Source organism: Mastacembelus armatus, chromosome 1 (assembly GCF_900324485.2).
Source record: "Mastacembelus armatus chromosome 1, fMasArm1.2, whole genome shotgun sequence".
Taxonomy (NCBI): domain Eukaryota; kingdom Metazoa; phylum Chordata; class Actinopteri; order Synbranchiformes; family Mastacembelidae; genus Mastacembelus; species Mastacembelus armatus.
The window spans coordinates 11,535,807-11,671,195 of NC_046633.1; the positions used below are offsets into that span (position 1 = coordinate 11,535,807).

General features: G+C 39.8%; 7 protein-coding genes across 11 annotated transcripts; 5 read left to right on the forward strand and 2 right to left on the reverse strand.

Annotated features, from left to right (window-relative positions):
* Positions 1-3,255: 3,255 nt before the first annotated feature.
* gstt1b (glutathione S-transferase theta 1b) lies at positions 3,256-8,234 on the forward strand. Its single transcript, XM_026303904.2, has 5 exons — positions 3,256-3,513; positions 3,883-3,970; positions 4,072-4,222; positions 7,285-7,461; positions 7,768-8,234. The coding sequence occupies exons 1-5, from the start codon at positions 3,402-3,404 to the stop codon at positions 7,963-7,965; spliced, it is 726 nt and encodes a 241-aa protein (XP_026159689.1). The 5' UTR covers positions 3,256-3,401; the 3' UTR covers positions 7,966-8,234.
* A 1,824-nt stretch (positions 8,235-10,058) lies between these two features.
* LOC113128508 (gastrula zinc finger protein 5-1-like) lies at positions 10,059-20,557 on the forward strand. Of its 3 annotated transcripts, XM_026303890.1 has the most exons (6): positions 10,059-10,684; positions 12,327-12,440; positions 14,346-14,476; positions 15,534-15,731; positions 18,808-18,874; positions 20,431-20,557. In XM_026303890.1, exons 1-6 carry the CDS (start codon positions 10,417-10,419, stop codon positions 20,538-20,540), a joined length of 888 nt encoding a protein of 295 aa, XP_026159675.1. In that variant the 5' UTR covers positions 10,059-10,416; the 3' UTR covers positions 20,541-20,557. The 3 variants fall into 3 exon arrangements, with proteins under 3 accessions (XP_026159675.1, XP_026159673.1, XP_026159674.1); XM_026303888.1 differs by lacking the exons at positions 18,808-18,874; positions 20,431-20,557 and having other exon boundaries at positions 15,534-18,512; XM_026303889.1 differs by lacking the exons at positions 12,327-12,440; positions 18,808-18,874; positions 20,431-20,557 and having other exon boundaries at positions 15,534-18,512.
* A 2,097-nt stretch (positions 20,558-22,654) lies between these two features.
* On the forward strand, positions 22,655-36,630 carry LOC113128510 (zinc finger protein 358-like). The gene is made up of 4 exons (XM_026303891.1): positions 22,655-23,069; positions 26,856-26,932; positions 28,129-28,243; positions 32,721-36,630. Exons 1-4 carry the CDS (start codon positions 22,793-22,795, stop codon positions 33,758-33,760), a joined length of 1,509 nt encoding a protein of 502 aa, XP_026159676.1. The 5' UTR covers positions 22,655-22,792; the 3' UTR covers positions 33,761-36,630.
* Positions 36,631-38,651: 2,021 nt separating this feature from the next.
* Positions 38,652-61,431, forward strand: LOC113128507 (sal-like protein 3). The gene is made up of 8 exons (XM_026303887.1): positions 38,652-39,164; positions 40,231-40,334; positions 40,551-40,668; positions 43,392-43,519; positions 51,060-51,153; positions 52,962-53,077; positions 58,575-58,950; positions 59,622-61,431. Exons 1-8 carry the CDS (start codon positions 38,870-38,872, stop codon positions 60,329-60,331), a joined length of 1,941 nt encoding a protein of 646 aa, XP_026159672.1. The 5' UTR covers positions 38,652-38,869; the 3' UTR covers positions 60,332-61,431.
* A 3,574-nt stretch (positions 61,432-65,005) lies between these two features.
* Positions 65,006-80,715, reverse strand: cd5 (CD5 molecule). The gene is made up of 6 exons (XM_026303903.2): positions 80,447-80,715; positions 75,207-75,578; positions 74,188-74,319; positions 68,305-68,355; positions 68,077-68,142; positions 65,006-67,785 (listed from the first exon to the last, which is right to left on the reverse strand). Exons 1-6 carry the CDS (start codon positions 80,496-80,498, stop codon positions 67,715-67,717), a joined length of 744 nt encoding a protein of 247 aa, XP_026159688.1. The 5' UTR covers positions 80,499-80,715; the 3' UTR covers positions 65,006-67,714.
* A 3,735-nt stretch (positions 80,716-84,450) lies between these two features.
* vps37c (VPS37C subunit of ESCRT-I) lies at positions 84,451-103,706 on the reverse strand. Of its 2 annotated transcripts, none has more exons than XM_026303898.1 (5): positions 103,252-103,706; positions 102,684-102,793; positions 96,797-96,968; positions 93,614-93,696; positions 84,451-91,259 (listed from the first exon to the last, which is right to left on the reverse strand). In XM_026303898.1, the coding sequence occupies exons 2-5, from the start codon at positions 102,774-102,776 to the stop codon at positions 90,531-90,533; spliced, it is 1,077 nt and encodes a 358-aa protein (XP_026159683.1). In that variant the 5' UTR covers positions 102,777-102,793; positions 103,252-103,706; the 3' UTR covers positions 84,451-90,530. The 2 variants fall into 2 exon arrangements, with proteins under 2 accessions (XP_026159683.1, XP_026159682.1); XM_026303897.1 differs by having other exon boundaries at positions 103,681-103,701.
* A 15,574-nt stretch (positions 103,707-119,280) lies between these two features.
* Positions 119,281-126,069, forward strand: tmem176 (transmembrane protein 176). 2 transcript variants are annotated; one of them, XM_026303907.2, is made up of 7 exons: positions 119,281-119,428; positions 120,725-120,853; positions 121,170-121,280; positions 121,436-121,492; positions 123,121-123,267; positions 124,575-124,691; positions 125,505-126,069. In XM_026303907.2, exons 2-7 carry the CDS (start codon positions 120,728-120,730, stop codon positions 125,610-125,612), a joined length of 666 nt encoding a protein of 221 aa, XP_026159692.1. In that variant the 5' UTR covers positions 119,281-119,428; positions 120,725-120,727; the 3' UTR covers positions 125,613-126,069. The 2 variants fall into 2 exon arrangements, with proteins under 2 accessions (XP_026159692.1, XP_026159691.1); XM_026303906.2 differs by lacking the exon at positions 125,505-126,069 and adding an exon at positions 124,964-125,443 and having other exon boundaries at positions 124,575-124,765.
* The last annotated feature ends 9,320 nt before the right edge of the window (positions 126,070-135,389 follow it).

Here is a 135,389-nt window from a genome sequence, read left to right on the forward strand (position 1 = left end):
CATTGTGTTACAGATGACACTCAGCTGTATTTATCTATGAAACCTGATGACACAAACCAGTTAGCCAGTCTTCAAGCATGTCTAAATGACATAAAGGCCTAAATGACCAGTAACTTTCTACTTTTAAATTCAGAGAAAACTGAAGTTGTTGTATTTGGGCCTAAAACCCTCAGAAATAACTTATCTGTCAATATAGCTATTTTAGATTGCATTGTTTTGGCCTCCAGCACTACTGTGGAGACAGTAGTTAGAATGAAATGTTAGAGACAGTACATAGAGAGAGTACACTCAGTCTGTGACTGTAGAACATGTAGAAGACCTGCATTCAAATCCTGCTTAACAAAATGTTACCTAAAGTAAAAAGGAAACGTACTAATAATGGAGGGAAAAGACCCCTCAGTGTTTATAGGGACCTACTATTATATATGATATTAATGTTACTGCTTGGGTCAATTTAAAGTACTTTATAGGCTGTGCATAACTTAATCTGCAGACATGCATCATGTTCTACAAGATTTCACGTGTGAAGTTTTCACTGGACAAGACAGGGATGAAAAACTAATTTGAAAAGTAACTACAGCTGTCAGACAGATGTGGTGCAGTAAAAAGTACAATATTTGACTCTGGAGTGTAGTGGAGTCTAAGTATAAAGTTGCTAAAATACTCCAGTAACATATAGGTAGCCTACTTCATAACTGTACTTAAGTACAGGACTTGAGTCTTAATTACGTTCCACCACTGGTGGCAGCACCGAGAACTTCCTTCCATCTATCCATCCATCCATCCATCCATCCATCCATCCATCCATCCATCCATTATCTATACCTGCTTATTCCTATCTAGGATCACAGGGATCTGCTGGAGCCTATCCCAGCTCTCTCTGGGTGAAAGGCAGGGGTACACCCTGGACAGGTCACCAGTCCATCACAGGGCCACATAGAGACAAACAAGCAGGCACATTCAAACTTACTCCAATGGGCAATCTAGAATCAATACCAATCAAACCAATCAACCTGACATGGACTGTGGGAGGAAACCGGAGTACCTGGAGAAAAACCACGCAAGCACGGGGGGAGAACATGTATATATACATATACACATACAGGAAGGAAACTGTTACAGAGAACATGCTATGAGATATGAAACTACCTCATTAAAAAAATAATTTATTTGACCTTAGAGCCACTGACACTGAATTTGTCAGAAAAATTTAACTAGGTTTTTGCAAAAGAAAATGACCTTGTGGAAGTGAAACTGCTTGTGCTAACCTTTTTGCTGAAGTGATGAATACTGAAACTTCTGCTTACTGATTTTCAGAAACCCAAGACCCAACTATAAACAGTGAAAAAAAAAATTCCTGAACTTCCTTCTTGGTGGAGATTAACGGTAAACAGGAACCTACGAATGTGGGACAGAAATGTGAGCCAAATTCTAAACTAAAGTTACATGTTTATTACAAAGACTGCACAATTACACACTAGACAGTTACAGACTTACCTCAAATATTAACTCAATTCATAGGAATTCAGCAGACAACATAATGGCACCATTTCAAATATTTAAAACAATGCTTCAACCTGTACATTTGACTCTAATCAGTTCCTCAAAGCCATTTTATCATCACCAGTGGATGGAAAATTAAACTTACACACCCAAACAGAGTGCACAACAGCTCTATCCAGTTGTCTGGATTGTCTGTCTCTGCCAGGCTTGCTGCCCCACAACAACAGAAACCCAGTCCTGGCTGGTACCACATCGACCGAGTGACACGTACCTATTAAACTGTCTGATACATCCCAGTGTCAGTGACAGAGAGGTTGGATAGATCCAATGCTGGGAGGCATCCCCACAGGACCGGAAGCGAAACATAAAGTTTGAGTCATCAGGCCTTGGCAGGGAGAAAACCAACATTGGATTTCTACCAGAATTTGCGTGGTGATTAACAACAAAACTACTCTTAACATTACAACATAGTAACTACTGCTGCTTTGGATGATCCCAATCTGACCATGTCAAGACTTCCCTGGTAATCACTCTCCTACTCATACAACAAGGAAATCATTATCAAAGCCTGATCAATTAATGGTTAATCAATTAAAATTTAACACAACAGGCAAAAAGCCGGTGTCAAACCCTATCTTGGACAGACGGAATCATGAAACCCAAGACTATCACAATCCTCACTTAGGCTGCATATGCTGACGTGGACTAGTTCAGATATAAATAACTAGGCTAGAATGATCTCAGTTCAGAAGAGCTCAGTGCTAGGAACAGCTAAGATACTGCAAAGATATATAATATATATATATATATATATACATATATATACAGTATATATATATATGTGTGTGTTTGTGTGTGTCTGTGTGTGTGTTTATTTATTTATATATGTGAAAAACATTTGTCAGTGTCATTGCCAGTGACAGTATATTTGGCTATACACCTGTATATTTGGACCGCTGTATTTGATTACTGTCTTTTGTCTTGTGGGACAGTGTTTCACAGAGGAAAAATGCTCTTGCTTCTCTCTGGTGTTGTCGACGATTTAAATAGCTAGATCGAGATATCTGTCCGAGAAAACACCTCCTTATAAATCCTAATTAAACCCTTGACAAAATATATTAGCTTCCAAGACCCTAACTCTGTTGGTCAGTTATCCCACAAGTAGTGTTGAATAACTTCTAATTATGAATCATTTTTTGTTATTATTATTATTATTATTTTGGTCTATATTCACAGTAGGTTGCTGAAAGGTAGGAAACAAGGGCACTCCTGCTTTTATTTATTAAAAGACAGGAGGCAGAGCTGGAGGTAGCAGAGCTGAAGATGTTGAGGTTCTCTCTGGGAGTGATGAGGATGGATAGGATCAGGAATGAGTACATCAGAGGGACAGTGAATACATTGGTAAAAGGATGCTGAGGTTAGAGCTGCCAGGAAGGAGGCCTAGAGAAAGACCAAAGAGGAGGTTCTTGGATGTAGTGAAGGAGGACATGAGGATAGTTGGTGTGGGTGAGGAGGATACAGAGGATAGGGTTAAATGGAGGCAGATGATTTTTTCTGTGGAGACCCCTGAAGGGAGCAGCCGAAAGGAAAAGAAGATAACCAGACTTAAACTATGGCCACAGAACGTGCTGGTTTGTGATTGAGACACCTCAGTTTGACCACTGTTCTGAAAACTGCTTTTAAGATTATGCTTCAATTGGCAACCCCACAGAAGAGGGTGCTCCCGCGCTAACGTCACGCGTGAAACCCGCGGTGGAGCACATGACTTTCGGCGGAGTAGGAGGGACCTGAACTATCTTCGTCAAATTAAAGACTCTTTGGGCAGAGGGCAAAGAATCCAAAATAAACAAACAAAGAAAAAAGGGATAGGGGCACCGTCATTGCTGTGAGAAGCAGCCATGGCGTTAGAGTTGTACTTGGACCTGTTTTCTCAGCCCTGCCGCTCCGTTTATATCTTCGCCAAGACGAACAACATCCCCTTTGACTTCAAGAAACTTTCTCTGCTGGATGGTGAGTTTACGTTCACATCCAAACGAAGGAAAACACACTATCCTTTTCCTTTTCCACGTCACAGACGATAGACAAAACCGTTGCAGTATTTGCTAGTTAACTTTCCTCCTACTCGAAATAGCAATTAGGACCTTTGCTGGACAGAGAAGTGTAATGCCCAGTGAACGCCATTACAGTCAAGGCACAGTCAGTCACTTCTTACTGCCTGCTGCTGTTTTTCTCAACTGGCCTTACAGCCACAGCACGTTCACTGTAATAGAGTTTTTGAGATAAAATCTTTCACTATGAAACAAGATTCTCGATTAAAACAGGCGGTGTGCGTGTGTGTGTGTGGGTGTGCGTGTGTGTGTGTGTGTGTGTTGATTTCAGGTGAGCAGTATGGAGAAGAGTTTGGGAAGATTACACTGATAAGAAAAGTCCCAGCCCTGCGTGATGGAGACTTTTGCCTGGCTGAGAGGTGAAAGATTTAAAATGTTAAGTGGTACTTGTGTCCTGTGTTAAAGTGGTGTGTCCCATGTGGTGATCATTGGTGATCATTGGTGGTGTTTGCCTTATCAGTTCTGCCATCATGCTGTATTTGGCAGAGAAGTTTAAGACCCCAGACTTCTGGTATCCAGCTGACCTCCAGCGGCGTGCCCTCATTAATGAGTACCTGTCATGGCAGCACACAGCCATTCGTCTGCATGGTTCCAAGATATTCTGGCTGCGGGTACGTTCACTAACATTGTTGTAGTCTCTTGATGGTGAAAGTATGAACTCTTCCCTTCCTCTGTGAGCAAGTGGGATCAGCTGGAGGGAAACCAACAGGCCAGTGCTGTTCTAAGGAAGAGTTATTTTACATTTGCAGGAAAAAGTATGTGAGCCCTTTGGAAATAAGTGGAGGAATGGTTAAAAGATTCCCCCTTAACGCTGTGCAGGACAGATCCACTCAAAAGGAGGTTTGACCAGCTTTTAACTCCAAGTGTTCACTTACTTTTTCTTGCCACTGTAGATAAACTGCATTAATCCTTTTTATATTTCATGAGTATCATCAAGTGTATGTGATTTTCAGGTTTTCAGATGCCAAAAATCAGTACAGTGGTTTGTAATACAGACAGGATTTTACAGCTATAAAACGTCATCAGGGCATTAGTTGTGATGCACCAATACCACTGTCAGGTATCAGGTCAGTTACCACTCTACTCATGAATGTTGTCCAGTACCATGCACTGACTTTCAGAACAACATTGCTTTCACTTCACACTTATAGAGCAAGTCACATTTCAGCAGTTTGGAGATAGTTTAAGACAGCAACTGGAAGCTCTGCTCTCTTGTCAAAGGACAGGAAAAAGGCCGGGGCTGTGATATGGAGCCAAAGCTTAAACTATGGCACTGAAAAATCTAATTTGTCACTGAAAATAACACTTTGCACTAAAAACAGTATCAGAGACGAAAAGAACACTGAAGCATTTGTGCTGGAAAAAAACTTTAGTAGGCTATTGAAACTTACATCAACAAGACCTTAGAAGATACGTATTTTTTTTCAGTGTTAATACTTTTTTCAATGCCAAAGTTATTTTTTTCATTGACAGTCCCTTCTCCATTTCAGTCAATGTCAGTGTTTTTCCAATGCAATTTTTGTTCTTCTCTGTCACTGTTTTGGTGTGGAGGGCAGGGCTATGAGGGGTGGGCCTAAGGGACATGGTACATACATGTTCTGCATATAATTTGTTTATTAAGAAATGAACTGCACAGTTCATGCCTCGCTGTCTATTCCAATTACTATTTTAGACATCCTCAGATACAGTTTCTGCTAGTAAGAATGTTATTGTGGATATCTTTGATTACTATTCTGACTAGTGAAAATTAGATTAGATTAGATTCAACTTGTCATTACAGATGTACAAGTACAAGGCAACGAAATACAGTTAGCGTCTAATCAGAAATGCAATTAGCAGAAAGTGCAGTATCTACAGTGTGTACAGTAAGGCAGTGCTATGAACATATATGAACATATATACAGATGTGAGTACTATAAACATATTATAATGTACAGAGGAATATGTGCTATTGTATGTACAGTCTCAGTGGAAACTATGAACTCTACTTACAAATGGATATGTACAAATGATACCTTAAGCTAAGTAAGTTTTGCTGGTCCGAGTATATTGAGGGGTGAGGAAAGTTTGGTGGTGTGTGGGACAGTGGGGTCAGCAGGGGGCAGAGTTCAGTAAGGTTGGGAAAAAGCTGTTCCTCAGTCTATTGGTCTTTGTGAGAAGGCTCCTGAAGCAATGTCCCTGTGATGTGCTGGGCAGTTTTCACCATCCACCGCAGTGCCTTACACTTGGTAAATGGTCTTATACTTGTATAGCACTTTTCTACACTCAAGGACACTTGTACTCAAAGCACTTTTACACTATTTCTCCATTCACTCACTCGCTCACACATTCATGCACCGGTAGAACAACCAACTTGGTCCTTTCCCTTGCCCTATGTCACAGCTGCCCCGTAACGCCTCGTAGCAGTGCAATTCCCATACCAGACTGTGATACAGCTGGTAAGGATGCTCTCGATCGCGCAGCAGTAGAAGTTTACCAGGATGGCTGAAGACAGGTGGTTCTTCTTCAGTGTCCTCAAGAAGAAGTGGTGCTGGTGAGCCTTCTTGAACAGGCTGGAGAGGTTGGAGGTCCAGGACAGGTCCTCCAAGATGTGGATCCCCAGGAAGTTGAAGCTAGAGACCCGTTCAACAGCCATCCCATTGATATGGATGAGGTCATGCATGCCTCCTCTGTCCCTCCTGAAGTCCATAATGAGTGTGTGTGTGTTGAGGAGCAGGTTATTGTCAGCGCACCATGTGAGCCCCCCTTTAAAGGTGGGGCTCACATGATGTCAGCAATGACATGGAGACTACTTCTATTTTCCTTGTAGATTTTTTCAATATCTTATATATTATATATAGGTATATTAATATTGTATTATATTTGTCTTATTTTATTTGTATCTAAGTTACTTTTTATCTTAGTTTGCTATCGGGTTTTGTGTGTAACTGAGCTACTGTGACCAAGCAATTTTCCTTATGGATCAATTAAGTTTAGTCTAAGTTTCTCCATACATGCAGTCACACAGGAGTCTGAATTCAGCTTAGGGTGTGGTGAGTGAGGGATGTGAGACTACTTCTCATATCCACATTGGTCATCCAACAGTCATTGGTTCTCCCCAGCATGGAGGGATGGTTTCCAGTAGCTGGTGATGTTCTGTAGGCCTCTTAACATCACACAGGGTCCCTGGCTGAAAATTAGTCTTCAGCTCTTCAGTGTAGCACCTCTTAACTTAATGTGGCCTAGTTGTACAGAGTCCTGTCCCCACTTCTGTTTGTTTTGTTTTGTTGGTTTATTTCATGTGTTATGTTTGGAAACCACAGAATTAATGTGCAGGTCTCAAGCAAAAACTAATAAAACATAAATAAAAACTGATGAAACTAGTTAAATTGGTCTTTCTGGATTTTCTTTTACTGTGCTACCTGTTAACTGGTTTTCACATGCTGAATCACACTTGTTATGACAAGTAAACTGAAGATCTTGTGTTGAATTAATGGAGTGGTCTTTTAAAATAGGTCTGATGATCTTGGTTCTCCTCAAGTTGTTTCAGAAAGTAATATGTCTCATATTTTCTGCTTTTCATGGTTGTGTTTTGACATATTACATCATATTATATATATATATAATATTTGGTGTATTATTTAAGTTTCATGTGCACTTCCTGGTAATTCAAATTGAGGTCTTTGTGCTGTAGCTCATGATTCCCAAGCTTCTGGGAGTGGACGTCCCGCAGGATAAGATGGATGCAGCCTTGGAGGACCTGAATGGCTCCCTGAAACTCATTGAAGAAAAGTTCATCCAGGACAAGCTGTTCATTGCAGGAGATCACATCTCTTTGGCTGACTTGGTTGCCATTGTGGAGGTTATGCAGGTGAGCTCAGATGTCTCTCCATGTCCAGAATGGACCAAATTCAGAGGGTACTGATTAATATATTTTTGTTCATAAATGTGAATGTAAGGAAGTCATTAGTAAGTTCTATAATTCCTGCATATGATAACAAGGACTGTAGTAAAACAGATTGAAGTCCAGTGCATCTACACCACAACAGTAGTTTTGATAAATGATTGGCAGTGACGTAAATAGTATTTGCTTCATACTAAACCTTTGTAGCATTTGACAAGCAGAAAAGATGGCTTGTGCCAATTTAACAGGACTTCTCTTTTGCCCTATGGACAGCCTGTGGGCTCCGGCCTCGATGTATTTGAGGGGAGACCCAAGTTGAGCGCGTGGCGAGACAGAGTCCAAGCCGCAATCGGAAAGGAGATCTTTGACGAAGCCCACAAGACAATCATGGAAGCCCAGGAGAGTGTGCCACTGATGGACGGCAGCAAGATGCAGTTCTTTAAGCCAAAGATCCTCAGAATATTTTTGTAATTTTTACACAAGTTCTGTTTAAAACAGCCTAGCAAAGTTTCCACTAACATTGTTTAATCAAACCTGTGATATACTCATATAAACAGTCTTTTATTATAGGCTCCTCTAAGATTCAGTTTGTCTTCTTGGCATTACTGTGTTTGTTTTGATGAAGGGCAGTCTGTCACCTTGGAAGTCCATTGTTGACAGATTTGTGGTGGTTGGAGCAGCAAAGTGGGTTGACATAAAGTGCTTGTGAAGAAAATAAAGTATTATTGGCCACAGTGTAACAGAGTCCCATTCAAAAAACCAAAAAATGGTCATAGAACTAAACTTTGGCATAGTAACTTTCAAAGACTAGTTACAGCTAGTACTTGAAAAAATTACCTGAGGTGTAAACATGCCCATGACATGCCATTTCTTATAGGTTGTGAAGGTGAATTCTGGGATCCATAGTAAAAATAGTATTATAGTTATATAGGAAGCATGAAATTAGGCTCCAGGTTAGAAAACACAGTGGTTGAAAATATGTAACTAACTCAAGTTTGAAATTCAAGGGATCAATGTGTTTTCATTTTCCACCTTTTTACAAGTATGTGGCCTGATTGCAACAACAACAAGAAAAAGTCAAATAACAAAGGGCTGTGAGTCTCTTATATCCCACCTTTTATTCCATCATTGATCAATTTGTCAGTTGTGCTACTACTTAAATTACATGTTAAAGTGTAAACACAGTAAGTTGTGTTCCTCAGGAACTGTTTATTTTTGTTTTGAAAATTTGTAAAGTTTATAGTGTTTTGTTATTTTAACTGGATTACTTATACATTAAGACAATTCTGCAATATTTGATCATATTGGAGAGATATGTCAAAGTAACTAGGTTTCTTTTTATAATAAAAAAAGGTAGGATAGCGTTTAAAAGAAGTTATATTTTTTCAGATAGAAGATGAAGATTAAAGCCTGAAAACAATATTAATATTACTGACAGTAACATATATTATGTATTCACAAAATTAATGCATATATATTGTACTGTGAGTAAAATATATATATGCATTTATATACAGTATATATGCATTGTCAGTACGAAAGAATTTGCCCCTGAGCAGATGGCAGCTAAGTCGGAGGTTTTCACTCTCTCTTTGACATATTTTTGACATCTACTGTTCTATTCCATATACAAGAGATGACCTCCTTTTGCTACAACAGAGCAAATCTGGAGTATGTCACCCTATTCCAGCTGAGCTGAAGAGTTCTGTCTGTGGTTGCTGAGCTGGTGCTAAACTAAAGGCTAGGAGATGGAGATACACCTTTCCTACCATCCATCATCATGAGAAATTTCAACTCTCTACTGAACAAAAGTGATGAGCTGAAGGCTAAAGGTTAAGGCCCAGAGAGGCCAATACATATATTGCCTTACCACCACTCAGCAGGTGAGATCTCAACCTGGTCTTACTGCAGACCTTTAATAAACCCTGTGTACTGAAGCAACCTGCATCCACCGTCAGTCAGGAAATGGACCCCTGAGGCTGTTGGGTCTCTAAGGGACTGCTTTGAATGCACAGATTGGAACGCATTGCTGGGAGCAGAAGGGAACAATATGGACACTGACAAGTCGACTGTTTCACAGATTACATTAACTTCTGTAGAGACACTGTTATACCTGCAAAGTCTGTGCGTTTCCCTAATAATAAACCCTGCATGGATCACTAGTGACATCGAGGCAATCCTTAACCAGAAAAAGGAGGCACTTGCAAATGCCCCAGCCTGCCCAGCCGTGCTCCCTCCTTCTTCCTCAATGCAGTGCCATTTGATAAAAACGGAAAGGTGCCAAAAATGACAGAATGTGCAGAGATAGAAAGACTTTCTGCCATTTTTGTATATGGGGAAATAAATAACAATAAAATGTATAAACCAAACATAAAAACACTGGGGAAAAAAACCCCCAAAACCAAGAACTACAAAATGAGCAATGCTTATTTAGAATATCATTGACTTTAGACTTGTCCAGGATTGTTTTCCCTTCTGGCACCTTTCCTAGAAGGTGACCGGCAGCTCCTGTGGCAGGTTAAACTTCCTGAGCTGCCGCCTTCTTCCGGATGTGGGAGGTCCAACAGAAGTCCGTTCAGTCATCTTACCTTCAAAAGATATTTTTCTCACATCACACTGAAATATATTTTTGTAAAAAACACATTGACACATCTCATTATGTTCTGGCGGTGGTTAGCTGGTGGCGATAACGATCCTCGCACTTGCAAATCGACGCTAAACCAAAGAAGAAGAAGAAGAAGAAGTCATCACATCAACAAAGATCCTGCAGCCTGGTTCTCCAAGTTTTTTAATGTTGAAATTGTTAAACCCTGTTGGGGTGGATTTTAGATAGCGTTGGACTATTTTTCTCGCTGTCAGTGTCTTCTTAAGTATTAGAGCCAGTTTCCTCTATATTGTAAGAGGAGTGTGGACCCTGTGGCCATGTCTGCCATGGACCTCCATTCTCAGGTCGCCTCCATCATGGAGGTGCTGGCTAACGCCGCCGTCGCTGAAATTTGCAAAGTTGTGGACGACGGATACGCGGTGGTTCATTTGGAAATGTCCCGGAGCCAAAAGGAAAACGAGTTCCTGCGGCGAAAAATCAAACTGCTGGAGCTGCAAATGGCTCGATACCGAGCGGGGAGCTGCAACAGCAGCCGCTTCCCCGGGGTCAGCCTCCTCAGCCGGCAGAGCCAGGACTCTGTGGCCGGTAAGGAGCCTAGTCCAGAAAATAGGTCCGCTAGACTCGGGTGTCAATGTCAGACAGTTATCATTTAAAAACTAGACCCCAACTTTAAAGAGCCAGTATTTCTAGTGTCCGCATGGCAAATGAATCGAGACAGGATTAACGTGGGCTCCAAAGTCATAAATAAACTTTGAAATTCTTTGAAGTCATTAATGCGATCTATTCAAGTCGAAGTCGGAAGTTTTACCCAAACAGCACATAATGCATGGAAATGCACACCACAGAGACTAAATGTATTCTTTTGTTGAAGATGAGCAGGCTGGACCCTGAAAGTCCTCCCCAATGTTTAATTCCTCCTTACCCTCAAATGCGCTATTTTGCTGGCAAATCAGTTTATTTGTTTATGTCAGTCGTTTTGAAATGAGATAGTTATTACATTTGGTCACATGTGAGTGTAATGTTTGGATGCGTTGTACGTTTAGTTTTGCTGTGTGATCAGCGTGGTCACAAATTGGTCTGGTTGATCTGCCAGGGTAATTAATTGGCCAAGAAAATTGTAATTGGTGCTTCTCTAGTTGTGCACACAGTTATATTTACTTAAGCAGCTACACAAGGACAAATCAGATGCAGTTGACCATTTAATCAAAATGATAGCACGTTCACAAAGAAAGCTGTGTTTTCTCCTTTCGGTCCTGAACAGCTTAACTGCGCGACATTTAATGTTATCAATAGAAGTCTGTTGTATGTTTGGAGAGGTTTGACAGTAACACTGGTCAGTGATTTAGAGCTGCTCTGTTTGAACAGTTAATCCGTGTTTGTCAATAAACACACCCTGAAACAGTACAATGTCTAAATTCATAAATTGTAGGTTATTGTGAACAGACGATACTCATCTGTAATCTCTTTATCTTCATCATCTATTTTTTTTACATATTTATTTATTTATGGTAATGGGTAGATGACAGTGGTTGAGTGGTTAGCACTGTTGCCTCACAGCAAGAAGGTCCTGGGTTCGCAACGCAGCCTTTCTGTGTAGAGTTTGCATGTTCTCTCTGTGCTTGTGTGGGTTTACTCCAGGTACTCTGGTTTCCCCCCACAGTCCAAAAACATGCATGTCAGGTTGACTGGTGACTCTAAATTGCCCATAGGAGTGAGTGTGAGTGTGTGTGGTTGTTTGTCTCTATGTGGCCCTGTGATGGACTGGTGACCTGTCCAGGGTGTACCCCTGCCTTTCACCCAAAGAGAGCTGGGATAGGCTCCAGCAGATCCCTGTGACCCTGGTTAGGACTAAGCAGGTATAGATGATGGATTGATGGATGGATGGGTAGATGACATCTAATGGAGTGTGTGGCACATTCTGACACCTAATGGAGTATGTGTCACATTCCCCTATGTTGACACTATGTTGGTGTATCGCTTAATAGCAACACCTGTAGGATTGCAAAAATCATTGTAGGCAACCGGAATAAAGAGTGTGGAGAGAGACGGAACTAGGCTCAGTCATTCTAACATTTGGACACCAAATGAATGACGAATGGTCCTGTTTATATAACCAGCTGATAATAAAGTGCTAACTGAATGAAAGAGAAGTGTACATAAAGATATTTTAAAGCAAGTTTGTAGAGGTGCGGATAAGTGTGTTTGTGATTCTGCCCGTATTGTAAAGGATCCTGTATTCCGGATATGTTGCTCTCTGAAGAATATCGCTGGACTTCAGTGATGGCATCTGCAGTTGCCTTGCAAGTCATTCTGCTACTTCCATATCCAGCTGCTGCCGCAGGTTGTTATACTAAGAAAACACAATATGTCTTTGTTAGTCATTAATTACAAATCACGTGACATGACTTGCAAGAAAATGCCAAAATAAACATAAACAACAATTACATTACATGTCTGAGTTGTGTGCTGATGGTAAATGTTGTGATGAAGGTCCAGTCTGTGCTTCTTCCGATGTTGTTCCGATAGCAGCTGATGGGGTAGGCAAAGGGCTCCTCATTTCGGCAGCACATTTTGCCTTTAGACTTTTTACTGCGTCACTGGCTTTAGATGAAATTAGAAAGCCCAGACTTTTGTATCTGGGGTCCAGCAGTGTTGCAAGTGTCATCACACTTAATGATTCCAGACTGCAGAGTATCTGTGATTCTTCTTTGGAGGTTTTCAATGAGGTGTTGCAGTTTGTGTGGTTAGATTTGAGGCATTATGCTGAAGTGCATGGTGCAGCATTGACTCTTTTCTTCCTCAGGCAGCTCCATTGTAGCTTGATTGAAAGGACCCAGTGTGCTGAGTATTTCTTCTATGATTTTATAACCTTCAGCAGTAAGTGGTTGTTTGGTTTCTCTAATGTATAGTTCTGAGCATTCTTTCCTACACTGGACGGGATACATTACATTACTCATTTTTGTGTTTGTATTTGGGGTGAACCAGCCACTTAACAGGAGGATGGCCCAGCACAGGAGGAGCAGCTCCTCAGGACCACAGTCAGCTGTGCACCTCCATTTAAAAGAAACAGGACACTCATTTGAAGACAGTGATGTACATAATTTGGACAGAGAAGATAAGTGGTTTGAGAGAGGAGTCAGAGAAACTATACATGTTCAACCCTTTAACAGGGTTTGGGGGCTCAGACATAACTTATCCTCAATCTACCAGGCTGACTTTTCATCTATCCCCAGGAAATTAAGAAACACATCAAATGTCTTCCAGGGAGGATACACTCTGCAGCCAGTTGGTGAATCAGAGGGGTCACATGATTGGTATCAGTTGGTTTGCTCTCGAAGGAGGGGCTACCAGTATATAAAGCCTTCTGTAGGGCACTTAAGAGAGGCTTAGGAAGGAGAGTAACCAGACACTGGCAACTGGTGACACTGGCAGCTGAGCTGGTAGCTGCAGTATTGGCTAGTGCCTGTAGTCAAGGCCTAGCCTAACTCTTTTTGCTTCTTTTGCTTCTCATGGTAACCTCCTTGACTCCCTGTGTAGATCCCGAGGGAGGTTGGGGACATTGAGTCTGAGTGAACCATGTTCTCCACCTCCATTGTTGACACGGCCGCTCGGAGCTGTGGTCGTAAGGACTCTGGTGCCAGTTGTGTTGGCAACCCTTGAACCCGGTGGTGGAGAATGGAAGTAAGGGATACCGTTAAACAGAAGGAATCCTATCAAGCTTGGTTGGCTTGTGGGACTTCTGAGGCAGCTGAGAGGTCGCGCAAGCCAAGTGTGCTGCGACCCGGGCAGTGGTGGAGGCAGAAGCTCGGGTTCTGGGGAAGGAAGAGGCAAAGAGAGGAGAGGAGACAGTTGCCCAATGTTTAAAAGCTCTTCTCTATTGACTGTGATCTAAGATTGGTTGCAGAAAACCCCAAAAAACAGATAAAAACAACAGCACACAACTAAGGCAGCCTTCTGTGATGTCATCTTGGTTTTCTTCTTTTTTTTCTTTGATAACATCTGAAGTGAAATAATAAATAATTTCTTATCAGTTTTGGAACAACTCATACGTCACAGCAGTTGTACCTTGTTCTACCCGTTTAGGGAGACAGAATGTGAAATGTATTGTTGTAAACTCAATGTGTCGACACAAGAATTAGAGTAACGGTTATACTGTGCAAAATTTTGCAGTGTGCCTTACTAGTAACATGTATGATTTTGTTGTTTCTAACAATATGCAGATAAATGTTTCATAATATTTTATCAGGCCCCTCTCTACATGGTAGGACCAGGTTTCTGAGCCCAGATGTGGGGGCTCCTCATTCTGTGCAGAAGAGTCAGCCTATCATCCTGGACCAGGATCCTGATCAGGAGGTCGTCACCACGACCAAAACCGAGGTAGCTACTCTAAAGTGTACTAATTCCAGGCCCGCCTGTACGTATACTAAAAATATTCGACTTGAGAGAGTACCAGATTGCATCCATCTTACATGTCCTTTGTAATAGTTGTTGAGGCCATACAGTGCCCAGACAGGGATAGTAGAGTGATGACAGGAAATGAGGGAGACAGACAGATAGATAACAGTGGTGTCCAGTTTAAATTGTACCAGGGTCTTAATCAGAAAGCCGTAGGGATGTTCTGACACTAGTTTTTAATAGTTGAACAAGACTTTGTGTCTATGACAATTAACATTTTTCTGCTCTGTGAGGCTATCTAAGTGAAGATAGATTTAGTGGAAAACACGGTTCAAGAGTACACTTCATAACAGATTTATATCATCTTAATATTAATGATAAAAACTGACATTACACAATATTAGAATTGGGCTCATGCCAGCAGCAATTAAAACACCACAAACTAGGAAGCGACTATGCCATAATTACTACAACGGCTGCTAAACATTTCTTACATCACTAACTGTAACTTAACCATATTTATATGAAACTGTTCATAAAGATGCCTTGAAGCTTTTTCAGTGACTTTAAGGGGGTCTGAATACTTTCTTTCTACTTTTTTTTATAGGTGCTCCGGTTTCCAAACATATGCAGTTTGGGGTCAGGTTATTTAGTGATTCTCGAATTTCTGTCTCTATGTGTCACCTCTGTGACATATGGGGTTGGCTTCAGCCCCCTCAATCCTTGAAACGTTAAATAGTATAGATATGTGGTTGGATTAAATGTGTCAGAAATCCCCATTACAACTTTTGTTTGATCAAAAGTTCAAAACTCAAAGGATAATCACTTACAAAGACATATGACAAAGAGCTAAATTGAAATGATGGAACCAGCGAATATTTGATTCACTCTTTTTGCCTTTGCTTTGCAGTTGATCTGTTCAAAACAATTGCTAATTATTTTTCTGTTTGACAAACTTGATTAATCATTTGTTTGAGCTCTAATGGAACTGTTGTGGCACTTACAAAAGCAGTCATTTTGATTCACTTTGTACTCTCAGTCAGCAGATCCTGAGGAGGATGGGGAGCTACTAATCGTGAAGGTGGAGGGAGCGATGAAGACCAGCGGCAGCAACCACAAAGCATCGGTAGATGCCTGCATCCACACTGGAGGGGACACTGACACTACAACGTTGCTCCCTGCTACTCTGAAGACTAACAGCGACAGCCAGCAGGGCAGACACTGCAACGAAATGGAGGTCAGTGGATCTGACATCGCCACCTTTGCTGTCTGCAGGCCAACTGAAACTGATAGCAGCAGCAACACCTGCTATAGCTCTCAGCTGACAGGCATTGATGTCAGAGTTGGGAACAGTCAGCATCTGAACTCAGATGCTGATTTCACACCATGCAGGAATATCATGCCAACTTCTTTACATAATCTCATGGATGGTGACAAAGATAATGGGGCTTCATTAGACACGTCCAAGTCCTCCCTGTCAGGGGTGATAGTTATTGATGGAGGTGAGGCATCAAATGAAGAGGGAGAGGAGTGGTCACATGTAGTCCAGACAAACAGAGAAGCACACAGAGGGAGGGACAAAAATGAACAAGGGTGGGAATCGGCAGGACTCAGGTCAGCTCAGGCAGGGTCTGTTCTCCCTTGTGATGACCTTCCAGGAACATCTGGTGGTGGAACCACCGCCAGCATCAATTCCTCCAGTGATGCACCTAGCCTGGCTCTGCAGTGCCCTGTGCCTGTCCCTGGCTACAGCCAACAAAAATCCTGTAGCTTCCACCTGGATTTCTACCATGCTGTCACCATGGAGCGTCCATACGGCTGCACCAGCTGCACCAAGCGCTTTTTTCTGGAGTCTGACCTGCAGAAACATATGGCCAGACACACCAGGGAGAAGCCCTACGCTTGCTCGTTGTGTGGTAAGAGCTTTGTGTGCCAGAGCCAGCTGGATATTCACCACAACGTTCACACCGGAGAGAGGCCATTCAGCTGCTCCATCTGCAACCGATGCTTCTCCCACCCAAGCAACCTCAAGAGGCACCAAAAGATCCAACACTAAACATCAGGACCAGATCGCCGTACAATATTTTTGGAATTAAGATTCCATGAAGAGGACTAGTCAAGGCTTTTTTATGTCACTTTTCAATTCTGAGGCTTATTTTTGAAAACTTCTCATTATTTATTAGAAACACAGAATAGTAGCAGTACAGTATAAATGCACAACACCTCTGTAGTTCAGCGTAGCTGCTTCTTAAATTTGTTTCATCATCCAGATGTTCACAGTTTTATTTGAAATGTATGCAGTCTGAATTCAGTGTGGGTAGTAACAACTACTATATAGAGAATAATGCGATGTAATTGCCCTGAATGGTTAATTTGATATGTTCATCAAGCAGTACCAGATTACCAGACTAGTCTTTACGTGTGAGATGGCATGAATTATAGAAACTCTGAAAAGAGAGAGGGCAGGCATTTAAAGATGCATATGTCTGCTGGTTTGGTTTAGTTGAACGAGAGGCAGATCCATGCAAGTCTATATTAACAGTGAACGAGGCATACACAGTATTTCCAAAGCATATAGGCCAAACTAAACAGAGTGGAAACACAAGCAACACCTTACCCAGCATTCAACATTTAGCATTTACATTAATTTAATTTAGCATCAAAATAACACACAATCAGGTAACTTAACTCTAGCCTTACCTTCTCTGTGTTTCAAATGCAGTGTGACTTGTGTCCTTTTCTCATAGAAGAAAAGCTCCATAATGGACAAAGCAGGTCAGTTCTGGTTAGTTAAAAGCACCTTGCTTTTTGGATGATTTCGTCAATGTTTTGAGAAAAAGGGGAATCCAGTTGCCCTTAGGGCATGGAGTTAAAAACAGGTGTTTTATTGTCCTTTGTTCATGAAAAATCATTCATAGATTGGCAAAGTTATATTATGTCTTATATTTCCTGTATTCCAAGCAATGTTAGTCTGTGGGTGGAGTCCAGGTAAGAAGTAGGTTACATTTTGTTGAGTTCATGTGGCTGTGACAATCCACTACACCTCTATCTGCAGGGAAACACCTAAACAACCTAAAAAAAACTCTCATTCTCATTGTCCTTGACAAAAAAACAAAACAGCCGATCACAGCTAAAAGTTAATCTAAATTCTCTGCTCTCACAAGCACAAGGGTCCTCTCAGACATGCTGTGGCAATTTTACACATTGGCCTTAGCTTGTTGGCTAACAGGAATTAAAAAGTGCCCAGATTTCTCTGCAGGTGCATTTATGGACTTTATAAGCTACGTTTCTGAAATGTAAATGAAATGAGAAGATATCAGAAGATTGACAGAGAAGAGAGTGAGTGTCTCTTGAATACTTTGTCTTCATTTCCTCCCTCTATATCATTAAATTGGGAAAGTTTTAATAAAATCACTCTTATGTGAAGAGAATAATTCAGATAGGACCTAAAAGGCAACAAAAGAACATCACTAATATATATTAATATGTCAATATATCAGTATCATTACCATTAATCCCAGCAGACTGGCCTGAGCAATGTTAGGAAAAAAAAACATGGGGCTTACAATGACTGATAATGTAATCAAATTGACAGACTTATAATAGCAGCATATTTTAATTGTATATCTTAAAGAGAGTGTTTTCAGTGCAGTGAGGATATTGGAATCAGGTGTTTTTCAGAGTTTTATTTTGCATCTAATTAATAGAGATTATAAGTTTTGTCATATCATTACATCTTTGGTTTTCTAATGGGACTGTCTTTAGCTCACTAACCCAGTTATGAACACTGCTGTGATGATAAATGTATGCTGCACTTCTAAAGAAAGACAGTATGTAGACCATGTATGTGAGCTGTTGGAGCGCACTCCCAGTGCAGTGAACAACTTCAAAAGTGAAGCATCACTGAGCTTTTACACTTTAAAGCTCCTGTCACTCTTTCTCTCAAATTCATTGTTGTTTTACACATGCCACTGCACATCTATTTAAATCTATTTTTTAAATCAAAGATATGCAAAAAAGCAATAAACATCATTGTGCTCATGTAGACATAAAGTATAAATATGCTAATAAATCATATTTTCAAGTAGTGTGAGTGTATGGTTTCATTGTAGTTATGGATTACTGTTTTAGTCATAGTAAGCAGTAGTGAGTTCTCTGCTGCAGTTGAGAAAAACACTGACAGTGAATAAGTGATAAATTATATTGAGTGTTTATCTAACACATAAATGCAATACCTCCTGCTACAGATAATAATTCTTACTGTCAAGCTTTGTGGGTTTTTGTGTCAACTAAACACCTCCCTTTTTTCCTAGGGCCAGAGATGTCTAGAAAACACAAGCAGTCCTGAGAGCAAAGAGGAAAATATGGATGAAGTGCAAGGTATCCATCTGTTTTTTTCTTCCGAGGTTTTCCAAATATTAAATCATGTCATCCTGCACTAAGCAACACCATACCCTGGCTCTCCAAATAGTACTGAAGGCGTTTCACATTGTCAGCCTGTATAGTGCACATTGATGTGTACATTCTCCTGCTCTCTCTCTCTCTCTCTCCTCAATCAACAGCAAAAATGTATGTGTGGATGTTGAGAATTATTAAATGTTATCACTGAAACATTCTTCTTTAAGTTGATGTACATACAGGTGCAACTCAATAAATTAGAATATCGTCAAAAAGTTGCGAGACACCAGACCCAACAATGCAGAAGAGCTGAAGGCCACTGACAGAGCAACCTGGGCTTCCATAACATCTCAGATGTGCCACAGACTGATCGCCTCCGTGCCACATCTCATTGTTGCAGTAATTCATGCAAAAGGAGCCCGGACCAAGTATTGAATGTTGTACATGGTCATACTTTTCAGTAGTCCAACATTTCTATGTTAAAAATCCTTTTTTTTTTTTTGTTGCTCTTAAGTCATCTAATTTTCTGAGATATTGAATTTGGGGTTTTCATGAGCTGTAAGTTAAAACAATCAAAATTAAAAGAAACACTTGAAATATATCAGTCTGTGTGTAATGAATCTATATATGAGTTTCACCTTTTGAATTCAATTACAGAAATAAATCAACTTTTTGATGATATTCTAATTTATTAAGATACACCTGTAAACCTTACATTGAGCAATCATTTTTTTCAAATTGGGTTTTTTGTTGTGGGCTTACCAGGTTACACCCCAGAACAACTCTATCCTTCTCAAGCACTAATGGACTGGCAGGAGAGCAGTGAGACTGAAACTATGGAGAAAAAACATTTTGTGCACACTAGAACCTTTATCAGGAAAACTCATCATTCATCCACTGCCTCTAGTTTATGCAGAATATCAGTGCAGTGCAATGTGGACCGGGTGATCCCTGTATCTACATGCAATGTCATAATGATCAACTCATACAGACATGCTTGATGGACATCTCGGGGGTGTTCTCAGAAAAATTTGAATATTACTTAGAATAATACTGGACAGGACAGAAAGGACAGAGCACAGAAAGTGACACCTCTCAGCAGTTTAAGGTCACAGTATGCTGCTACAGGTGCTGCTAGGTATTTAGATTAGTGAGTACCCCAGTGAAGTAGTTGAAAGTAATCACATCTCTACCTTTAAACACCACCCTGTTGCCATGGAAACAGCGAAGTGGAGTCGGAGTTGGGCAGATGGACGGTACTGACATTTCCAGTCAGAACCACATTTATCAGGCCTCCAGGAGTCAGAAGCAGGATCTTGGCTCACTAGAGCCCCAGCAGCAGTAGCAGCAGCAGCAGCAGCAGCAGCAGCAGCAGCAGCAGCAGCCCTGTCTCCCCTATGCCTGTACCTTCTGTTCGTAGCTCTATGCCCACCAATGTCAGCTGTGAACAGGGGCGCAGCACGAAATTCTGGGCTTTATATATAAACCCTCTTGGTGGGCCCCCTTGCTTACTTAATCAGTATCTCTTTTCATTTCAGGCTTTTTGAGGGCCCCTCCCTGCAGTAGGCCCTGGGTAAACGGTACCCAAGCTCTGCACTCCATCAGTTACAGCAACTTAGACTGGGATCAGACCATTGACGGTGACTAGGGGGTGGACCTATACAGTGTGACGTCACCCATAGTGTTACGTACTATGAGAATGAAGCCAATTCAGTCACCATTTTCAGCCGTTATGGACATTGCCATGTTGCTTTTTTGGAACCAGCAAGGTAATGCTATGCAAGCAGGACCATCCTGGTAGAAGCACCATATTTGGACAGTAAGGCAGTGTCTGGAGAATGTTCCCATGGCGAACAGTGAGCCAATCAGCAGCGAGCTTGTTGAACCTAGACACACCCTGGAGAAAGCGGCACATCCAAATCCATTCCTACCACAGAGGGGTGGGTAGCCTAAAGCCATAATGTGTATGGATAAAGCAACCTGTCAATCAAACCTGTCAGCCATCCTCATGTAGGGGAGGAACGAGGCAACGTGGATTAAAAGAGGCACCTGATTGTTCAGTTATTTACCTTAATATCTTGTGTTATGGAACAAATATCGGCATAAAATATTATGAATAGCATGTTCAAACAAAGACAATGATTACTGTGGCAACAAAAGTGACTTAGTAATTGTCGATGATGTTTCAATGGAAGTCAATGGGAGCCAGGGTTTGTCGGAGCCAGTGGCTAGTTCCTATATAGATTCAAACCCAGAAGCGGGCTTGCTATGTCCATCCCTTTGGCTCAGACTAATTATTGACCCCTCTGTATGTACCTGAGGTGACAAAGTAACACCTTAAAATGGAACACATCTCACATTGTGTTGTAATATTATTTTCTTACTATATTGGTTTCGGAAACCGATGCAGCTCCTCTCTCCAGCTGTAATGACCCATATAGAAAACATGTCTGCCACTATGAGTCTGCATTTTCTTTCACTCTGTGTTCAATGAAATTAAACATCACATAATGAAATTATCAACTTGTGGATGCGTAGTATGTTGGACTGATTCACCTCTTCCTACATTATGTGTAGCATAAACAAGGCTGATTGACAAAACTTGATTACATAGGTTGTGAACTCTTTTGTGAACCATGATTGTCTTGTAGGATCAAACATCATACATCTCCTCACTTTGGCACATGGATGAAGTTTGTCAATGTGTCACAGGGGATAACCAAAAAAAGTATATAGGCAAACAGGATTTTCAATCAAGTCCTTTCTGGTGGGGTTGGCAGAGTTGTGTGTGTGATACTCCCTGTTCTGTTGCTGCTGCCTCATCAGCAGCTGCATTTCCTATAGAGACTGGGTCAGAGCTGTTAGCATAAGCTTGACATTTACAGACAGTAATAGCCTTTGGTAACAGAATAGCATTAAGCAACTGAACCACGATAAACCATGTGAAACTGGTTTATCATGTGATTTTTAAATTTTCTGTTTCCACAATGCACCAAAATCACGTGTCGCTTGTGTGACTCCAAAAGCATATTGAGCGTTTGCTTCTGTGCGTGCCACTAACTCTGCTGCTTGTGCACCACAGTGTAATGGTAGGGACCAGAAATCAGTTCATGCTATGTAACGCCAGAATAGCTAGTGTGATTTCTATCAGTGGCTGGACTGCGACATGCTGATCTGTCTACAAAAAGATTGAGTGACTATTAAATTAAGTGTACCATCATTTTTGTCTAGGCCAGTTTCATTATTTTTTTTTTTTTAAATGTTTCTGTTGAACTACAATGCAAAAGCAATGTCTGATTTTAATTAGTTAACTTTAACTTATTATTACTTTTGTCAGTTTCAATTTATTTCAGTGAGCACTGACAAAGCATTGCACGTCCTTCCAAATAATCCTACCCCTGGTTCTAAATTGTCTCCATATGTACCACATACAAACTATATTAAATCATGTTAAACCTTTAGCTTAGATAATATATTTTATTTCTCTGCATGGCAGAGGAAAGCCCTGATCACCAATAGTTGTTCAAGCACTATCCAGAGCATGGTTAATATCCAGTTAAACAATGGTTTGTTGTTGAAGGTAAGCATCAGCGTTGGTGTCACAGAGACATCTGCTCAAACGGGTTTGTTGGTGAATTGCAGATCATTTAATCTGAAATAAATGCATTTTAAAAGAAAAGAAAATATTCAACACAGTTAAGTTACGCCAAACAACCTGACGTCATCAGTAGGCGACTCTCGCACACAGAATCACTGTTGAGCAGCACATTAAAAAAAAAAAAAAAAAAACGAGGGTCAGTCAGGGTTAAGGTTAGGGTCAGGCGCCGAGCTTGTTGCTCGGTTTGTCACGGTGTGTGTGTGTATTTTGTGACGCCGGGGCACCGCACCATCTATGCGCGGATGAAGACAGACAGGGACCTGGCGATGATGGCGGACTGTGTCGGCTTCCAGGCGCAGATCGCCTCGATTATAGAGATACTGGCCAACTCTGCGGTGGCAGAGATCTGCAAACTGGTGGACGATGGCTACGCCGCGCTGCGCTCCCAGATGGAGCAGGAGCGGGAGAAGAGCGAGAAAGAGAAGGACGTCCTGAGACAGAAACTGCGAGACATGGACGTGAAGATGAGGACCTACGAGAAGAAGATACGGAGACGGAGTCAGCTGAGGCCACCCGAAGGTAAAGGGGGTGTCAGGAGGCCTGCTGACAACAAAGGCACCCACGTCCTTATGCACACTGTAATTTAATGTACCACTTTCAGAGAAGTTAGGTGGCTGTCAGTAATGAGATCCTGAATGAGTTCTGATCCTCATGTCCTTCTTCAGAAGGTGACAAGCCAACAGACCACTGGACAGGTCCCCTTTAGGAATTAAAAGGGTGCTGGAGGAGGATTTTTCACAACCTGACAACCAAAAACTTGTTTTTAACAGCTCTATAAACATTACCAAATGATGTACTAACCATTAGTAAAGGTAGTTTTCATGTTATTAATTCAAATTCTGAAACTTCTTTTTTTTTTTTCATGGTGCCTTTTAGAGAGCAGTACCATATTGTGTTTATGGATGAGCTGATAAATGTAGTGTCTGATCAACATGACACAAAGCAGAAGTGTGTTTCTACACCACATCTCCAACTCTGCTGTCCTAACTACACAAATCCCATATATGCCATCTGAGCTGAGTTAGACTAAAAGGTTTGAATGGACTGGATTTATTTTGAGCCTTCTTCTCACTGATGTGGGCCTCCTGTTGCTGGGTTCCTATTTTCCTATTTGCCAGAGTATTTATTAAGGAAAATGTCATATATAAGTAACCTTTATAATGTCATAAACTATAATGTTCATAGAGTTCTTAAGAGCCTCAAAATGATCAATTTTGCAACCTATGGATATTTTTCAACTCTATTTAAAGGCTATGTCAACAGTCACATTCCCATACATTGAAAAAGTTATTGGTTGCTGTAATCAGTCTTCCAGTGTTATTAGATATTCTGGTTTGTTGCAGCAGCAGGCAGCTGTAATCAGGCACAAAGCTGCAAACATTACCTCCTCAGCTGCACACAGCAGATAGATTTATGCATAGTGGAGAATTTAGCAGCTAAAGAGCCCAGATAACTCCCAAGAACCAGAGCTCAAAGAGGGAATACTGTATTGATTTAGCAGGTGATGAAGAATTGCGGCTGTAAGAATTGGAGTGCTGCGCAAATATAAAGGGAAATAAAAAAGTGTGAAATGATTTGCAGTGAATTTTAAAACACAGTTTGAAGACAGTAAACACAAAACAGTTTACCACTGTGCTGGCTCACCTTTTTCAATAACACGCTGTAAGCCCATGGGGATCGAGAAGGCCTGTTGCTTAAACTCTGAAAGCAAATTTGTTCCCATTCTTGCATGATAATAAATTTCACCACCTGCACTCACAATCAGCTGCAAAAATGAGAGAGATTCTTGGATTTTGGACCAGAAGTTGCGTTACTCTTTCTCTTTATCATTTTTACTTATAGGGTCATTCAAAATTCTATCATAATCTATTATTACCCAGCACTTTCATTTTTATCTGTAATCAGTATTAATGTGACTTGCTTCTCCTTCATCCTCAGTCACTTTTTCTTCATCTCGTTTATCAATGGCATTACAGTTGTTGGGCATTTTAAAGAAACTTCTCAGTTAGTCACTTAGTTGCCGTGACTTTTTGCAATGGTATGTAGCAGTATAGCCCACCTGCCTACATAGATAAAGCCAGCTAGACAACAGGGTCATCATTATATCAAAAACAACACAGAAAGGATAGTTAATAGTTAATTAATATGCACACTTGCCACCAACTGCACAAGATGACAAATTGAGCAATGGCCTTTAGATTATTTAATCCTTTGTTGTGATAAACATATCTGTCGGTTATCTAACGAACAGGCTCCTGAAGATATTCTTGGTTGGAGTATGTGGGGTGACATAATTTCTGTTTATTTAAGATTAAAAACATTAAACATTAAAAACAAAACTATGACAAACATTGTTGAAACATGGAACTTGAGAGCCAGACAGAGTTTGGGTAGAGGCACATTGCTCTCTCTCTCTAAAGCAGAGAATGCTTGCACTGCCAAATTGGCCCCAAAATGGCTTTCATTACTTGGACTCTTACGAGTGCAAGAAAAAGTAATTGTGCTGTTGGCAGTTTCCTGGTTTCCTGCGTAACTTGGTCATGAAATGTGATGAAGTCTTCACTAAAGTCACAAATATCAACTAACACAATATTTCTAAGTTGATAAAACCCAAACAGTCATGATCTTTCATGTCTTTATAAAATACACTCATCAAACATACAAAGTGATGGTGGAAAAAGTAATAAGAACTGTTTTTTATGTTTGGCAGCAATAACCTTAAGCAAGCGGTTCTCATAGCTGTGGATAAGGCCTGTACAATGTTCAGGGGGAAAATTATTTCATACAGAGCTGCTTCAGCTCAGCCATATTTTTCCGACGTCTGCTGTGAAGGGTTCTCCTGAGGTTATTCCACAGCATCTCAATTAGGGTGAGGTCTGGGCTCAGAGTGGCAGATTTTGTGCTATTGAAGCCATTTTGTAGTAGTTACTTTGATGTTTAGAGTCATTGTTCTGCTTCATCACCCAGCTTCTTCTGAGCCTTGTGGACTGCCAACCCGACATTATCCTGATAGAAACCTTGATAAACTTGGGAATTTTTTGTCCCCTCCCCAATGAAGTGGAGCACAGTGGTTGATGTTTTTTTATGTTAATATGCCGTTCTCTTCTTACGTCATACGTAGTGTTGTGTACGCTTACAAAACAATCCTACCTTCGTTTCATCTGTCCACAAGACGCTTTTGCAGTAGTATTTTGGAGTGTCAAGGTGCTTTCTGGCAAACTTCAGTCATGGTGCAATTTTCTGGAAGAGCAATGTCTTCCTCCATGATCTCCTGCTGTGGATACCATGCCAGTTCAGTGTTTTGTATGGCTGAATTATAAACAGAGATGTTCACCAGCTTCAGTGAAGCTTCAAGTCTTTAGCTGTTCCTTTTGACCTCATTGAGCATTCTGCGTTGTGCCTTTCATTATGAGGAGCTTCCTTGACATCGGTGGCTTCTATCTCCTTTTTTGGCCAGCTTATTATGTCAGCGGGATATCTGATGACCAGCAGGGCATAGGTGTGCTTGGTAGCTTGGACCTTGTGTTTCCCCATTTAGCTGGCTTCTTAGGACTTGCCTTACTCTCTGCAGGTATTTGGCTGTGGATGCTTTACTTGCAGCTTCTTCTTGGTTCCCATTCGCCTGAAGGTTCTGAATGCAGCATTACGAACAATCCCTATTAATTTCTGTTTTTAATTAATGCACAGTCATTATTTTCTCTGATTTTTGTGTTGTTATATGCAGATGATATTATTATACATATAGCTCAGAATTTTTGCAATCTTAAGTTTTACAAACTGGACTTTTTGACCAAACATAAGATATTTTACTAATACTGGACTTTGCTGACATAGCTTGATACTGTGTCATTTTTAAAGCAAATTCATTCAAACAGATTGTTAAAGGTAGATTTTTTTTTCTGCTCTCAGAGTTATTATTTATTGGGTTACTTTTTTCTGTTGCTTTGTTGTATTGTGCTTACATTTTAAAAATAATTTTATGTTTTTACTTGAGTTTTTGAAATTAGAGACTCAGAATATAAATATTTATATTACATATAATGCTACATTTTCTCCCCCGTGCACAGAATTCGGAACAGATGACATTTTTTCCGTAACAATGTGGCATTCAAAAGTGGCATTCAAATGGCATCAGTGCTTCAACTTTTTGAAGCACTGATGCTTTAGGAGCTCACTTAGTGTTAGAAAAGATTTTGAAAAGGTGATTTGTACATATTATATGATGACACTGCAAGCTAAAACATCATGAGTAGAAAAAAAGCAGGAACATCTGTGAATAATATTTAGTGTTGTGCAACTTTTCAGAACCTGATGACCATCAGCCTCTGGTGCTGTCTCTTCCTGCCACTTCTGAAGACAAACCCGTCCATCACATTTCAAAGGTAAAGATCAATCAGCAGAATCTTATACAGAGTACAAACAGTTGAGTCTTGGGTGCATTTGAGAGCCACATTAGGATTCTGCTTTTGGTTTTCCCTTCTACCCTCTGATGATATCGAAATGAAGGCAGTATAGATGAAACCCCATCCACACACAGTATGAAATCTATGTGAGAATCTATATTGACAGGGAACATGGCAGGAACGTTACTTAGAGATGTCCCAGCAGGAACTAAAATTCTGACTTTCCCAGCAGGAATTCAACTTCAGGTTATAGTGGTTGCTATTTTTCTACTTCCTGAATTGTTTACTGATGCTTCTGTCACAATCTGTCACAACACAATGTGTAGTGGTTCTTTGTCTGCTATGACATCAAGCATTTCAGCTAGTCCACATGTATGAAAATGGTTCTGGGTGATGTGTGTAAATGATCAGGTACAAATACTTAAATTTGACATTAGGCCAAATTATTGGCCTAATGATCAATTGATCTAATTGACTTGTGACTTGGTCAGACTTCTACATTAATTCTAAACAACAAATCACAGCCAAAATACAGAAGTGTGAAAAACTAAGCACACCCTGTTTCTAAAGGAAATAAGAATGTAATTAACAGCCAGGTGTACTTGATCAATTTTTCATCACCAAGTGTGACCACCTCTATAAAAGCAGAAGTTTTATATAGCTCATATCAGTGTTGTGAATGGAGCATTGGATGTGTTTGAGCTATTTAAGTAAGTTTGAAGTTTTTCCTTCTTTTGTTCCAAAAGCTTGTAGGCCCCTGTTTGAACCCCTGTATATAGTGTTAACATTAACACAACAGAAACACTATTCTCTGTCAGCTCAATGTCAGACTGGATCTTGCAGCACACTGAACTGTCTGTTTGCTGACAGTGTTGTGTGAAAGCTCCAACAATGAAAATATATTCCATGCTAGTTTCTTTCATTGTCATTATCATCATGTGGATAAATGCATAACATAATATAAACAGCACAATTGGTGCGCCCAAATGCAACAGAAAGTTGAAGTTGAAAGTATGTGGCTTTGCAGTGACTCCAAGTACATTTTTCTCAAAATAGTTGATGCAGGTGAAGATAACTCATTACAACCTACAATAAAATAAAATAAATAACACACAATCTGGATAATTTCTTATATATGTCATACCACATTCTAGCTGCTCTTCACTTTATCACAGCAGGGGGAAACCAAGATGTTGCCACTGGTGAAACAGGAGAAGGTAGAGCGAGATGGCTGTAACCTGGATCTCAAGGTGGACGTCAACATAAGGGCAGGATGTGGCCTATCCACCGGTGAGTCTTTTGTTGGTTGGTAATATGTTTTCAGTGTTTACTTAACACATGGAAGGATATGATCTTAAAAAGGAATAGAGCTGATGAAAGGTTTACACCACCTCTGAAATTCAGTGTTTGTCAGCTTTTCTCCTTCAGCACTTAGCTGGTTTAGGCTAAAAGCTCTGCTGACTTCACGATGTGTTAGTGTTAATTAGTTGTGTTAAAATCTTTAAAAATGCCGAATGAATAATGAATAAATAATAATGAATAAAGTCATGCTGATTTGCCACCACGTATAAAATAATACACGTTTAATCTATGGGTGAGAGGCACAAATAATTTCTGTTGCTGTGTTATGAATGCAAGTATTTAATCAACTGCACAGAAAAGATCCAACATCCATCTGCACTATATAACAAGCGTGGCGAACAGAGAGGCCACACTTAAAGGAGTCCTATTATGCAAAATTGACTTTTTGCCCTGCATGTTCTCCCTGTGCTTGCGTGGGTTTACTCCAGGTACTCCAGTTTCCTCCCACAGTCCAAAAACATGCATGTTAGGATGGTGACTCCAAAGTGGCCATAGGAGTGAGTGTGTGTGGTTGTTTCCTCTGTGTCTATATGTGGCCCTATATGGTCTATATATGTGGACTGGTTAAGGAATAAGTGGGTATAGATGATGGATGGATGGATGGATGGACTTTTTGCCCATTTTAGTGCATTTATAGGGCTGTCCGGTGTCTGTAGAGAGGGACCACGTAAGGTAAGAGGTGTGCCCCCTCCTTTTTTTCCCCTTTTCCAGTTTTTTGAAGAGCAGTGGCGAAATGGTAGATTTTATACTTCCTTCTCTCATATATGTAAACAAAAGACCTGTCCCTCCTCTGGCTGTGGCTCAGGAAGTAGGGCAGATTGAGCATGAACCAGAAGGTTGATGGTTTGATATTTGTTTTCACTAGTTCTCATGTTGAAGTGTTCTTGGGCAAGACATTGAACCCCAAGTTGCCCCCTGGTGGCATGAGTGTGTGAGTGAATGGGTGAATGAGCAAACAGTGTAGAAAGCTCTTTGAGTGCGCGTTAGTATAGAAAAGCGCTATACAATTATAAGGTTATTTACCATTACCAAAGCTTTGTTTGTGTGTGGAAACCACTTTACCACCGACTGCTTTGAAAACCAGGGCCTGCTCAATGCTGGATTCACTTCCACAGCTGAGGCTGATACCAGGATCCACACCCACAGTCCATGTGCAATCCAAATATCCTTCAGTGGTGAGTTTCTATATATTTTTTATTTCTGTCTTCTTATAATATTGACGTATTGAAATTAGCCACGTTAGCTGCATAATTAGTGCTAATGCTGCCTAACTAACATACACTGTCTACTCATAGCCTCATTATAGCCTCATTACACTGAAACAGGTTTGCTGTTTGCTTTACAGGATAATTGAAAGGATTATAGATAGTTTGTGTGGTAATTCTGGCTAGTTTACTTGGCAAAGAAAGTTTGTTGGTTGGCTTATATAACTAACGCTACATTACAACATAGCAGGATGCAGAGTAAAGGGGCCTAAATTTGTGGGTCAGATATCAGAGGTATGTGTTTTTCAGTGTGATTATTGTGGGAGACTGTGAAGCTTTTCGCTTTAAATTGATATTTTCTGGGCACACACCAAGGGCAAAAAGACAGGATTTATATTCATTTGCAAGATGGCACAGTATGTTTTGGTTGGCTGCAGCTTACAATACCAAAATAACTTGATATGTTCTGACGTGAGATGCTTCTCTGTTGATAAACCAGTCTGTCGCTGTATACAGCAAACACAGGTAGAGCACAAACACATTGAATATTTGAACCTTTACCTGTTCTTTTAATGCAAATCATGACGATGCAGACCTCACCCCTTCCTTAAAAGGTTTAATGTTACAGATCAAACTACTCTTCTGCTATATGATGTTCTCATACCCTGCATCTAATATTTATATTTTTCAGTCTTTGCTTACGTAGCTTTGATGATAGGTAACCTATTATGCTGTGTGAATCCAACAATAAAATACTACACACACATTTTTCACATTATAATTGAATGTCCTCATATTTCTCACACAGTAATGAGGTTGGTGGCAGCTACCACATGCAGGAGGAGGAAAAGGACTCTGGCTAAACTCGAGGCAGCAGAGTGACGGGATTCCGTAGTGATTGAACTTCATCTCGAAATTCAGAAACTTCTGTAGGAGTGATAGATCACAGACTTCTGTGAGGTTTGGCACCTGGAGATAGGTATGTTTCACAACAGTTATGGAAGAATAATTATAAAGCTTAACACGGTATTAGAATGTAATGTAAAGGAAATACTTTATGTATAATTCTGTAGAAGTTGGAAGTAATTTCCGAAATAAACTGTGATGTATTGGACAGCAGGCCACACTTCCCAAGGCAAGGAAGGGGCAAAGCATTCCCAATCCACTGAAAACCGAGTGTTTGGATGGATTCAGCAACATATATGGAGAAGATCATGAGGATACCTATCCACTACGCCGCTGTGCAGACTGATCAGCCAGACAAACATATGCTTATAACCAATATCGAAATCCAGTGAGGCTGCCTCATGCATCAGCAAACCCCAGCCAGGACCAGTTTACAAGGCTTTTGTAGGCTTGATACCTGTAATGTCACACAGATCCACTACTAGATAGGATAAGTTAGGATTTGTTGTCATGAAAAGGGCTTTTTTCAAATGCATATGTTTTTGTGTATATATGTTTTTGGTTGTAAATAATGTTAAATTGTGAAAGCTTTTTTAAAATCGTTTATAAGTTAACCAATTGCAGATTCCTCTAATCATGTATATATGCAGTTAAGATACAGTATGTTATTTTATGTATTTGTACTTAGTTTGTGAGGCAGCCCATCTAATTCATTCAACTTAGTTAGATATAGCTAAACATTTTTTAATGTTATTCATAAATTTCTAAAACATTACTTTTAATCATATAGTTTCCAAAGTACTGATAACAGCTGGTTCTCTCCTCTCCTCTTCTCTCTTGGGTTTTGTTTTTATTTTTTCGTAAAGTGCTTTGTGATGATTGTGTTGTGATTTGACTCTATACAAATAAAATTGAATTGAACCGAATTGAATTGAATATTTGTCATACGTAAATTGTCATATTTCCTGTTTCCTTAATAAAATTTTATTAAAAAAAAGAAGCAAACCTCAATGTACTTAAATTTCAACTCAACAACATTCACAGATCTCCTGCCCCCTTCCAATACAAAACGATTATTTGCCAACTGTCAATTAAACAAGTGACATTGCTGATATGTCCACACGTCGCAATCGCAAGACCTAACATTGACCAATTAAAACAGCCAGGCCTCTTTTCATGATAAACTGATTTTTTTCTTTTTGCACAAATGTGAAACAGGACTTTCCTGCTGTTTCCTCTTGCAAACAGATAAGTTAAGACAGCTGCAAACAATGCTTACCAAACTAATGAAGAAGACAGAAGCAACTACTGAAGTTTTGTTTAAAGTGGGGCACATCCTAGGCAGCATGGTGAATTGGTGGTTACTGCTGTTGCCTCACAGCAAGAAGGTTCCTAGTTCAAAACCCAGCAGGGGCCTTTCTGTGTGGAGTTTGCATGTTCTCCCTGTGCTTGTGTGGGTTTACTCCAGTTAGTCCTGTTTCCTCCCACAGTCCAAAAACATGTATGTCAGGTTGACTGGTGACTCTAAATTGCCCATAGGAGTGAGTGTGAGTGTGTGTGGTTGTTTGTCTCTGTGTGGCCCTGTGATGGACTGGTGACCTGTCCAGGAGAAACCTCTGCCTTTCACCCAAAGAGAGCTGGGATAGACTCCAGCAGATCCCCGTGACCCTAAATAGGAATAAGCGTGTATAGATAATGGATGGATGGGGCACATCCTCAGCACTTGGATGTGCACCATCACTTGAGTGATACCATACAGCTGGCTGTTATCATTTGGATGAGGGTTTTGTTTTGTTGTTTTTATCTTGCTTCCACTGAAGAGGCCCCTCTGAGGAGTTGATATTTACAATGCTGTGAAGAACGAACTTGTGGAAAAAAAAGTTCCCCGTTGAAAATATAGTATCTATTAGAACAAACAGGCATCACTTGGGCTTTACCGCCCACTGTAAAGCAGACCCAGCCATTCCTAATTTCTGAGCTATGTAAGAACCATCACTAAATATCACACAAGTTACCAATATGAAATATTGATCATCATGGGGTAATTACTGTATCAGTCATATAAAATAGTTCTCATTAATTACCAGCCTCATATACCTTATGAGCAAGCACTTGGTGACTGTGGAGAGGAAATACTCCCTTAAAAGAATAAACCAGCAGACCTGGGCTCAGTTCAGATCTGCCTTGACCAGTTGAGAGCAAAAAAGTACAGAATTAATATTTTCTGTATATTTCTCTTTATATTTTCTCTCTCTAATTGTTTAACTCCACTCACTCTGTTCTTCCCTCCTCAGTTCTGGAGCCCAGTGAAGAGGTGCCTCCCAGTGATGTTGTTCTTGACAACAGTGTCACCAGCATTGCCTCCTCCAATGCCCAGTCTTCCTCCTCCCCAATTGATACCACAGTGGATCTGACTTGCAGGCCTAGAGCAAAACGTAAAGCAACGAAGCCTTTGGGCAACAGTTTGGCAGTCATCAGTGGGGGAGGCCCAGCTCCTGAGGGTGCTTGTAGGGATCTTATAGTGAACCTGACAGATGGTGCTCTGAAGCCAGAGATCCAGACAGATGATACTACAGAAGAACATCATCCCTCTCAGATGTTGGGCTCTGTAGCCTCAGATGAACCCAGCCCTGACCGCCTGAACAGCCTGGGTCTAGACCTGGCCTGGATGCAGGAGAGGGTCAGCTACCTTGGTGCAGCATATGCAGTAGCCCAACTGGGCTTGGGCAACACAGAACCTGGACCCCCTTCTGCCTCTTTTCCCTCACAGGGAGGAGACAGTTTAGATGGCTCTCCAGCTCCAATGCTGTTCACAGGTGGAGCTCACGAAATGGCTGCTTTTGCTGCCTCCTTTGACATGGCCGCTGCTGCCGCTGCTGCAGCTGCTGCTGTTGTTGCTGCACCACCTCCTCCACCTACACCCCCTGCAGGTCCTTCAGCCCCCACAGCCAGCCAGAGGCAGCCTTACAGAAGTGGTGCTACTGCTTCTAAAGATCCTTTGGTATGCACCGTGTGTGGGCGAGTCTTCCCCAGCCCAGCTGCCTTGGAGCTGCACCAGCGGGTGCACACAGGGGAGAGACCCTACACCTGCCCTCACTGTGGAAAGGGATTTGCCCAGCCCAACAACCTGCGGGTCCACCTCCTCATCCACACCGGGGAGAGGCGTTATCGATGCACGCTGTGTGGGAAGAGTTTCATCTCGTCCAGCCACCTGAAGAGGCACCGCACAGTCCACACACAGGAGAAGCCCTACAGCTGCTCATGCTGTGGACAGTCCTTCAGCCAGATGTGTAGTGTTCGCAGACACCGGCAGCAATCTCAGTGTGGCTTTTAAACTTACCACTGGTGGACTGAATCTGGAACTGATTCCCATATATTTAAACTAAATGGTGAATGATTGAAATTCATCTGTGGGAGTTCATGTCCTATGTAAGCACGAAATTACAAGAGAAGGCTGTATCCTGTGATGTCATTACACATAGACTTGATATTTTGTTCTAGGTCATAGCAGTAAGATGTGAATTTTAATGAATTTTAAGATGGATTTTCCCTTTTGGTTCTGTTCACTTTTTCTTATTCTGTTTCAATCTGCGAGGATCACAAAGTGGACTGTCAAGGAGTGCTCCAGACAATGCAGGTCACTTCATCCATCCAAAAGTAATGCCATTGACTATTTGACACCAGGGCTGATTCTGGAGCAGAGGTTTATTTTATCTGGTTTATCTTATTTTAGCTGACAAGGATGGTACTGTGTAATGTCCACTGACCAGCTTGTCAGTCGAGCTTCGACACTGTGTCGACCCAGCTGCACAGGGTGAACACAGTGTTTAAGTAATAAGAAGACATTAAATTGACTATAATACTTTTAGAATTAATCAGCTGTTAAGCACCTGGTTTTAAGAAAAATTTTCTTCTGCCCTATGCTACTATGATATCATATTTCCAGACATGAGATTTCTTTTTGTTTCAGGACTGTTGGCACTACAAAATTTCATTTCCCGTCTGATAAAACATCTTACATGTCCCCTGTGGAGTTTGGATTAAAAGATTCATGTTTTCTTGAATAGGAGCAGGGTGAACATGTTAGCTAGGTTTGTCTGGGTTGAGTTAAAATGACACAATTATTCATACCAGTAACTGCAAGGCCTATGTTTTATGTTGTTTAGTAATGAAAAATGTGATGTTGGGGCATTGAGTAGGTAGCTAAAAAGTGGCAGCAGAACTAATTGTAATATTTATTTATTTATTTATTTATTTATGCTGTTTAGTTTCTATGTACAATATTTTTTGTTCTTGTTCTTGTTCTTCTTGTTTTTGTTCTTTCGGCTGCTCCTATTAGGGGTGGCCACAGTGGATCAATTGATCGGCATGATTGAGTTTTATGCCGGATGCCCTTCCTGATGCAAGCCTCTCATTTATTTGGGCTTCGGGCCAACACTAAGGCTGCACTGGCTTGTGCAACCTCAGTGGCTGAGTCTAAGAGCCCCTGGTCTTCCAAGGCAGTTTCCCATCTAAATACTAACCAGGCCCAGCCCTGCTTAGCTTCCAAAATCTGACAGTGATCAGGCCCCCCCAGGACTGTGTGTCTGTTAGTTCCTATGTACAATATAAAACATAAATCTTTTTATGTGTTGACCAGAGTTAGCTTAAAGCAAATTTTCATATGCAAAGTTACATCTACAAGGTTACAATGTATGTTAGAAAAATAAAAGTACAAATATTTGTTGACAACCCACTAAACCAGAGTGATTGGTTAGAGAACAGCATGATCTGTTTAGTAGACATTGTTGAGGATATTATAGAGTTCTTTGAGCCAAAGTAAGCAAACAGAAATAAGCAAGAAATTGTGAAAAATTCAATTTAAATTCAATTCAGTTTTATTTTTATAACACCAAATCACAATAAAAATCATCTCAATGCACTTTACATAGACAAACACCCAACAAATCCCTTATGAGCAGCGACAGGTTGGGGTGAGTGGATAGAGGAAAGAGAAAAGAACAACAGGAAATAACAAATAAACAATGTGCAGGTTGATGGGGCCAGTAACTGTACATCAGCAATATACAGCTCCAGGACCAGGGACACCTGCAGAAGATACAGTATATAGAGAGAGGGAGAGAGCACAAACTACGAGAGAGAGAAGGCACAAAGTTTGTGACATTCACATTGTTGGTAGTTTGATGAAACCAACTGACATTAAATGCTCTACCATCCTCTGGTCTGTTTGCTATCCTAGGCTAACAAAGTCCTGGATCTGTATCTGTACTGTAAAATTATACATTACCACCATGTTTTCTGACCGTGGGTATGACAGCAACAAAATATGTTCTCAAAAATGTCAGACTTTCTTTAAAGCACTTTAACTGTTCCTTTAACTATTCCTGAAAGCCATTGGCAAAATTCAGAGGAAAGATCAAACACAGTTTGTATTTATCATGTACAGTCCACTATGTTACCCATATTGCTAAAATTTAATGAATTTGATCCCTTCCCAGAACGACCTGCTGTTGAATAGTACGTGTTGGCGGTTCATCTTTCATTTCTCAGTATTGTAATGCAGGCCTATAACTTCTCATGTGTGACTGTTTATGATTACTCGTGCCACACTAACCTCCAGAATAGAGTACATATATATTTACTCCGACTTACTTTAGGATAGAGGGAAAGTGGCAATGTGCTGAAGACTGACCCTAAAGTTTGGACAAAGAAATCATAATATTTAATCTTTTGCATACAAAGGTTGGATGAAACATATCTGGAATGTTTTAATCTCCCTTCCTCAACTTTCTCCAGGTTAAACACTTTTTTTTTTGAAATGTCACTCATTCTTTGCTCTCAATGAAATGTCAAGAAACAGATTGTAAAAAGATGTGAAGTAAAAACAAATATATCATAAAGTTGTTTTATGTGCGTTAGTGTTTGGATGTTTTTGGCACTAGCTCTACATTCCACAGCTAAGGCCAATATTTTGCCTTTTAGTATTTTGTCATGACTTGTTCCATTGTTTACATGTAAAAGGTTTGCATTGAATTTGATTGTGCTGTCAGCATCCTTGTGCTGTGATCTTATGCATAAAAACTTCTTCATACCCTAGATGCCGCTCTTGGAATCTGTTTTTGTTTGCAATTGGAGGTGGAGAATTTGTCTTACAATTCACAAAGTAAAGGACGTACAGCATGTATGAATCTAACAGTGATAAAACAACAAAATGAATGCTACAAAGTAAAATATCAAATGTAGAGCATCCTTACCTGCAGTGAGAAAAGATACTAAGCAGATACATATTCAGACCTGATTATCACATATGTACAGGACTGATATAAATGAAGAGTGTGACTGCTACTATTTCAAACTTAGTTCAGCAATTGAGCAGTAGATTTTAATATTTGATGACTGTAATAATGTAATTTAATCTACTAAAACTTGCATAAAGTGGCTTCAGGAAATATTGAGATCCCCTCACTTTTGCACACTGAAATTGATTAAATAGCAATCACTCAATCTATACTTAATAATCTGTAATATCAAATGACACTGGCTGAAACCTCCTATTTATGAAAGTATTCAGATCATTTGTAGAAACCCTATTAGCAGCAATTACAGCAAAGTTCTGGGTGAATCTCTACATCAGGGTTGGCCAACCCCAGTCTTCAAGAACCACTGTCCTGCTTGTTTTTTGCAGTTGTCAGGTGCATTCAATCAAAAGCTGGAAGGGCATGGATGGTTGGAAAACACTCTCGAGACAGTGGCCCTCAAAGACTGGAGTTGGCTCCCCCTGCTCCCTGCTCTACATGCTTTACTCTTAAGATCTCTCCACAAATGTTCTAGGGAGTTTAAGTGTGGACTTCATTTGACCCACTCCAGGACAGTCAGAGACTTGTTCTGAAGACACTCCAGTGAAGTGTGAGCTCTATGCTTGAGTCATTATTGGCCTGTAAGGTGTACCTTTACCCCAATCTTAGATTGCTGTACTCTGGGGCAGGTTTTGTTCAAGGTCCTCTCTGTATTTGGTTACATTCATTCTACCCTCAATTCCCATCAGTCTCCCCGCACCATAGGCAAAGTATTAACTAGGTGATTAGTAGTGGGTCATGTTCAGCAGACAGAGCTTGTACAGTTAGGTTCAGACGTATTTGAGCAATGAGAGTTTTTATGATTTTGCATTTATACACCATCACAATTTATTTGAAATAAAACTATCAAGATGTGATCGAAGTGGAGACTTTCAGGTTTATTTTAAGAGCTTGCCTCTATATATACAGTATATATATATATATATATATATATATATATATAAAACCAAATATATATATATATATATATATATATATATATATCGAGACCAAGACTTTAAATTCCCCACTCATGCCTGTGTGGAGTGTTTTGTGGTGTTGGAGAATTGAGAACAAACAAAACATCACTATTAAGAATATATTGGGCCCTTATGAGAGCTGTTCTGGATTATGTCTGTCTGCCTTACATGTTAGCAACAGAAATCAAACTCAAAAAGATTGATGTGGAGCAGGCTCAGGCACTTCAAATATGTAGTGGAGCGTTCAATTCATCACCAGTAAATCTAGAGGTTGAGTCATGGCAACTGGACTTTCAGTTTTAAGGCTGAAAAACTGAAAGTCCAGTTGCCTTGACTCAACTACTAGATAACCTTTCCCTGGACGACTGAGAATCTTCACAGACAGATCACCAGTAAATGCAATTCAAGTAAAAATGCCTCCACAAATGAGCAGAGTACAACTCTACTTGACATACTGGATAAATTTGCAAGAGAATCATATCAATGAAGGATCTGTTGCAGGAATGTTGAGAGCTGGGGAAATCAAATTTGCATAGTTTCAGGTGGAGAAGAATTAATGTAAAGACACAAAGTATACATAATTTAAGATTCAGTCCAATCATATTGTATATGTATATCACATCTTATCTATAGTTACTCCCCTAAAGCTGCTCACGTGCTTCTTATGTATAAATGTCATTGCAAGCAGAATGAATTTGTTCTTTCTTTTCTCTCAGGTGAACCCATAATCATTAAAAGAGACTTCTGACTGCATCCTCTCTCTGATTCATTTATTGATGACTTCATTATCTAAAAAGTAAATTTATCCAGTGTTTTTATAAGTCAGCATTCTAAACCACACCTCCATCCTCGTTTCAGATTTTAGATTTAAAGATTTGAACGTTCAAGTCCAGTAGGTGGTGGTAATGCACGAAAAGAAGAAGAAGACGAACAAGAAGAAGAAGACGCAGTAAGATCGGCGGATAGAGGAGAAATCACATGAGCTTGAGCGTAATTATACTTTACTCGCATTGAATTTCCACTCTTGCTGTAATGGCGTAACTAACCTCAAAGCAGTTTCTACCCCAGAAAGAGTTTTTAACGGTATCTCTACCAACCGAGTAGCCACCGCGGCCCTGACCGTACACCATGTCCAGTCGCCTGGCCTTCCAAACCCAGCTGGCCTCCATTATGGAGGTCCTGGCTAACGCTGCGGTCGCGGAAATCTGTAAGCTGGTGGACGACGACTTCGCCGTGGTGAGTTTGCAGATGTCGCAGTGTCAGAGAGAGAACAAAGCCCTGAAGAGGAAGCTGCACCTGCTGGAGCTGAAGATGGCCCGTGGAAACGCCGAGAGGAGGCTCCGTGACATCTCTGTGAATAGCAGCCGACCGAGGGTGCAGATTAACACCGGAGACAGGCTGCGGGAGTCTTCGCAGCCCGCCGGTAAGAAGAGTCTTAGTTTATCTGTTCCCTATGTCGCTCAGTCTGTTTCACTGTCGCAGCAGTCAGAAGGGCATTGAGAGATAGCCTGTATGCACGATAACGTTTTTAAGTAGAAACTGTATTTAAAGATATCTACTGTCGTTCTTTGAACCTGTAATAGCTATAGTGGACATGTACTGCAGATTTGCAGAATTCAGTTCTTCGTCCTTTCAGATATCCACATCATTTTACCTAAGACAAATGGCCATTCATGTTTATTGAGCTTCGAATTTCAGATATGTACAACTGAACTGATGATATCCACAATGAATAACTGACCTCTGCCCAGGTCAGATATCACCAGTCTAATTTACATTTGTGTCATCTGCAATTAAGTTGTTTCTAATCAATGGTTTGTTTTAGTGTTTTCACAAATAAAATTGTCTTCCTTGACAATTTCTGTACTAGCCAGGAGGTTAACATTCACACAAATGTAAATGCAATAGCTATGCACCTGTGCCCGAACGACATATGCAGTGACACAGTAATCTCAATTACGGAACTCTGCTGAACTCACTGTATTGGGACATAACTTAAATGTTTTTCAAGTGGTAGTAAAGAGGGCAAGGGCAGCACCGAAACCAGGACTCCGTGAGATTTCATACAAGATGTGCAAGTGGTGCTCAAGGATGTGAATAGGTACATAAAAGGAGAAGAGCCATCAATGAACTGTGTGTGCACGGTGTGTTTGTGTGTTCACTGCTGTGTGTGTGCACTTGGGTGGTAACGGAATTTCCCCATTGTGGGACTAGTAAAGGGAATTGAGTTAAGTTAATGAAATGTTCCAGCTCGACCGATGTTGGCGTTTTGGTGTTTGACATCCAGCAGACACAAAGCAACATGGTGATTCATTTGGAGTGGAAAACATTCCAGCAACAGTATCCTTAGGTTTTTTTAGTGATGTATTTAAAGACTATTTTTATGGTAGAGCAGCACATTCTGCTCAGTATTTTCTCTGCTTACATTGTAGTGACACTGACCATGTTTACTTTGTTTGTAAGTACATGTTTTGGTGTGTTTTGTCTAGGTGGTGTGTTTGAGCAACAGGTTGATGTTGCTGTGCATCCTGGAAGAACTGCTTCAGAGGACACATCCAGTCAGCTGATCCATTCTGTCAGCATCCAGAGTAAGGTAAGCACACTATGAAGGAGTCGAGGTGACTGGAGTAGAACATATATGGGAGTTTAGGTAGAACCAGAACAGAAACCTGGGGAATAAATATACAGGAGATGGCACAGGTTGGCTGCTGATCAGTGGTACAGGGAAACCTGTGATTGTACTGGGCACTTATTATGAATCCATGCACTGTAGCTGCTGACTGAATGACAAACCTGCCTTGCTGTGCAGTCTCCAGATGTTGTGCTGGTGGAACCAAAGGTGGTGCTTGTGAAGGAGGAGAGCTTTGAGGCAAACATGTCCCGAGCTGAAGAAACAGTGGAAGACATTCCACTTATAGGAGATGATGGTGAGTACAAGCAAAACATTATGTACATATTGAAGTCTACTCTGTGTGTAAGATAAAACAAGATGAACTGATCAGATGATCAGTCTCACAATAGGGAAATTTAGTGCTACAACTGCAAGGTTTCAACACAAGGATAAATTTTTCTTTTTGCATGCCACCCTGCCAAATAAATGGCGTAGTTCTTTCAAATGGTCAGTTTACTACTAATGGCATGACTGGGGCTGTGTCAAAATAGTTTAATAATGTGTTAATAATGTGTTATGTGACCCTTAAAGAGCTTTGAGAAGCTTGATAAAATTCCCTGATGATGTCATAGGGATGTCACCAGGGCTATATTAGGGTGGGCTGGGAAAATACATACATGCAAAAAATTCCGGCTATTTCTGTCACAACAAATTCGTTGGTAATTTCCATGTTAAGTTCAAGTAAAACAGGAGAGTAATAATAGGAGGTTCTTCTTGTAAACAAAGCTACCAATAACCTCACGATTGAAGTTAGAACAAACATCAATCAGAAAAAAATCATTCAATAAATAGATATTTATTTTTAAAAAAGTTGCACAAGAGTATAAGTTGCTTTTACCAAAAACAGCCTTGTTGAACAGAAAAAACATATAAGTCGCTTCAATGTGTAAGTTGCATTTTCAATTGTACTAATTTTATTCTAAATTAGCATATGGTGATAGAATATGCATAACAACAAGCAGAACTGCATTATGAAATTCAGTCATCCGTGTCAAATAACTTTAAACAACTGCGCCAATCCTCCTCTCACGGTTTGCCTGAATTCTGACACTCATTCCACACTCTTTCAGCTGCATCCATCAGCCGATGCCGATTATGTTACAAATGGCAACATTAATTGGCCAACCAATTAATCAGTTAACCTCTAGTTGTAGAGAATCCTCTAAGGCTCAGAGCTGTCAGTAATTCCTAATGAGCACTGTTTCTCTCTTCTTCTATTTCTACAATAAGACTGAATCAGAAGTTTTTTGTGCACTTTCAAAACAGACCATAACCTGAGTTATCCTGGCTGCGGCTGTCCTTGTCTCATCCCGTCACTGTCTCTTCTCCTTTTATGTCACTGGGCCTAATTCTGTGACCAGTCCTCTGTCTACCTTTGCCCAAACTGGATCAGCTTCAAAAATATTATACTGTCCAGCTGTTTCGCTTGGTGTCATGCCAGACCACTTGGCTGGCTCTGTAAATGATAGTGTCTTGTCTATTCTTCCACTTATGACCCAAGTTTGATTGGTGTCAGGTACCAGTCGCACTAAAACTAAAACCAAGACAAAAGACTAAAATCTGACTTAAAAAAAATATTTTCATCAAAAGTTGCAGACTAAATCAAAATCAAATTCAGGTGCCAAAATTAATACTGCAGCTGTGTACAGTATTTACACCAGGGGTGTGATAAAATCTCATGGCACAAGATCTCAGGATATCAATGAGGGAAAAGCAAAAAAAAAAAAAAAAAAAAAGCAAAATATTAAAAGTCCATTGCAAATTTGTTGTGGATGCATTTTATCATGTTTGGGGCTATGGGTTTTACCTGTCAATAATGTAAGTAATACAGTTATTACTCTCAAGCTAACTTAAACATTACTAGCCAATCAGAATCGGAGCAGGCTGGGTCTTTGCCAAGACTGCCATTGTCAAATTCAGTTATGCTGAGTGAGCATGTTATGTTTGGCTAAAGAATAACAAGCAAATTCCTTAGACCTGGTGAATATGTCTTAGTAGACCAAGGACTTAAAAAGCACTGTGGGTAGAAGAAACTAGTTGAGACAGGAAGCCGTTTGGCCATTGGTACCAGAATTCGAAAGAGTTGGGTGGCTATTTTTTCACAGCGTACTCATTGATGCTGAATGGCACCAGGTATTAAAAAAAGTTTTCTTGTCTCACAATATTCTAACAAACATTAAAGGTATTGAGTACCAATACTCAGCTCTATTCAGGAGGAAACATTTTTACTTACTGTTGTATTTTACATTGCCATACCATTTATTGAGAATAGAGAGAAATAGTTCAAATCATCATAATAATCCAGAAGATTTTCCAAAGTTGCTCACACTTTAAAACCCTCCTGTCCCAACACCAGCACCAATACTTCAGGCTCAGTTTTTAAAAAAAATTTTTTAGCCTGCATTTTGAACTGATGTTCATATATTTCTTTTCACTTTTTGTTGCCTGTATTTCCATTGCAATTTTGGCCTTAAGGTTGTATTACTATGGTCTTAGGTCTTAACTTGTTAATATTATAGGAACCCTGAATTTTCAGGGAAGGTGCTTATTGTTCTATGTTTTACAGCATCTGATAATTCATACTCGCAAACTAGAACTCACATAATGTTATTTCAAGATGATTAGTTGATCAAATAAGTACCCTTTTTCCAATCATATATTTTGTCATTGAAAATTTCTTAAAAACAGTGTTAACATATGGTCTTTCTCGTGAACCCAATATTGTGCATCATCTTGTATGTGAGCTAAATGTATTGCCCCAGACCTACTAAACACTAGTGGTATTTGAGAAACATGGATCACATCACAAGCTCTTTCTCTTTACATAGATTGCAAAAACACTGCCACTGTGTTGACCCTTCTTAAAGGTGGATTTTGGAGTTCAACATAAACCAAACTGCTTCCCATCTGTTTATTTTATACAACTGCTGGGTTCCCTATATAAACTGTATCTCCATTCCCCTTATTGTCTCTTTGAAGGAGTCGTGGAGTGTGTCCCTTGTGGAGCTACAGGAGAGAGATCCATTCTTGGACAGCAGGGCACCCAGTCCCAGACCCACACCCAAATCAACATGACAAAGGATTTTGGCAGCAGCAGAAGAGTGGAGGTCAGTGACTCCTCACCTCAGCTTAGATGTGAACTCAGTGCCTTTGTTCAGAGCAGAGACTCACTGCAGGAAACAATAAACCCACACCAGTATATCAATGATGCCAGGAGTGACTCACAATTTCACGTGTTGCGTGACAATGATAAAAGTGCAAAGTCAGTGGTTGGAGAGCTTTCTGATGAGCACTTGGGAGATGAAGCTGAAAGGAGGCCATCTTGTTCATACTTGATGGCAACAGCTGAGTTTTCATCCGTCTCTACCAATGCTAATGGCTGGACTCGTTACAGCTCCAATGTCCCGCCTTTCCAGTCCCTCAGTGGCAACAGTAAGGTTCAGCATCAAATCAGCACAAAGGAAAGATTGTTTGTCTGCAGCTACTGCGGCAAGACTTTTAACCGGCCAAAGAAGGTGGAGATCCACCAGCGTGTTCACACAGGGGAGAAGCCTTTCAGCTGCTCTACATGTGGGAAGATGTTTTCAGAGGCAGGAAACCTGAGGAAACACCAGAGGGTCCACACTGGAGAGAAACCTTACAGCTGTGGGATTTGTGGTAGAGGATTTGCCTGGATAAGAAACCTGAAAACACACCAGCAAAAGAGCCATCCTGAAATAAACACTGAAGGGGATACCTGGGACCAGACCTGAAGTTTACTGTAGGTCGAAGAAAGTCTGTGTTGTCAGACTTTCTGCTCAACACAATGATCATAACATATACACGCTTACCTTCTAGAAACTTTAAGCCTTAAATGTTTTAACAGCGTTTTAACTTCATTTTTATGAGCAAAATATTATTAGAATGAATTCAAATTGTTCCTCTGCTTTTAGTCTCAACCAAAACGCACAGGGAAAGCTGCTTTTGGAGCTAATTAAAATTAATAATGAGTAATTAGTAGGTCTCAGTCTTCTTAACAATCTCTGCACAATGTACCGACAAGTTTTGGTTTGAAAGATGGTGATGCAGTTTCAGAAAGTATATAGACCTGAAATTTGTTGTCATTTGTTATACACATGCTTGGGAAGACCAACCCAGGGTGTCTCTGTATATAGATTTACGAAAAAATGTTAAATGTTTTTCCAAGAGGTTAGCCAGGAGAAGTTTTTCTGCTGGTGTTGACACTCTGGCTTGTTCTTGGCCCATTTCCTAGAATAATCTTAAAAGAAAAGGTTGCTATTGTCAACAAATATGTTAGCCAATATTTTAATACTGTCTGGCCCTACTCTGTCTGTGGCTCTCAGCACCAAACCCACGAGTTCCTACTGAAAATGTGAAGCAGCATATAAATATGTAAAGTTTTATTTAAAAAAGAAATCTCCATAATTTTCCAAAATAACTAATAAACAGCATATCACACTGCATTTGATATGACTGTTTTGAGCAAATTTGTTCAACTTCCTGTACACAGGTTTACAGCTACATTTTCATACATGCTGAATTTGGCTTCAGGCACTTAAAATTCAAGAAAATCTCTAAATCTGCTGTGCAAGCTGAACCAAATCAGAACTGACATGACATGAGGTTTTGTCACATCATTGGACAGCACAATCACAAATTAAAGACTACAACTAAGCATATTACTCGGTAGCAGGTAACATGCATTGACTAAGTGGTTTGAACATGAAGGAACAACTAACTTCAATGTATTTTAAAACGTGGCTTTTCCGTTGTTTGATGGTTGGAATAAATAAAAAGTAGTTGTGCCCGAATTGAGTTCTGGCCAATAGTTAGGTGATTCAAGTAGTCTGTATAAAAGTTTGAGAATGTTTTTCAGGAGTCATCATTTTTAATGTGACACATTTCATGTATTGGTAGTTTAACATTTTCTTTATCCCATTTTATTCAAATAAAATGTGCTCCTCAAACTACAGTGTAACATGAATGTGACTACTTTTATGAATATTAATAAATGGTTGGCCGGGCGCTGGCCTTCCTATAATCATTTAGTCAACAATCAACTCTGCCCTGAATGCATACAAAGTATCTTGTAGAACGGACTTGGAAGTTCTCTTCATAAACTGTAAACCATTTTATCTATCACTGGAGTTTGCATCATTCATTCAGGTCAGTGTGTACATCCAGCATCAGGCAATGCTGCAACACCTGGTTAACCAGATATCATGTATGAAACAGGACCACCTAGACTCAATGTTCATTGTCTTAGGAGATTTTAACAGAGCAAATCTCACCCATGAACTCCTCAAATACAAACAGCTTGTACCACCAGGGACAACACCACCCTGGACCACTGATGCCCCCTTATAAATGATTGCTATCACTGAGTGGCCATAAAATCCACATATGACAACAAACCCTGGTTTGCAGTAAAACTGAAGCAGCTTTATCACGCTAAGGAGGAGGCCAACAGGATAGGGGGACAGGATTTGTACAACCAGAAACACACTGACCATGGAAATCAGAGCAACTGAAAAGAGATGCACTGAAAAGCTGAAAAAAAGAACCCTGCATCAGTGTGGCAGGGTCGCCAGACCATCACTGGTTACAGGAGACCATCTTCCCATGCTAAGAGAAACAAAAGACTAGATTTAAGAAGCAACATCTCAAATCCCTCACCCACTTCAACTTAGACACAGCACCAGCATCCCCCACCCAGCTTTCCACCACCATCACTGAAGATTTGTGAAAAAGATATGCGTGGTGTCAGAAACAGAAGATCAGGAAACCACCATATCTGAGAATTGTGTCCCCATCCTGCATGAAAGTTTGTGATGTTCATCTCATCATCTTCACACATATCCTTAACAAATCACTGTGTGTAGTCGCCTCCTGATTCAAATGCTCCACAATAATCTCAGTTCCTAAGAAGCCCTAAGCCACTGAACTGAATGACTACACCTGAAAGACATCACAAGCCTGTTGCTGCACCCCCTGCAGTTTGCCTACCAGGCAAACACGTCAGTGGTGAATGCAGTCAACATGGCACTGCCTTACAGTCTATAACACCTCAACTTCCCAGGGACCTATGCTTGGGTTTGTGGGCTTCAGCTCGGCATTCAGCACCATCATCCCAAACAGCCTCCGATCCAAATTGACCTTGCTCACTGTGCCAGGCTTCAAGCTGGGGAGGCTGGGGAGAACCACATCCAGCACCCCGTCAACAAGCACAGGAGCTCCCCAAGATGTGTGCTCTTGCTTCCGCTTATCTCCCTCCACACCAACAACTGCACCACTGGGGAACCCCTCTGTTAAACTGCTAGAGTTCTCAAAAGACACAATGCTTATCAGTCTCATTTGAGATGGTGACAAGTCTTTGTACAGACAGGTGATTGAACAGCTGGTCCTATGGTGCATTTGCAACAACTTGTAGGTGAACACACTCAAGACAGAGAGGATGACAGTGGACTTCAGGAGGGGACACCTGTTTTAGCCACATCCAACATCAGCACCATCATCAAGAAGGCACAACAGACGATATACTTTCTGCGTCAGCTCAAGGAAGTTCAACCTGGCTCAGGAACTGTTTTTACAATTCTACAGGGGAATCATCAAGCCTGCTCTGTGCTCAGTGTTGTTTGGTTTGGCTACCAAATACAACAGGATCAAACTCTTAATACTGATACTGAAACAACAAATCACAACAGAACTAAACCATCAGGAAAAGTAAAAAAGAAAGACAAAATATGGAACTTAATATACATAAAAACAAAAACTATTTTGACAATGCCATAGTCCGAAAGAATGTGAAAAGAGGCCATTAAACAACAGGAGTGAATTTAGTTTGTCATCTTGGTAAGTTAACAGCTAAAAAGACAGTTGCCTTTAATTTCCTGATCAAACTCCAATGGTGGAAAAAAAAAAAGTTTGCTTATCACAAAATAAATAACACTCCTCTGACTATTCATGCCATGCGGTGGTTATCTACCACATTTGCAAATTACTACTCTGTCACTTATTTAAACAAGTGGACACACCTGTTGACAAGGTGCTTTGCTAAGTTGGGTGCGTTGGCTCCGTTGGTTTGTGCAGGTTTGAAACATCTTTTAAAGACAGTCTTTGCAGTGTCTATGGGCTTGCCGTGGCTGTTGGTTTCATGAGCAAAATAATGCCATATTTCACTTTGTGCATCTACTTTGTAGATGTCAGAAAGAATACGTGTAGATGCAGCCATGCCTCTTTGTTTTTTACCACGATCACTGCCTACAGCCTACAGAGAGGAGCATGAGAATAAAAAACAGGACAGGAAGCCGAGTGCTGCACGCACACACGCACATGCACGCACGCACACACACACACACACACAGCACCTTTCACAGCACATAACTTCGGCTATATGGCTCTGTTGTAGTAGAGACACTTTTAAAACAAGGTATAGTACTATTTTTACCGTAATGTATTGCGATACCTTTTGTAGTATCGCTGGACTGTGCAACACTAATATACAACAGTGATCTGGGAGCTCTTCTCTATGTTTAATTTATTTCTTGCTTTTTATTTAAATTTGTTATTTTTACTTATGTGTATATATTGTACCTCCCTACCTATGTACCGTCTGCAGGTGTCCCTGGTCTTGGAGCTGTATATTGCTGATGTGCAGTTACTGGCCCCATCAACCTGCACAGTCTTTGTTGTTGTTTTTTTTTTTTTTTCTCCTTTTGCTGTTCTTTTCTCTCTCCTCTATCCTCTCACCCCAATCAGTCGAGGCAGATGGCCACCCAAACTGAGCCCAGTTCTGCTGGAGGTTTCTTCCATTAAAAGGAGTTTTTCTCACAAGGTTTCTATTTGTTGGCCTTCCATGTAAAGTGCCTTGAGATGATTGTATTGCGATTAGGTGCTATATAATTACACTTAATTGAATTGCATTGAAAACAGCTGCCTGCTGCTGCAAGAAATCGGATGATGAGAGGAGAATTTAACGCTAACCTTAAACATCATCACTCTGAAAGTCAAAAGATTTACATGAGGAAGGCTAAGTCCTCACAGTGTCAGTGTGTGATATCTCTGCTGCTTTCGCTGGCAGTTAGCTCATTGAAATTCATGTTACCCACTAAATCAGTTTACCTTATTGCCTGAAGAAGCATCATATAGCTACAACATCACACACCCTTGCAGCGGATCAAAAAAGAAGAGCAATATTAAAAGAAGCATTTTATTTTATTTTATTTATTTATTTTTACCAGAGTTTTGACCCTGAACCGTCCCTTAGTTATGCTGCTATAGGCCTAGACTGCTTGAGGACTCTCCATCATACACTGAGCTCCTCTCTCCTCCCACCTTACATGTATATACCACCATTGAATGTCACTAACTTTGTCCCCTCTCCCTCCCCTAGTTTGTGCTCTCTCCCTCTCTCTCTCTCTCTCTCTGTACCTTCTGCAGGTGTCCCTGGTCCTGGAGCTGTATATTGCTGATGTGCAGTTACTGGCCCCATCAACCATCAACCTGCACATTTTTTACTTGTTTATTGTTGCTGTTCTTTTCTCTCTCCTCTATCCAGGCAGATGGCCGCCCAAACTGAGCCCGGTTCTGCTGGAGGTTTCTTTCCATAAAGGGAGTTTTTCCTCTCCACTGTCACTAAGTGCTGCTTATAAATGATTTGTTTTGTAAAGTGTCTTGAGATGACTGTATTGTGAGTAGGTGCTATACAAATATGCTGAATTGAATTGAACTGAATTGAAAACAGCTGCCTGCTGCTGCAAGAAATCCGATGAGAGGAGAATTTAACACTAACCTTAAACCACATCATCACTCTTAAAGTCAAAAGATTTATATGAGGAAAGCTAAGTCGTCACACTGAGAGTGTGTAATCACATTGGTCCACAATTTGAGTAATACTGGGCACACTTACACACAGATGAGCGGAGAATGTTGAGCCACGTCTACAATGCTTGTTCATCATGCGTGCAATAAAACCTGAAAGTAATGAAGACAAGACGAGCAAGTTGTCAAACTGCTGAACAAACACTACAGATTTCCAGAAATGTGACGTCTCTGCTGTTTTCGCTGGCAGCTAGCTCACTGAAATCCATCTTTACCACTAAATCAGTATGAGTGTATGTCTACACACCATGCTTATTATGCTAATACTTGAGATATTAGGACAGTGGAAAATAAAAGAACTCAGATCAAGGGGTAAAGAGCAGATGAGTTCCTACAATGAGCAAGTCCAATTCAACTCTGCCATACTTGGGGCAAGCAAGCATAGAGTAAGATGATAATTTGTTGAGAGTGTAAATACATGTCACTAGCAATTTGTTGTTGTACAGTGGAGCAATGAGAACAAAATCTAAGTATCAGTGATATTTAAACAAACTGAAAGTTAATGGCAAATAAGGTTCAACTAAACACACTTCTACTTGCCTTTTTGGTCATAGTAAGAATGGAATCTGGTGGTGACAGTATGCTTTATACATGTACTGAGCAGACCACCAGACAGTACAGTTCATAATATGAAAGGGGTTCATAAGAGTTACGCTGGGACCAGCATACATTTATGGATTTAGGATGCGTTAAAGCTCACTCTGTTCTCCTGACCAACATAGCAGTATTTCTTCAAACTTCATTTTATTCATAGTCATGACAACAGTTCTTTTTTTTAAGTATAATTGTGTAATACTTGTATAAACAATTGTATAATTTAGAGAAGTTAACAGAAGTTAATAAACATAAACTACTACTATTCATAAATATATTGTCATTACTATGTAGTCTCCATAAAATTCCAACTGTTGCATTTTCTTAATTTAGAATGAGCCTTTAAAATCTCCTTTTCACAGAGGCAGTCATTTGGCACCATTGTATTTCTACAATAGCCCAGAACATATAAACCAAACACTGGCAGGAATTAGTGTTTTGACATGATAGTTCAATTCAATTTATTTGTATAGCACTAAATCACAATTCAAATCCCTTATGAGTGGTACTTAGTGACAGTGGAGAGGAAAACTCCCTTTAACAGAAGAAATCTCCAGCAGAACTGGGCTTAGTTTGGGTGTTTATCTGCCTCGACTGGTTGGGGACAGTGGATAGAGGAGAGAGAAACGAACAACAATAATAAACAAATAAACGCTGCGCAGGTTGAGGTGGCCAGTAACTGCACATCAGCAATATGCAGCTCCAGGACCAGGGACACCTGCAGAAGGTACAGAGAGAGAGAGAAGGCACAAAGTAGTGACATTCAATGGTGGTATATACATGTGAGAAGGGAAGAGAAGAGAGGAAAGAGGAGGGAGGAGGGGGGGGAGAAGGATACAAAGAGGAGCAGAGAGGGAGGCAGAGGAAAGGAAAGAGCTCAGTGCATGATGGAGAGCAGCATAACTAAGGGATGGTTCAGGGTCACCTGAGCCAGCCCTAACTGAAAGCTTTGTTAAAAAGGAAGGTTTTAAGTCTAACCTTAACAGTACAGAGAGTGTCTGCCTCCTGAACCCAGAGTGGGAGCTTGTTCCACAGCAGAGGAGCTTGATAGCTAAAGGTTCTGCCTCCCATTCTACTTTTGGAAACTCTGGGAACCACAAGTAGACCTGCACTCTGTACATTGTGTGTTGTGTGCTGCAGTTTCACACATTTCTTGTTTTGTTGTGTGTGCAGAAGGAAGAGGAGCCAGATGTTGTGCTTGTGAAGGTGGAAGAAGCGGAGTCAGTGAGAGGTACTCAGAACCAGACAGGCCTCAGCATCCAGGAGGGTGAGTGGGCACATCATGATGGTATATGTATATATCATAATATGTAACATCACCCTATGTGATATGCTGATCCTACATCAGACTTAAAGGTACTTATGCCTGTCTAGCTGTCTCTTACAGAACATAGTCATCTGTATTTGTCATAAACGTAAAATACATACTTCCTGTATAGTATAAAGAAACAGATAAAACATAAAAGGGAATTTAAAGTCAACATTTGGACAATGGAAGACAGAAAATAGCAGTTCATGTTCATGGGTTTTTCACATAAAATCAAACACTGCATTCAAAACAAAAAGAAAAAAAACAGCCACTACACAAGAACCAATGCATCTTTCTTTTATTTCAGGGCAGCAGATTAAAAAAACATCAAAATAATAATCAGTGTATATTTATCAGCTGTTGTTTTACACATACTATAGCAACTCTTGTCACTCTCAAGGTTGGAGAATAAAAACAAACCAGAAAATCTTGTGAGGAAGCTACTTCAGTTAATTCAGTAGCTATAGAACAGGGGGGACTGAAACAATAATGCTTGTTGCTGGGAATCTGACTCAATCTCAGGTCACTCTGTAAATGCAAGCCAACATGCTTCTAATTTTGAAGATTAACCGTATTCAGGGAGTAACATCATTGGAAGATTCATGAGGGCTGGGTCCAACACAAGAATCAAAAAACAGTGACCATTTGTTTTGGCAAATGGCTACTGCTATTCGCTGACATCGTGGTCCTACGAGGAGGTGCGGATGTCTTAGCTTCATGCCGCTGTCCTATGATAACCCCACCTACGTTGAGGTGGTACTGAGTTGTAATGGAAAATGACCAAAACCCAGTCGAGTAGTGCTAAAACTGTGTAATGGAAAAGTGGCATTAAACTGTGTAGCCTACGGGCTACTTTATCACAGTTAGAAAAACTGTCGCTAGTTCCTAGCAGAACTCTGGCTGCAGCATTCTCAATTAGCTGGAGGCCTTTTATGGAGTTACTGGGACATCCTGATAATGAGTTACAGTAATCTGGCCTTGAGGTAAGAAATGCCATGGACTAGTTACTAGAGATAACTTGACTAAAGCTAATAAAGATGAGTTAATTAATAGCAGGGTGTCTTTGAGCAATGTAGTCAGGATGGGGTCTAAGAGACACATTGATGATTTAGATTAAGCAACTATTGACGTGATATTTCAGTTTTTCTTTTTTAATAAATTTGCAAAAATTTCTACATTTCTGTTTTTTTCTGTCAAGATGGGGTGCTGAGTGTACATTAATGAGAAATAAAATGAACTTTTTTGATTTTGGCAAATGGCTGCAATGACACAAAGAGTGAAAAATTTAAAGGGGTCTGAATACTTTCCGTACCCACTGTAACTGAGGTCTTACAGATGATTCAAGAGCTATTGTAGTAGAAGATTAATTTATGGCAGCTATAGGAAGCATCTGATGAATTTTATCTCTAATAGTTGTGATTTTATTTGTAAAGAAACTCATAAAGTAATCACTGCTGAGAGCTAAGGGAACACTGGGCTCAACAGAGCTGTGACTTTTTGTCAGCCTGGCTACAGTGCTGAAAAGCAACCTGAGATTGTTCTTATTTTCCTCTATTAGTGATGAATAATATGCAGTTCTGGCTTTACGAAAGATTAAATCATTTTGTTAAATTTATTAACAGTATTCCTGGTCAAGTTGACTGTCCATGGCAGACCAAACAACCCACAGGCCACCAGTATGTCCTGGTGCTCCCAACGGACTGTGCACCACTGCTATATAGTCTTACAGAGAATGTCACTCCATATATTTCTCTCTCTCTCTCCAGGGTTGGTGGAGTCAAGCACTGATGACTACAGAGGAGTGCTGCCATTTGATGAAACACCACAACCTCCCACCAGCCAGCTGTCTGACCTGCAGGAGTCTGGGCCAGGTTTCCCAGAGGTCAGCTATGGCCGTTCTTTGCTATGGACTAATGGGGGGAGGGATTACTTTCATGAAAACAGCCTTCCAGGGCCATCTTCACACTGCACCCCCCTCTCATACCTGCCCAGCACACTCACTGGAGCAGAGCATGGCAGCTCTGTTAAGGAATTGACTGTTGAGAATTCAGCAGGAAGGGGCTTGGCTGCTGAAAGCTCTAGTCGGTTCCATACCACCTTTGAGCAACAGGCTCCTGTTACTGATCAGTCAGTGGGGTCCAGCCCCACTAACATTTCAGGTCAGATACACAGGGGTTCTGTTCAGAGGACCCAGCAGTTTCTGGACCCAGGCCTAAGTCATGGTCACATCAATTATAGCAGTGGTAATGTTCAGCAGAAAATCTCAAGGAAGAGGGTTTGCATTTGTAGGTTCTGTGGAAAAGGGTTTAGCTCACCTGCAAATTTAGAATCACACTTGAGGACTCATACTGGAGAGAGGCCATATGGCTGTGTGATCTGTGGCAAAAAGTTTTCCCAGTTCTGGAACCTGAAGATCCACAGGAACATCCACACTGGGGAGAGACCATACAAGTGTCTGCTCTGTCCTGAACGGTTCTCTGATCCAAGCAATCTAAAAAAACACCAGAAGCGACACCACCCACAGACATAGACATGCAGTCAAGAACAAAGCATGCTTAAAGAGTCATAAATCACAAGCCTTACTTTTCAAAAGAAAATTAATATTGAAATGCACAGGCCTTTTGTAGCTCAATCCCCTGGTGCTACAAGGAATTGATTTTCTTAGCCACATTTAGATTTAGATTAGATTTAGATTTGTCCAAATTTAAACCATGCAAAGGGCTGCATTGGTGGAGATGAAAATATAATATGAAAATACAGTATATAAAAATACTGTATGTGTTAAATTTTACTAGACTCTAAAACACACAACACTGGTTTGTAATACATACAGTATTTTCCAACTATGGAAACTTATCATGACAACAATTTTTGGTTGTCAATAGTGAAAATCTTTATGATAGAAAGTGATTCATCATTGATGTATGCTTACAATCTTTTATTGACCAGTAACATACATCGTTGTGGAAAACCTGGAATGTTTCCCAGACAGTAGAAGGGTTTCCCATGTATGCTGTCTTTTTCAGCATTTTTAACAGATCTAATGTCCATTCCTAGTGTTTCTTGGTCCAACCATTTCTCTATATTCTTATTGATCTTATTCTTAGTGGTGATTTTTTTGCAGCAATTAGACCATGACATGACCACAGAGAGCCCAACAAACAGTTAGAGATGTGTCTGAACTATGGGAAACATTAATGTTGGCTCTGATGATGGTAATTCTAATACACTTGTCCTTTGCAGTAGTGGTAACTCTGAATCTTCCTTTTTAGGGGCAATCTTCATGAGAGCTAGCCTCATCATTGTGTTTGATGGTTTTTGCAACGGCACATAAAGAAACTTTCTATAAATTGATAACCAATCCAGGTGACTACCTCATAAAGCTGGTCAGGATATTGCCACTAGTTACCAAAGCAACCCTTCAGCTAGTTCTGTAAGGTGCAATGTTACTCACCAGTTGGGTCTTGCAATTTAAAGCTTGTAATAAGTAGCAGATTTCTATTCAAAGATGTATATTGCCAGTCAAGTTCAAAATGGCCTCCACAGGGCTATTAGACCAGCTAGTAGAGGAACTTAGGTTTAATCACTTCAGTCCTAGGTCACAGTCAGGGGGAGTAGAGCATGTTTTAGGAATAGTTCAGCGTTTTGAAGTAGCTTTGATGTCCTGATCTGCAGTGTAGAAAGTAATAGAAAAAAATGAAAAAGTTGTTAAATGACAAGGTGTGTGCAAACGTTTGATTGGCACTCTACTTATACATTAGAAAAATAGGTCCCTTTCTATTCCAAACAGTGCAGGGTAGAATGGTGAGCTTAAATATTATTTGTAGAAATATTCACTCAGCACTGATGTGTACATTTTTATGTATGAGTCATGCTTTCACATAATCATACATGATGTCATATATATAATTCTAATAATTCTGTTCTGGAGGAATACGTTATTTCAAAGTTTGACTGTTACTTAAAATACAGTACAAGTCATTGTAGCAATTCATATGTTGTAACTGTAACACTAGCTTATTCTATTGTGTCACAATTTTGTATAATCCTGTTCAATGTTCACAGTTTGCAATGTAAATGATTAAAATGTTATAAACATTAACATGAGCTTGTGTTTTTTATTATAAATCATACCTTACAAAATTGTGACACAATTTTATCATCAGATCTGTAAATCATACAGTTAATCATTCTCGTTAGTTTCACTTGAAAATCTGCAAGCAGATTTCCCCATATCTCTAAAACACATATGTTCTTTATGTATCATTACCTTCAAATATTGGACACTCCATTAGCATTTCTGTATTACCACCCTCTGGATGAAGCTTTAACCAGTCTACCTGAAGTGTAATGTTAGTCGCCAGCTGAGGTTTGCAATTTGAGTCTAGTAAAAATATCAAATTTCCAGCCAAAGATTTATAATGAGGCTATTCTAGTTCAGAATGTTCTCCACAGCACCCATAGACCAGTCAGTACTTGGTTCTAATCACTACACTTCCACTTCCTTTTTGTCAAAGGGGGTTAGAACATGTTAAAGGAATAGTTCAGTATTTTGAAAAATACCTTTATTTCATTTCTGCCGGTTCACATTGAGTTGAATCTCTATAGGTCCAGTATATACACCGTATGTGCTTAGCTTTGCCTAGCATGCAAACTAGAAGCAGGAGTAAAAAACACATCTACAAGCATCTGTAAAGTTCACCCAACAACACATACAGTACTAACATATCTTGTTGATGAATCAATGCACAAATAGTCTAAAAATGACATACTGTGGTTGTATGGGGATAGTCCAGGAAGTCCCTGTGCCTAACTACACAACGCCCAAAAAACTAACTTCATATCTTGGCCTATTTTGTGTTATGATTCTTGGTGCATAAACATTTAAAGAATTAGTGCATGTCTATCAGCACCAGACACTTATGCAACTAAGAAATATATTTTTAACAAAACAATCTACAGACAAAGCTATGCTGCCATTTGGCTTTAGAGGCTAGCTTTGTTCTGTGCAGATGGAGACACAAATCTGAGCAGCCTGTGTATTTGAACACGAAATGGTGCAAGAACTCTGTTTTACTCTCTAGTCACTCTTGTGGAATTGTGCAGGTATTTATTTTCCATGGTAATTCACAACTGTGTTCATTGTCGCAGTGTACATCCTGCCCAGGACTAATACTCGGAAGGGTTAAACAAGCTGCACGGAACCATCAGTGGAGTACTCACACCCTTTGCTGCAGATTTTTAACTGTGAATCTCAAAGCAATCAAGATCTCAATATGTGGACTTTGCAACAACAGGGAAAAACATGTTGTTTACACAAACATCCTGGTGCATATCGTAGAGCCCTGCCTACACCTCGGATACTCAAACCACATTTCTGTCATGCTAATTGCAGCATACAGACTGCTCATTAGAAACTGGTCCTGAAGCAAATGAAACCTGGCCAGCAGGAGCCATCAGTGCTCTCCAGGACTGTTTTGAGACCACTGACTGTCACCATTTAGGGAGGCTGCAACAGATGCCGACCTTACCACTTTGAAGCAGTACACATCATCAGTGACTTGATACATCAGGAAATGCATCAATGACAATACTGTCTCTGAGTACACCAGAAGATGTAGATGACTGTGGAAGTGCACACACTGCCAAAGACCCAAGACAAATCCCTAAGAGCATGCAACAAGGTGGCTCAGAAAACAGCAAGAACCACACTGTCCCGAGCCATCAGAGTAGCTAAGCACACACACACTCAGAGAATCAATGGCCATGTGGTGCTTAAGCTGAGTCTGCTGGGCCTGAACACCTTTGTCTGCAACTGGATCCTGGACCTCCTAACCAAGAGACCTCAGTCAGTCCAGATCAATAGTAATATCTCCAGCATCACCACACTAAGCACTGGAGCCCCACAGGACTTTGTGCTCAGTTCACTGCTATTTAAACTATGGACTCATGATTATGTAGCAATGCACATCAAGTTTGTTGATGACATGACCATGGCAGGTTTCATCAGTAAGAATGATACAGTGCTACAGTGTATACAGAGAGGAGGTGCAGTACCTAACAGACTGGTGCAGAGTCAACAACTTGTCTCTGAACAGGAATAAAATGAAAGAGATAGTTGTGGGCTAGGACATTACACAGTGATCTTCTGTGAATATTGTAAAGAATACCCATCACTGAGTTCCTCAAGGCTCTGGATGTTGTGGGACTGTCCTGGCTGACACGCTTCTGCAATATCGCATTGCCCCTGGAGTGGCAAACAAGGATAATGATCCCTCTTTTTAAGAAGGGGGATCGGAAGGTGTGTTCCAACTTTTTCCTCAGCCTCCCTTAGCCTCCCCTCCCTGGCAGGGTACTGGAGAGGAGAATTCAGTTGATAGTCCAATCTCAGATTCAGGAGGAACAATGTGGTTTTTCGTAATGGCCATGGAACACTGGACCAGCTCTATATCCTCACCAGGGTCTTCGAGGGGTCATGGGAATTTGCCCAACCAGACCACATGTGTTTTGTGCACTTGGAGAAGGCATCTCACCGTGTCCATTGAGGAGTATGGGGTCTGCAAGCTATCTGGGCAATGTACAACTGGATTGAGAGTCTGGTTTGCATTACAGACGTGAAGTCGGACTCATTTCCAGTGCATATTGGACCCCGCCAGGGCTGCCCTTTTGTCCCTGATTCTCTTTGTTATTTTTATGGACAGAAGCTGAGACCCGAGCCATAAGGCAAAGCTCTAGATTGACCAGTTGATCTACATTCCTGCTCTCACCTTTTGTCACAAGCTTTGGATTGTGACCAAAATGAGTGGCTGAAATGAGTTTCCTCTGCAGGGTGGCTGAGATAGGGTGAGGAGCTCAGTCATTCGGGAGGTGGGGGTGGCTGATTTAAGTCATTTTGTAGCAAAACAAATAAATACTAATAGGTAATTAAGTAATAAAAGTAGTCAGTACCAGTGTACAGATTACAAACCAGAGATTTAATTTTTGTACAAGTTTAAGCACAGCGAGTGTATTTATGATTTCTATGTATTATTTCCCCTGGCTTTCCCTTTTTACATTTCATCTGGTCAAACGTTTGTTCTGTATTTGTCGTAGAAGTGGTAGACACTCAAAATGTTTTATTAAATGTTTCATTAGACACAAATGATACTGTATCATGGGAACTGTACCTGTTGAAGGCTAAGGAGGAGAGAACTATATAAGGAACATGTGCTGACTCTATGTTTTCTCTGCTCCCGACTCTGTGGATGTCTTTCATTTATGGAGTGGTGTAATGATTTCCTGACATCAAGTAGTTGCACTATTCCATGTCTGTATGTAACACACAGCCTTGAGAATGGCATTCTCATCTTCTCATCTAAAATTCTCCTCCCTCCTCCCAGCCTGCAGCACCTCAGAGGACCCCCACGATATCAGAAGACTCCAGCAGTATAGTGGCAGTCCATCTAAGGGTACAAGACACAAATACTCCAGCCAATCATAATGCACAGCAAAACCAACAGCAGAGATCCAATAACATCAACCCGATTACCTCCAAATGCTCTTTGTTTGAACTGGAGACGTTTTTTACCCACTGGGCCCCGGATAATGACTCTGTATCTGGCCCTGGTCCTTCATGCTCTTTTACCACTGATAATGCAGTACAGTGTGACACGAATGGAGTTACTGTCATAGAGCGTGAGCCATCAGATGTCTCAGCAGTGAGGATGAGTGGAGGGCAGAGGTTGTCCTCTGTAGCTGGCCGTTCCACAGGTCAAGGTAATGGATGATCATTTACCAATCATCATCTTCCTTTTTGTATACAGACTGGCATGGTTTGGGGTTTTTTGTTTTGATAGTGATAAAGCCAGGCACTGATAACCATGCAAGAGAAGTATAAATAAAAATCAGTCAGGCTGTTAAAGGGTTACAGAGACATTTCAAATGACTTTTAATTAGAGCTTCCTCAGACAACATCCTTGCCAACATCCAAACGCATGTTTGTCTTTCTGTTGGCTCCTGATAACACAAAGCTAGCATTTTATACTTAAAGTGATCAATTAAACCAATCAGTCACTGAACAATTAAGACAGCAAGTGATGTGTTTTCAACAGATGACTATGGACCTTTTGTTTCCCTTAGCATGCAAAAGGAAAAAAAATACTTGTAAAAAGTACAGTATCCTGATGTATCACATGCATATCTTAAAGTGAGTTTGACCTGATAGAGTACATGTGATAAAATGTGAAGTGGTAGGCATAAACAAATGTATACGTTCAGAAGCAAATGTTACCGCATCATGGGAACTCTATCTGTTGACAGCTAACAGCCAGTGTAAAATTAATAACATGTTCTTGTTGTACTGCCTAGTGCAACAATAGATACTGATTTGTTGTAGATTGGGAGAGGATAATGAGTGTTTGCTGACTTCATGTTTTCTCTGCTACCAGCTCTGACAGCAGGGACATCTATGTCCATACCTCTGAGGATGCACACTGCCTCTACTCAGCCTCCATGGAGCCAATCACCAGCCAAGAACAGAACTGAACAGGCTCAGCTGTTGCAACAGCATTGGAGCAGCAACAGAATGTCTGACCAGCAGCAGAGCATTCCCTCTTCCCGGAGCACACTGTCTTCCAGAGCAGCTGCTGACACTAATGCTGACATTGGTGATAAAAGTGTCTCTGGTATTAGCTCAACCAGCAGAATAATGAACTCAACTCTGGCTCCACAGTCAGCTTTACCTTTCAGGAGATCCACAGCCGCAGTGGCCAACATTGAGGTTGCAATTTCTTCAAAGCGTCAAGCCAACCTTCTGGTTCACCACAATAAAATCCAGGCTGCGAGAATTGTGTCTGGTGAGCGACGTAGGAAGAGCTACATATGTCGAGCCTGTGGAAAGGCTTTCTCCGGCCTGTCCAACCTGGAGGCCCACGAAAGGGTCCACACGGGGGAGAAACCCTTCCGCTGTGACATCTGTGGTAAACACTTCTCAGAGGCTGGGAACCTGAAGAAGCACCAGAGAGTTCACACTGGGGAGAAACCCTTCAGCTGTAACCAGTGCGGAAAGAGATTTGCCTGGATCTGTAACCTAAGGACACACCAGCAGTCTGCCAGTAGTTGTGGACTACAGGCCAGAGGAGGGTTAGGGCTAGGCTGATTACACACAGTGGATTTTGCAGGACAGGACTGTATAGATCTGAGTGATCCTGGGAGATAAATTGACTGCTGGTTGCTGTGTTCTGCCTTATATTTTATTTTGTTGCTCCCACCCTTTGTGCTGCTAGTTCCACAAGTCCACTCCTCCAATTTTCTTTTTGGAGTAGTGCCACCACCAATTAACATCCCTACTGGAAAAAGACTACATTTGTTTCATAAAATGTAATTGAAGAATTATGATACACATGTTTGAATGATCCAGATCATGTAACACTTCAGCATTTTTTGCAGATACATTTATGGTACTGTGAGAATGAAGACTTTTAATGGTTGCAGCCCAAGCCAAAATCTAGTCACTGTGGCTATTAAAAAAACATTAAAAAACACTTTTGATTTTCATGTTATTGTGTTTTGTTACCTAAGGCCCTACAATTATCCTTAAGTGAGGAACAAAACAACTAAACACCAGCAGAAAAAATATAGAGCTATATGTATAGAAAATGTGAAGGAATGTAATTAGTTGTTCTAGTACTCAAAGCATCCAGAAAGTTGCGGTGAGTATAGAAAGTGGGCAGTTGTCTCTCAGGCTGACTCTGCCGCGGTTAACACCCATCAGAGGTTCATTCTACTCAACAGTAATACATTACTGTCTTCTGGTGCATAAGGCAGACCTGAGCCCTAATAGGTAAGCTTTCAGCTATTAGCTTAAATTGTTTTCAATGCCAAAGTGCCCTTTCTAAAAGGTGTTTTAGGGGGCCCTCCCAAACTATCAGGTTCTATGTAACAAACCATCTTGCATGTCAGGTTAATTGTTAATATTTCATTACACCACCTATTATCTCTATCAGTCATCCCTTTTTATTCAAATTCTATTACTCGATCCAGTTACTCATAAGTAATGAAAGAGGTATTTCTGCTCCTGACTACCACTTACATTCTCCAGTACACTTTACAAACTACATTCAGATAAGTCTGTTTCTTGACATTGGTCACAAAAATCTGTTGGATGTTTTCCTATAATGTGCAAAGTACTACTCAGATAACTCTGTCCAACGTGTTGTTTTCTTCAATTGCCCCTATTCTTTCTTTCACTCACTCTCCGTTTCATTGAATGTCTTCCCTGTTTCCTGATCTTAAATCTCTTCCTATCCTTTCATAATCCCTTGCCATAAAAAAACCTTTCTGTTTGTAAACCTTTAATAGGGTACTATAGTCTTCAATATGCATTTTGTTAATAGCTTGCTTATCTACTTTCATATTTCATGGAATACCTATGTACACTGGCACTGACTGACCAGTAAAATTGCAATCATCTCCACAGTACAAAGAGTCACCCTTTGCCGGGATCAGCAGGCACTTTCACCCCTGTTCATCGTTTGTACCACAGCATGGCATGTGTTACACTATGATGTCTGTAGGTGGTGCTCATCTTACACTCAAACGTACAGCGCCCTGTACATGTACAGACCATAGTTCATAACTGAAGTAAAGAAAACCTGTCGGATTACCTAATTTTTTGTTTAAAACACCTTTGGACCCTCTTCTTGTATCATTAATTTTCACCTTTGGAAACTGATTCAACTAGCTTAATGAATATATAACTTATTGTAATTTTTCCCATTTGCATTTCAACATTACGTTGCATCCCTTTTCCACTAACTGAACTCTGACATAACATCAATCAAGGTTCATTTTGTAAATATGCAAATTTCAGGGGTGTGGGTAATGTTGAGGTAACGTTTCAGTGACCAAATCTGTAAGTCTGACAGCAAATATGCTATATTTGCCACAGTACACAATTCTTTGATATTAACCACATCCTGGAGCTTCTTTCAATGATTTAACTATCATTTAGGTGAAACATGTACCATTATTAGAGCATGATGTTGTCATCAGGTTTCATAGATAGATACAGTTGAATGTCATCTGCATAGCAATGGTAATTAATACAGTGTTTCCTAATGACATTACCTAAGGGACGCATGTATAAGGTGAAGGGAACCAGTCCTAGCACAGAACTGTGTGGAACTCCATAACTAACTTTTGTGTGTGTGGAAGGCTCATCATGAACATGAACAAATTGAAATCTGTCCGTTAAATAAGACTGGAACCACTTTAACGCTGTTTCTTTTATCCCACTCACATGCTTCAGTCTTTGTAATAAGATGCTGTGGTCAATAGTGTCAAATGCAGCACTAAGGTCTACCAGGACAAGTACAGAGATGAGTCCATTGTCTGAGAAGATTGTTGGTGACTATTAATATTGTTGTTTCTTTATTATGATGTGCTCTAAATCCTGATTGAACATATTAAAATAGTTCATTCCTGTGTAAGTGGTCTGATAGCTGTTTAACAACAGCTTTTTCAAGGATTTTAGACATTAAAGGCAGGTTGGATATTGGTCTGTAAGTAGCCAAGACTCCTGCATCAAGACTAGGCTTTTTGAGTAGGGGTTTGATTACTGTAATCTTAAAAAACTGAGGTATGTAGCCTGTTATGAGAAATAAATGATGAGCTCAACCACTTCTATGCTCATTTTAAAAAAGGGACGATTGAGCCCACGCTCAAAGCTCAGCTACTACCGAGTAAGCAGTTACTCACACTTTCCTCCTCTGTAGTGTGTGCTACTCTAGGCAGGGTAAATGCGAGACTGGAGTCTTCACTGACAGCTTTAACCTGTCCCTAGTTCAGGCAATTGCCCCAACCTGCTTTAAGTCAGTTACCACCGTGCCTGTGCCTAAGCACTCCGCTGCAATGATACTCTGTGACTTTTGTACTGTCACCCTCACCCCTGTCATAGCTAGTGCTTCGAAAGGCTGGTTCTCACCTACCTCCAAGCCTGTCTGCCTTCTACTCTGGATCCACACCAGTTTGCGTATTGCTACAACAGGTCAACAGAGGACTCCATCACAGTGGTCCATTTTGCTGTGACTCACCAGGACAACACCAACATTTATGCCAGAATGATGTTCATTGATTTTTTGATTGTATTTAACACAGTCAGCCCATCCAAGCTAATCTTGAAGCTTTAACAGCTTGGGATCAGTACTCCGGACTTTCTCACTAACAGACCAGTCTGTCAAACTGGACTACCTCACCTCCTTCAGTCTCATCCTCTACACTGGAATTCCCCAGGGATGTGTTCCTCAGGGTCCACATCTCTGAAGAACTCACCTGGTCCCTGAAATCCTCCTTTCTGGTAAAAAAAAAGGCATGACAACACCTTTATTTTCTGAGGAATCTAAAAAAGGCCCATGTGTGCTCCAAGATCTTTGTGAATTTTTATTGGTGCACCATTGAGAGCATCATCACCAACTGTATTTCAGCCTGGTATGGCAATTGCACTGCCAAAGAGCCCTTCAGTGGGTGGTGAAAAAAAGGCCAACAAATCACTCGCACCCAACTACCTACCACTAACAAACATTTACAAGAAATGCTGCCTGCAGATGGCGAAAGACATTAGCAAAGACGCCTCTCACCAGAATGATCGACTATTTACCCTCCTCCCAGAGATTGAAAAGTAGCTTCTTCCCTGTGGCTGTTTCCATATTGAACAGCTGACCATACTGTAATATCTGGTTACAGTTACTGTAATAGCATTTTCCCAGCAGAGGAGGAACAAATCAGTGTATAGAGGAACAAAGTGATTATATTTGTTTGTCCGCATTACCTTCCCAGCACCACAATCATGACATCATCTGTAAAGATGATACTTCTTTGTTTATCCACTATGCATCTTTGCACTACATGAACTGTAATGTTGTCTTTGCACTACTGTACATTTTTATCTATTTTTGTCAATTTAGCTATGTTATCTGTATACACTACACCACCCCAGAACTATATACCTTTATGTGTGATGTGTTGTATATAAGCCACTTATGCACTGGTTACTGCAAACTGCATTTCATTGGCTTTGTACGTGCATTTTGCACAATGACCATAAAGTTGAATCTAATGTTATCTAATCTAATTTTGAGCTTTACTTCTTTTCTTAGTGCTTCATTTGGCTCAGGTTGCACCATGTTTGTGAGCTGTAAAAGTACGGCACTTCCCTTATCAGGAGTCATAAATGTCAAACATGTTTGACATTTACCATGGAGGATCTGACTTGATCAGGAGCAGTGAAATAATCGTATTGACACCACACACTTGAGCATTATTTAGACAAGCCTCTGCCCATTTCCCCATGATCACTGGAGGGGGAAAATTGTACCGATATTGGGCATAAAGTCATCAAGTGTGTAGCTAACAAGCCTAACAAGACACCGACCACACTTACTAGTTTGAGTTGGCCATTCGCTGGTTTGTGTGAACGGGAGCCTCCACATCAGAGCCTGGGTCTGAAGGAGGCTCACATATATAGAGCTGAATCATAAAGCTGATATGTAGAGTAGAATTAGGGATGAAGCAGAAAAAAGAGAATACAATATAATGAGGGACTGATGGACTGGAAGAAACAAGTCAGCAAGAAAGGGAGAAGGATAATGGGGAAGTGGGGGAAAGACATTCAGGTTATGACAGAAATAACAAACAGGAAGTTGGTGTCAACGGTAGAGGAAACCACATCTCTGCACTAGGTAACCACCTTCGTCTCTCACTCTCTTGTCTTTGTCTTTTCTGACTTCTGCAAAATTAATAAAACTTTCCATTTAATTATTTTAAAGGCAACAAATCAGGTCAAACGCAGCTTAGATCATTTTATTAAAAAAAGTTAATGTTAATCACAGTCAAAAAAAGAAACAAACGTTATGATATTACAATACAAGTGAATCAGATATTAATTCAGTCTTCTCAGGTAAATTCTTATGAATGTGTTGTGAACGTTGCTTTTTTTAATGTTAAAGAGACACTCTGACATGCTGGAAAATACTTATGCTGTTTTGTGTATCACAGTAATTTGTCCAGTACAGAGATAGGTCCAAAAAAGTATTTTAGCTGAACACAAATAGTGTAGTTAGCTAAAATAATAAAAACACCATCTAAGAAAGCTGTCTGATTTCCATGTTGCAACAAGGAGATCACGCTTGTATCCGGGAGTCACCTGCATGCAGTCACTGCGCCCAGTGGCTATTACGTTACTACTGGCTTGAGTTTAAATACAGTGGTAGCAGCTGAAAGTGTCACTCTGCTGTGATCAGAAGCCTATTTTTTACAACAACTCTCATTTGTCCTGCATCACGGCATGTGTTACACTAATGTGGAATTGGTACTCACTGTACACTCTAACGTAGAGCACCATGCACATACAGAGACCATAGCAGACCACAAATGTATACTTAAAAACTGACATAAAGGATCAGCGTTGTAGTCAGGGTTCACCGTAAACTGTGATTATTGTGTAGATATTGTGATGCTTTAATATTTTGGAAATTTGTACTTGATTTGACAAGGACAATCTGCCAACCCTCTTTCCTAAAACATTCCTTTTTATTGGATTGTTTGTTTATATTCCGATATAACATACTTTCTCAATGAATGACATTCTGCCTTTTCCTAGAAAAATGTCTGTGTAGGTTTTCAGTTGTCCAGGGAAAGTTATCTAGAGATTGAGTCACGGCAACTGGACTTTCCTAGAAAACTGGGCTTTTCCTAGAAAAACAGTAACACTGAGGTAACACTGAGGGAAACAATGAGGGAAACATTGGCAGAGGTGAACAGTGCAGGGCTGTCATGCAGAAGAGTTTGATTCCACTTTAGAGTTGCAGCCTGTGGTTGAAATGGGATACATTTGTGCTGTGAGACTGTACATAATAAATTTTTAAGTAAATAAAATTTAAGATATAGTCAGAAAACTGACTTTTGTGCTGGAGGATCAGATATTTTGGCAGAAAAAAAAATATGTTGGCTGGAAACATTTTACTGATATGTATCACCGTATTGGCAGTTGCACTTTGTACATGCATAGGGACAAAATGCGGCTGGAGGCTGGTCATCAAAAGGATGTCACACCTTTCAGGTGAAAGACCATCACCATGGTAACATACCCTTAACCCCTGTATCTACAAAATTGTTTGGTTCAGCTGCACTATTGCAAAATGTGCTTTTCAATGCAAGACACATGCATGTGATGTTAATGTCACACTAGCAAGTGTAATATTCATTAGGAATCACCCTTTTTTTAAAAAAAGAAAACGATGCCGTGGATTTTGCTCTGCTGCTGATTTAAACTTTTATGTTTGGTTTTGTTTTCATTTAGTTTCCTCTCTTCCTTTTTATCCACAACTAAATACAAAATACAATCAAAATATTACAGTGCTTTAGGTTTTGTGTCTTGTTATTATGTTACTATCATCCTGTTTGTCAGCTGCTTTTCTGATTGATTTGCTTACCAAATGTAAATGTGAATGCACAATGTAACAAAATCTCTATCTGCAATTTTGGTACAGTGTTTCCCCTTTATTCATCAGTGTTTATACACTGACTATAGTATATTTTTTTATTTAATATGTATTGTGTGTATTCTGATTACCTTGGCTGTTACTTTCTTTTTACCCTCCAGTCTCTCTATAATGAAGTTACCATGTTCCTTGGAAAAACCACTGCGTAAAAACTTAGACAATTGAATAGAGACAAACTTGTCGTAGCTGTTCATACAGAATGATTTCTGTTTAGTAACATAACCAGCGGTATGATGGGAAGCCCTATGTGGTCGCAATCTGCCCTGCTGCCATGTGTTAGACTACGTGACTGGTTGTGTTCTGTTGTCTGTGTAAAAATAATGAATGAAGTTAAGAGAGAATAAAATTGATCCCAGCCTTGATGCCAGAGCAGGAATCAGACTTGAACCTTTGGTGTGACAGCGCTGAACTATGTACCTTCACCACCATCCCTGACAATCAGCTGTATGCTGCTGTTTTTTAGGAATGACACAGGGTGACTGAAAAAGTAGGCTATAAAATAATAAGTTGGGAGAGTTGATTTTAAAATAGATGGTGCAGTGGTACAGTGTTAATAGATCTTTGTCTAGATACATGAAACCTGGTGTAACAGATTAAATATTATATATTTTTTTATCTGGAGCTGTACCTGTATGTTTGTGCATCCACACAGGCTAAAAGGTTTTGCAACATCTGTTGGTAGAAAGTAGAACTGGATGTTGGATATTGTTTTTATGGTTTGGTGAAGAGTTAAAATCACTGCATTCCTGACGTAACACCACCACCAGGACACAGCAAACATACTGCAGTAACAAGTGTGATGTTTCGAATTGCTACCACTGTATTGAACTATACTTGAAAAATGTCATGTTAAGTAATTTACCAACCAACAGCAGTGATGTTCCCGTACATAAGATAACATAAGATGATACATAACATAAGATAGATGATGATGATGATGGTGATGCTCATGATGATTCTGACGATGGTGGTGGTGGAGGATCTCAGAGGTTGAAGGCACTGCTCCTGTTGGATGATGGCTCTCTGCTGTCACTGACCACAAGTCGCTCAAGAGCTAAGTTGACAACACAGGAAGAGCAGCCAGATTTATTATATGCCTGCATGTGTGTGAAATTGTATGCTATACAATGGGAGGAGAAATTTGAATTTTGTGATGACAATTTGGAAAAGAGGACATTTGGACTGATCCTTACTTTTGTTAAAGGTTAACAGAATTAGATTTAGGTTAAGGTTAGGGTTAGTTACCACATAGTTATGGTAAATCTGCAGGAAATAAAGCTATGTAAATGCAGAGTCCTCACGAAGAATCAAAACAAACATAAGCTAGTGTGAACATGTGTGTTACCAGGGTAGGACAGCCTCTTCTCCCCATCATTATTTTTAACTGCAGTTTTCCCTCGGTGGTAAGACACTAAGACATACATAAACAGATGAAAGACATTTTTAAATGACCCAGCTTTGGTTAATCTCTGCTTTTCTAATTATCAGTAATTCCATTAATAGATTTAAACTAGCAGTGTGCTTTACAATCATTTAAGACACATTTGCAGACAGAAGTGTGTGAGGGACTCACCACTGTGACTCTGTGTAGGCCCGATCCACCGATTTTGCCTCCTGTTTGATACTGAAAAACAAGTCAGAACAGTGAAAAAACAATGAGCATGGGGCAGTGATTACACATGTAAAAATAGGAAAATAATATATCCAGCTTTAGTACAAATAGTTGTTGGTTGCCATGGCTGTGCCTGTGCCCTAAATATTTCACTGTTGGTTGATTGGAGACTCTAAATTGCCCATAGGAGTGAGTGTGAGTGTGTGGGGTTGTTTGTGTGTCTATATGTGGCCCTGTGATGGACTGGTGACCTGTCCAGGGTGTACCCCTGCCTTTCACCCAAAGAGAACTGGAATAGGCTCCAGCAGATCCCTGTGACCCTGGTTGAGGAATAAGTGGGTATAGATCATGGATGAATGTATGGAAACATGTGAATTCATATGTTGCACTGATTTTCAAGGGAACCTGTACCTGATACATCTAAAGAGATATTGTGTTTGTCCTGACTCCCATTTGCCCAGCAAAATTATATACATCTTTTAAAAAGATGATTTTTGGCTTTGTTTACCAGTCTGGTAATTCATTTAAAGGGTCCCTTCAGCTGTCAGTGTCTGTATACAGGATGTTGGAGCCACTCGCAGTGACAGGAGGTTTAGCAGAAATTGTAGGAGCCTAAATGGTGTTGGTGGAAGCTTCTAGAAGCAACGCTCGCCACAGGGGATATGGGAAGCAAGGTAGTTTGTGTCAGCCAGCAGCCATCCACCACATTGCCATGATTGAATGATAAATTTAATCCTACAGCAACAAAACAAAGTCTGTAACCTGAAAACTAAACTATACCTAAATTCAACAACCAGAAGAACAAATAATTAATTAAAAGCAAAAGAATATAAATGATCATTTAACAGAGTTAAAAAGGCAGCAAAGGGGCCTGTTTTATAAATAAAGGAAGGTTGTACCAGAGGGTAGCAAATGCCCACCCCCCTCTGACCTTATAGCGAAAACAAGAGGTGGAGAGGAGTACATTTTTCAGTGATCCAAGTGTTCTGTGGTGGGAATAAGGGGTTAAGAAATCTGATAAAAAAAGAGGGAGCATAACTTTTTAGGGCTTTAAAGGTCAACAACAAAATCTTAAGACAAATTGTTTGTGCCAGCTACGACTGGAGCTATAGGTTCTCTTCTAGATGTTGAACCCGGTTCTGCTGGAGGTTTTTTCTTCCGTTAAAGGGACTTTTTCCTCTCCACTGCGGCTGGAGATTTGGGGGATTTGTTGGGTTTTTTCTTTTTTTTGTAAAGTGCCTTGAGATGATTGAATTGTGATTTGGTGCAATACAAATAAAACTGAATTGAATTGAACTGAATTGAAAAGGTGTGCAACCACATTCTGAAGTCACTGCATACATTTAACAGAATACTGAGGAAGACTATAGTAAAGAGAGCTGCAGTAATCCAATTCATTTGTAACAAATGCATTTATAGTTTTCTCAAAGTCGGGTTTAGAAAGCATGGGAGAGATTTCGGACAATAGCTGATTAAAACCTGAAGCAACCAGTAGTTCATTTGTTTAACTTAAAATCAAAGTACAATAGCCAAGGTAATTTTTTTGGTAATGTTGGTTCTAATGAACCAAAATTTGGGAAAATGATTGAACTGGAAGCACATGGTGAGAGGATGAAGAGAAAGTGAGATGTCAATCAGGCCCAAAAGATAGAATGTAAGCCCGAAAATAAAAACAAATGCACAATATAAGCACATACTGCACAGCACAGTGCAGCAAAATGTCCTGTGTTAAATCAGTACGGGAGTACTGATTGTGTTTATATGAGTGTTTATATGTGTACAGTTTTTAGTGTTAGACTAACAGGCTCAGAGGAGATTTAACACTGGTGATTTGCTGTGTAGTTGACGTCTGTTTATGTCAGCCAGTCAAAATGAACACGAGCTGAGTGTGGCTCTAGAGTGTGTAGTAGCTTCATTACAGAGATGATGCTGTTTTACTACTGTATCTGCCTAACACATAATGTGCCCATAATCTAGCACTTCTGTCAGTAGAAATACATTGTCCTAGTAATATTGATTCTGAATTGATCATTGATCAGTTTGTTATGTTAAAGAAGCACAGCTTTAATAGGCCTATGTCGTACCATTAAAATACAGATTCACCACAAGAGCTTTTTATCAGCATTAACAGCGTCATTCATTGTTTAATATGTATGGCTCAGGATTTGCTTTGTCAGAAAATGGAAAAAAGTTGGTAATTTTTCTCCTCTGGGACTTTTCCTGCCTGTGTACCCACATCTGTTACCATGGAAATACTTCGTGCATCGTCTTCTTCTTCTAAGAGAGAATAAAACTTAAAAATGACCCCAGCCTTACTGCCAGAGCAGAACTCAGGCTGTAATCAAACTTGAGCTGCTGGTTTGACAATGATATGCTCTGTACCTTCACCCCTCCATCCCGACAATGATGGCTATATACAGGTTCAAGTCTCCGCTCTCTGTGGTGAGCTCTACTGTGTTTTAATGAAGACCAGTTGACAATATTTTTGCTGATAAAATGAAAGACAACATATGGTTGTGACAGCAGCTGTGTGATATATGAGATTTAAAACAAATGTTCACAAAGATGTTTTCATTCTAGTAAACTGTACATGGTGTTTACTATTTTAGTAACGTATGGTGTTGTGCTTCATGTTTAATAGATCTTTGACTAGATGCATGAAACCTGGTCTAACAGATTAGTACCTATATTGGCGTATCCACAAATTGTCTGATAAGTTTTGCAACACCTGGTGGCAGAAAGAGGGACTGTGTGTTGGATTTATTTTAGCCCAGTGCAGGATTAGAACTCCTGCACTCTGAAACAATGCCACCACCAGGGCACCACAAACATACAGTGGTAAAAACGTGTGATAATTTGAATCACTACAACTGTATACAGAAGCAGAGCAACCACTATCAATCAAAAAACCACACAGCCCTTCCAAAGCAGGTGAACTTAGATTTTAAGGGGTCAAACTTTGGTAGGTAATACCTAAAGATGTCTTAAAGCTTTTATGGTTCCTTTTTCTGGCCTATGTGATGTTACATTCCCTTCAGCACTGTGCACTCTGAACCATGAGCATCATCTGACCCATAGTCTTCAGACTAACCAGACCAAGCTGTTTTCTAACTTGTAACAGGTTTATTACTTACCACACCATTGCGCAGGAGGTTCCACAGCATTAGAACCATCAAACACCTTCTTCCTCATGCTGTTAGACTAATGTTATTGTTTTAAATATTTTTTCCTATTTATAATAGTGATGTATGCTTGTTGAGAAGTTGTTTGGCATTGCACTTTAGTGTATATTCTACTTTGCACTTCATCTTAGAGAAAATAGCTTCTCATCCAACTCTGCAGAACTGTATGGTAAAATGGCATCTCTTGTTTTTCTATTGTAGACTGCAGGTTGTCTGTCTTGACAGGTCTTAATCTGAAAATAGTTTCATAGTTTTTAAATTAATACTGATTATATGAAAACCAAAGGGATGCCAAATGTTTTATTATTAAAAAAACAAACGGAAAAATTAAAAGCTAAAATTTGAAAATTCACATGTAATTTTAATGAACTTTTAATCATTTTTTAAATATGTAAATATAAATAATAAACTATTTTGCTGTTTTTTCTCTAGTTTATTATAATTTCCTACTACAAAAAAATGGTTTCAGTTTCAGACTGCTTGGTCCCAACTTACAGGCAGAACGTTAAAGCTGTAAAGCCTGTGGTTAAAACTGTGAAGAGATGGACTGAAGAGGCAAAGTCAGAGCTGCAGGCCTGCTTTGACTGTAAAGACTGGAATGTGTTCAGGGATGCATCCAGAGACCTGAATGAACCCACTGACACTATGACATCATACATCAGCTTCTGTCAAGACGTGTGTGTGTCCATAAAGACTACACTACACAACAAACACTCTACACAAACCCTGATTCACAGTAAACTCAGGAAGCTTTGCTAAGTAGGAGGCTTTCCGGAAAGCAGTGCAAGATGGCTTTCAGAGACAGACAATCAAGAAAGCACCAGGACCAGATGGTGTGAACCCTCCTGTCTGAAAGTCTGTGCAGACCAGGTAGCACCCATTTTCACACATATATCTTCAACACATCACTGGAACTTTGTGAAAGTCCCCTCCTGCTTCAAACAATTCACAACTGTCCCGAAGCCATCCACCACTGGACTGAATGACTACAGACGGCCTGACATCTGTGGTCATGAAGTCCTTTGAGAGACTGGCGTTGACCCACCTGAAGGACACAACAGGCCCATTGCTGGACCCCCTGCCAAACATGTCGGTGGAGGATGCGGTCAACATGGCACTGCATTACATCCAGCACCGGGTCCTGTTTGTGGACTTCAGGTGGGTGTTCAACACCATTGTCCCAGTCCAAACTCACTTCACTGTGCCAGCCGCCACCTGTCAGTGGATAACAAGTTTTCTCACAGACCTGCGGCAGCAAGTGAGGCTGGGGAGAACCACATCCAGCACCTGCTTAATTAGGGATGTGTGCTCTCCCCTCTGTCCTTCTCTCTCTACACCAGTGATTGCACCTCAGGGGACCCCTCTGTTAAACTCCTGAAGTTCACAAACAACACAACGGTCATCAGTCTCATCCAAGATAATGAAGAGTCTGCGTACAGACAGGAGGTTACATAGCTGGCTCTGTTGTGTGGTCGCAGTCTGGAGATTAACACCCACAAAACAGTAGAGATGAGAGTGGACTTCAGTAGGAGCCACCCTATGCTACCCCCCTCATCATACTGAGAGCAGCAGTGTATCAACAATGGAGACCTTCAAGTTTCTGGGATCCACAATCTCCCAGGGCCTGAAGTGGACATCTAACATCAGCTCCACCATCAAGAAGGCCCAGCAGAGGATGTTCTTCCTGCATCAGCTCAGACAGGCCAACCTGCCTCAGGAGATGCTGATACAGTTCTACAGGATAATCAGTCTGTTCTCTGCACGTCTGTCTGCAGAAGGAATCACTGCTGCCAACCTGCCCTCCATCGAGGACCTGTACCTCTCATGGATCAGAAGGGCAGAAAATATTTCTGGAGACAAATCACAGCTGGGTCACAAGCTGTTTGAACTCCTCCCCTCTGGTTGGCACTCCAGACCACTGTACGCCAAAACAACTTGACACAAAGACAGTTTCTTTCCCTGTGCCATCACTCTAATGAACAATTAATAGTTAATCTATGATTTCTGACAAGAGAGCACTGTAAACAACCCCCAGTGCAATAACTGAATAACTGTAAAAAATGCAGCTATAACAACTGTAAATATTGTGAATAGACACCTACTCATACTCCCAATTCTATTTCTATTTGTATTCTGTTCTATTTCGCCCACTTATATTTAATTAATCTATGTACATATTGCACAAACTGTTGTGACGAGCACACTTAGAGCCACCTGTACCAGAGTCAAATTCCATATGTGTCCAACATACTTGGCAATAAACCTGATTCTGATCATGGTTTAAAAACACTCAATACTGTCACATGATACTAACTGCCATCTAGAAACATGTCTATAAATTGCTATAATATTGCTAATATTTCCACCTCCACACATGTACATACTGTAGCACAGTTGTAATGGTTTTCCATAATAGTTGATAACTCTGACAGAATTAGGGGAAAATATTTCATAATTTAAAAAAAAGTGCATATGAAATGAGAAAAATCTAAATAAATAAGACCTTTTAAAAATGAATCGAAATTACATATGAACTGAAAATCAATTTATGCACTTTTTAATTATGTGGTCATTTTTAAGGGTTCAACATTAGCGCTTCAGTTTTCAGTTTTTTCAAGTCAACAAGCAATTATTTACTATTTAAATGTATGTGTGTACTCACATCTCTTCTGCAGGGCTTTGACAGTGGGCCTGGTGAAGCGGATCATGAAAAGAACCACCAGCACACAGCTGAGCAAGGCTGTTGCCACTTTGTAGGCCTTCAGAGGGCACTGAACATCTGGAGGGACCTCCACTGGACACACACACACACACACACACACACACACACACACACACACACATCTATAAGGCCTTTTTTCTGGTAACATTGAAGTTCACTTAAGGTAAGCAGGCTCTGCAAGGCTCTGAGTCCTGTGTAAATATTACAAAATGGCAACTTCTATGTCCTCAACATTGTAGACTACAATTTTTTAGAGTCATATTCAAATTCAGGTCAGGAAAGATCCACTAAAATTTAGAAATTTTAAATCACTTGAAAGTCCAAACTTAACAGTTGATATTTCCATGATGTTTTTCCAATTTAAAAATCAGAAATAGAAGGAAATATAACAACATTAATTTATTCAATTAGCTGGAGCTCCATCTGTTTAGCTGGTAAGTCTGATTCAAGCATCTGCAGGAACTGATGTTGTAGCAGGTTGTTGTAGTTTGTAGCAGCAAGCGTGCAATGAGTGGTGCAAATAATAGACAAGCGTGATCATACACACACTAAAAAAAATCACGTTCAGCATTCCTATAGTGCTTTGTGTTTCTATGGAAACAATATGGGTAACTACCAGCTGTTGACAGCAAACACTAAAATAGCACATACAAAATAGCATATAATACAAATGAATCATTCATTTTACAGAAAACATAAAACATGTTTAAAGTCAGTCTGGCTCCTGAAATGTACAAACAACTCTTGGAGTGTGTTTGAGTGTTGCAGTTTGTATGCAAATAAACAACAACTGTGTTAACAGTGCGGCACACACAGCGAGGGAGTGTACAGTATGTTTAGACAGCACACTGGGGTTGCATCATACTGAGGCCGTGGAGTAAAAAAAAAAAGTCAAACCACAACCAGGACATGAAATTAGTTCACTGACACACACAACCACAGACAAATAATAGACTAACCTGTGCACTGGACTCTCAGTGTCATACAACTGTCCTTCTGCTGTATTCCATTGTCAGTGATGTGGTAACCATTGTGCAATACGCCTTTGTCCCGGTGCACTGGCTCTTTACAACCTTTTTTGTTCTTGCACACATTTGTCAAAAGACTGTCGGTCTTACTCCCATGACAGACATGTGAGAAGTTGGAGTGATGGTAGAGCATCAAGTCTCCGTCACATTTATCTTTCCATTTGATTGAAAGGAAGCCAATGACACTTGTAGATCTCTTAGCTGTGTGACTGGAGGCCCTGGTGGTTGCTGTAGTAGGACTAGTCATTTGTGTCAGATTGTGACGGCCAGTCTCTGTGCTGGTTGGTTTAAATGCTGTTTGGCCTGTTTCCGGGAGACAGACGTCAGTTAGTATGGAAAATATGCAGCAACATATTGGTTGAAAATATCCAAAAATACAGTCCTGATTCCCAGAAATATAAAATATCTAGTGGACTTTCCAAAAAAATAAGTGAAGTTGTGTCTCATTATTTTTTACTTTTTTTAAATTACACATTAATACCTTCATACATTTGATTACATTTTTGTCTTTTCAGTTTTGGATATACAGTTATATATGTTGTTACTTTCAGATTTGCTTCTTTGCTGCCTTGTTATGATTTATTTGACTCAACTCACTGCTAGCTTTGCATGTATTTCACAATATGGGCTATTACCAAAGTTGAAAATTAACAAAATTATGAAAGTAATTTTGATGAACAACTGTCTTCCTAATTGCTTCTAGTTGTGTAATTACTAACACTTTATATATGTACGTTATATATACGTTTCTCTGTGACATAGAGCTCTCAAAGTTATTAAAACTTCTCACTGAACTACAGTTTCACTGGGTGCCATAAACACTGTAGTTCATTTTGAGTCGGTCCCACATAAACCGTCCCACTGCAAATAAAAGACCAATTATTGATTAATCCACTGCTTAAAAGGTCCGTCTTGTTTGATAAAAATGACTGTGACCTGAATGTAGAGTTGACACACCAGTCTCCCCTAACCCTTGATCATGGGTATACGGTCTTAAAGTCCCATAACCTTATCTCTTTCTAAACCAATTGTACTGTGAAAACCTGACCTAGCAAATGTCTGCCATACTGTATGTGTGTCCATACTAGTTGATGCAAAAGAAAGCTGATGTTATGCAAACAACAAAACAGCTACAGATTGGATAATAAGCTGATAGCCAATACTGTCAAACTTTGCTCAGCCCACTGATTTTGAACTCAGGAACATGGAACAGTTAGAATCGGTATAAAATGTGATATGTGGTTTCCATGATAAAACAGAGGTGCCATGGGAATTCATGGAAGTCTGGTGGCCATCAAACTGTTCAACTGCTCCGTCTGAAAATCATCTTTCTGTTATTGATGCCGTACATAACTTCAGTCTGCTCAATCAACCCGCCCTGTTCACCTGTTTAGTCTGTTCAATCTGTATTATCTGTAAATGATGCCTTATCTGTAGTCAAAATATGTAAATATATATGTTTTAAATAGTGTCTATTCTGTATTTTTGCTATTATTTTTGGTACTTGAAAGATGTAAGTTTATTTTATTTTACTTAATCAGTTACTACTGTATTTTTTTTTTTAACTTAACTTTATTTTTTTTTTTCTCCTTTTTGTTATAACCTATACGGCGTGTTATAGAGCAGGGGAACAAAATAATTTCCCACAAGGGGTTAATATATTTTTGATTCAGATTCTGATTGTGATGCATTTAAAGGATTTAAACTGGAGCCTAACACAAACCTGCAGTGTGCGCAAAAAGCAAATTTGTGTGATGAGGGCAGAGGTCTCGGCCAATGAGGGCAGAGGTCTCGTCCAGTAAACTGGCTACATAAAGGTGTACGTTTAGAGCCTCACTATCACAAATGACATGACCTAATGGCGTGTAGCAATTGAAACAGCACTGATCTTTAAGATACACTAAACATATTATCGCTGCAGTGGTAATATATATTCATTTATTCATTCTCTATGGGTTTCGGAGCCCATCCTAGCTGACATCACAGGGCTGATACTTACCGTACAGCCGAACACTTGCAGTCACATTTACGCCTATGGGCAATTTAAAGTCCTCAATTAACCTAACCCAGTCTACATGTCTACAAGAACGATGCCAGGTTTATTTAACACAAACATATACTCCTACAATATTACAATGCCACTAAAATAATATGTTGGAAATGTAATCATGATCACTGTTGTTGCTGATGAATTACAAATATTTTTCTCATTGAACCACCTGTCAATAAAACAGTGGGAGTCATTTTCAAATGTCAATTTTGCTGCGCTGAACACCACAAACTTTTTTTTTCTATCCAGTGCCGCTGTGTTGGGGTGGCAGCATGTTTCAGCAGCATAGATTTCAAAGCTTTTGCAAACAGAACTGAAACTATCTGCATGTCTAGGATACCACCATGGCTGTATGTCAAAACATATATTTTTTAACTGCACCTGACCCATTTTAGTGGACTATTAAAATTGCATGATGTGGAATCGAGCAAATAAACTCATAAGCAGAATAATCATCAAGTAGAAGTCAAGTAGTCTATTCTTTAAAGAAATTTAAAAAAGACTTTAAACCTGATTGGGTTTACATTAGCAATGAAAGTTCAGAATTAGTTCATAAGTGTTTTATGTTCTTCTAAACATATTTAAGAAGACACATTTATGTCTTAATTCTGCATACTCTATAAGCATATTTTTATTTAATACTATTATTTATATGTGTCATAACCATACCTGGTTTATTACATAGCAGCAATTGTGAGTCACTTGATTCCACTCTTGGATTATATTAATAATCTGGTATCATCATTTTCATTGTTCACATCTCATTTTACTATGTCAGTTTATTTTTATTCAGGTTTTTAATTGCTTATTTTTGTGAATTGCCTACTAGCCTGTTTGTAAAACACTTGCCTCTCTATTGTGTAAATGAAGCTGCTCCTTGCCTTTTCTTTTCCTCACCTCAGTGAAAACATGTTCATTTGGTGCCAAGAAATGTCCAAACAGATGCATAAAGTTAAAAGTTTCATTAAAATCAAACAAAAGACCAGCACGCATGTAACATTATATGGGCGCACAAACAGTGCTGGTTTTGCGCCTTTCCAAGATCATCTTAATCACAATAATAGAAAATTACACAAAGATGAAATTTGAATGGGTCTGATGTATTCAAGTTATCCATCTCAGCGTTAACATCACTAACATTCATCTAATTAATTACACAAACGAGTGTCCTACTTGCACAAGCCAACAGGTCTGCAGGGCAAATGAAAAGACAAACAGTTTATCTAAATTATTCGGATAGATTGTTTAGTTTAGTCTATATCCTTATTTTTATTATTCTTTGCATATATAGACTCATCTCACTGCCTTAGTTCCTAGTTTTGCTTTTCCATCATATGTCCGTAACAGTGAGGTCTAGTCTGTTTTCAGAATCCTTAAATCTTTGTTTTTTCTTATATTAATTCCTCCAAATGTATGTTGATCAATACGGAACTAATAATAACTAATAGTGCTAATAATGATCCTAGTTTCAAACATATTACAAATCACAATGTTTGTTTCCACACATGGGTGGGGGTGGATTTTCTACAGTTGGGAGTAGTCCCTGTCCATCGTTGTAGGGATGTGACATTTCATTCAGCGTTATCTTAGTTGTTCCAATAATCACTGCTGTGATAAAGTTAAAACTTTGTCATACAATTGTCTATATGCTATTATATATATAATATATATGATATTATATACTGTTACTTTTATTATTATAAAATAAAACAAGATAAGATTTATTAATCTACAAAGGAACATTTTTTAAAAAAGAATCTAATGTACATATTAGTTCAATGATTATTAGAATTATAATGAATTCTAATGATTATTATTACCACTTTTCTAGAGTAAGAGTAGAGGAGGAGTAAGGAGTATACAGAGTATGGAAAACGCAACATAATAATAGTAATAGTGATAATAACTTAGAATAAAATGAAGAAACACCAGACAAAAAAAACAATGGCAAGTCAATCAGATTATAGTTCAAAATGGTGTCAGTCTATAATTAAACATCAATATGGAGACATATAGACAATATGGATGTGCTTTCATGTGTAGCAGTAAGTTGTCAGTCAAGTTCAGGGGAGAAATAAAAATGTCTGACGATGCCCTCATTGATGTCCCTTTCTTTTTCTTTACACCCCCACAAATGATTTTACTCACTCTCAGACTGCAGCTCTTTCCTGTATGTTGCTTTTGTGCATTAAAATAAGTCACTCTTTTTTCCTAACTTGAATTAGACTGATTTCAGGTAGAATAAATACCAGTGAAATGCCTTGTGCTTGGGCCCACTGCATCATGGCTTCTATGATGGAGTAGTATTTTTTCACAATGATTATAACTGACTAAACATGGCACGTAGACCTTAGATAGACCTTTTTAACGGGTGCAATTAACATTAACAATGACTGTGGTCCATTTTAGTGGACTATTAATTCATTTCAGTGAGAGGATAGAGCAGTGCTACTGTTAGCATCCTGCTGTGCTAGATAAATAAGCAGAACCTATTTTTCAGCTGCACGTACAACAAACCGGGACACAAAGCATTGATTCATAAAATAAACAATCCTTAGAGTTTTTACAAATATTATATACACTTGACAGTACATGAAACCTGCTTAAATTGGTACATGATCTACTAGACTTCCTGAAACAAACACGGTGATTCAGACCCATCTTAAATTCAGATTTAGTCCAACTACTTAGCGGCTTTAACAAGCCAATAAAAGATTGTTTAGCAGAATTGGGTGCCCCATATATATGATCATGACATGATCAACATGAAACTAAGCTCTGGCTAGTAAGTCATGCCAGTGACTTCAGTTAGCTTTGGGCTGGGCTGACACCCAGGTTATACCGACTATAGCTGCTATTGTGTGAGATCTTTAGACTTTCTTGGGAAGATCGTGGTCCACAACAGAACATTTTTTATGTAGCAATAACTTGTTGTACATTTCCTATATTCAGAATATATTCTGATATAGGCATGTTGGCATACATATATGTTTTGTAGCTGTAGCCAACCATATACTGTATAACTTTAGTATGGTTCAGGCCTGATATATCCCAGTAGCTCAGTGAGTTAGGGTTAACACCACACCAAACATAGTATCTGCCTAAAATAAAGTGCACTTACCAGCAGCCATAAGTAAAAGAGCTGAGAAAGTCACAATAGTCTTGAGATCCATCACAGTATCAATGAACAAGTGAGGAAGAAAACAGACAGAAGAACAGATGACACCATCAGATTAATCAACAATAGAAAAACTGATGAGAAAGGAAATGGTGCAGAGGTGTAAAACTCTTCAACCTCTTTTTCTCTCTCTCTCTTTCTTTCTCTCTCCTTTCAGTGAATCACTTCATCCCCAGCCCGCTGCTGCTTGTGCAAAAGTGCAGATTTCCTCCCTTCAAAGCAAGCTGGGTGACGAGAGGCAGAGAGAGGTGGGGAAAGTAAGAAATGTTGATAAGAGGGGAGGAAGGAGGAAGAGGTAGGAGGAAGAGGTGAAGGGAATAGTTATGCGACTCTAGACAACACATTTTTTTTCTACATATTTTTGAGTCACTCGCATGTGCTGAGTGAACGCTTTGACAAGGAAGGCTTAGTCAAGACACAACCCTAATGCTGCAGACTACACTATTGATATATAAACTACATAAACTTACTACACTGTCATTTTACTACTACTAACAACAGGTTTTTACATTTTCATTTAGGGACTATGTGCAGTTTTATGAAAATGTCCACTGTATGTGTCTGTACTTACTGTATGTCTTAGAAATTAGATGTAAAGGTGATTCAAAAGACAAAGAGGGATCTTGCAGCTTTAAAGTCAGCGTGTAACATTTTCCAAACTGCAGACACGTGAGCTGGTGATTGATTTGATGTTACTAAAATGAGTGAAAAAAATGTCCCATGTATGAATGGCTGAATAAAACAAAACAAACAAAAAAATATTTTATTCTTTTCATTTCTGGGGGCTTTCAGTTTATTATAAAACTCAGAATTGAATCAGTCAGATGTCAGTATTGTTTTTGTTTTTCATTTTTATGTTCATGTTATCTTAATTGAAATATAAGTACAGTATAAACACATACAACATTACTTTTTTTAAATAAAAAAATATAGTCTAGTATAGTATAGTATATATGTCATATGGTATGTGAAAGTGTTTTACCTAAAAAAAAAAAAAAATTAGGAGCAAGAACTGAACTACAACTACTACTACAACGCTACAATAACTTGACAAAGCTGTCAAAGCTAAAAAGTAATGAAAGATGTCTTTTTAAAAAATGTATACTTTGTACTGTATATACTATGGTTATGTATTTATTTTGTTTACTGCATTTATAATACATAATCTGTCCCTTTTTAGTTTATTTGTTTAAACGATGTATATGTACAGTATGTCTAATGTAATAAAATGTATTTTTAATGTAATAAAATATAAAATGCCAGAGCTAATTTATTAAATATCATTGAAAATTGGTTTGTTTAGATAGAGTTGGATAAAAATAACTCTACAGTTGTATGCTGGAGTTCAATATGCCCTAAAATCTGAAATAAATAAATAAAAATAATTTAAAAAAAAAAAAAAAACCTTCAACAGATAAAAAAGGTGCTCTCACAGGATAACTCCATATCAGCACTGAAAGGACACAAATGTGACCAGTGAGCTAATGTGTGTTTTTGTCCTAAATACAAAAAAAAAAACACTTCGATCACTGAAACGGGTGGACGAAAGGGGCATCTCCCTGTCAAAAACAGTACCTTAACTAAATAAAAGGTGTATGATGAATTGTGTAAAGAACGTTCAGGAACATTTCTGGCTGTTTCTATCACTGCTGAACTACTCCAACATGGAACAAAATGTTCTAGATTTGAAGGTATGTAAAATAATGAGACTTTCCAGCATGTAGCTAATGTTCAGTGTGTGGTACCTTATAGAAATGACTGAGTGAATGAGGGAAATTTACATCAACTGTTTCTGTCACAGGTCAAATATCTTTTCCTCCTGACTCATCTTAGTTTTGACTTCACACAGACCTCTACTCTCTCGTCGTTCATTTTTTCTCACCCTCCACCTCTGCTTTACGGAGCCGTAGAGGCAACAAAAGCTCTGCAGACTTTCAACTCCTCCTCATCCTCCCTGCTCTGTATCTTCTTATGAGTAGGAGGCTGCCGCTGTTTCATCTAGGCATATATTACCCAGGGAACTTGGTCTTCTTGGGAGTCAGTAGTACTTGAACTGACTTTTTTTTTTTTTTTTTGGGAAACAATGACTTTTTGTTCTGTCTGAATTTAGGAGTAGAAATTCACTCGTCATCCAGTCTTTTACGTCTTAAAGGTATGCTTGAAGTATGGCTAACTGGTTTGTTTCATCAGGTCTCAGAGATAGATTTACTGCTGCAACACTTTGAAAGCTGATATGAGCTCCATGATGACAAAATTTATGGCAATGAAGCAATAATTGAAGAAAAAGAAAAACCTCTTTATTAACAAAAGTAAATCCAATTATATAATGTCTGAAAATTTGTATAAACACGTAACATCAAATCAGTGACTCCAATCATTCTAATAGTTATGAAAAATGTTACCAAACTGAAATAATTACTAGATATGTCAACAAAGAGAAGTCACTGCAATTGTAAATTGTAAATAATGTTTGTAATAATGTTTATCTGAATGTCTTTATAGTTTATTTATATTCAGTTTATATTATAGCTTGTTTTTGTCACTTGTCTCTTCTGTTTTTCTTATTTAAGTGAAGCTATGAAGCACATTTGGTGTCAAATTCCTTGCATTTCCAATTATACTGGTTCTGATTTTGCTTTTCATACAACTATACCACATCCCAAAAGGTTTTCAGTTGCTGAGTTTTTATGGACCACAACAAAATAATGACAGAAAAGTAAAACTTTGGCATTGAAAAACAGACATTGACTGAAAATCAGGAGATTGCCAGTGAAAAAAATAACTTCGGCATTGAAAAAAAAAAAAAACTTAGATCAACAAAAACTGAGAAGATTGTATTATTTTCATCATCATTATTATTATTCATTATATTCAGTTTTAATACTTTTTCCAGTGATAAGTAATCTGGAATATTAGAGCCATACAGAAAATACCCATAACCAATTGATTATTTATCTGGGGTCTTTGTTGTCAGTTACAACATTTCAGTTTAGACAATATTTACTTTTCTAAATTTTAAGAAATAGTATGTGCTTTATCTACACCCTTAACTATTTTAATTTGTATATGGGTTTTGTTGAAGGAAACATAGGTATGTTAAAGAAGAGTCATAAGTGACAAACAGCTCTAAGTCACACTGCCCTTGTGCCCTATAAAAACAACCATTTATGACAGCATTTATCCTGCTGCAGCACGCATCAGTAATATGAACCCTACCATTGCCTCCCTCCATTTTTGTGAAGTTGAGCCACCTAGAGGTGGAGGTCACAAAAAAAAAAAAAAAAAAAAAAAATACAAACCTTGTCTCATAAGCAATAATAACAGTGTCAAAGTTCATTACTGGGACAATATCAAATTAGTTTCTAAACGTTTGTGTTTTTTTAATGCTTTCTATGTAAAACAGGAGGTGGATTAATTCATTATCTTCTAAATTACTTAAATTAAATGAATTATTGATGCTTGTGCTTATCAGTTTATTGTTTATGCAGATGGGTATATTAAATCAAGATGAACTGAGTCATCTAGGTGATTTCTGTGTTGGATCATTCATGGGAATCTTTGGTATATGATGGAAGGTACATCTCCCCACGTACCTAGTGTAGAATAAAAGTTATTAATGTGCATTAACCCCTAAATAAGACAGCATGCAGGAGTTTCTTCTAGTTTTTCCTGTTAAGCACCTCTGAAATATTCATATATGCATAACTTTAGCTTGGTTAGCATGGTGGCTTAGTGGTTAGCACTGTTGCCTCACAGCAAGAAGGGCCTGGGTTCACAACCTGTCAGGGACCTTTCTGTGTGGAGTTTGCATGTTCTCCCTGTGCTTGCATGGGTTTTCTCCAGATACTCCAGTTTCCTCCCACAGTCCAAAAACAATGTATATTTTGTTTTCCCAGCTATGAAAAGAAAGACTTAATTTAGTATTTAGAAATGAAGACTCAAAAGCATTTTAATTTAAACCAATTTTAGTTTAATTGCCCTCCTCCCTTCAAATAATAAAAAAGAGAGAAAGGAAACCAAAAAAAGACTCTTTAATAATCTAGTCATCATTATTATGACATAATTTCTCTCCATCATAACAGATACAGCCATCTGAATGCCATTTCCCTCATGTCAGTTATTAATATTAATGCTATATTACAACAGATCATCTCTTGTGCTTCTTCTAAAACACTGCAATGATATTATTTACTGTAATCCTCTGAGACACCAGGCCCTCAGTACAAACCCACTACATCATTCACATCCTAGCTTGATAAGTTGACAACAAAAGCTTGTCATGCACGATCTCCGTGTTTTTCCATTTGACTCAAAGCCAATTAAAGCCAATCAAGATGCTGTGTATGTGTGTGTGTGTCTGTGTGGTGAGTAGAAGGCAACACTGAACTAAAACACAAGTGATTCAGCATGATGTGAGCAGAATGACAGGACATCAAAAGGCCAACATCTGACTAATTCTCGCTGCATAACACGACTTCTGGTGAATAAAGTCTAGTAAGTTCCCACCTTTATAAAGAGTTGAAACGTATTTATTAATTATTAATTATTGTTTAGTGATCAGAGAAGTCATGTCTGGCTTGTTTCTATCTGTAATAATGCAGTTATAAATAAAGAACTTAAGTTCTGACATTTTTGGCCAGTGTTTTTTTTTTTGGGGCCCAAGGGGTAAGAGGTGAAAGGAGGACTGTGATCAAATGCAATGCTAATTCATATTGCTAGGAAAGGATAAGCACTGACACTAGTCACTGAGTGGAGATTTACACATCACTACACTGTAACAGGTCCAACACAAACAGGCTCCTTTGTAGTGATGAATCATTATTAAACATGAACGGCACTAAGTTCATGTTGCTCAGCGAACTGACCAAACACACAAGCTGTTTACATTAGAGCGCTGATCTCCGACGTGACAGCTGTCAAAATGTTGATTTTAAATGACAGTTCACAATTATTGCTATCTGTTTGACAGGCTAAGACATTCCTCAAGTTTTAATGGTGTTTTTGTAAATCACATCAGTACAACACAAAATGAGTAAACATTTTAGAAGCTGGATACCCATGGTGTCGCTTCTCTTTGTTTTCTGCCTCGGATCAACCCGTCTAATACACTATTTATTAACCATGAATAACACCTTATTACATCATATTAACCCTTTAGAAAGCTGCTGGGCTCTGTAGCTAACTTAGACTAAAAAAAAAACTAACATCAATCTCAAGCAACAAGCCTTTTCTTCTGAAATTTTTTGTTTCTCTCTTTGTTCCTTTCAAAACGACCCGTCGACCGCAGCAAGTATATCGGTGAGCCAAAACATTTCCATTAGCCGCCTAAAGTATATAATCTCTGGTGGCTCTTTGCTGCTGAACATTCTCTGGCACCAAAGAAATGACCCATTTTACATCTCTGCTTCTCGTGGGGCTCTGAAATTATTACCACTGTTTTTCCAGATATTTTCACTGCGGTTTGTCCTTGTTTGCACAACATTGGAGCTGTAGTTGTTAAATGCAAGAATACATTTTTATTATTCACACACTCAAGATAAGCTCTGAAGATCAAGAACACACTGAGAACAGGAAAGGTGGCCAAACATTTTTTACCTTAAAATGTTGCCACTGAAAACACATTTAAAAACAAGTGTGGTATTTTTTATCTTGTTGCCCATCATTTCTGTCAATAATAGCTGATTTACGGAGCTCACTCAAACAAAATGAATGGTCAGGCAACCAGTTGACAAGACAAACACGGACACACCTGCACCCAAATGTCTGTTATTACCATGCCATTGATTGTAGGTGAAAATGATAACAGATGACAAAAGTAAACTTAAAAGCAGGTTACAAATAACAAAGTCAAAATAACTATAAAACTTTGCTTTACTGACGACCACAGTCATGAAGGTCTGTGGGAGCCCTGGTAACAGAGCAGACTGGTCACTGGTTTGCTTTTGCTGCTGGTTCATACTTCAGAGACAGATTGCAGCTGGGGCAGATTCTCACTGAGGCCTGGCCAGCAGTCTGCTGCTCTCTTAAATAATCCAGCAGCTAAAAAGGAGCAAATTATTCTCTTGATGATTCTCTGGAAAACAATCTTTGACATGCAGTGTCATTAAATACAGTGCTGACTGAACCTCTGTGTTGCAGATCTCTACTTTTGTCATTATGACATATTGCCATCCCTTTAATCACAATCACTCACTGCTTCAGCACAACTACTATACAAGTTTCATCATCTTTTTGCAGTGGAACTGAATGACTTATCTTAAGGAGCAATTTGACTTCCCTTTCACAGTTCCCATGGATTATTTGTAGGGAGAGAAAAAAAGTATATAACAGTATGACATTTTATAGGCTGCTACTAATTTGTATTCAGTTCAGCATCTTCGAGATACAGCTTGTCTCACTGATGACAGGAATCTCATGATATTTTGAAAGACGTAATATGCTAAATGTCTTAAATCAGAAGACATAAGAAGATACCTTACAATATTGGCACTTCAGTTTGAAGACACTCTTCCTGACATAGCAATACAGATTCCCCACCAATTCTCCCAGGTTTTAAAGTGTGAGGATACTTTACGACTTCATGATGCTACTGGGACGCTACAGTGTTGAACTGTAGAACTGTGTCATACCTAGTGACAATACTGACGTGCTCTGAAGACACTAAGAAGAGGAGCAAATATGAAACATAATTAGTCTAATTATGAAGTGTAATACAAATTTAGAAAGGTTTGGTTACGTGGTCTTTAACAGTTACCTATGGAACTGTTGAAGTGATTCAATTGACGGGCAAACTTTATACTTTTACTCCATTAAACTTTGAAGACCACATGTATTCTCACAAATGGTGTGAACTTCTAGAAATCTATATTCACCTATATTCTATATTCACTCTGATATGGTTTAGGTTAAATGAGCAGGTATGGAGAGGAGGGGGAGTTATACACAGGAGGTGAGGACAGAGCAAGAGGTGATGAAGCTTGTGGAGTGACATAAGACTTGAAGGGGAGAATATAAAGTGAAAGCTAAGAAGATACCTGGTGTTTAGTTGCATGGGTTTGAACTGTTCTGGGAATGACACAGACAATGAAGTATCACTGTCTCAAATCAGTAAAGGACAAGTTTTTCTAACTCCACCTATGTCAATATTTCACTGCACATGAAAAACATAAGAACAAAACACCACACTTCGTCAGTGAGGATTTACATTTGTTGATACACAGGCCTGGCTCTTTTGCATTTGCTGGAAACAGACCAATTCCTCCAGAGTAAGAGAAATACTGTATTTTACTTCTGGGATGGAGTTGCTACTATACTTACTAAAAAGATGGGCAATCTAGGATGTCTAATCTGTCCTCGTCTTTGTCTGTAAAAGATTTTAATGTAGGACTAGCATGCACTTTGCAAAGTATGAAAGTTTAGAAGGTGTAATTTGAATGGGTCATTTCCAAACCTGCTGCTAGGGTTGCTTGTTAGGCTCCTGCCCAGGGCCTGTGTAGTCCTGGCACCAGACTGATATGTGGCTTAACAGATTTGATTTCTCTCTTGAACAAAATGGAAAACAGCTGACCTGTCTTTGTGCATCAAACAGATACTGACTGTAACCACAGTACTGTGCTATTGTCAGTTTGATACCAAACTGTTAATATCTGTGGTATAATCACCCAGTCACACCTGATCTGACCATCAATTTCAATTCTGGAGAATTTTGTCCTACAATTTTACACCAATGAATCATAGCATTTTAGCTTGACGGAGCTGACACAGCTTCAGTTTTACTGAAGTTCCTCTATTGAGTATAACCTGCTTTCATAGTGGACGTGATATATGGACATATGGCATGTGGATATTTGTTAAACACATCTTTTGAACAGTGTTAACTAATCACTATTTTTCCAAACTTCAACTACATACCTCCCACTGCCACCATCTGGTGTGAGTGGCCCTTTAAGGTGAAGGAGAGGTAAGCATATTTTGGTGCTAACCTCTGTCCATGTTAAATTCAAAGAAAACAAGCAAAGCAGTGCCATTGTTACAAGGGTCTTTGGTTAAAGCAAGTAAATTGTTGAGTGGTGTCTGGAATTACTGGTGCTTCTTCTGGCAAGTATAACAATCTAGGATGTCTAGGATCATAAAAATGCACCTGCCCCACCTAAGTTTAAGTAGGTTGGGTGTCTTGAAGAGCTGATACACCAGGCAGCTGCTGCTGAGAATATGGTTTCCATAACCCTTCGACCGCCAGGGGTCTGTGTGTACCTAAAACCGCCAATGGGGTAAAATTTACCTATGCACCTGACTTTTGCATTGATCATGCAAAAAATATGTTATGTGACGGTATTATGGCATTGTATTCACACGGATATGAATAGAGTAAGGAGATGAGCATGTATGATAATTAAGTGTGTTTTGGTCTTCTTGTTTTATAGGTGATTTAAGCAACTTATGACACATTGCTTAAATTAATCAAAGACAACGCTGAACAGTTCCCTAAATAGACAATAATGAACAGTGGTAGAAAAGAACAGCCGCCACACTTTGGGGTGATTATATTTTGACCTGTTTTGCAATGACAAAGTCAGTGGCACAGCTTCAGTTTATACATTTTTATATTATTCTGATTTATATATTATGTTTATAAATTCAATTATAAATCAACACAGAGACTTCAGATAATCAAAAAAAAAAAAAAAAAAAGGCCAGAATATCATAGATTGTAATTGCAGTTGCATTCAGAATTATTGATAATAGAGACGATGGGTTAACTATTTTAAATAGCAGCACAGTAACAAACAACAGACTGGCCATGGCAAAACAAAATGAAATAATATACTAATTAAATTTTTGACTGACTAATTCACACATTGGAAATTTGTAACTGGGTTAAATTATCTTTAGACATATCATTATTTACATGTTGCACATACATGCTTAGAGCAAATATTCACCTTGGCCGTGCAATTTCCACAGATGCCATTACTCATTTGAGTCAATCACTCTTGCTGTGTTTATCCATAAGATCAATATTAATGATTTTCTGACCAATTTCTCTCAGCATACTGCCATCTGTAAATGACAGGCGGTTTCTAGCAACACAGAATGCTAAAACGGGAGCTGCAGTAATGAATAGTGTAAAAATAGTGTAAGCTGTTATTTAACGTGGTAAATTTGAGCCAGGTATAAACGCCTCTGCCTCTCTTTAATCCGATTTTATCTTTATTTTTAACAACTGGAGATGCTGCATAACACAATTTTTGGAAAAGTCAAAGACCCAGGGGCTTGAACATCATCTTGAAACGTAGTGATATACAACCGAAAACAGTTATAAGTAAATTTGACCCATGTGGCGGTTCTAGAGTTAAAATCCTGAATCTTAAACAAACTTAATATAAGAGCCATAGCATATGTGGCATCCATTATTTTTTCATTTTAATTACAATTTATGAGCCCTAGTGTGAAGAAACAATTTCTATTACAAGCCGTTTCCTCACTGCAGACAGTGCTCAAGAATAAAAATGTGGAGCAGACAGATACTTAGACACTGAATGTAGTGTTACAAAGACATATTTCTGTTATGTATTTATCATAAGGGGGAGTGCACTTGTGTGTTTATTAGGACTTTCTGATTGCCAAATAGCAATACATACATAACACACTTGAAAGGGAAGAGGAGGAAAGAGTGACAAAACTGAGCATATTATGGGCCATATTATGGTGTGTTAATGTTTAAACAACGCAACAACCTGAGACTAGTGTAGGGAGTTGATGGGTCATAAGGTTGATGGAGAAAGGGAAAAGGAAAGATTGAAAGACAGAAAGATCAACAGACTGGTATTTAGAGAAGCATATAATAGTGCAACAAAGATAAGTAAAGCGAGATACCTCTTGAATCTGGGAGCAGGGGTCAAAGGAAGGGTGTAAAAGGTAAAGAGACGAGGAGGACAAGTTATTATGGTGAGAGTGAGTTCAGGAAAGGAGGGAAAACATTGGAACAGCGAATAAGGGAAGAATTGAGACAGATGCAGTGGTGCTTTCAGGAGTACGGCTGTGGAACCCCATATCCTGGTCGGCAGATGGGTCTCCCTGTTGGTGACTGAGAATTGGAATAGACAGGCCCTGCTGGGTAGCTGTAGCCACCGTAGCTGTAGGAGGCCGGGTAGGATGCAGGGCTGCTCTGGCGGTGACTGGGGGTGTACTGGCCAAATGCTGAGCTTGCATACGGGGCAGGAAAAGAGGGCTGGGTTGGATAAGGGCAGGCTGCTGAAGCTGGAGGCCCGAAAGCTGGCCTGGGGCTAGAGAAGCTCCCTGTTGGGGTAAAAGGTGAGCCAGAACCTTGGTATGGAGGGAACAGTGATGGGGGGTTGGCTGGCCCAGAGCCTGCTGCTGCCGCTGCAGGGGGAGGATTTGGTGGGGAGACAGGATAGGGACTGTAGGGGAGGCCGGATGAACTTCCTGCAGATGAGGAGGCTGACTGAGAAGCGTTTTGGTAACTGGAGGATGGAGGTTTGGAGTTCGGCTGCTGCGGATTTGTTGTTGATGCTGTTGTTGTCGGATTCCATGGTGAGGACGTGGCAGTGGGCTCCTGGCTGATGCCTGCTGATGACATAATAGAGGTGGGATTGCCCTCACTCCTCTGCCGCAGGATCTCCTGGAGTTTTTCTATCCGCACACGTCTCTTGTGAGCAAGGGAGCGAAGGGAGAGGAAGCGATCGAGAAAGGAGTCCAATGGCAGAGAGCCCTCTAGAAACTCATCAGCTAGAGCCTGCAGACAGACAGACACAGCTGTTAATGATGTTCACTGTATACATACTACTGCAAACATCAAACACCCTCTAAACCAACTGCAAACAGTAACTCTCTCTAACTTCAAACTTCTCAGATGGGCAAGTGAAAATCTAATTCTAAGGGTCTGTGTTGCAGCCCAGTGCCACCAGCTGAGCTGCAGACATTTAAAAGGCGCCCAATGTGGCCATGCAAGAGCTCAAATGAACAGAAAATTTTTTTTTTCACTACAGTAATGGATTCTCCTCAATACACCCTTGGTGAGGATCACTTCCTGCATAGACACAGAACTGAACTACTGAATAGACGGCAAAAAAGCTATTCTGCACTGGGAAAACAAACAGGAAATGAACTGTTGGTTTGTGGATAGTGCAGCAGCTACATGAGAATACAACAGTCAGAGCAGACTATGTCAGAGTGTCAACAGGTGTAAACAAGCAAAATTTAAGACTTTTTAAGATGTTTTAATACTACTACTACTAATACTGGTCGAAGACCAAACGTGTGAACCAAAAGTAAAAATCTACTCTCTTCAAGTAAACACATTGATGTCAGTTTAAAATGAAGGATAAGGTAAAACATTTTTAAAAACACGAAAATATTCTCAAAACATTAATTATTAGCAGACAACAAGCCAGAAATCAAAACTGACTTGAAATTCACAGTTAAATTCTCTGGCTGCAGTACACAGTACATCTGTGTGCAAGTTCTGCAGTTCACTTACAGCCCCATACAGTTCACCTGGGTCACAAGTAGAATATATACACACACTATGTAAAAGAGTTCTTGTTCCATGTTGTAAACACACCGCAATGGGCTAACTGCAAAATGAGGCTTAGCCCATCTAGCTAAATGATGGTGTCTGGAAATCTATTGCTGAGCCATGTGTCACTGAAAACGATGACACAGTAGTTTCTATATTCACACTGGATAGTCCTCTGCCGTTGGATGGAATCTAATTTTTTTTCCAACTTTTTTCATAACTTAAAAAGAGACACTAAGGACTGAAGGCCTGGTTCCCGCAGCAAGCTGAGGTCCCGTAGCTCCTCCACTAGATTATTGTGCAGGATAATCTTCATTGTATTCCTGGAGTGTAACAGTGTCTGCCATAATAGACATGAACATTGTCCATGTGCCGTTACAAGTGGAAGAAAGTGAAAAACAAAGTTGGGCTAAGCCACAAATTTGCACCATATGATCCACAATGGTTGCTGCATGATGCTACTACACTGCCATGTCTCAGTTGCATCAGTGCCACTTTGCACTGGAAGCTCCATCCAGAGTCACTGACCAGCACCTGCCCATTGATAATATTTTACCATAGAATGTATGCCATCTCTTTTCTTTTTCCAAGCAAAGTTTGGAGCCAACGTTAGTTCTCCAACTGGTTTGCTAAAAAAGATGACAGAACAGGAACAAGGAACAGAGAACAAAGGGGCCAAGACTACATGAGACAGGAAGCGAGCAGGCTTGTTCCAGTACTGCAGCTGTTAGGACTTAAAAATGTATTGAATTTTTTCAATTTCTGCATCAAATTATCAGAAAAAAGAGAGTATAAAAAACTACTTTACCACATTACATTTGGCTTATTTTTGCGCTGTATGCCACTCATATTTTTGCCACTTCCAAAGCCTAAACTCACTCAGCATATACTATGAGCGAAGCAAGCCATGTGTGGTCATATTTAAAAATCAACAAGAGTGAAGATGGCAGAAGGAGAGCCCCAGCAGCAGTGTTTGGTCAGCTAAAAAGAAAAAAAAGATTTCATTTTCTGGGAACAGTTTGGATTCAAGGAAATTCAATACGCGCACACAAACACTTCAACGCAACTCATATGTGAGTATGTTATGCTTTAGTTATGCCTGCAATATTGACTGTGCAGTTGATGCTTAGGATAATTAAGCTTCTCATACCTTTAACAGCTGGTGATGTGGCTTTTACTCTAACATTGCCTGAAGTCAGCTTGTACCATCATCACACTATTATTATTAGTAGCATTGTGTTGTTAGTATTGTGAATCTGGTTGGAATCTGATTATAACTACATTAAAACACTGATCTGTCATAATTATTTCCTTCATTTTGTAAGCTTAATTAATACTTAAGATTACCGGTCTGTGGTTAATCATTTTATGAGACTGATAACTTATTAGAGTGCTATTTATTAATGACACTAAATTTATAAGAGTGATATAATAATTCCACAGTGATCAATACTTCATATTTGACAATATGTGTAATATTTAAGATAAAATAAGATATATCGGTGCACAAGAAAATGTATGTATTCTACATTATATGTGTTTATATGGATATTTAACAGTTCAGTACTGACCTCTGACTCTGCCTCCGTTTTACTGCCTTCTGTCTGTAGTCTGGCGAGCAGTGCCTCTGGAGACACCTGACCCATAATACCATCTGAGGAGGAGCACAAGGGTAGGGGAGAGAATAGAAAGAAAAAAGAGCAGATAGATCAAAATGCATCCTAGCAGAGCAAAAGAAAAATCCTCTCTTTTCATGGCATTACAATGTGGGATTACTATGTCTATTTTAAATGACTAAGGAGGGGAAAACAAGCACATTTCCCTGACATTTCATATCCCTGAATGAAGAACAGTGTGTATGTGTCCTTCTCACATTGTTTAACCTGTATCTCAACATATATTCCACTATTTGATAGAAAAATGTTACATTTGTAAAAATATGATCAAGATATATTGATTCAATTGATACTTTTAATTTAGCTTTTACTTGACAAAATATACATAGACGTCAGTGTATGTTTATGCTAGCCAATTAAGAATAGGTCACAATAGGTTTCAATTTCAAACAGGAAAAACTAAATGCATAAGACCTGAAGTTTACTCTTTTCAAGAACAGCAAACAATGGGCACTCATACTGTATCTGTCCGCTGCTTCACCTTTGCACGCAGCGATGAAATGCATTTTTTTTTTTTTAAAGAAATGCTGCAGACTGGTTATTGTGAATCTCAGTTCAGGTCACTTTCATTTGTCTAAATGCCACTTTTAAAACAGCACTGTACAGTTGCATGTCCTTGTAAATATAGCTTCAATTAGTGACTTCCAGCTATTGTTCTCTTAAAGTAGCCACTGACACTAGCACTGTTATCTCAAGTTGATTGCTCCAAGAGCTAAGTGTACTGTGACCAGCATATTTTCCACTGATTGAACAACATGTGGCAGTGAGGTCCGCCTGGTCGGGTTAAATCGAAATGGAAAGCAACGTTTATTCAAACCATATTCCTATCCGTAATAATATTTTAGATATCCATAAAAGCATTTCTCCTTGTCAAGAGTATTACAGTTAGAATGTTCACAACTACATTTTTATTACTACAAATTGTATTTCAAGATACAGTTGCAATAAACAGTAATTGCATGGTTTGTTAGTTAGTGGTTTCCATAATTGGTTAAGATACGTCCTCTGATCTTTTCTAAAGTCACAAATATCACACTAGGGGTGTACTCACACTAGGTGGTCACTTGCATGGTATGCACAGTGTGATCGCTAACCATACACAGAACACCAACACCACGTACTATGCCAGAGCACTTCTCTTCAGATGTATTGTGGTGACATAAGCATGCTCTGGCCTGGATTGTTTCAAGTCCAGTATGAGTGCAGGCCAGCAGGGGTGTGGGAAGACGGAGCAATCATGCTTGGGCACAGTAAGAGGCAACTCTGTCCAGAAGGAGTACTCCCAAAGATTAGTCACACATGGTTTGCCAGTGTTTACTCTAGGATTTTATTTAACAGAGGTGGTTGTGCATACACCTCTGAGCGTGTGATGCTGGATGGCTATTTGGACACAGCAGTAGCACAACAGCTTAAAACAGAATAATTATAGACAGGTTATTCATGTTCACCTTGTCAACATGTGTGTTACTTTGCTAGAAGCATCAACACCTGAAGGACTCTGGAAATATCAAAGAATGATATGTATGGGCCACAAGTCACTTCACATTTAACAAAATTAGGTCTCCTAAAACTTTGGGTTATTTACATCTACATGGATACATACATGGATCTCTGAGTAGCATGAATATGATTTGTCCATAATTGAGATGGATTTAGCTGGACACTACATTTGTTCAAAAAATAACACCACCACTTTATGGAGATTATTACCATCTTTTTCTCACATTGAAGACTTGATGAATTCATATATATTATCATATATAAGTGGTTCTAAATGTTATGGATGTGACTGAAGTAATCAGGAACAGGCAAAAGGCGCCATGGAGAAATGATGACTCGGTCAGGGCACAGAAAAAGGAGTGCCTGAAGACCTGACGAAAATGGCGTAAATCAAAGCTCCAAGTTCATTCATTCATCAACTAACGTGTCCCGTTTGCTGCAGTGAATAGATTAACAAACCCTCTGTCTCCATTGCCATCAGAACTAATTTCAACATATAATTGCAATGAGTTTGCATTAATTTTTAATAGTTTAACCCTCCGGGGTCGATGAACGCGTCAGCGCGTTTTGTGGCATCTTCTCCTGATAATGCCAAAAAGAACTTGAACTACTCTGTCAGTTGTGCTCGTTATCGATATTATTGTTGCCCAGTTTGTGCTGATTATAGTGTTATCAGACTTTAGCCATTAATATGTTTAAAAGCAACTGAAAAAGGGCATGTCAAAACTTGCCCAGGGGCCCAAAACACCCTTAGACCCCAGAGGAGTAAGGTTCAGGTTATTAATCATACAATAAACTGCACAAGACAGACAACAACGCTGCAGCCATCCAGGAGACACTTGTTAGAACTGACACATTTTATACCCGTCGATGACAAAACAGTTGAAGAGACCATCTCCAGTCTGAGTTCATCCACCTGCTGCCTCGATGTTTTACCCACTAGATTTCTGAAATCAGTACTAAACAGTTTGTTACCACAACTCACTCTATTAGTTAATGACTCATTAATTGCTATCATCAAGCCTCTTTTAAAGAAGAGCAGTCGTGATGCCACAGTACGGAACAACTATCGATTTTCAGGTTTTAGGTTTTAGGCCCCATCACAGCACTGCACTGATCAAGGTGACAAATGACATTCATCTGAACACTGATGCTGGCAGAGTCTGTCTTAGTACTGTTAGATCTCAGTGCTGCTTTTGATACAGTGGACCATGTGATCCTCCTACAAAAGTTAGAGGACTTTCTCCAGACAAGACAGGAATAACCATCTTTGGACCACAGAAACAAAGAGAAAGTGTCGGCAGTCTCTGCTGATCCCTGCTCCTGTCCTGGTCCTGGTCCTGACTTCTCCAATTAGAGCCGTCAAAGACACCGTCTTAGTTCGTAGTCTCCTCAGTGGGTCGATAGCCACTGCATCAAAACGGTTTTATTGTGTTTCACTAAAACACTCGTGTTTCTGTACTAACATAATGCTGTTAGTTACTGGAAAGACAATCAGAACTCATGAGTCACTGGCTAAAGGTCTGAGGACATCAGCACATTTATTCCTCTACCCACTGACCCACCCCCCTCTCATACCTCTCAGGGAGCAGTGTTGTCTGTAGGTTTCACGGACGGCCTCTAGCTGAGAATACCTCTCCACAAGCAACTCCTTCTGTGACTCTAGACGAGGCTTTATGTCAAGGTTTTGCTCAGCCAGGCTGCGATTTGATGCCAAAGCCATTTCTCTCTCCAGCTGGATGTTCTGGATCTGAAGTGGAGAAATACAAACATCAGACAATGACAGTAAATTGAACTCTGGAGCTTCTTCATTTTTCATTATTCAACAATAGTTTATATGAGACATGCCATTTAGCTCCCTGGGTGCTAACCATTTAATTTTTTTTTTTTTATTTTGACCCCCATTACCCAGAGCAAAGCGGCTGCTATTCTTCCTGGGGTTCATCTAAAAATTCATAAAAATTACAGGTCAATAAAAATAGACAATAGTTACAATACAAAAAAGACATAAAACACAAGCTTAAAGTTCACACAAGCAATTCCACTAAAAAAAGAATTATAGTGGTTAACCATGGAGTCTCTGTACAGCATCAAGTATTGTCTTTGTTGATACCAGTATGCTGTATATGGTACATATTCTAACAACTCCTGCCTTGACCGGATTAAAAAAAATCCGTAAAACACACCAAGACCTGCTGATACAGAACTCAACAGAAGTGTGTTGTCAAGTAGTCATGATAGATTAAATCTTCCAGTGCTGGGCAGTATACCGGTTCAAACCAAATACCATTGTTTATTTTTGTTGTGATGTGAATTTTAAACATACCTCACTACTGGTATATGCCGCTTACACAGGGATCGGAACACCTCGGCGTGACACTGTTTGAGAGGGGGCCCTTTTCACTGTTGCACTGCTAAACACGCACGGTGAGGTCATAGCTGGTATGTATGACAGTGAAGATGGAGAGAACAGATGAGAAAACGGCGAGATGAGAAGACGAGAAAAGTCCCAAAACTGACAACTTGTGCCAAAAAGAGGAGCTGTGTCTGTTGTTTGGAGGTGCATTGGGTTAAAAAAAAAAAAAATCCAACGTCAACCAAACAACAATTTTTTGCAAATGTCAGGCTAAAGTTGTTCCAGGAGGCAGAAACACAAGCAATTGTGTTAAACTGTGAGAAAGGTTATTCACAACTGGAAAACCGTCACCAATCTTCCCAGGACTGAAAGTCCCAGCAAGGTCAGACCACACAATGCTCAAAAAAAAAAAAAATTGCAAAAACTTCTAGAATCACATCTAGGACTCTACAGGCCACAGCATGTTAAAGTCCATGAGAGTGCAGTTAGAAAAAGACTGCATGGTTTGTTTGGAATGACAGAGAGGAAAGCCTCTTCTCTCTAAAAAGAACATGGCATCACAGCTTAGATTTGAAAAGAAAATCAAACACAGTTCATCAACACCTCATACCGTTTTCATTATTTTTTTTCCAAGTGCTTGCTCATAAGGGATTTGTTGGGTTTCTATGTAAACAGAACAGAATAGAATACTTTTGTTTGTACAATAGTACAACAAAATTAAGAGTCTCTCATTTAAAAGAAAGTGAATGCAAATATACTAAAATAAAAATAAAGAGAATTCAAATAACTATATATGTATATATACACAAATACACACCACGAGTCAAAGGTTTGGACATACATTACCACTGAACTGAATGAAAATGTCCAAATTTTTGACTGGTACTGTATACATATACATACATACACTGACACACATGAAACTTATATTTGTACTGAGTGATTATTGTATCTAAGTGATTATACCTCCTGTCAGAGGGGTAGCTGTGGCTCAGGAGGTGGAGCATGTTGAGCATGAACCAGAGGGTTTGTGGTTAGATCCTTGGCTTCACTTGTCCAAGGTTGAAGTGGCAAGACACTGAATGCAAGTTGCCCCTGGTGACTATTCCACTGATGTAGGAGTCTTAGCGATTGTGTGAAGCGCTATACAAGTATAAAATGATTTATCACCTCCATGATGGCATGTGGGTAGAAATTTGGAGGTGTGTGTCTTGAGGGACCAATATTGTCTTCCACGGTGAAGAAGTGGTCCTTTATTATTCTGGGCCTTCATATGCATCTGGTGCTGCAGCTGTGCACCAATGATTTTTTTTTGTGCTGCGTTGATTACCACAAGCAACCAGCGTACCACACCAGAATGCCATGGCTTTTCCTCAGCATCCTCAGAAAGTACAGCCACTGCTGTGCCTTCTTCACTAGGGATGTTTACAGTGAGGTCCTAGATGTGTGTACTGAGAAATTTAAACATCTGTAGGTTAATGATAAGCTCCTTCGTTTTTGAGGGGTTGAGTGTAAAGATGTTACTGATGCACTATTCCAAAAGTTGAGAGTGACTTTTTGTGGCCAAGTATGGTGACCCATATTCAAAATTTGTGCTCTGCATTTAACCCATCCCAAACTGCACACACACAGCAGTGAACACACACACGGAGCAGTGGTTAGCCATTGCTGTGGCGCCCGGGGAGCAGTTGGGGGTCTCAAGGGTCTCACCTCAGTCATGGTATTTAAGGTGGACAGGGCTGGCTATTCACTCCACCTCACTGACAATTCCTGACTCGAACCCGCAACTTTCGGATTACAAGTCCGACTCCCTATCCATTAGGCCACGATGGAACGAGAGTCAGACTTGAGGAGTAATAGTTCCCCAGTCTCACAGTCCGTGTGTGGTCTGTTAGAAAGCCTTGGGGCATTTTGGTGATCATTCTGCTGGGGGTGATAGTGGAAAGAAAGAAATTGTAAAGTCCAGAAACATATGCTCCTGAGTTCTCCAAATGATTCAGCAGAGTGTGAAGAGCCGCGTTAATAGGATTATCAGTTGAACTGTTAGTTCTGTATGCAAACTGATGTTTATCCAGGGTGGGAGGGAGAGCTGATTTGATGTGTCTGAGTGCCAGCCTCTCAAAACACTTCAAGACAGTGGAGGTGAAAGCCACAGGTCTGTAATTAATAAGGTTACAGATAGCTGTTCTCTTGGAGATAGGCACAATAGTGGCCAACTTAAGGCAGTTGGGGACAGAGCACACTGACACAAAGAGATCAAAGATGTTACAAAGAACTATCAAGTCCAGTATCTACAAAAGAGATGCACTGTACTAGAGAGCCTGGACTGCCCACCATCATCCTCAAACACCAGATCACAGAGCAACAAAACAGAAGAACATGTTTGCACACCGATCATAGTGCAAAATACAGTGAAACACAACTTAATCATAATCGTTTCTGAGACCTGGCTCCTCTCTAGGATTCTGGACCAAGCTATCGCACTAGCAGACCACACAGCACACCAGGCCAACAGGAACAGCATCTCAGGTAAGAGCAAAGATTTGGGGGGTGGGGGGTGGGGGATCATCTACTCTAAGAACTATTCTTCCTACATTTTGTCAGTATATTATATATATATGTATATATGACACAGTATATATGTTTTGGATCATGTCTACAGCAACGTAAAGGATGGAAACAAAGCTACAACCCTCACCCATCTGGGTCAGTCTGATCATCTATCCTTCTTACCCCTGCATACAAACCTCTCACCAGGGAAAACAAAATCATCTTTTTTTACAGTAAAAACTTGGCCCGAGGGGGCTTCCACCCAATTTACAGACCTTTTTGAACACATGCACTGGGATTTATTTGCACAGTAAAAAATAGAAGACACATTTACTGTCTTGTTCTATGTAAAGTCAAACATATAGTGTGCTGGTGCATGGACAATAATTTAATGCTCACTGTCCACAAAACTAAATAAATGACTGTTGAACTCAGAAGGTCACAATGTTAAACACGCACCCCTCAATATCACTGGCTTTGCAGTGGAGAGAGTAGTGAACATCAGGCTGCCTGGAGTGCAGATCTCAGAGTACAATTAAAAAAAAAAGAAAAAAAAGAAAAAGAAACTGAAAAAAAAAAACTGCAATTTTCAGGAATCAACTAAGAGACTAATAAAGATAACTCAAGGTTTCTTGTCAAAATTAACACTTCAAATCATAAAAGGACAAAAAGCAGGAATGCCTACTAAGTTCAACATTTAGCCAATGGCAAATGACTAACATGAACTCAACTCATTACTTTTACTTCTCATTAGTTATTACTTTCGCTACAAGACTAATTGAAATACCCTTTGTAGATTAATAAAGTTTATCTCATCTTATATATTTAGTGATAAACTCCCTCCTTTTGTTATAAATTTTACTTTAAAATCAGAGTGACTCATGGAAAGTCTGGACAAGCATCTTGTAAAAATATCTAATGCTCTTTGTTATTTGACAGTGTATTTAGGGCTCCAACCACCAATCGATAAAATCAATAAAATACAATCATTAAAACAGTCAGCAACAAACGGATTTATCGATTAGTTGGATCCAGTGATGTAGCTGTTTGTGTTGGCCCATGATGACACTGTGAGCAGCTGCAGAGAGGAAAATGGCAGAAGTGGAGAAGAGTGAGAAGTCATGTTTTCCACAACTAAACAATTTTTAGTGTTATGTGGATAGCCCTTGTGACTCGTTGTTTTACTTTTTCTGTAATGTGGTTAGAATAGTCGGCCAGTAAACATGTTTATATTTCCCCATATATTTGCCATTTTTGCCACTGTCTGCCCCCACCGCGCGCGCACACACACGCACACACACGCGTGCGCGCGCGCACACACACACACACACACACACACACACACACACACACACACACACACACAGCTGCTCTGGAAACTGACACAGGTCGGAGTCGGTGTGGATTAAATGTTTCAGTTTTCAAAATGAGAATCCCATCCAGAAACAGTGTGGTGGTGTTGTTTTAACCAATGCAGCCACAGCGACAGAATCCAACAGAGCTCACACAAGGGCTGGACTGCCGCATAGATTCAGGCTGGAAATTTGACTCCAACACAGGCCACTCTATAAATGTGAACAATATAAGCAGGTGGACCATTCGTAAAGCACTATGGTTATGTGCCTTACAGAGAGACACCGTGATTCTTTTTTGGCACTGCAGCGAAACTGAAAATCATTCTTCATGTGAAGATTCTGAGAGGCCGTCAACTTGTCAAGCTGCTGTATTATGGCCTGCAGGCCAATGAGAAATGTCCTGATGCCACTGGCTCACACCACAACACTACCCAGTCTTTTTACAGGCGAGCTCTTAAGAGCAAAGTCCAGTTAATATCCATGTTCTTTGGACAACTGCGTTTTTACATGCAGCTCAACAGGATAATGTCTAGAAATGTTCATGTGCATGTCTGAAAGCATGTCATTACATGAGGGTTAATGCCCACTTTTGCTTTCAGTGTGAAATTCTAGTAAACGCATGCTTTTTTTAAGGTAACAAAATTTAAATTCTGTTTAAATGTCATTACACATAAAAATTATGTTTTTTTTATTATTACATGTGCAGCAAACTTAAGTTTCTCTACATTTTGTAAAAATCAGATTAATCAAAAACATAATCAACCAATTAATCAATTATTTTAAAAATAGTTGTTGTTAGCAGCCCTAATTCTATTCTAAATTTTTGCCTGTGAGGAGCAAAGACATTTCTAAAAGTAATTACGCAGATATGGCATCTCAGTATTTCCAGTGAGCTGACTGGTCTGCAGCCACACTGTCGTCAGGTTTTGATCTAATCACCTGAAATTAACCTGCACCAGAGCAGCATCAGCAAATAAACAAATAGGTTGCAGTTTTAAACAAGAAGCCAACAGTGTATTCGACAGTATGGCAATTTGATTAGTGTGATTTCACCTACACTGAAAGGCTCAACCTATCTGCAAAGGTTCAGGACTTCTAAATCAAATTCCTGAGTGCTCAGTTAACATTTCCACCTGAGAGCTCAACCCTTCAGAAGGCCAAAGGCAAAATGGAAGTCAAACAGAAACTGAACCATTATTTTTACCTCATCAGACTCCAGAGCCATACTATCCACCCTCTCTGCGTTATCCAGGAGCTCTTGTAGCTCTGATTGGCTTAAGTCCTGGAGCTTCTCCATTTGATTTGCCAGGATACCTGCCCATCAAAAAGAAACGAGGAAATAGGTTAAAACAAGGTTTGCAAACAAAGTGGACAGTCACACGCCTAACTGCTGTTTTTTCAATGTTGCTAACCCTGAGCAGATGAATATTAACCATGATAATCGCTTACCAAGTCATTGTTGACAACTCAAGACAAAAATGTCAATGTCACCTATAGCTGCTCCACTCCATAAAATAATCTAGATGCAGGTGCAATATAATAAATCTCTTATGTTTTACAAACATAGTAACATAAAGGTAGTAACGTTACCACAACGCAGTAGTTTGTGGACAGTTGGCTAATAGATAGTTAGCATACCAGAGGAATACTATTGACATACTATAGAAGTAACTGGAGGTAAGTGACTGTAGGCCACAGAGTAGTACCAGCTGTTCGTCCGAGCATTGGGAAAGGCGAAGGAAGAAAAATACCCAAAATGAGCTTGTACTTACACGACGCTAGCAAATCGAACTCAATCTGATAATGAGCGCTGGTGACATCCAACACCACCTCTCCTCGGGATCTCCCACCTGCCCTCAACCTCAACCCAGCTCAACGAAAACCCGCTGACTTTCTCAACGCACTTGGTCCGGTAAGCTAGCTACCCGACGACGCCCGGTCTTAGCTGACGGTTCCGCTTTGTGCGATCTGATCTCCACGGTCGCTATGATAGCAATGTCAGGCACTCAGCCGACGTCAACTTCGACGGATTTCACGACCATAAACGGCACCCAGAATGACGCCTCTGAGTCCGGACGACCACTGCCACACGAGTCGCTATTCCAGTAATGTTCACTTTCATAAACACACGGCTCCAGTCGACAAAATGTGCTAGAAAACGACAAAATATTCGCCAAAAATAAGAAAGTTTCACTCCTCACTGTCAGAAACCGCCGCCATTTTAAGAACCATCCACCTTCTGTGGCTTTGGGGGGTGCTCCGGCAAAACAACAATATTCTAAAACAGTAGCTACTGACTAACTGAGCCGACCTTGATTTGTAGTTATAAACATTTTAAATACATACTACTTGCCTACATACACAAGTGTAGTTATTTAAAATTAGTGTTTTCCTTCTGGAATCCCCTATATGGCAAGGTAATGGTAGGGTCCAGTGCTCAGCTGATGAAAGGGAAACCCCTACAGTATACCACGGTTACAGTTCGCTGCTGTCAGTGTACCTTAAACACCTATGTTTACCTGCCACTGTACCTTAAACACCTATGTTCACCTGCCACTGTACCTTAAACACCTATGTTCACCTGTTACTGCACCTTAAACACCTACCTTCACTGGCCACTGTACCTTAAAAACCTATGTTTACCTGCCACTGCATCTTAAACACCTATGTTCACCTGCCACTGTACCTTAAAAACCTATGTTCACCTGCCACTGTACCTTAAACACCTATGTTCACCTGCCACTGTACCTTAAACACCTATGTTCACCTGCCACTGTACCTTAAAAACCTATGTTTACCTGCCACTGTATCTTAAACACCTATGTTCACCTGCCACTGTACCTTAAACACCTATGTTCACCGGCCACTGTACCTTAAACACCTATGTTCACCTGCCACTGTACCTTAAAAACCTATGTTTACCTGCCACTGTATCTTAAACACCTATGTTCACCTGCCACTGTATCTTAAACACCTATGTTCACCTGCCACTGTACCTTAAAAACCTATGTTCACCTGCCACTGTACCTTAAACACCTATGTTCACCGGCCACTGTACCTTAAACACCTATGTTCACCTGCCACTGTACCTTAAACACCTATGTTCACCTGCCACTGTACCTTAAACACCTATGTTCACCTGCCACTGTACCTTAAACACCTATGTTCACCTGCCACTGTACCTTAAAAACCTATGTTTACCTGCCACTGTATCTTAAACACCTATGTTCACCTGCCACTGTATCTTAAACACCTATGTTCACCTGCCACTGTACCTTAAAAACCTATGTTTACCTGCCACTGTACCTTAAAAACCTATGTTCACCTGCCACTGTATCTTAAACACCTATGTTCACCTGCCACTGTACCTTAAACACCTATGTTCACCTGCCACTGTACCTTAAACACCTATGTTCACCTGCCACTGTATCTTAAACACCTATGTTCACCTGCCACTGTATCTTAAACACCTATGTTCACCTGCCACTGTACCTTAAAAACCTATGTTCACCTGCCACTGTACCTTAAAAACCTATGTTTACCTGCCACTGTACCTTAAACACCTATGTTCACCTGCCACTGTACCTTAAACACCTATGTTCACCTGCCACTGTACCTTAAAAACCTATGTTCACCTGCCACTGTACCTTAAAAACCTATGTTTACATGCCACTGTATCTTAAACACCTATGTTCACCTGCCACTGCATCTTAAACACCTATGTTCACCTGCCACTGTATCTTAAACACCTATGTTCACCTGCCACTGTACCTTAAACACCTATGTTCACCTGCCACTGTACCTTAAAAACCTATGTTTACCTGCCACTGTACCTTAAACACCTATGTTCACCTGCCACTGTACCTTAAACACCTATGTTCACCTGCCACTGTACCTTAAAAACCTATGTTCACCTGCCACTGTACCTTAAAAACCTATGTTTACATGCCACTGTATCTTAAACACCTATGTTCACCTGCCACTGCATCTTAAACACCTATGTTCACCTGCCACTGTACCTTAAACACCTACGTTCACCTGAAGTGTATCTTAAACACCTATGATCACCTGCCACTGCATCTTAAATACTTATGTTCACCTGCCACTGTACCTCAAACACCTACGTTCACCTGCCACTGTATCTCAAACACCTGTGATCACCTGCCACTGTATCTTAAACACCTATGTTCACCTGTCAGCGTACCTTAAACACCTATTACAAACAGGTGATACTGAGAGAGAGTGTTTGTATTTTAATTATCTGTCAGATCTACTGCACTGGTGTTCAGGTTTTTTAGGAATTAATGTTACTAAGACAAAAGAGCTTATTGTACAAAACGATAAGGAGTCACTGCAGCCACTTACAAGGTTTTATGAGACGAAAATCTGCAAGTGTCTTACCATACCAAACAGTGCAACTCTTCTTGTTTCTACGGAGTATTTAGCCTAATTTAACTCATTCTTTTGCTGGTACAGCATTAGCAGGCAGTGAACTTGGGGTTTATTTATGTAATAACGTGCCAGATTTCTGGGGAAAATCTGGTGTGATGTGACATTTGTCCCACATCTCTTTTTTCAATACTTTATTGATACTTAAGGGAAATTGTTCCATTGCTGTAGCTCCAAGTTAAATAACAGTCAATACACTAAACAGTAAAACAATAAAAGAAACACCAATCAAGGATAAAACCAATATAACGAGCATATAAAGTGCTATTATAAGAATAATTATTATGTAAAAATAGATCTAAAAGTTAAAGAGGAGTTGTACAGTCTGATGGCGACAGGGAGGAATGACGTCCTGTATCGTTCTGTGGAGCATTTGGGCAGGATCTCGCTGGAAGTGCTCTTCCCAGATGATCCATGGAGAGGGTGGAGAGAGTTTCCCAGGATGGATGTATATTCTTTCCCAAGATCCTCCTCTCCATCACAGTTGTTAAGGACTCCATCTCCTCTCCAACACCATCACTGGCCTTACAGATCAGTTTGTTGAACCTGTTGTTGTCAGCCACCTTGAACCTGCTTCCCCCAGCACGTCACTGCATACAACAGACACATAAAACAACTGCAGTGCAGTTGTGCAGATGTTAAAAGACATCAAAAGGAGGTTACCTGGCCCTTTTTATATATTTTTTTACTTTTTGACTAGTCCAGCTTGTTGTCAATGTATACTCCCAGGTATTTATTGTCCTCCACCATTTCAACATCGACCCCTGCTAACCTAAGATGTTAACAGGAGGAAGGGACCAGTGACCCCTGTTAACATCCTAGGTTCGCCTCTGGTCCACCACCAGCTCTTTTGTCTTTGTCACATTTAGTTGTTTTTGTCACCATGTACTCAGCCTTGTCTCCATTTCTAATGCAGCCCACTACTGCAGGCATCAGAAAATTTCTCAAGGTGACATGACTCAATACCTGACTCTTGTACCTAAAGTCAGTGGTGTATATAGTAACTAGAAAGGAAGACAGGACTGTCCCCTGTGGGGCCCCTGTACTTCTAACCACTAACCATGGTATTAAATGTGGATGAAAAGTCAAAAAACATGACCCTCACTGTGCTTGCTGACTTTTCCAAGTGTTTATACATGTGATCAACATGTAGATGATGGCATCCTATACTCCAGTTTGAGTCTGATAGGCAAACTGGAGCAGGTCAAGATGTGGCCTTACAGTAGTCCTCACTTTATCCAGAACCAGCCTCTCCATGGTCTTCTTTGGATGGTCTAAATTCTAGAACTGTCAGAAAGTCTGAAACATATGGGGGTGTTGGAGCAGTGCCCTGTGATTAAGACGCACGGTGGCATCCTGGGAGCTGTGCAGGTTGGAATTGCATAGTAGGTCATTAAGAGTGCAGCACGAGGCCAGACAGTGTCAAGTTATATCCCTACCATTGGAGTCGTGTGCATTACTGAAAGACTGTAAGTTGCAGCAAATTATCCTTATATGGTCATTCTGGTAACCTTATTTCTGTTCAGTTTATCATGAAGTTTATGTATAATAAGTATTTTATAAGAGAACTGAGTGCCCAATCTCATCTGATCACGGAAGCTAAGCCGGGTCGTGCCTGGTCAGTACTTGGATCGGAGACCACCTTGGAAGACCAGCAGGTTGCGTCAGGAAGGGCATCCGGCGTAAAACGTTATTACGTTGTTAGGTAAATTCTTTTAACAAATAGACTCAGAGGACGAACTTCTGCGAGATTATATAGAAGTTTTACTTTCAAGGAGTAACAGTCACACAGCACCTTAGTGCAGCATGAGGGCCACTGGCTGTTTTCATGTGTTCTCACATCAGTTTTCATGGTAACACAAAGGGAGGTGATCTCTCACAGAAAGACATCTGGGCTCTTATCAAATAGTCAAGGTTAGAGCAAACTGTGCTCACTGAGAGCAACAATTATATTTCCACAATACACAATAGGCCCTATTCAGAAGTGTTTCAGTTATACTATAGTAAGGTGGATCAGGTCACAGGAGGGTAAACATTTTAATTTCTCTAACAGTCATGCTTTAGCCTGGGTAGTTTTGGAGCTAATTTGCTACATGCTTAGCTGTGCATATGCTGTTGGATGGTGTATTGTGGTTAGTTTGAGCTCGTTATTGTGATTTATATTGCAACCTAACATGTTTTGGTAATGTTGGGATGGTTAGAATGCTATTTAAGATGTTATTGGTGTTTCAGAAGTATAGTCTGATCATATTATGCTGCTAATGGTTTAACTGTTAGCGTGTATAGTGATATTCCTTTAGTTTAGCTAACTTTATATTGAGCTTTATTATGTGTTTCCTACTTAGACAACATACTCTAAGCCCAAGACCATCCTGTAAAGGTTGCAGTACTGCGCTGTTTGTGCAATTTTTGCTGTTTGCATTACAGGCATGAAGATTCAATGTTCTTCAAATGATGCCTCATTTGTGTGTTCTGACCGACACCCAGGACAAATATCACTATTTGTAAACACCACCTATATAGTCCTCATTTCTTTATTTACTCACTTACATTTGGTCATTTGAGGTGGATAGTGACGTTTTACTTGGATATAATGATGCCGCCTAGTTCCTTACACCGTTCCTGTGGGAAATGAAACTAGATGAATGGCATAGCTCTAATAATAAAAACCAAGAATTTTATAGCCACTCTCCAGTGATAAAGCAGCCATTAGGTAGTGGTGGGCCAACCCCGTCCTCCCCATATCATCATCATCCTTGGGGAAACTGCTGTATCCTCCCAGTTGTGGACAGACCTCAGTCCTATTATGTACCAAGGTCATGCCATCCTAACATTACAACTCATCCCAGCCGCTTTAGTGAGCCTACACATATCGACAGACTGGATAGTATGATGGCTGAAGTGAGACTTTTAAAAGGAACAGACATTAGCAGCTTCATTACGTGCACCTCGCCCCAACAGAGATGCAAACGGTGACCATCAGCCTTCAAGGTCACACCTGCCTCCTGTTTATTATGACCCAGTGTACTCCCAGCAGAGTCACCCTGTCAGTTACACCCCTGATCCTACACCAGTTGTTACATCCATGCGACATGAACCTCAGTCACTGCAATTCCCACACCAAGGATGTATCACCATGTAGTCACAGCCACCATATGCTATGACACAGGAAAGATCATACAGAGGCCCAACACCTTCGATTCCTGACCTCACTAAGAGTCATCCTGGAGAGTTTGCACATTTGAAGATTGCTCTATATAACCTATGTTCTCCACATAGCACAGGGTTATTCAAGTTTGAGATTCTGATGGACCACTTTATAACTTGACGACACACTCCTTATAGCAGATGCTTATCTGAACTCTCCAATGTCCAACACTGACACCATAGCAGCCCTATCAGAGAAATTTTGACAGCCCCACCAATTAGCACTTCAGAAAATTGCTCGTATCATGGATGGTCCTCACATCAGACGTGAGCTTGTCTTTGAGGATTATTCGTTGAATGGTTTTGAATGCAAATGAAAAGTCAAAGAACATAATGCTTACATAACTTCCAGATACAGTATATCATATCATTCCACATCATATGTAATGTATTTCCCCACAGTCATTTTTACATAACAACATAGACTTTACAATATAACAGATTTTACATCTTCATTGCCACTGCCATCAGGCTCTACAACACCTGAGCCAATGGCAGATGATTAATTAAAATTATTTGTACTGTTACTGACTAGTCTTACTGCTGATTACTATCACTACTCCAAGACTACCTGAATTTCCCTTTGGGGGTGAATAAACTTTATCTTACTTTATTTTGATAAGATTTGTTTTTATTTTTTTATTGTGAACCAGACACATACATGGGACATTCTACAGAGTAAAGGTCAGCTTTAGCCCTTCAGTGGACAATCTCTATGGAAACTTTATTTCTGAATTACCTCAATACTAATGTAGCATATTTTTTGCTACAAATCAACTCATATATACATCAACGCTTATTAATCTAAGTTGATACTGGGATATATATCACCAACATTATTGATAATATGAAATAATTTTTTTAATTAATACCTGTGTATTATTTCATTTATACTTGGGTCACTACCCAGGCAAAGAGGACAAGCTGCACTGAAACCAGAATCCATTTTTTAAAATTTTCCTGCTACAGGTAATTAAACTGATTACCAGACCTTTTTTTAATGGATGATGTTTTTAAATGTTATTGGGCACCTGTCAGCCAATTAGAAACAGAAGTATTTTCCATTCACCATCTTTTAATTTCTTTTAATATATTTTTTAATATTTATTTCATATGTTTTATTTATTTCACCTGTGCATTGAAAGAAGACCTTGTTTCCTGTCTGCCATGGTTGTTACTCTATGTGATTTCAAGACGCATTTAGTTTTGAATAGGTTTCATATATTCTATCACCAGTGTATTGTCAAAACTCCCTGCATTATTCATTATACAACGTCACTAGTCTATCAGAGTGAGGACATATTGATAAAGTGAGGACATCTGGCTTTTCCTTGCATTATTAGACTCCTGTTTGAGGCTTAAAGCTTGGTTTTACTTTTAAAATTAGGTTACGTTACTTTGTATTTGTAGGTGAACTTGTTTCGCAGTAAAATGATAGTAGTGACATCCAATTTTAATACAAAATACGACACAACAAAATAACAATAACCTGATACATGATACGACTGCTCAAAATACCCTACATCTTGTTTAACAGAGTTAGAACAGTGGGAACAAAGCTGTTTTTATACCGCTTTGTTCTGTACCTTTGGACTAAAAACCTCCAGAGGGCAAAAGCTGAAACTCACTGTGCAAAGGGTGAGAGTCCTCATTTAAAATAGATGCAGCCATCTGCTGTAACTGTCTGGAATACAGAGATGTTAGATACAGCTGTGACTAACCAACCAATCCACGAGACCATTTAACTATCTGGTTTAATGAAATTTCTCACTTTTACAAATGCATGACCAAACCATGCCACCAAAAAAAAAGGACAAGACTGATTCAATAACACCATTATTGTTCGATCAATAGGAAAGTGCAATAGTTTCATTAAATTGTTTTATATTAGGGTTAGGGTAAGGATTGAGGTTAGGCAATTATTTTTGGTTATATCCTCACAAAGATAGAAGGACAAATACATTTGTGTGTTTATGTGTATTAGTTTGTTTTGAGTGCTTTGAAAGCAGAGACAGACAGGAGGCACTGCAGGACCATGGCTCCCATGGCATAAAGCAGCAGCAGCATTGTCATACTCCAACAGTAGGCCTGCAAGAGAAGTATGAGAAATATGTCAGTTATACACAGTGAAGTGACCTACCTGTCAGCATTCATTACAGCATGACTATTATACATAGACAATGTGTTGTTGAAGGAAAAAACATTTTACATCAGTGCATAGGTTATATTTATATATTTTTTTGAACTGACCAAACACCTTTTAATTAGCCAGAAACACTACAACCTACACTGCTCCAGTTTACATAAGCCTATTAAAAACATATGTTAACCATATACAGTCCCACCTTAAAAAATGAAAGTTCACTTGTCATTTGCAATGCAAGACACTGAATTCTTCATCCTCCATGTTGCTGTTAAACAATTCCAGGAAAAGATTATTATGTGTACCCTCCCCTGCTAAGCTAACAAAACTCTGGTTGATAATGATGTCAAGCAGCTTGACTAACTTAGTCATGCCTCCAGTGATAATAGGGGGTTTGATGTTGTGCTGTGATATGTGCTTGCAAAAAATAAGTGGACTGGTGATCCATGTTTTATGGCACAATCAGCAGATCACTCAGCAGCTCACCAACAGTACCAGGCCGACAAGAAGTGTGACTGAACCTGCGCATTTGATTAAACCATATTCCTCCACACATGCTCTTTTTCATGGATGATGGACAACCTGTGGGTGTAATATATCAGCTACACTGCGAGGACCACATTCACCTCCTCATACTGTCAATATGGATGACTTGGTATAGACTAGGTCTAATGTTAAGTTGTGGAAACATGTTTAAGAATGCAAAAGTCTATTTTATCTGATTACTCAGTTAATTGATGAAATATTCGGTAGAATACTCGACTCCAAAAATAATTGATAGCTGCAGCCCTGGTACATACATATTCCAACTGCAGTTCTCAATGACGTTTTAGCAGTTGCTCTGAGTGAAAAGTGAGCTAGCATGAATCTATTTCTAAACAAGCTGTCACAAATTCACATCACTGCTGCTATGAAAAGTCTTGGTGGAAAATATTCACTGGACAGTATTTAACATTTTCGTGTCATTTTGTCATGTCATGTGTGTGGAGAGACCTTTATAGTCCAAAAATATGAACACTTTATCTTATCTTTTACATCGTGAATCTGGAACTTCTCTTTCCATCTTATGTATGGTATTTATTTACATCTTTACGTCATCTGTCCATCCTTCCTTAGATGTTTCCTTTCCTTTTTAGCTATAAATAAAGAAAAGAAAAGAGCATGATCTCACTGACCTGCATGAGGTCTCTGGGACACCCATAATCTGAAGAATGTCTGTGGTAATCAGAAGCAGGTTCACATGGTTGGTCACTGTTAGCAGTGTTGAGGTTATAGCAGTACAGGCAGGAGGCAAGCAATGTCCCGAGTAGGCCAACCATATTGCTGCAAGCACTGCCTTGAAGCTGTAGATGGGAGCAATGATCATATTGTAGTAAATTTTGAATAGATGAGTGAAATTATTGTAAACATTTAATACAAAAAAGGCAAAGCAACCCAATTATTCTATTCTAATTATTCTTATAGGTCTTTGTGTTTCTTACCCTCAGCATTCTTGCCACCTGTCTGTTCCTGTTAATCTTGCTTGAATTCATCCATCTTTGGACTCCTGTCTTCTACCTTGGATTTATTGCTCTTTGTATGTCTCTGTCCTCCACTTTGACTCTGACTCTGCTTTTAGTTATCCCAGTTCAGTTTTCTGTTGCCAATACTCACATTAAGTTTTATTTATTGGTAAATTTATTTTGGTAAAAGAAGCAGACTCCTGAGTCTGATTTTAGATCTCCTCCCTCTGCCTGGTATAACAGTTTGTGACATATGTATTCTTTGAAAATTCAACATGACATGTTGTTGTTAGAAACATATTGAGATCAGCTAAGTTTGTAAACTCACTAGTTGTCTGCTGGGGTTCCTTTCATTGGCCATGGTCAATGATCCTCCTGCCATAATCTGCAACACACACACACATAGTAGTGGACTATCAACTGTGAAACGGACGCTGTAATCAGAGTAAATGACATGAAGCAGAGAACCTTGTATATGACCTTATGATTGTTGATCTTGCTGAGTTTTCTAGGAGCTGTCTGTGGGATTGGAGATGTGAATAGATGGTTTGGAGTAGTTACATTAGGTACGTGTGTGTGTCTGAGTGAGTGTGTGTGTGTGACTGTCACTGCTGAGACAGATCAGGCAATTATGTTATGCCTATTCAGGTTTGGGACTCCAGCAGAGTGCTCTCCCCTCCTGACAAGAGACTGTCAAAGGAACCAAGCTGACTGAGGAAGCAGCTGCCAGACAAGATAATATTTTTTACACCTTCCCTGAGAAAGACAGAGGAGGAAAGCCCAGCAGGCAAAACTCCACATTGGCCTGAAATATTTCTAGATCCAGTGATGAAAAACTGTGACAAGAGTTTAACAGGCCTAAGGCCACTGAAATAAGGGAAGTTTTAGTCCTTAAAGTTTTGGAACTTCAACCCCAGGGCAGCAAGCAGATATCGAAGCAGCTAAAATTCCCTGAACAAAGAATGGCTTGAAGTAGCCAGAATCGTCTTATTTTATGTAGTTATTGAGCTGAACATGGCTCTCTGGGAATTTTACTGGACACACAAAACTGGTGAGTCTTTTTTTACCGAACAGGCTGAAATTTCCATGCCAAACGACAATGCAAAAGATAAATCAAATTCACGAAACTGTGATATAAAACAGTCATCATCTGCAAGCTGCAGACTTTTATTATCTATCGACATTACTTTGCTTTATTGCAGTTTGTTGTAAATAAAGACTCTCTATCTGCAAACCTGGGTCTAGCTAAATATCTTGCCAAAAACCATGACAATTACAGGATTATTTGTCAGCTGAAACTCCCAATAGCCAGACTGAGCATAAGAGTAAAAGGTCAGAATTGTGATGTACATACTAGAATTCCTATGGCAAGTGGCAGTATGAAGAGTTTAGGCAGACTGTTATCAGCAAAAGCGAGCGGGACAGACAACACCACCTGGAACAGCCCCAGTAGGATGGTCACCACCTACACAGAGAGAGAGAGATCTGGCATTACATCCTCCTGAATTTATGGGCAGTTAGTCTTCGAATTCAACTAATGTTATTGACAGTCAGACTGAGTTGTGTCCTGATCTCACCGCAGCACTTTCAGGATCAAACCAGGCATAGAGGCGGTGTAATCTGGGTCCAGCTACTGGCACCGCTCCGTCAGAAGGCATGTTACTGCAAAACAGGAAATTACAGCACTAGAGCTCACTAGATCACATCAACAAGTGTTTTGAATAAATGTCCAAAATCATACACTTCAGGAATTAAATTAACAATACATTGTTGTCAATTATAGTTATTGTATGTTTCCCACCTTTAGATGGGAAACAATAAAGACAACAATGATGCTCCATGTTCATCCATCTACTAGGGTGCTGAACTGCAGCAGGAAAATAAATAAAACCTAAAAACAGAAGATCCAGCACACTCAAGGAATATCCCAATCTTCACTTATTAATCAAAAGTTCATTGACAACTGTATCAACTGAGCAACACATTTTGCAAAGAAGATTGTTCAGGTTTGCTCATCATACAGTCTACATCAGGTTTGCATTTTTAGATCTTCCTGTGACTTCCTGTTAGCCGAAATGGAATATAGCATTGTTGACAATGTTGTCATTAGTATGCAATCACTGGACATTACCAACAGTTGCATTTTTTATTCTTAGAATGAGCCTTTTAAATTTTATTAGGGCTCCAGCAGGGATCCACCTTTGAACTCTCCCTTAAGCTTGGAAATAAGAGCTTGAATGGGGGGGTGCTCAGAAAGATACACTCTGTAATCTCACCAGCTTTTGTAGATACTTTTTGTTGTGTGCTTAACTGTGCTGATATGTTACATTGTATCCAGGGCGCATTATCACATGTGATTAATCTAAATAATTTAACATAGTAATATAATAACGCAGACTAATCAGGACCAAGTTTGACCCTGACCTCTTCCTGTAACTGCCGCACAGATAGTTACTTGGCTGTGTGTGATAAGGGCACATCAAATACAGAAAACACAATGTCCTTTAATTCACAGATTAATCAAATCTCTAGAATTGCCTTCTTTCACTTGCACAATATTGCCAAAATTAGGAACATCCTGTCTCAAAATGATGCAGAAAAAATCCAGAGTAGAATTTAAAATCCTTCTTCTCACATACAAATCCCTTCATGATCAAGCTCCTTCATACCTTAAAGACCTCATAGTACCATATTATCCCAATAGACCACTTTTCTCTCAAAGTGCAGGTCTGCTTGTGGTTCCCAGAGTTTCCAAAAGTAGAATGGGGGACAGATCCTTTAGCTATCAAGCTCCTCTCCTGTGGAACCAGCTCCCAGTCTGGGTTCAGGAGGCAGACAGTCTCTGTACTTTTAAAGTTAGAATTAAACCTTTTTGACAAAGCTTATAGTTAGGGCTGGCTCAGGTGATGCTGAACCATCCCTTAGTTATGCTGTTGTAGGTCTAGACGTTCTGAGGACTCTCCATCTCCTCTCTCCTCTCCTGCCTATTTTTCAAGGATATCATCATACTTTTACTCCACCATATTCATTTAACTAGACAGTAACTGTAGTTACTAGTCACTTTCTCGAATCACACATAAAATACAATATAATCATAAGACCTTACTGAGCCTTAGTAAGAAATTCACTTTTACTTGTAACACAGTATTACTGTAGTGTTTATACTTTTAATTAAGTAAAGGACTTCAACATGTAGTAAGTAAATCACAGTATTATAAAACTGTGGTTAATCACAATTAGTCGCCTATGACTAAGTTGATTAAACGTTTTAATCGATTAACAGCACTTGTATTTGATAATTGTGAATTTTAAATGCCATGTTGCATAGCTGATAGTTATTTCGTCTTAATAAATGTGGTGTTGGCAGATTTGTTTATTGACTTGTACATGATAATTGTATGGTGTTATTTGATATGTTGCACAAGTTTTATGTAAATTTTCAGGAAACTGTAGCTACTATGTTAAAATGTGTTGCTCGCAATGTCTGTCAATGGACTTTTGATTATTAGATGATTATTGTTTTTTAGTTTAAGCTATGTAAATGCTCTCAGTGTCTCTCAATAATAACAGTGGTAACTGTGAAGGAGAGCTTAAAAAGCCATCTTCCTGAGCATGAAATTCACTGTCCATCTGTGTGATATTGATATTGATATATTGTTGATATCAATGTTCATACTCATCCTTTATTATGGCATGATTTCTCAGATTTAAGATTAAGTTAAAATCCAATTTGTTTGACATGCCCCAGAACAGAAAAAAAAACAACTGTCAGTCATAGGGGAACTAATGCCTGTCTAGTTTCATATCCCCGTGTTATAGACAGTTTTGAGGCAAGTACGGTTTGGTGCCTCCATGGAAATCAAAAAGAAAGAATCACCAAACAAATATTTATCATCACAAATGCTGGTGCAAAGCCTTCCCACCATAGTACATGGTGCACAGGTGGGAGAAGCAAACAGGTGTGGTTTTGCCTGTATTTTGGTATAAAACCTCTCAGAACCTGTTGCAGGAACACTCCAGATGAGAATGAGTGATTTTTACAGTATATGTTGTCCACAGCTACTTTATTCTATATGACGTTCATTACATACCTGCAGATGTCAGGCAAAGGCAGCATGGTAGTACACTGTAAACTACAGTCATTACACTTCATTAACGTGAAAAATCTGATTTCGCTACAGAATACACACACATACACCTGTAAACAGAACAAACATGGTCCTTTGTGCTGTAAATGTCCCTTTAAGAAAATGCATAATAGTGAAAACAGGATGTAACCATTTACAATGTGAAATAGAGTAAAATGATGACAGAAGTAGCATTGGATTCACGCAATCATATAAAATATTCCATTAAACAATTTTCAATTACAGTTGTGGTCAGAGGTTTACTTGTACTCAAAATGCTCATGAATTTCACATCAATATTGGGGTTTTAATTGTTTCCCTAAAACGTTCTTCTTCTGTGATTGTACAACACACATCTTTGATAGTACAAGTTTTAATTAATTAAATTTGTCATTTTGGAACACCCAATTGTGTCCAAGTTTCAACTGTCCAGCAGATGATTTGACATTTTGCTGAATAATTTTGAGGTAGTTCTTCTTCTACAATAAAAAAAAAAATCCACCTTGTGAAATGTTCCGGTTCCACTTGCAGCAAAGCATGCCATGTTTAAAAGTTAGTAAAGTGCTCTTGGGGTTGAATGCCTCACCTTTCCACCTCAAATTATACCTCTGGGTGTCCAAACAAGTAAATCTTTGTATCATCTAACCATAAAACCTTCGTTCAGTTGGCATTTCTTTATTTTATACTTTATGAAATTTCTATGTTAAAGTAAATATAAGAGCTACAAGACAATCTGAATTTCCCCCAGGGGGATGAATAAAGTATCTATCTATTCATCCATCCATCCATCTATTCCTGTGGTTAGCTGCAAATTTAAGATGTTGATTTTGGTGCAGAGGCTTCTTTCATGGATAACAGCCTCTTGGCTGATGATGTAAATCACTCTTAACTGTAGTCAGTGACACATCAGCTCCCATTTCATAGCAGAGCTGTGTCTTGGTGGTTCTTGGGTTTCTTCATCACCATTCTGACTAATTTTCTCTCAGCTGAGGAAGACAGTTTGGGGTTTCTTCCAGATCTTAGCAGTGTGGCTACGATTCCCAGTGCCTTATTCTTATGAACTACTGTTGAACCTGGAGTTGTTTAGAAATAGCTCCAAGAGACATTCCTGATTTCTGTAAGTCTACAGTCTTCTATCAAAGATCTGCACTGCGCTCGTTGGACTTCCCCATTATGCTGGCTCTATGTTAACGAGTGAACATTTTATTTTGGCACAGAAAACTACCAGCAGTAATCAATCACCATCATCTACTTGGAGTTAATGGCTCCTGTCCACAAAAGACATTTTGAAACTTTCCATATGTGTATTTTACACCTTATGTTTTTCACATTACTTTCAGGAGACACAAACTAAATAAAAAGTAGTGCACCATACCCTTTGTTATTGTTTCTGTTAGATGTATGTCGTACAATCATTCCTCCTCACAAAATTCCACAAAACATTCCATTAAAAGCCCAATGCTGACATGAAATTTATGAGCATGTTGAGTGACTGTAAACTTTTGACCACAACTTTATCTAGACGAAGTGCCTGTTGAAATGTTAACCTAAAACCCTGCATTTAACAGTTCAAGCGTGAACTGTTAGTTCTCTCTGATTGTGTGATTGCTACAATATGACATTAAATGGTTAGAGAACAATATCTGAAAATGGCAAACTGTAATCAGAGAGAAAGGAGGGAAAGGGATTAAGAAATAGAGACAAAAATAAGGTAATGAAAGGGGAAAAAAAGGAACAGAGAGTATGTGAGTGTGTTAACCGGAACCATATGTTAAAAACCCTTATAGGAAAGATATACGCTGCAGGATAAAAAACAGATGTTGTAGGAGGAAGAGAAAAGGCTATAGGGAGCATCAGAAATGAGTGGGGGTCAAGGGAGCAGGGAGCGAAAGGATGAAAAAAGTGCAACAGAAGTGCAGGAAACATTTTGTCCCTTTTTAAACATGGGCTATTCTTAATCCATGCACAAATTTCTCCACTGTTGGTTCACTTGATTTATTTAGACTTACACAGACACTTTTCAATGTGGCATATACTGTCACAGAGTGCACACATGCAGGCATACAAGTATGACAGGGAACTTACAGGTACGAACAGAGTACATACAGGATGACACAGGGTACATACAGATAAAATGCATCCAGATATAGACAGTACATACATTTTACGTCTCTTAACATTTAAATAATCAAAACAGTGTATACAGATCACTTACCTTGACTAAAAGTTAGCAAATACAGGGATAGATGAGATGGTACTCTGTTTTACACCAAGATAACAACCTTGCTTCAGGGTTCTTCAAATGAACATATAACGGTGAACAATCCTGACAACAAAATGATTACTGGAATGCACGAGGAGAGGAAGCAAAGGAGGAGCTCTGCTGCATAAACAGAGATTACAATCTCTCTCTCTTTCTCTGTCCATTAGACTCTGCACTCATCGCCTGCAACAAAGAAATCCACAACAGCCGAGATTTATAAAGGACCACACATTTAATAACGTTTCTCAAGAGAAGAAGGTAGGAATTAAATATGTTGTGCTTTCTAATAGACAGTGGAATAAATATACTTGGTAAATGTTACAGCCAAAAGGGACTCGGTGTAATAGGAATTTTATACATGTATTTGATAATTAAGTACACGGAGGGTTGATCAATTGCGTAAGAGCACAGACACAGCTGCCCTTTCCAAACACCAAGGGTTTCAACGGTCTAAGTCAAAGCCAGCAAATTTCGCAATACAGTCCATTTGTGCATAGTAAACACAGACAACACAAATCTGCTACTATAACAAGGCATTATGTACCACCAGTGACACTATGCAGTGAAGTTTACTGCCTGGAAATGAGAACTGGCTTATAGTCTTAAAGGAATTACCACTGTGTTTCACAGTTTTAAATTCAGGAGCAGTGAATGGACATCAAATATAGGTGTTGGTCACACCAGTTACTATATTATATAACTGGTTTTTCGAAATAGTTTTATATTTTGGAATGCATTTTTCCTAATGTCCATGGCAGCCAGAGAGAATCCTTAGTGAAAACTAAGAAACCAATTAAAAGAAACTTTTCCTTTATTGTTTTTACATCCAGTTTTTCACCTTTGTAAAACTATAAGACATTAATTTCTGCAGATCTTAAAATTCATTCCGTAAGCCAAAACCATCTAAATTCCCTTGTTATTCCTGTGTGCAGCACAATAATATATCCTGCACTAATGAATTTAGACATCGGTTCGTAGTGTCGGTCCCTCCTGACACATCTGCACAAACAAGAGGGTTCAGTAATTCCAGTCGAGATGCAGGAGCCTCCCAGGAAATTAAGTGAATGTCTTATAAGCAGTCCGTCACTCTCATTCCATAGGAAAGCAAAGAAATTTTCACAGTACCTTAAGCATGGAAATTCCTGAATTGAGGAGTCCTTAGTGGAAAGGCTACAATAAAATTTGTCTGCTGTAACGATGTAACTTACTGTTCAGTTATGGGTCCTGCCCAACATGTTACAGTGATCCTAACTGAAATTAGATGTGATCAAATGAAAATTTGTTTTCAAGTTCTCTATAATTATCTTGTGTTCTTAAAGAAAATAAAAGTTCTTATAAAAATCGATCATTTGCTTTGTTTTCTCAGGGTAATAAAAGAATGGACTGACATAGCTTAACACTTAACAAGAGAAAGGTTTGGTTGTAAACCAGCTGGGATTTGGCTGGCTATTGTCTGGGAGTAGCAATTTTGACTGGCTGTGACTTTTCAACTACTTCACTCAATCTATGAGATGACCCTGCAGTTTGGAACATAATTTCTGCTGTTGTCTCCAGGTGATGGCGGTGGCAGTCTCCAGGGATCTGACTGTGCAGGTACAGGAGGATGTGAATGCAGTGAAGCTGACTGACAGACAGCAAGCCATGCATGCTGCCATCCAGAGAGGAGAGCCTAAATGTCTGGGGGTGAGATTACAGCTGTTTGTGTGTGATGATGAGGTTTTTTTCGGGGGGGGGGGTTTGTTCATGTTTAAGCTGATAAAACACAAACAGTAATAATCTTTAATGTCTTTATTTAACACACGCAAACATACACGCTAAAGTTATGGTGGAAATATCAGTATTTAAGGTTGATCATCCTGCATGTGGTCTATCTGTGGTTATAATAGATTTTGCTACAGTTCTCAAAACCAAATGAGCAGCACTGCTCAAACTGTAGTACAGTCACTCTATATATGTGTTTGTGTTTGTGTGTGTGTGTGTGTGTGTGTGTGTGTGTCAGGTGAGTCAGTTGATGCTGGGACTAATGATCATGTTCTACTCCATTCCTCTGCACTTCACTGAGCTCACTGAGGTGGTCAGCCTGCGGGTTCCCTGGTGGAGTGGTCTTATGGTAAGCCTGTCTGTGTGTGTAAGTTTACACGTGTGTGGGTGTGTGTGTGAGTGAGAGCCTGTTTTTCACCTGTTTAACAAACTCATAATTATAGGTTTAAGCTTGATTTTCTGCCCTGTGCTGACTTTCTACTTGTCTTCTTGGTGTGTTCCCAGTTCATCACAGCAGGAGTGGCTGCTATCATCTTGGACAAACATTGCACCATGAAGCTTGTGAGTCAACTACTAATACCCTAGTAGCATATGTAAATACATAGTTACATATAAAAACACTGGGCCTCATGCTAGAACAATTCCCACCTGTATGAAGATGATGAGCATTCAGAAAAGTTGATCATTCACATATGACTCCCCCAATATTTTGTATTAAGGCTACATGCTCTGCCTCATTTCTGTGAATGTTCTCTTCATAAAAATGGCTCCAAAATCAAAGAAGTACAGAACTTGAAAGGCTGCTTTGAGATCAGCTGGAGAAAATTTAAATTATTTAACAAGACCAGAAAAACCACATAAAAGTTTCTGAGTTACAGGAGCTGTAAGCTCAGCAGAAATAAAAGAGAAATGGTTCACATAAAATTGAATTGAAAAAACCTTCTAAGCACTTTATTAATTACTATTGCAATGCAGATGACACTCAGCTGTATCTACAAAAACCTGATGAAACAAACCAGTTAACCAGACTTCAAGTATGTCAGGGACATAAAGGACATAAAGGCCTGGATGACCAGTAACTTTCTACTTTTAAATTCAGAGAAAACAGAAGTTATTTTATTTGGGCCTAAAAACCAGAAATAGCTTTTCTAAAATTACAGCTACTTTAGATGGCATAGCCCTGGCCTCCAGAACTACTGTGAAAAACTTGGAGTTATTTTTGACCAGGACTTGTCCTTTAATTCACAGTGTCATGCTATCGTGGTGGTGTCGGTGGTGAAGGAAGAGAAGTGGTGAGGACCCAAGTGTGGGACACAAACTTTATTTTCCCTGGATCGTCCAGGGCTCAGGCAAACACAAAAATATCCTCCGCTACTCGGCGGACAGGCAGACAGGACAGAAACGCTCTTCACACTTTGTGTTATCATTACTAAACGTAACTAATGTTCCGGCGGGGAACAAAGGAACACAGGGGATCTATATACACACAACTCAAGACACAGGTGAACGTAATCTAACTAATGAGCAACAAAAACACAAGGCTACCTCGAACTAACAAACAGAACCGGAACACAGGAAACTGACCAAAATAAAATACAAACAGGAAAACAAGGCTCGGGGCCTAACACACAGATTGACCAAATCTCTAGAACTGCCTTCTTTCACTTGTGCAACATTGCCAAAATTAGGAACATCCTGTCTCAAAATGATGCAGAAAAACTAGTCCATGCATTTGTTACTTCGATGCTAGTTGACTATAACTCATCTGGATGTCCCAGTATCTCCATAAAAAGCCTCCAGTTAATCCAGAATGCTGCAGCCAGAGCCCTGACAGGAACTAGCAACAGAGATCATATTTCTCCTATATTAGCTTCTCTTCATTGGCTCCCTGTAAAATCCAGAGTAGAATTTAAAATCCTTCTTTTCACATACAAATCCCTTCATGATCAAACTCCTTCATACCTTAAAGACCTCATAGTACTATATTATCCCAATAGAGCACTTGGCTCTCAGGGGGCAAGTCTACTAGTGGTTCCCAGACTTTCCAAAAGTAGAATCACCTCCTCTCCTCTCCCCTCCCACTCTGAAATTCTTAAATAATTTAAGTACAAGAAAATTCCAGGTACACAAAATTCAATGAATGCAAAAAACTGTCCTAAATCCATCCATCCATTATCTATCTTTTTCAGCTGTGGGGGTGTTTGATGGCCAACATGTGGTCCATTGTGCTGTCAGTAGTGGCTGTAATCATCTACTCTGTGGACATAGACAAGATTCCTGATACGCCATGCATCGTGATGGAGCATGGTCCCTGCAACGAAAAATACTATGTCACGGTTGGTGTCAGATTCATGTCAGTCATCATGTCATCCAAACAAAAACAACTTAAAGGTTTACAATGTAAAGTGTGTCTTGGTCTAGTGAAGTTGAAAACTTAAGTAGACTAATACTATCAGAAAGTCGCCATGCAACGACACCTTTTTGTTGTACTCCACTGAAAATGGCTGAAATCAATGATTTAAGACACTGAAAACATTTAATTAATATAAGCATAGTAATCATTATTTTGCATATGAACCTGCTTTTACTTGAAAAGCATTTGTGCTACATATATTGTTTATATACTGAGAGGGGTGTGGTTTCCTGTCTTTTTTAAAATTAGTTTAATTAGTTTGCCGTTGTAATCCTACCATGGTGTTTGATTTTTCTGGATGAGTGTACTGAGAAAAATCCACATCGATCAAATGGACATCGACTCATTATGACGACGTATACACAACTACATATATATCCATGGATTGCATGAATTCTAAGTTTAGTTTGACTGTGATGTGATGTACAGTGTATAATACAGCAAAGACAAAGTCCTTTAAAAGTTGCAAATGCTTACTATAGACATTTAAAGAAGCTGTTTCTGACATACACTACATACAGCTACAGTATACAATACAGTATCAAAGCCTAATGTTAAGTGTTTTAGAGCTCCATTCACCCCCACTGGCTCTACGGTATAACTTAACAATAACTTAATAAATGGTATGACAAAAAAATCGAGGTGGAATAATATCAAAGGGACAGTGTGATTCTGGCCAGGTTGTACACGGGCTTGTCCCCAGTCCTTTAGACCCCCTGACAAAGCTGCTTGAGTTTTATTGTGAACAAGGGTTTATTGCTGTTATATGTGCAAAAGGTCTTTGTGGGCACACACATCTTAAGAAAAGCTAATATACAAAGTCATGGTAGCAGTGAGTTCATCCCAGTCAATGGACTGCACTCTACGCAGTCAAAAGCAGGCCTGCAGCTCTGACTGCTTTCTCAGTCCATCTCCTCACTGTGTCAACCACAGGCTTTGCAGCTTTAAGGTAACACAGAGCAGTAGAATGTGAGGAGTTATAGTTAGTGTGATTAATGAGAAGCAGTTCATCCACTTTGTTGGCTAGTGAGCTGAGTGGTGGATAGATGGCAACCACTGTGGTGGGCATTAGATTTATACGTAACTGGAGATCAAATAAATTTGCTGAATGGATAAAAAGCAATCAATAAATGATCCTGTCTCTGACACTCTACAGCCACTGTTGTACCTGAATCAATGTGTTTGTGTTGCAGTAATCACATTAATGTAATGCTGTGTCCTTTACAACAGAGGCTGAGCAAAGGACTGAAGTCATCCCTCCTTCTCTTCACTTTGGCTCAGACAGTCATCTCTGTTGTCTTCTGTTCCCTTCTATTCAGACAGAGACACAGCTTTGGACGCTACACTGTAAGGCTCCACGAACACCTAGCTCAGGACTACATATGCTATCTGGAGCGCAAGATTTTTATTAGCCAGTGCAAAATTGTGCTGTAATTCCAAAGAGCACAAGACAGACAGTGTCCCCATGAAAGGTGTCACCTTTTATTTATTTATTTTTACATTATATCATAGTGAATTTAATTTGTCTTTTTGACATTGATCAACAGAAAAAAACTTTGTCCAAAGTAATCTAAATTTATTTTAAAATGTATGAGAGAAAACCGATTGCACAAGTATGCAACCCCTTTAAAGTCACTCACTGGATTCATTATGGTGCAGCCACATGTCTGTCAACACTGAAAAAGGATTATTAAAATGCATAAAGCAGTGGAGTGATACAAAAACACTTTCAAGTCACTGAATATACCTTGGAATACAGTAAAATCCATCATTAAGAAATGGAAGGAATACAGCACACGCATAAATCTGCCAATACCAGATAAAAAGGCTCATAATTAATCACAGCTAGAGTTCCCTAGAAGGCATGTGGTGTAGTCAACAGATGCTTTCATTAACCATTAGGAGTTTTGGGTATTTTTGACTGATTTTGAAAACTTGAGTTTACCTTTATATTTATTTAAATTACATAACTAAACCTACCAGTTTGTACCTCCCACTCAAAATCCCTGCAGTTTCCAGCAAAATGAACTTTGACTAACATGGATTTTAATCCTTTTACACTTTTTCAGTGTATCTGAATGAATTTTAAGAGGCTGATACTTTTGTGATATAAGAACAGTAACATGTGCAAAGTGTTGACTCCCTTTCTGTCTTTAATAGACTATGACTCAAGAAGCTTCATCAATGGCCACAACACTCATACCCCCTGGCCGGAAGAGATTGATCACTGAACCAGAAATCACTGAAGTGACAGATCAAGACAATTGATCAGCGGTCATCCTGGTGGGCTGGTGCTCTTTCACAGCGGTGATAGATCACATATTGGTCAGAGTTGACTTTGTTTAACTACTTGTATGTATGAGTTAAACACTGCGCTACCAGACATGTTGACACCAACTGAGGAGCATCTGCTTATTAAAATGTTTTTTAGTCAATATTTGTAACTTCTGACTATTAGAGTATTAGTAAAACTTCAGCCAAAGAATAACAATAACAGAAAGGAAGAAACTGGATTGTGAAAAGAGCATGCTGAAAGGCGTGTGCGGGTTAGGGTTTAAATGAATGCAGCTGAATACATTACAGGGAAGTTGTCTATGACACAAACTATACAATATTTTGTTCATTGTTTTTATTTTTCAATGTTTACACATTGTTCTAAAAGATATTTTCATAAATTTGTCTCTTTTACAAAATAAAACCAGATATAAAATTTAAACAATTTTAAGGTATGGTTCTGATATACATTTTGTCAAATACTATTTGTGAGAGAAGAACTATGTATATCATATATATATGTATATATGTATATATATATATATATATATATATATATATATATATATATATATATATATATATATATATATATATATATCATATACAAATATATATATATATATATATATATATATATATATATATATATATATATACCAGTAACCACATGAACCAGTAACCATCGCATGGAGGGTATATATATATATATATATATATATATATATATATATATATATATATATATATATATATATATATATATACAATATATATATATATATATATATATATATATATATATATATATATATACCAGTAACCATATGAACCAGTAACCATCGCAACGGCAGATATCCGTGAAAGGGTCTCAAACATGAAGAACTGGACAGCACCAGGGCCTGGCATGATCCACACCTACTGGCTAAAGAAGCTAACTGCCCTCCATGAGCGCCTGGCAGCTCAAATGAACCAGCTGCTAATGGATGGGACTCAGCCAGAGTGGCTAACTGAAGGCAGGACAGTCCTGATCCTGAAGGACCCCCAAAAGGGAGCCCAGAAAGGAATGGGTAAGGACACCAGGGGAGCAAAACATCAACTACTGGTGGATAAAGCGGTCGATCGAGACTGTAAGACCAGGCAGACCAACCTGAGCACCGCCTGGATTGACTACAAGAAAGCCTACGACTCAATGCCTCACACATGGATCCTGGAATGGCTGGAGCTGTACAACATCAATAGGACCCTAAGAACCTTCATAAGGAACACAATGGGACTTTGGAAAACAACCCTAGTAGCCAACCTCAAGCCGATAGCACAAGTCTCCATCAAGTGCGGCATCTACCAAGGAGATGCTCTGTCCCCGCTGCTGTTCTGCATAGGCCTGAACCCCCTCAACCAGATCATCACTAAGACTGGCTTCGGATACCGACTGCGAAATGGGGCAACCATCACCCACCTCCTGTACATGGATGACATCAAGCTGTATGCCAGGACCGAGCGAGACATTGACTCACTGAACCACACCACCATTGTCCAGTCCGAATGACATTGGAATGTCATTCGGACTGGACAAGTGTGGTCGAATGATAACGAAGAGAGGGAAGGTTGTCAGGACTGAAGGAGTTGAACTCCCAGAAGGCAGCATAGCGGATGTTGAGGGGAGCTACAAGTACCTTGGAATCCCACAGGCAAATGGGAACCAAGAAGAAGCCGCAAGGAAAGCAGCCACAGCCAAATACCTACAGAGAGTAAGGCAAGTCCTAAGAAGTCAGCTAAATGGGAAGAACAAGGCCCAAGCCATCAACACCTACGCCCTGCCAGTCATCAGATACCTTGCTGGCATAATAAGCTGGCCAAAAGAGGACATAGAAGCCACTGATGTCAAGACAAGGAAGCTCTTCACAATGCATGGAGGACTTCACCCCAAATCCAGCATCCTGAGACTGTACGCTAAGAGGAAGGAAGGAGGCCGGGGACTGGTGAACGTCAGAGCCACCATCCAAGATGAAACAGCCAAGATCCATGAGTACATCAGGAAGATGGCCCCAAGCGATAGAATACTTAGTGAATATCTCAGGCAACAGAAGCCCGATGCAGAGGAAGAAGAGCAAGAACCATCATGGCAGGACAAACCCCTGCGCGGCATGTACCACCGACAGATACAAGAAGTGGCTGATATCGAAAAGTCCTACCGGTGGCTGGAAAAAGCTGGACTGAAAGACAGCACAGAGGCACTGATCGTAGCGGCACAAGAACAGGCCCTGAGCATCGATAGAGGCCGGGGTCTGCCGCACCAGGCAGGACCCCAGGTGCAGGCTGTGCAAAGATGCCCCTGAGACAATCCAGCACATAACAGCAGGTTGTAAGATGCTAGCAGGCAGAGCGTACATGGAACGCCATAACCAAGTGGCTGACATAGTGTACAGGAACATTTGTGCCGAGTATGGGCTGGAGGTCCCAAGGTCAAAATGGGACACACCTCCAAAGGTGAGGGAGAATGACCGAGCTAAGATACAGATACAGATACAGACCGACAAACAGGTGATGGCTAACCAACCGGACATAGTAGTGGTGGACAAACAACAGAAGAAAGCTGTAGTGGTAGATGTAGCGATCCCAAGTGACAGCAACATCAGAAAGAAGGAACATGAGAAGCTGGAGAAATACCAAGGGCTTAAAGAAGAGCTAGAAAAGATGTGGAAGGTGAAGGCAACAGTGGTCCCCGTGGTAATCGGCACCCTCGGGGCTGTGACCCCCAAACTGGGAGAGTGGCTCCAACAGATCCCAGGAACAACATCAGAGATCTCAGTCCAGAAGAGCGCAGTGCTAGGAACAGCTAAGATACTGCGAAGAACCCTCAAACTCCCAGGCCTCTGGTAGAGGACCCGAGATTGAGGAAGACACACACACACCACCCATAGGGGTGAGAAGGGAATTTTTTTTTTTTTTTTTTTTTTATATATATATTTGTGTGTGTGTGTGTGTGTAGAGAGAGAGAGAGAGCTGAAGGAGTGGGCCACTGCCATTAAAAAAAGTCCTGTATACTCACACAGGAGACAACAGAACAAACACACTTGACAGAACAAATGGAAATGTATTTTTCTTCAGTGTTAAAATTACATTTCATTAAGCAAATAAATATTGAGTAGAATATTCAATTCTTAAATATTACTATTCTAGGACTGGTGACCTGTCCAGGGTGTACCCCTGCCTTTCACCCAAAGAGAGCTGGGATAGGCTCCAGCAGATCCCCATGACCCTGGTTAAGAAATAAGTGGGTATAGATTACTATTCTAAAGTGATTCCTTTGTTTCTAAAGTACCTAGAAATAGCTCAGTTTCAAATTTTAAAAATGTGTTTTGAGTGTAACTGTGCGGTGCAAAACCTAAACATTCTAAAACCAATACATCCATGAACGAAGTGAACACGTCAGGATAGGACATTTAACTTAAAGGGCACTAGAAAGTAATTTTTCTTGGATTAGCAGAATTCAGTCAAATTTTTCATGTGGTGGGACTAATTTCTACTAATACTGAACATATTCATTTTGTAATTTGTGGTGCTTACAATCATTTTGTCCAGTAAAGTAATGGTGGCATGATAAAGAAACAGTTTCTTTGGTAAAAGTGCTTCTTTGGAAGAACAGGTGAAGAAAAAGAATTTGTTGAACGAATGTTGTGAATCTGTCTGTAGCACTTTGATGTCAATCAGTTCTAGTCACCAAGATTTCCTGTATGAAGTACTACAGGCATTCACAAGGCTTTGTCAGTTCAGTCCAGCACATATTGGGCTGACTGGCAATGAGGAAGTGGACAGGCTAGCGAAGCAAGGATTACAAAAGAATGAAACAGATTTAAATATTCTACTAAGTAAATGAGAAGTGAAGAGAATAATATGGCCCAAGGCACAGGAAGAATGTCAGCAGTCTCAACAACAAAGTCAGTACAACAGTCAGCAACCAGGGTAGGTCAAGGAAAGAGGAAGTCATTTTAAATGAATCTAGGACATACAAAACTAAACAGCTCATTGAAACCTATAGGCAAACACCAAACAGGTTTGTGTGTGCACTGTCAGCTTCTGGTAACAATAAATGTCATTATGGAATGTCAGAAATATGAGCAGGAAAGACAGCAGATGGAGAAAATGAAAAGGGCTAAAATTAAATCCATTAAATTAAATCCATTCACAAAATACCAAACAGAGTAAACTGGATTTTATTTAAGTATGTAGACAGGATAGGATTTAATTTCTGATCCATGGTCTGTGCCTGTGGGCATTATACTCGCTGTCACAGTATTTCCCCATTGAAGACACAGAACTTTGGGACTGTGTGATGGGCTCCCTGTTGCTGTCACCCCAGGTTGGTGCAGGAGCTGCAGAGCACTGGTTGAGCTGGCCAGGGAGCAGACAGTGCAATAAGCCAGACATGGAAAAATAGGTGTTCAGCGATGAGTGCTACATTGGATAGCCCACTGATAAAATCTACGACAGATTGAAGAGTTTAATGCCAGACAAAGTATTATTACCCCCTTACAACAAAGGAAGCCTGAAACAAATCATGTTTTGTGTGATGATGTTTGATATGCATGTGTCTGGGAACATTAACTTATCACAGATATATTCATAAATATCTAATCACCTCAGCGCACATTTCTTTTGAGATCTAGCTAGCTAGATCTAGTGCCATTCATAGCTAGTATCAGGAGAGAAACAACCTGCCAGGTTTCAGTGGGAACTTACCTACATCCCAGAGGTACCAATGCTACCTCTCCCTGATAAGACAAAACTAACCAGGGTCACGGGGATCTGCTGGAGCCTATCCCATCCCTATCTTACAGCCAAAGAGACCTGGTCTGAATGTGCTCCTGCAATATGTCTCAGACTTTTCCTCAGGTGGCTGAAATCAAAGGTAAGCAGTTGTGATCACAAAGACGTAGGTTTCTCATGCATAATATTGTTTTAAGGGCAACTTTAAAACTTCCGAAAGTATATTTAAAGAAAGTGATGCTAGTGTAGTAAGTGTGGGTTTGCCACACACTGTTGTCAAAAAAGACCCTCAAACACTTAAAGAAAAAAACAAACAAGAACACACGAAATGTACAAAAAATAATTTTATTAATTGGCTACCAACAATTCATGATTAAAATAAGGATCATAGTGAGTCAGAATCAGTGCATCAGAATCCTATGAGAAAGATTTCCTCTACACATTATTGCAACACAGCACACTAACAACCTCTATTACACTGCAAGTAACCGCTAAGGGGAAATTTAGTAACTGTGTGTTTGCACTTCCCCAGGCTGCTCCACTTCCATACACAATAAAAACATAACTTAAACACAAATCCATTAATTTAAAATCTACTTAACTTGGCCTAAAGCATGGCCAGTGACCGGTAACCAGAGGCCAGAGGCTTCCTGTGGCTCTCATTGCTGGCTGACCTCCCTTGCTTTCCATTTGGTTGCTTGCACTTTAAGGTGCACACTCGGACTGATCAAAGTTGTTGTGGCTTTGACCTGTGTCAGACTCATCCTGAGTGACCACAGTGTGGGCACAGAAACCAAAAAGTACGATTGGCCATCCTGGTGTGTGTCTGCATCCTAATGGGTGTTAGAAATTTTAGGAGTTCTGATGCAGCTAGTAAAAGTGCTTCTTTGGAAGAACAGGTGAAGATTATGGATAGACAGCTGAGAGAGATGGAGAGGGGAGGGACAGAGGAGTGAAGATCCTAGTACATCTAGAGAGCAAATCCTTTACATGTTTTCTGTGTGTTCAAAAGGTTTGTTACTGACACAGTGTACAGTGATTCCATAGTCAGTCCTGGAAGCTGTAGTCTCTTAAACTACATGCTGGGTTTCTCTAAAATTGATTACTTTAGTGAGAAGGAAAGCTGTTACATTCAGTGGTGTCACTACATGAGACACAAACTGTGTATATGTGTATTTGCTTTCTTTCTAAAAGTTAGATAAGATTAAAACCACCCTCATATCTCATCATATCTGCACGGATGATGTCCTTAAGATTAAATATATCAAGCTGCATTGCCCAGTGGGTGTGCATGTCCAGTAGAAGAGTACCAGCTAGCGACCCCACAGTTAGTTTATTTTGGAATATGGACAATTTCATGTTGGATGATGATACCTTTTGTTTATAGTCTTATTTTTCTAATGTTACTGTCAGTCTCAGCAGCTGAAGTACAGTATTTTAGGTTATGTTTTATGCCAGTATCATTCTAATGCTGGGTGTCATAAGAGAAGATGTAGTTGCAGACTGTGTCCAGCAGAGGGAGCTCTAAGCTGCTAAGGTTTGGGACGTTCGGATCATTTCACTGATTCGGTTCTTTGAATCTCGTTCAGCAAAATGACTGAATCTATTTTCGAGTCATTTCGTTCATTTCGTAATTAAAATGTTACACGTTAATTCCCCAACACATCTAGCTACTTACGCACATTGATCACGTTTCTAATAAGAAATAACTGTAATGCAGCCAAGGTCATATTAGCAGTAATAGCCCTACCTGGGTCTTGTCTGTTTTTGGGTTGAATTCGTTCGTTCTTTTGTCACGTAACATCCTACGTTAAACTATTCTGTCTTCATTAATCTCCCGCGCCTACATGTGTGTGAATGAGAGGGACTCAAGTAGAGCGGTGAGGTTACAGGGAGTAGAGGTTAAGAAGGTGGAGGATTTTAAGTACCTAGGGTCAACAGTCCAGAGCAACAGAGAGTGTGGAAAAGAAGTGAAGAGACGTGTGCAAGCAGGTTGGAACAGGTGGAGGAAAGTGTCAGGTGTGATGTGTGACAAAAGAGTGTCAACAAGAATGAAAGGAAAGGTGGACAAGACAGTGGTGAGAGCAGCAATGTTGTCTGGTTTAGAGACAGTGGCACTGAGAAAAAGACAGGAGGCAGAGCTGGAGGTAGCAGAGCTGAAGATGTTGAGGTTCTCTCTGGGAGTGACGAGGATGGATAGGATAAGGAATGAGGACATCAGAGGGACAGCTCATGTTAGATGTTTTGGAGAAACAGCCAGGGAAGCCAGATTGAGATGGTTTGGACATGTTCAGAGGAGGGACAGTGAATACATTGGTAAAAGGATGCTGAGGTTAGAGCTGCCAGGAAGGAGGCCTAGAGGAAGACCAAAGAGGAGGTTCTTGGATGTAGTGAAGGAGGACATGAGGATAGTTGGTGTGGGTGAGGAGGATACAGAGGATAGGGTTGAATGGAGGCAGATGATTCGCTGTGGAGACCCCTGAAGGGAGCAGCCGAAAGGAGAAGAAGAAGCGTTCGGTGCGAGTCGTTCACGCACTACGTGACAGCCCCATAAGCTAAGGCAACGCAGTCTGAGCCGGAAACAGAAAATATTTAGTGATGCGCGAACGACTCAAACCCGAAAACTAAAATTTTCTGTTTACTGCGCTTATGCGACATTGCGCATGCGCGGTCAACACAAAATGAACGATTCACTCCCCGAGACGACTCGATGTTCTCAAGTCATGGGAAAGATTCGTCCATAATGTACGACACATTATTAATACTCAATACACATGAGCCGAAGAAAGTTGTGTCCGTGCATCTTTCACACCAATATTTCCCTTTCCACCCCTTTTCAGGTATGAGTGCTTCATAATGACTGTTTATGGTGGTATGTGTTTTAGCTGACGGTGTATAGATGCCCAAGAAAGCATTTGCAGCACTTTATATTTGCTTATTACGAAGAAATAGAGTAAATTACCTGACGCCAGCCGTATTAGCTTTGTTATGCTAACCGTGCCCCGAGTCAATGTACCGCTAATATTGTATGTATTTACCACACGTTGAGACAAGTCTTGAGCGGGAACATGCTGAATGCAGTGTCTTTTGTTTGAGTTCTGTGTTTATATTATGTTTTCACATAATCACTGGAATTCACAGTTTGAGACATTAATGTCAATGTTAGTGTTTATTGAAAGAATGGACATGTCTTCCTGCTGGATGTACATTTCTCATTGTTTTATCTCAGTACAACTTTCTGATATTCCCTGTATCTATCTTATTAGGATAAATTCAGAATAATGATCTGATGATGATGAGCCAATTGAAGATTTAGCAGTGTTTGACGGTCATAAACCAGGACCGACAGGATCTTTTGAGGATAATACACTAAAAATAGCAAAACAACAGACATGAGGAGAAGCGAGACGGCCAGCCATACACAGCAGTGCCATCTTAGGCAGTCACTTACTTTCACATAACATGTGAATGAGACAAGTTGTAATAATTGTAATATCCCCAGTTGAGGTTGTCAGCGTGTTTGTTTATCTGAATTAGTGGAGGAGAGGTTAATTGATCTTAAAAGTATTTAATTGAAATTCCAAAGCTTGTACAAGGACCCACTTCCTGATCAGAAAATCACAGTCTGCAAGCAGTTAGCTGTAACCAACTTCACAGGAAGAAAGATGATGAACAAAGGACAAACATGACAGGTGGGGAGGGCTTTGGTTTAGACTTTCACCTTCCCTTGTTGGTGCCCTGGGTTGGTCCCAACCCCTCAGCACTTTGCCATCCTCCTCTTCTTATCTTCTTGTCCAGAGCTGCTCCTCATCCTACAAAACATTCTGTGACACAGTACCTAGTACCTCTGTATCCCTTTTTCATAAGCCCCCCTTATTTGGTAACTCATCCTTGAAGTTTGTGATTCTCTCATCCCTGACTACACCTTGCCTCTCCCTCTGTAACAGTGTATCATATGGGGCCTCTCTTTCTGCATGCTGATCTTATCTGTTGTATCATGCACACACACTGTAGAAACTATTCTTGTGACCTTTCTCTCCCTGTGACCTTTCCCTGAACAACACATATGTTAGTAATTACAAAGTTAGATGGTTAACCCAGCATCAAGTTGTTTACATTTATTCTCTTGCATTTCTATGGCATTGCACAACACACATGTAAATATAGTATTTTAGTTAGTCATTCTCCTAAACTACTTATGTAGGTGAGTATATGTGTAAGCACCTGTGTATGTGTGTGCGTGTGTTGTAGTGTACATGTGGGTATATGTGTGGGGTAAGCGTATGTGTGTGTGCGTGTGTGAGTGTATGTGTTAGAGTCCTTCACATCTGATTGCTTCTTCACACAGTGGGGCAAGGTTTGTAACCCTTGAACCTCACGATTTGGTCTTACAACTCTTTGTAACAATGTATAAGCGTCTATAAGAGTAATGATATAGTAAATGAAAGAAGTAAATATGTAAATTTATTTCCCAATATTATAAGTGAAATTAGTAAGATTTTATTTCCAAACAGTTGTAAATGAAGTTAGTAAATGTGTAAAATTTATTTCCCAGCAAGGTCAACAGCGTGCCATCTCCACTGTATACAGTGTGAGCCACACAGTTATCCCCTTCAGAGGCACAGAACAGTTTGCCAGATTTACAGTTTTTGCCTCGGCCCCTCCTAGGGCCGCAGCTTGCTTGGCCTGCCGGTATCTTTGAGCTGCCTCAGGAGACCTACAAGCCAACCAAGCTTTGTAAGACTCCTTCAGCTTGACGGAATCCCTCACCTCCAGCGTCCACCACCGGGTACGAGGAATACTGCCATGACAGGCATCTACAACCTTATGACTGCAGCTCCTCTCAGCCACCTTGGCAATGGAGGAGCTGAACATGGTCTATTTGGACTCAGGATGTGGGAGTTTAAGACCTCCATGACAGGAGGCTCCACCAAACATTTCCAGGACACCCTCACTATTTGTTTGGACCTGCTAGGTCTGTCCGGCTTCCTCCAATGCCAT

What these genes read in the sequence shown, in the direction of transcription:
- gstt1b (XM_026303904.2), top strand. Translation starts at nt 3,402, where the DNA reads ATGGCGTTAGAGTTGTACTTGGACCTGTTTTCTCAGCCCTGCCGCTCC. An exon ending in GACTTTTGCCTGGCTGAGAG is followed by an intron (nt 3,971 to 4,071) that starts GTGAAAGATTTA and finishes TTGCCTTATCAG; the next exon opens with TTCTGCCATCATGCTGTATT. An exon ending in CCATTGTGGAGGTTATGCAG is followed by an intron (nt 7,462 to 7,767) that starts GTGAGCTCAGAT and finishes CCCTATGGACAG; the next exon opens with CCTGTGGGCTCCGGCCTCGA.
- LOC113128508 (XM_026303888.1), top strand. Translation starts at nt 10,417, where the DNA reads ATGTCTGCCATGGACCTCCATTCTCAGGTCGCCTCCATCATGGAGGTG. An exon ending in GAGCCAGGACTCTGTGGCCG is followed by an intron (nt 10,685 to 12,326) that starts GTAAGGAGCCTA and finishes CGTATTGTAAAG; the next exon opens with GATCCTGTATTCCGGATATG. An exon ending in TCACCACGACCAAAACCGAG is followed by an intron (nt 14,477 to 15,533) that starts GTAGCTACTCTA and finishes TTGTACTCTCAG; the next exon opens with TCAGCAGATCCTGAGGAGGA.
- LOC113128510 (XM_026303891.1), top strand. Translation starts at nt 22,793, where the DNA reads ATGAAGACAGACAGGGACCTGGCGATGATGGCGGACTGTGTCGGCTTC. An exon ending in TCAGCTGAGGCCACCCGAAG is followed by an intron (nt 23,070 to 26,855) that starts GTAAAGGGGGTG and finishes GCAACTTTTCAG; the next exon opens with AACCTGATGACCATCAGCCT. An exon ending in CCGTCCATCACATTTCAAAG is followed by an intron (nt 26,933 to 28,128) that starts GTAAAGATCAAT and finishes ACTTTATCACAG; the next exon opens with CAGGGGGAAACCAAGATGTT.
- LOC113128507 (XM_026303887.1), top strand. Translation starts at nt 38,870, where the DNA reads ATGTCCAGTCGCCTGGCCTTCCAAACCCAGCTGGCCTCCATTATGGAG. An exon ending in GGAGTCTTCGCAGCCCGCCG is followed by an intron (nt 39,165 to 40,230) that starts GTAAGAAGAGTC and finishes TGTTTTGTCTAG; the next exon opens with GTGGTGTGTTTGAGCAACAG. An exon ending in TCCACTTATAGGAGATGATG is followed by an intron (nt 40,669 to 43,391) that starts GTGAGTACAAGC and finishes GTCTCTTTGAAG; the next exon opens with GAGTCGTGGAGTGTGTCCCT.
- cd5 (XM_026303903.2), bottom strand. Translation starts at nt 80,498, where the DNA reads ATGGATCTCAAGACTATTGTGACTTTCTCAGCTCTTTTACTTATGGCT. An exon ending in CAAAGCCCTGCAGAAGAGAT is followed by an intron (nt 68,356 to 74,187) that starts GTGAGTACACAC and finishes CTTGTTTTTCAG; the next exon opens with TATCAAACAGGAGGCAAAAT. An exon ending in GCCTACACAGAGTCACAGTG is followed by an intron (nt 68,143 to 68,304) that starts GTGAGTCCCTCA and finishes TGTATGTCTTAG; the next exon opens with TGTCTTACCACCGAGGGAAA.
- vps37c (XM_026303897.1), bottom strand. An exon ending in TGGCTCTGGAGTCTGATGAG is followed by an intron (nt 96,969 to 102,683) that starts GTAAAAATAATG and finishes TCTCCACTTCAG; the next exon opens with ATCCAGAACATCCAGCTGGA. An exon ending in ACAACACTGCTCCCTGAGAG is followed by an intron (nt 93,697 to 96,796) that starts GTATGAGAGGGG and finishes GCTCCTCCTCAG; the next exon opens with ATGGTATTATGGGTCAGGTG.
- tmem176 (XM_026303906.2), top strand. Translation starts at nt 120,728, where the DNA reads ATGGCGGTGGCAGTCTCCAGGGATCTGACTGTGCAGGTACAGGAGGAT. An exon ending in CCTGGTGGAGTGGTCTTATG is followed by an intron (nt 121,281 to 121,435) that starts GTAAGCCTGTCT and finishes GTGTGTTCCCAG; the next exon opens with TTCATCACAGCAGGAGTGGC. An exon ending in AACATTGCACCATGAAGCTT is followed by an intron (nt 121,493 to 123,120) that starts GTGAGTCAACTA and finishes TATCTTTTTCAG; the next exon opens with CTGTGGGGGTGTTTGATGGC.